Source organism: Oncorhynchus kisutch, unplaced genomic scaffold (assembly GCF_002021735.2).
Source record: "Oncorhynchus kisutch isolate 150728-3 unplaced genomic scaffold, Okis_V2 scaffold822, whole genome shotgun sequence".
NCBI lineage: Eukaryota > Metazoa > Chordata > Actinopteri > Salmoniformes > Salmonidae > Oncorhynchus > Oncorhynchus kisutch.
In genome coordinates, this window is record NW_022262767.1 from 199 (window position 1) to 144,377 (window position 144,179).

Below are 144,179 nucleotides of genomic sequence, written 5' to 3' on the forward strand. Positions count from 1 at the left end.
GGACCGACACAGCACATTATTCTGGGACATGGACTCGACACAGCACATTATTCTGGGGGAAATGGACTCGAACAGCACATTATTCGGGACATGGACTCGAACAGCACATTATTCTGGGACATGGACTCGACACAGCACATTATTCTGGGACATGGACTCGACACAGCACATATTCTGGACATGGACTCGACACAGCACATTTATTCTGGGACATGGACTCGACACAGCACATTATTCTGGGACTGGACTCGACACAGCACATTATTCTGGGACATGGACTCTCGACACAGCACATATTCTGGGACATGGACTCGACACAGCACATTATTTGGACATGGACTCGACCACAGCACATTATTCTGGGAAATGGACTCGACACAGCACAGATTCTGGGACATGGACTCGACAAGCACTTATTCTGGGACATGGACTCGACCCAGCACATTATTCGGGACATGGACTCGACCAGCACAGCTTATTCTGGGACATGGACTCGACACAGCACATTTATTCTGGGACATGGACTCGACCCAGCACATTATTCTGGGACATGGACTCGACCCAGCACATTATTCTGGGACATGGACTCGACCAGCACATTATCTGGGACATGGACTCGACCAGCCACATTCTGGGAATGGACTCGACACAGCACATTATTCTGGGACATGGACTCGACACAGCACATATTCTGGGACATGGACTCGACACAGCACAATATTCTGGGACATGGACTCGACACAGCACATTATTCTGGGACATGGACTCGACCCAGCACATTATTCTGGGACATGGATCGACCCAGCACATTATTCTGGGACATGGACTCGACCCAGCACATTATTCTGGGACATGGACTCGACCCGACATTCCCAGCACATTATTCTGGGACATGGACTCGACACACATTATTCTGGGACATGGACTCGACCACAGCACATTATTCTGGGACATGGACTCGACACAGCACATTATTCTGGGACATGGACTCGACCCAGCACATTATTCTGGGACATGGACTCGACACAGCACATATTCTGGGACATGGACTCGACACAGCACATTATTCTGGGACATGGACTCGACACAGCACATTATTCTGGGACATGGACTCGACACGCACATTATTCTGGGACATGGACTCGACACAGCACATTATTCTGGGACATGGACTCGACACAGCACATTATTCTGGGACATGGACTCGACACAGCACATTATGGGGACATGGACTCACCAGCACATTATTCTGGGACATGGACTCGACCCAGCACATTCTGGGACATGGACTCGACCCAGCACATTATTCTGGGACATGGACTCGACACAGCCATTATTCTGGGACATGGACTCGACCCAGCACATTATTCTGGGACATGGACTCGACCCAGCACATTATTCTGGGACATGGACTCGACACAGCACATTATTCTGGGGACATGGACTGGACACAGCACATTATTCTGGGACATGGACTCGACACAGCACATTATTCTGGGACATGGACTCGACACAGCACATTATTCTGGGACATGACTCGACACAGCACATTATTCTGGACATGGACTCGACACAGCACATTATTCTGGGACATGGACTCGACACAGCACATTATTCTGGGACATGGACTCGACCCAGCACATTATTCTGGGACATGGACTCGACCCAGCACATTATTCTGGGACATGGACTCGACCAGCACATTATTCTGGGGACATGGACTCGACACAGCACATTATTCTGGGACATGGACTCGACCCAGCACATTATTCTGGGACATGGACTCGACCAGCACATTATTCTGGGACATGGACTCGACACAGCACATTATTCTGGGACATGGACTCGACACAGCACATTATCTGGGACATGGACTCGACACAGCACATTATTCTGGGACATGGACTCGACACAGCACATTATTCTGGGATGGACTCGACACAGCACATTATTCTGGGACATGGACTCGACCCAGCACATTATTCTGGGACATGGACTCGACCCAGCACATTATTCTGGGACATGGACTCGACCCAGCACATTATTCTGGGACATGGACTCGACCAGCACATTATTCTGGGACATGGACTGACTCGACACAGCACATTATTCTGGACATGGACTCGACACAGCACATTATTCTGGGACATGGACTCGACACAGCACATTATTCTGGGACATGGACTCGACACAGCACATTATTCTGGGACATGGACTCGACACAGCACATTATTCTGGGACATGGACTCGACACAGCACATTATTCTGGGACATGGACTCGACCCCAGCACATTATTCTGGGACATGGACTCGACCCAGCACATTATTCTGGGACATGGACTCGACACGCAGCAATTATCTGGGACATGGACTCGACACCAGCACATTATTCTGGGACATGGACTCGACACAGCACATTATTCTGGGACATGGACTCGACCCAGCACTTATTCTGGGACATGGACTGGACCCAGCACATTATTCTGGGACATGGACTCGACACAGCACATTATTCTGGGACAGAGGACTCTGGACATTATTCTGGACCCAGCACATTATTCTGGGACATGGACTCGACCCAGCACATTATTCTGGGACATGGACTCGACCCAGCACATTATTCTGGGACATGGACTCGACCCAGCACATTATTCTGGGACATGGACTCGACCCAGCACATTATTCTGGGACATGGACTCGACACAGCACATTATTCTGGGACATGGACTCGACCCAGCACATTATTCTGGGACATGGACTCGACCAGCACATTATTCTGGGAATGGACTCGACACAGCACATTATTCTGGGACATGGACTCGACACAGCACATTATTCGGGACATGGACTCGACACAGCACATTATTCTGGGACATGGACTCGACACAGCACATTATTCTGGGACATGGACTCGACACAGCACATATTCTGGGACATGGACTCGACACAGCACATTATTCTGGGACATGGACTCGACACAGCACATTATTCTGGGACATGGACTCGACACAGCACATTATTCTGGGACATGGACTCGACACCACAATTATTCTGGGACATGGACTCGACACAGCACATTATTCTGGGACATGGACTCGACACAGCACATTATTCTGGGACATGGACTCGACACAGCACATTATTCTGGGACATGGACTCGACACAGCACATTATTCTGGGACATGGACTCGACACAGCACATTATTCTGGGACATGGACTCGACACAGCACATTATTCTGGGACATGGACTCGACACAGCACATTATTCTGGGACATGGACTCGACACAGCACATTATTCTGGGACATGGACTCGACACAGCACATTATTCTGGGACATGGACTCGACACAGCACATTATTCTGGGACATGGACTCGACCCAGCACATTATTCTGGGACATGGACTCGACCAGCACATTATTCTGGGACATGGACTCGACACAGCACATTATTCTGGGACATGGACTCGACCAGCACATTATTCTGGGACATGGACTCGACCCAGCACATTATTCTGGGACATGGACTCGACCAGCACATTATTCTGGGACATGGACTCGACCCAGCACATTATTCTGGGACATGGACTCGACACAGCACATTATTCTGGGACATGGACTCGACACAGCACATTATTCTGGGACATGGACTCGACCCAGCACATTATTCTGGGACATGGACTCGACACAGCACATTATTCTGGGACATGGACTCGACCCAGCACATTATTCTGGGACATGGACTCGACCCAGCACATTATTCTGGGACATGGACTCGACCCAGCACATTATTCTGGGACATGGACTCGACCCAGCACATTATTCTGGGACATGGACTCGACACAGCACATTATTCTGGGACATGGACTCGACCCAGCACATTATTCTGGGACATGGACTCGACCAGCACATTATTCTGGGACATGGACTCGACACAGCACATTATTCTGGGACATGGACTCGACACAGCACATTATTCTGGGACATGGACTCGACACAGCACATTATTCTGGGACATGGACTCGACACAGCACATTATTCTGGGACATGGACTCGACACAGCACATTATTCTGGGACATGGACTCGACACAGCACATTATTCTGGGACATGGACTCGACACAGCACATTATTCTGGGACATGGACTCGACACAGCACATTATTCTGGGACATGGACTCGACACAGCACATTATTCTGGGACATGGACTCGACCAGCACATTATTCTGGGACATGGACTCGACACAGCACATTATTCTGGGACATGGACTCGACACAGCACATTATTCTGGGACATGGACTCGACACAGCACATTATTCTGGGACATGGACTCGACACAGCACATTATTCTGGGACATGGACTCGACACAGCACATTATTCTGGGACATGGACTCGACACAGCACATTATTCTGGGACATGGACTCGACACAGCACATTATTCTGGGACATGGACTCGACACAGCACATTATTCTGGGACATGGACTCGACACAGCACATTATTCTGGGACATGGACTCGACACAGCACATTATTCTGGGACATGGACTCGACACAGCACATTATTCTGGGACATGGACTCGACACAGCACATTATTCTGGGACATGGACTCGACACAGCACATTATTCTGGGACATGGACTCGACACAGCACATTATTCTGGGACATGGACTCGACACAGCACATTATTCTGGGACATGGACTCGACACAGCACATTATTCTGGGACATGGACTCGACACAGCACATTATTCTGGGACATGGACTCGACACAGCACATTATTCTGGGACATGGACTCGACACAGCACATTATTCTGGGACATGGACTCGACACAGCACATTATTCTGGGACATGGACTCGACACAGCACATTATTCTGGGACATGGACTCGACCCAGCACATTATTCTGGGACATGGACTCGACCCAGCACATTATTCTGGGACATGGACTCGACACAGCACATTATTCTGGGACATGGACTCGACCCAGCACATTATTCTGGGACATGGACTCGACCCAGCACATTATTCTGGGACATGGACTCGACCCAGCACATTATTCTGGGACATGGACTCGACCCAGCACATTATTCTGGGACATGGACTCGACACAGCACATTATTCTGGGACATGGACTCGACACAGCACATTATTCTGGGACATGGACTCGACACAGCACATTATTCTGGGACATGGACTCGACACAGCACATTATTCTGGGACATGGACTCGACCCAGCACATTATTCTGGGACATGGACTCGACCCAGCACATTATTCTGGGACATGGACTCGACCCAGCACATTATTCTGGGACATGGACTCGACCCAGCACATTATTCTGGGACATGGACTCGACACAGCACATTATTCTGGGACATGGACTCGACACAGCACATTATTCTGGGACATGGACTCGACACAGCACATTATTCTGGGACATGGACTCGACCCAGCACATTATTCTGGGACATGGACTCGACACAGCACATTATTCTGGGACATGGACTCGACACAGCACATTATTCTGGGACATGGACTCGACACAGCACATTATTCTGGGACATGGACTCGACCCAGCACATTATTCTGGGACATGGACTCGACACAGCACATTATTCTGGGACATGGACTCGACACAGCACATTATTCTGGGACATGGACTCGACACAGCACATTATTCTGGGACATGGACTCGACCCAGCACATTATTCTGGGACATGGACTCGACCCAGCACATTATTCTGGGACATGGACTCGACACAGCACATTATTCTGGGACATGGACTCGACCCAGCACATTATTCTGGGACATGGACTCGACCCAGCACATTATTCTGGGACATGGACTCGACACAGCACATTATTCTGGGACATGGACTCGACCCAGCACATTATTCTGGGACATGGACTCGACACAGCACATTATTCTGGGACATGGACTCGACACAGCACATTATTCTGGGACATGGACTCGACACAGCACATTATTCTGGGACATGGACTCGACACAGCACATTATTCTGGGACATGGACTCGACACAGCACATTATTCTGGGACATGGACTCGACCAGCACATTATTCTGGGACATGGACTCGACCCAGCACATTATTCTGGGACATGGACTCGACACAGCACATTATTCTGGGACATGGACTCGACCCAGCACATTATTCTGGGACATGGACTCGACCCAGCACATTATTCTGGGACATGGACTCGACCCAGCACATTATTCTGGGACATGGACTCGACCCAGCACATTATTCTGGGACATGGACTCGACACAGCACATTATTCTGGGACATGGACTCGACACAGCACATTATTCTGGGACATGGACTCGACACAGCACATTATTCTGGGACATGGACTCGACACAGCACATTATTCTGGGACATGGACTCGACCCAGCACATTATTCTGGGACATGGACTCGACCCAGCACATTATTCTGGGACATGGACTCGACCCAGCACATTATTCTGGGACATGGACTCGACCCAGCACATTATTCTGGGACATGGACTCGACACAGCACATTATTCTGGGACATGGACTCGACACAGCACATTATTCTGGGACATGGACTCGACACAGCACATTATTCTGGGACATGGACTCGACCCAGCACATTATTCTGGGACATGGACTCGACACAGCACATTATTCTGGGACATGGACTCGACACAGCACATTATTCTGGGACATGGACTCGACACAGCACATTATTCTGGGACATGGACTCGACCCAGCACATTATTCTGGGACATGGACTCGACACAGCACATTATTCTGGGACATGGACTCGACACAGCACATTATTCTGGGACATGGACTCGACACAGCACATTATTCTGGGACATGGACTGGACCCAGCACATTATTCTGGGACATGGACTCGACCCAGCACATTATTCTGGGACATGGACTCGACACAGCACATTATTCTGGGACATGGACTCGACCCAGCACATTATTCTGGGACATGGACTCGACCCAGCACATTATTCTGGGACATGGACTCGACACAGCACATTATTCTGGGACATGGACTCGACCCAGCACATTATTCTGGGACATGGACTCGACCCAGCACATTATTCTGGGACATGGACTCGACCCAGCACATTATTCTGGGACATGGACTCGACCCAGCACATTATTCTGGGACATGGACTCGACCCAGCACATTATTCTGGGACATGGACTCGACACAGCACATTATTCTGGGACATGGACTCGACACAGCACATTATTCTGGGACATGGACTCGACACAGCACATTATTCTGGGACATGGACTCGACCCAGCACATTATTCTGGGACATGGACTCGACCCAGCACATTATTCTGGGACATGGACTCGACACAGCACATTATTCTGGGACATGGACTCGACCCAGCACATTATTCTGGGACATGGACTCGACCCAGCACATTATTCTGGGACATGGACTCGACACAGCACATTATTCTGGGACATGGACTGGACCCAGCACATTATTCTGGGACATGGACTCGACACAGCACATTATTCTGGGACATGGACTCGACCCAGCACATTATTCTGGGACATGGACTCGACACAGCACATTATTCTGGGACATGGACTCGACCCAGCACATTATTCTGGGACATGGACTCGACACAGCACATTATTCTGGGACATGGACTCGACCCAGCACATTATTCTGGGACATGGACTCGACACAGCACATTATTCTGGGACATGGACTCGACACAGCACATTATTCTGGGACATGGACTGGACCCAGCACATTATTCTGGGACATGGACTGGACCCAGCACATTATTCTGGGACATGGACTCGACACAGCACATTATTCTGGGACATGGACTGGACCCAGCACATTATTCTGGGACATGGACTGGACCCAGCACATTATTCTGGGACATGGACTCGACACAGCACATTATTCTGGGACATGGACTGGACCCAGCACATTATTCTGGGACATGGACTCGACCCAGCACATTATTCTGGGACATGGACTCGACCCAGCACATTATTCTGGGACATGGACTCGACCCAGCACATTATTCTGGGACATGGACTCGACACAGCACATTATTCTGGGACATGGACTCGACACAGCACATTATTCTGGGACATGGACTCGACACAGCACATTATTCTGGGACATGGACTCGACCCAGCACATTATTCTGGGACATGGACTGGACCCAGCACATTATTCTGGGACATGGACTCGACACAGCACATTATTCTGGGACATGGACTCGACCCAGCACATTATTCTGGGACATGGACTGGACCCAGCACATTATTCTGGGACATGGACTCGACACAGCACATTATTCTGGGACATGGACTCGACCCAGCACATTATTCTGGGACATGGACTCGACACAGCACATTATTCTGGGACATGGACTCGACCCAGCACATTATTCTGGGACATGGACTCGACACAGCACATTATTCTGGGACATGGACTGGACCCAGCACATTATTCTGGGACATGGACTCGACACAGCACATTATTCTGGGACATGGACTCGACCCAGCACATTATTCTGGGACATGGACTCGACACAGCACATTATTCTGGGACATGGACTCGACACAGCACATTATTCTGGACATGGACTCGACACAGCACATTATTCTGGGACATGGACTCGACACAGCACATTATTCTGGGACATGGACTCGACACAGCACATTATTCTGGGACATGGACTCGACACAGCACATTATTCTGGGACATGGACTGGACCCAGCCACATTATTCTGGGACATGGACTCGACCCAGCACATTATTCTGGGACATGGACTCGACACAGCACATTATTCTGGGACATGGACTCGACCCAGCACATTATTCTGGGACAGGACTCGACACAGCACATTATTCTGGGACATGGACTGGACCCAGCACATTATTCTGGACATGGACTGGACCCAGCCACATTATTCTGGACATGGACTCGACCCAGCACATTATTCTGGACATGGACTCGACACAGCACATTATTCTGGGACATGGACTCGACCCAGCACATTATTCTGGGACATGGACTCGACACAGCACATTATTCTGGGACATGGACTCGACCCCAGCACATTATTCTGGGACATGGACTCGACCCAGCACATTATTCTGGGACATGGACTCGACACAGCACATTATTCTGGGACATGGACTCGACACAGCACATTATCTGGGACATGGACTGGACCCAGCACATTATTCTGGGACATGGACTCGACCCAGCACATTATTCTGGGACATGGACTCGACAACAGCAACATTATTCTGGGACATGGACTCGACCCAGCACATTATTCTGGGACATGGACTCGACACAGCACATTATTCTGGGACATGGGACTGACCGCAATTATTTCTGGGACATGCTGGACCCAGCACATTATTCTGGGACATGGACTCGACCCAGCACATTATTCTGGGACATGGACTCGACACAGCAACATTATTCTGGGACATGGACTCGACCAGCACATTATTCTGGGACATGGACTCGACACAGCACATTATTCTGGGACATGGACTCGAACCCAGCACATTATTCTGGACATGGACTCGACCCAGCACTTATTCGGGACATGGACTCGACCCAGCACATTATTCTGGACATGGACTCGACACAGCACAATTATTCTGGGACATGGACTCGACCCAGCACATTATTCTGGGACATGGACTCGACACAGCACATTATTCTGGGACATGGACTCGACACCAGCACATTATTCTGGGACATGGACTCGACACAGCACATTATTCTGGACATGGACTCGACACAGCACATTATTCTGGGACATGGACTCGACCCAGCACATTATTCTGGGACATGGACTCGACCCAGCACATTATTCTGGGACATGGACTGGACACAGCACATTATTCTGGGACATGGACTCGACCCAGCACATTATTCTGGGACATGGACTGGACACAGCACATTATTCTGGGACATGGACTGGACACAGCACATTATTCTGGGACATGGACTGGACACAGCACATTATTCTGGGACATGGACTGGACACAGCACATTATTCTGGGACATGGACTCGACCCAGCACATTATTCTGGGACATGGACTCGACCCAGCACATTATTCTGGGACATGGACTGGACACAGCACATTATTCTGGGACATGGACTCGACCCAGCACATTATTCTGGGACATGGACTGGACACAGCACATTATTCTGGGACATGGACTCGACCCAGCACATTATTCTGGGACATGGACTCGACACAGCACATTATTCTGGGACATGGACTCGACACAGCACATTATTCTGGGACATGGACTCGACCCAGCACATTATTCTGGGACATGGACTCGACCCAGCACATTATTCTGGGACATGGACTCGACACAGCACATTATTCTGGGACATGGACTCGACACAGCACATTATTCTGGGACATGGACTCGACACAGCACATTATTCTGGGACATGGACTCGACACAGCAACATTATTCTGGGACATGGACTCGACACAGCACATTATTCTGGGACATGGACTGGACACAGCACATTATTCTGGGACATGGACTGGACACAGCACATTATTCTGGGACATGGACTCGACACAGCACATTATTCTGGGACATGGACTGGACACAGCACATTATTCTGGGACATGGACTCGACCCAGCACATTATTCTGGGACATGGACTCGACACAGCACATTATTCTGGGACATGGACTCGACACAGCACATTATTCTGGGACATGGACTGGACACAGCACATTATTCTGGGACATGGACTGGACACAGCACATTATTCTGGGACATGGACTCGACCCAGCACATTATTCTGGGACATGGACTGGACACAGCACATTATTCTGGGACATGGACTCGACACAGCACATTATTCTGGGACATGGACTGGACACAGCACATTATTCTGGGACATGGACTCGACCAGCACATTATTCTGGGACATGGACTGGACACAGCACATTATTCTGGGACATGGACTGGACACAGCACATTATTCTGGGACATGGACTGGACCCAGCACATTATTCTGGGACATGGACTGGACCCAGCACATTATTCTGGGACATGGACTGGACCCAGCACATTATTCTGGGACATGGACTCGACACAGCACATTATTCTGGGACATGGACTGGACCCAGCACATTATTCTGGGACATGGACTGGACCCAGCACATTATTCTGGGACATGGACTCGACACAGCACATTATTCTGGACATGGACTGGACCCAGCACATTATTCTGGGACATGGACTGGACACAGCACTTATTCTGGGACATGGACTCGACCCAGCACATTATTCTGGGACATGGACTCGACACAGCACATTATTCTGGGACATGGACTGGACCCAGCACATTATTCTGGGACATGGACTGGACACAGCACATTATTCTGGGACATGGACTGGACCCAGCACATTATTCTGGGACATGGACTGGACACAGCACATTATTCTGGGACATGGACTGGACCCAGCACTTATTCTGGGACATGGACTCGACCCAGCAACATTATTCTGGGACATGGACTCGACACAGCACATTATTCTGGGACATGGACTGGACACAGCACATTATTCTGGGACATGGACTGGACCCAGCACATTATTCTGGGACCATGGACTCGACCAGCACATTATTCTGGGACATGGACTCGACACAGCACATTATTCTGGACATGGACTGGACACAGGCACATTATCTGGGACATGGACGGACACAGCACATTATTCTGGGACATGGACTGGACCCAGCACATATCTGGGAATGGACTGGACACAGCACATTTATTCTGGGACATGGACTGGACACAGCACATTATTCTGGGACATGGACTGACACAGCACATTATTCTGGGACATGGACTGGACCAGCACATTATTCTGGGACATGACTCGACCAGCACATTATTCTGGACATGGACTGGACCAGCACATTATCTGGGACATGGACTGGACCCAGCACATTATTCTGGGACATGGACTCGACCAGCACATTATTCTGGGACATGGACTGGACACAGCACATTATTCTGGGACATGGACTGGACCCCAGCACATTATTCTGGACATGGACTGGACCCAGCACATTATTCTGGGACATGGACTGGACCCAGCACATTATTCTGGGACATGGACTGGACACAGCACATTATTCTGGGACATGGACTGGACCCAGCACATTATTCTGGACATGGACTGGACCCAGCACATTATTCTGGGACATGGACTGGACACAGCACATTATTACTGGGTACATGACTGGACCCAGCACATTATTCTGGGACATGGATGGACACAGCACATTATTCTGGGACATGGGACTGGACCCAGCACATTATTCTGGGACTGGACTGGACACAGCACATTATTCTGGGACATGGAACGGACCCAGCACATTATTCCTGGGACATGGAACTGGACACAGCACATTATTCTGGGACATGGACTCGACACAGCACATTATTTCTGGGACATGGACTGGACACAGCACATTATTCTGGGACATGGACTGGACCCCAGCACATTATTCTGGACATGGACTGGACCCAGCACATTATTCTGGAACATGGACTGACCCAGCACATTATTCTGGGACATGGACTGGACCCAGCACATTATTCTGGGACATGGACTGGACCCAGCACATTATTCTGGGACATGGACTGGACCCAGCACATTATTCTGGGACATGGACTGGACCAGCACATTATTCTGGGACATGGACTGGACACAGCACATTATTCGGGGACAGGTGACTGGACACAGCACATATTCTGGACTGGACCCCAGCACATTTATTCTGGGACATGGACTGGACCCAGCACATTATTCTGGGACATGGACTCGTACCCAGCACATTATTCTGGGACATGGACTGGACACAGCACATATTTCTGGGACAGTGGACTCGACACGCACATTATTCTGGGACATGGATCTGGACACAGACACATTATTCTGGGACATGGACTGGACACAGCACATTATTCTGGGACATGGGACTGGACCCAGCACATTATTCTGGGACATGGACTGGACCAGCACATTATTCTGGACATGGACTGGACCCAGCACTTATCTGGGACATGGACTGGACACAGCACAGTATTCTGGGACATGGACTGGACACAGACATTATTCTGGGACATGGACTGGACCCAGCACATTATTCTGGGACATGGACTCGACACAGCACATTATTCTGATTCGGAACATGGACTGGACCCAGCCACATTATTCTGGGACATGGACTGGACCACAGCACATTATTCTGGGACATGGACTGGACACAGCACATTATTCTGGGACATGGACTGGACCCAGCACATTATTCTGGGACATGGACTGGACCCAGCACATTATTCTGGGACATGGACTCGACACAGCACATTATTCTGGGACATGGACTGGACACAGCACATTATTCTGGGACATGGACTGGACACAGCACATTATTCTGGGACATGGACTGGACCCAGCACATTATTCTGGGACATGGACTGGACCCAGCACATTATTCTGGGACATGGACTGGACCCAGCACATTATTCTGGGACATGGACTGGACCCAGCACATTATTCTGGGACATGGACTCGACACAGCACATTATTCTGGGACATGGACTGGACCCAGCACATTATTCTGGGACATGGACTGGACCCAGCACATTATTCTGGGACATGGACTCGACCCAGCACATTATTCTGGGACATGGACTGGACCCAGCACATTATTCTGGGACATGGACTGCGACCCAGCACATTATTCTGGGACATGGACTCGACCCAGCACATTATTCTGGGACATGGACTGGACCCAGCACATTATTCTGGGACATGGACTGGACCCCAGCCACATTATTCTGGGACATGGACTGGACCCCAGCACATTATTCTGGGACTGGACTGGACCCCAGCACATTATTCTGGGACATGGACTGGACCCCAGCACATTATCTGGGACATGGACTGGACCCCCAGCACATTATTCTGGGACATGGACTGGACCCCAAGCACATTATTCTGGGACATGGACTTGGACCCAGCACATTATTCTGGGACATGGACTGGACCCAGCACATTATTCTGGACATGGACTGGACCCAGCACATTATTCTGGGACATGGACTGGACCCAGCACATTATTCTGGGACATGGACTGGACACAGCACATTATTCTGGGACATGGACTGGACCCCAGCACATTATTCTGGGACATGGACTGGGACACAGCACATTATTTCTGGGACATGGACTGGACCCCAGCACATTATTCTGGACATGGACTGGACCCCAGCACATTATTCTGGGACATGACTGGACACAGCACATTATTCTGGGACATGGACTGGACCCCAGCCACATTATTCTGGACATGGACTGGGACCCAGCACATTATTCTGGGACATGGACTGGACCCCAGCACATTAATTCTTGGACATGGACTGACCCCAGCACATTATTCTGGACATGGACTGGACCCAGCACATTATTCTGGGGACATGGACTGGACCCAGCCACATTATTCTGGGACATGGACTGGACCCAGCACATTTATTCTGGGACATGGACTGGACCCAGCACATTATCTTGGGACAGGGACTGGACCCAGCACATTATCTGGGACATGGACTGGACCAGCACATTATTCTGGGACATTGGACTGGACCCAGCAACATTATTCTGGGACATGGACCTGGACCCAGCACATTATTCTGGGACATGGACTGGACCCCAGCACATTATTCTGGACATGGACTGGACCCAGCACATTATTCTGGGACATGGACTCGACCCAGCACATTATTCTGGGACATGGACTGGACACAGCACATTATTCTGGGACATGGACTGGACACAGCACATTATTCTGGGACATGGACTCGACACAGCACATTATTCTGGGACATGGACTGGACCCAGCACATTATTCTGGGACATGGACTGGACACAGCACATTATTCTGGGACATGGACTGGACCCAGCACATTATTCTGGGACATGGACTCGACCCAGCACATTATTCTGGGACATGGACTGGACACCAGCACATTATTCTGGGACATGGACTGGACACAGCACATTATTCTGGGACATGGACTGGACCCAGCACATTATTCTGGGACATGGACTGGACCCAGCACATTATTCTGGGACATGGACTGGACCCAGCACATTATTCTGGGACATGGACTGGACACAGCACATTATTCTGGGACATGGACTGGACACAGCACATTATTCTGGGACATGGACTGGACCCAGCACATTATTCTGGTACAGGACCAGCACATTATTCTGGGACATGGACTGGACCCAGCACATTATTCTGGGACATGGACTGGACCCAGCACATTATTCTGGGACATGGACTGGACACAGCACATTATTCTGGGACATGGACTGGACCCAGCACATTATTCTGGGACATGGACTCGACACAGCACATTATTCTGGGACATGGACTGGACCCAGCACATTATTCTGGGACATGGACTGGACACAGCACATATTCTGGACATGGACTGGACCCAGCACATTATTCTGGGACATGGACTCGACCCAGCACATTATTCTGGGACATGGACTGGACACAGCACATTATTCTGGGACATGGACTGGACACAGCACATTATTCTGGGACATGGACTGGACCCAGCACATTATTCTGGGACATGGACTGGACCCAGCACATTATTCTGGGACATGGACTGGACACAGCACATTATTCTGGGACATGGACTGGACACAGCACATTATTCTGGGACATGGACTGGACCCAGCACATTATTCTGGGACATGGACTGGACACAGCACATTATTCTGGGACATGGACTGGACCAGCACATTATTCTGGGACATGGACTGGACCCAGCACATTATTCTGGGACATGGGACTGGACCCAGCACATTATTCTGGACATGGACTGGACCCAGCACATTATTCTGGGACATGGACTGGACACAGCACATTATTCTGGGACATGGACTGGACCCAGCACATTATTCTGGGACATGGACTGGACACAGCACATTATTCTGGGACATGGACTGGACACAGCACATTATTCTGGGACATGGACTGGACACAGCACATTATTCTGGGACATGGACTGGACCCAGCACATTATTCTGGGACATGGACTGGACCAAGCACATTATTCTGGGACATGGACTGGACACAGCACATTATCTGGGACATGGACTGGACACAGCACATTATTCTGGACATGGACTGGACCCAGCACATTATTCTGGGACATGGACTGGACCCAGCACATTATTCTGGGGACATGGACTGGACCCAGCACATTATTCTGGGACATGGACTGGACCCAGCACATTATTCTGGGACATGGACTGGACACAGCACATTATTCTGGGACATGGACTGGACCCAGCACATTATTCTGGGACATGGACTGGACACAGCACATTATTCTGGGACATGGACTGGACCCAGCACATTATTCTGGGACATGGACTGGACACAGCACATTATTCTGGGACATGGACTCGACCCAGCACATTATTCTGGGACATGGACTCGACCCAGCACATTATTCTGGGACATGGACTGGACCCAGCAACATTATTCTGGGACATGGACTCGACCCAGCACATTATTCTGGGACATTGGACTGGACACAGCACATTATTCTGGGACATGGACTGGACCCAGCACATTATTCTGGGACATGGACTGGACACAGCACATTATTCTGGGACATGGACTGGACCCAGCACATTATTCTGGGACATGGACTCGACCCAGCACATTATTCTGGGACATGGACTGGACACAGCACATTATTCTGGGACATGGACTCGACCCAGCACATTATTCTGGGACATGGACTGGACCCAGCCACATTATTCTGGGACATGGACTCGACACAGCACATTATTCTGGGACATGGACTGGACCCAGCACATTATTCTGGGACATGGACTCGACCCAGCACATTATTCTGGGACATGGACTCGACCCAGCACATTATTCTGGGACATGGACTCGACCCAGCACATTATTCTGGGACATGGACTCGACACAGCACATTATTCTGGGACATGGACTCGACACAAGCACATTATTCTGGGACATGGACTGGACCCAGCACATTATTCTGGGACATGGACTGGACACAGCACATTATTCTGGGACATGGACTGGACCCAGCACATTATTCTGGGACATGGACTCGACCCAGCACATTATTCTGGGACATGGACTGGACACAGCACATTATTCTGGGACATGGACTGGACACAGCACATTATTCTGGGACATGGACTGGACCCAGCACATTATTCTGGGACATGGACTGGACCCAGCACATTATTCTGGGACATGGACTGGACACAGCACATTATTCTGGGACATGGACTGGACACAGCACATTATTCTGGGACATGGACTGGACCCAGCACATTATTCTGGGACATGGACTGGACACAGCACATTATTCTGGGACATGGACTGGACCCAGCACATTATTCTGGGACATGGACTGGACCCAGCACATTATTCTGGGACATGGACTGGACCCAGCACATTATTCTGGGACATGGACTGGACCCAGCACATTATTCTGGGACATGGACTGGACACAGCACATTATTCTGGACATGGACTGGACCCCAGCCACATTATTCTGGGACATGGACTGGACACAGCACATTATTCTGGGACATGGACTGGACCCAGCACATTATTCTGGGACATGGACTGGACACAGCACATTATTCTGGGACATGGACTGGACCCAGCACATTATTCTGGGACATGGACTGGACACAGCACATTATTCTGGGACATGGACTGGACCCAGCACATTATTCTGGGACATGGACTGGACACAGCACATTATTCTGGGACATGGACTGGACCCAGCACATTATTCTGGGACATGGACTGGACCCAGCACATTATTCTGGGACATGGACTGGACCCAGCACATTATTCTGGGACATGGACTGGACCCAGCACATTATTCTGGGACATGGACTGGACACAGCACATTATTCTGGGACATGGACTGGACCCAGCACATTATTCTGGGACCATGGACTGGACACAGCACATTATTCTGGGACATGGACTGGACCCAGCACATTATTCTGGGACATGGACTGGACACAGCACATTATTCTGGGACATGGACTCGACCCAGCACATTATTCTGGGACATGGACTCCGACCCAGCACATTATTCTGGGACATGGACTGACCCAGCACATTATTCTGGACATGGACTCGACCCAGCACATTATTCTGGGACATGGACTGGACCCAGCACATTATTCTGGGACATGGACTGGACACAGCACATTATTCTGGGACATGGACTCGACCCAGCACATTATTCTGGGACATGGACTCGACACAGCACATTATTCTGGGACATGGACTGGACACAGCACATTATTCTGGGACATGGACTCGACACAGCACATTATTCTGGGACATGGACTCGACCCAGCACATTATTCTGGGACATGGACTCGACACAGCACATTATTCTGGGACATGGACTGGACACAGCACATTATTCTGGGACATGGACTCGACACAGCACATTATTCTGGGACATGGACTCGACCCAGCACATTATTCTGGGACATGGACTCGACACAGCACATTATTCTGGGACATGGACTGGACACAGCACATTATCTGGGACATGGACTCGACACAGCACATTATTCTGGGACATGGACTGGACACAGCACATTATTCTGGGACATGGACTGGACACAGCACATTATTCTGGGACATGGACTCGACCCAGCACATTATTCCTGGGACATGGACTCGACACAGCACATTATTCTGGGACATGGACTGGACCCAGCACATTATTCTGGGACATGGACTCGACCCAGCACATTATTCTGGGACATGGACTGGACACAGCACATTATTCTGGGACATGGACTGGACACAGCACATTATTCTGGGACATGGACTGGACACAGCACATTATTCTGGGACATGGACTCGACCCAGCACATTATTCTGGGACATGGACTGGACACAGCACATTATTCTGGACATGGACTCGACCCAGCACATTATTCTGGGACATGGACTGGACACAGCACATTATTCTGGACATGGACTCGACCCAGCACATTATTCTGGGACATGGACTGGACACAGCACATTATTCTGGGACATGGACTCGACCCAGCACATTATTCTGGGACCTGGACTCGACCCAGCACATTATTCTGGGACATGGACTCGACCCAGCACATTATTCTGGGACATGGACTGGACCCAGCACATTATTCTGGGACATGGACTGGACACAGCACATTATTCTGGGACATGGACTGGACACAGCACATTATTCTGGGACATGGACTGGACACAGCACATTATTCTGGGACATGGACTGGACCCAGCACATTATTCTGGACATGGACTGGACACAGCACATTATTCTGGGACATGGACTGGACACAGCACATTATTCTGGGACATGGACTGGACCCAGCACATTATTCTGGGACATGGACTGGACACAGCACATTATTCTGGGACATGGACTGGACCCAGCACATTATTCTGGACATGGACTGGACACAGCACATTATTCTGGGACATGGACTGGACCCAGCACATTATTCTGGGACATGGACTGGACCCAGCACATTATTCTGGGACATGGACTGGACACAGCACATTATTCTGGGACATGGACTGGACCCAGCACATTATTCTGGGACATGGACTGGACCCAGCACATTATTCTGGGACATGGACTGGACACAGCACATTATTCTGGGACATGGACTGGACACAGCACATTATTCTGGGACATGGACATGGACACAGCACATTATTCTGGGACATGGACTGGACCCCAGCACATTATTCTGGGACATGGACTGGACCCAGCACATTATTCTGGACATGGACTGGACCCAGCACATTATTCTGGACATGGACTGGACCCAGCACATTATTCTGGGACATGGACATGGACACAGCACATTATTCTGGGACATGGACTGGACACAGCACATTATTCTGGGACATGGACATGGACACAGCACATTATTCTGGGACATGGACTGGACCCCAGCACATTATTCTGGGACATGGACTGGACCCAGCACATTATTCTGGGACATGGACTGGACCCAGCACATTATTCTGGGACATGGACTGGACCCAGCACATTATTCTGGACATGGACTGGACCCAGCACATTATTCTGGGACATGGACTCGACACAGCACATTATTCTGGGACATGGACTGGACACAGCACATTATTCTGGGACATGGACTGGACACAGCACATTATTCTGGGACATGGACATGGACACAGCACATTATTCTGGGACATGGACTGGACCCAGCACATTATTCTGGGACATGGACTGGACCCAGCACATTATTCTGGGACATGGACTGGACCCAGCACATTATTCTGGGACATGGACTGGACCCAGCACATTATTCTGGGACATGGACTGGACACAGCACATTATTCTGGGACATGGACTGGACACAGCACATTATTCTGGGACATGGACTGGACACAGCACATTATTCTGGGACATGGACTGGACACAGCACATTATTCTGGGACATGGACTGGACACAGCACATTATTCTGGGACATGGACTGGACCCAGCACATTATTCTGGGACATGGACTGGACACAGCACATTATTCTGGGACATGGACTGGACCCAGCACATTATTCTGGGACATGGACTGGACCCAGCACATTATTCTGGGACATGGACATGGACACAGCACATTATTCTGGGACATGGACTGGACACAGCACATTATTCTGGGACATGGACTGGACCCAGCACATTATTCTGGGACATGGACTCGACACAGCACATTATTCTGGGACATGGACTGGACCCAGCACATTATTCTGGGACATGGACTCGACACAGCACATTATTCTGGGACATGGACTGGACCAGCACATTATTCTGGGACATGGACTCGACACAGCACATTATTCTGGGACATGGACTGGACCCAGCACATTATTCTGGGACATGGACTCGACACAGCACATTATTCTGGGACATGGACTGGACCCAGCACATTATTCTGGGACATGGACTGGACACAGCACATTATTCTGGGACATGGACTGGACACAGCACATTATTCTGGGACATGGACTGGACCCAGCACATTATTCTGGACACCAGCCTCCTTTAGTTTTGTCACGTAAAAAAGATAAAGGATCCTCCTGCCGAGGTTTGGGACTGGGACTCCTCTGATCCCATCCATCCCTCCCCCAGCATACCTACCCCCCCACACATCCCTAGACCCCTCCATCATTCCCCCCCCCCCCCCCCACATCCCTAGACCCCTCCATCATCCCCCCCCCCCCCCACATCCCTAGCCCCCTCATCCATCCCCACACACACATCCCTAGACCCCTCCATCATTCCCCTCCCCCCACATCCCTAGACCCTTCCATCATTCCCCCCCCCCCACATCCCTAGCCCCCCCATCCATCCCTCCCCCCGCATACCCCCCCCACACACATCCCTAGCCCCCCCACACATCCCTAGCCCCCCCCCCCCCCCCCCAACCAGCCCTGGTGTAAATCCTGTGAAATGAGAGGCCTCCAGTCCCCTCTCTCGTACAACTCCCTGGTGTGTAAATCCCGGGTCAACACAGGATCAGAGACTCGTACCGCAGGAAGAGAAAGAACCAAAGAATGAAGAGAAGAGAAAAGGGAGAGAGTGGGAACGAGGAACGAGGGCCATGGCGAAATGCTGTCCAAGTCAAATCAGCACCACGTGTCCCTCCAGAGCAATATTATCCATAAATGAACATTATTGAGGCAACAAAGTGCTTTGGAACTCTGCAAAAACAGAGGGCTTGGCCAAGGACTGAGGCCTGGGAGGAGAAGAGTGCAGGGGCCCCTCAGGGGATCAATGAGAAGGGGGGGGGGGGCCTGGGAGGAGAAGAGTGCAGGGGCCCCTCAGGGGATCAATGAGAAGGGGGGGGGGCCTGGGAGGAGAAGAGTGCAGGGGCCCCTCAGGGGATCAATGAGAAGGGGGGGGGGGGGGCCCTGGGAGGAGAAGAGTGCAGGGGCCCCTCAGGGGATCAATGAGAAGGGGGGGGGGCCTGGGAGGAGAAGAGTGCAGGGGCCCCTCAGGGGATCAATGAGAAGGGGGGGGGGCCTGGGAGGAGAAGAGTGCAGGGGCCCCTCAGGGGATCAATGAGAAGGGGGGGGGGGGGGGGGGGCTGGGAGGAGAAGAGTGCAGGGGCCCCTCAGGGGATCAATGAGAAGGGGGGGGGGGGGGCCTGGGAGGAGAAGAGTGCAGGGGCCCCTCAGGGGATCAATGAGAAGGGGGGGGGGGGCTGGGAGGAGAGAGTGCAGGGGCCCCTCAGGGGATCAATGAGAAGGGGGGGGGGGGGGGGCCTGGGAGGAGAAGAGTGCAGGGGCCCCTCAGGGGATCAATGAGAAGGGGGGGGGGGGGGGCCTGGGAGGAGAAGAGTGCAGGGGCCCCTCAGGGGATCAATGAGAAGGGGGGGGGGGGCCTGGGAGGAGAAGAGTGCAGGGGCCCCTCAGGGGATCAATGAGAAGGGGGGGGGGGGGGCTGGGAGGAGAAGAGTGCAGGGGCCCCTCAGGGGATCAATGAGAAGGGGGGGGGGGCCTGGGAGGAGAAGAGTGCAGGGGCCCCTCAGGGGATCAATGAGAAGGGGGGGGGGGGCTGGGAGGAGAAGAGTGCAGGGGCCCCTCAGGGGATCAATGAGAAGGGGGGGGGGGGGGCCTGGGAGGAGAAGAGTGCAGGGGCCCCTCAGGGGATCAATGAGAAGGGGGGGGGGGGGGCCTGGAGGAGAAGAGTGCAGGGGCCCCTCAGGGGATCAATGAGAAGGGGGGGGGGGGGCCCTGGGTGTGTGTACAGTGGCCCCCACTGCAGCACTGCAGACTGACAGGCTAATGGCCTATTACTGACAGAGATGTGGTCAGCAATCCCAGAGAGGAAACAGAGATGGCCGCAGCCACCTCTGACCTGACCACAGGGGTTAGGAGAGAGGAAGAGGGGGAGTGACAGAGGAATAAGGAGGGTGGGAGATGGCGTGAAAGGTAGATTGATGTAGAGAGAGGTGGAGGTTGGGTGAGAGCGAGCGAGAGACCAGTGAAGAGGGAACGCAGCCAAAAGCAAGGGAAACTATTTGTATGACATGTGGATGGCCCTTACAGCCACGGTCAGTGTGTAATAAAGTGCTATGCTCTGAATCATGGCGGGACAGTTAGTGGGGTGGTAACTACTGCCTGAGGTAACAAACCACAGGAAAGCCCAGTAGAGGGGGTGTGTCCACCCCCCTTTATAAGGGTTCAGTTTGAACAAGGGACAGGAGGGGAGGAGAAGGGTAAGAAGGGGGGGTTTAAACGACATCACAGCACTGTGATCTTTACTGGGATGATGAATGTTTAGAGGGGGAAAGGAGAGGGTGGGGGGGGGGCAGCTGGTTCTGGTTAGGACCCTGGAAATGAGATTAAAGGGAAATCTCCAAACAGATTGAATTGTATTTGCCATAATTGCTGAGAACAGCTTATTCAGAGCAGACCACAAATAAAAGAGTCTTAAAACCACAGGGGGGAGAGGGGTCTGCCATGTGAAACCAGTCTGCCTTGGCTCTTACAGCAATCAAGCCTCAAGTCTTGTATCGGTTATAAGGTGCGTGTGTGTGTGGCAGGGTAAAGATGTATAAGGTTTTAATCAAAAGGCTTCTCTAATTTGGAAGACATTCTACAGTGTGTATTATACTGCTGGAAGACTAATGTAAACATCAGGCCATTTTATACTGGAGCCGTTAGATCTGACTATATTCAGACATACAACTTCTAAACCAAGTCATCCATATTGTACTGGACCAACCCAAGGCTTCAATTAGGATCCCAGAGAACCGAGACCTGCAACCCAGAGAACCTGTTTCAAAATAGGAAGGTTATTCTCTTGTGAGATGTACTGTATCTCTTCACTTTGAAGAAAAACTCAACGTGGTAAAGAAGAGAATCAATCAGTCTAAGAGCTACAAGATAAAAGAGAGAGCTGTATGAGGCTCTCTCTCATTCCAGGGTTGATTGTGTTTAAAGTGAAACCACATGAACTGTACTGCTCCCACTCAGAGAGGGAAGAGGAGAAAGAGAGAGCAAGAATGAGAGGAGAGAGAGGAGAGAATGAGAGAGAGAGCAAGAGAGAGAGAGGAGAGAGAGATTGAGAGAGAAAGAGGGAGGATGAGAGTAGAGAGAGGATGAGGGAGAGAGAGTATGAGAGAGAGAGAGGGAGTATGAGAAAGAGAAAAAGAGGGAGGATGAGAAAGAGGGAGGTTGAGAGTGAGGGGATGAGAGAGAGAGAGTATGAGAGGGGATGAGAGAGAGAGAGAGAGGGGATGAGAGAGAGAGAGAGAATGAGAGAAAAAAATATATAGAAAAATCCTCAACTCCTGGTGTCTCCACAATTCAGGTTAAATGGCTGCTCTTCGCAGTTGACCTATGCTTGCTGTCACCCACAGCACATGGCCTACAGCAGAACCTGGACTTGCTAGTGCAGTACTGCCAGACCTGGGCCCTGGCAGTAAACCCCAAAAAGACTAAAATAATTATTTTCCAGAGAAGATCCAGATCTCAGAGAATTAGACCAAAGTTCTCAATTGGTACAAAATATATACTGTACTGCACACACTACAATTACTTAGGTTTAAAAATAAGCTCAACTGGACACCTTAATGAGGCAGTGAATGAACTGAGAGAGAAAGCACGCAGGGCATTCTAAGCCATGAAAAAATTAATTCAAATTGAAATACCTTTGGCTAAAACTAATTGAATGTGTAATTGAACCAATTGCACTTCATGGCAGCGAGGTGTGGGGTCCACTTGCAAAACAAGATTTCACCAAATGGGACAAACACCCTATTGAAACCCTGCATGCAGAGTTTTGTATGATTCTTCAGAGGAAAACTACAAACAACGCATGCAGGGCAGAATTCGGCCAATATCCACAAATAATAAAATCTCAAAAAAGAGCAATTAAGTTTTGGAAACTGACCCCCATCTCAACAGGATGGTGAACTCAGCGCCAGGACCAGCTAGATGAGGGGACTATTTTCTTTGCTCAGCTCTTGGCATTGCCCTGCAATGCCAAGGAGCTGAGCAAAGAAAAGAGTCCCCTCATCCAGCCAATGCCAAGAGCTGAGCAAAGAAAATAGTTCCCTCATCCAGCTGTTCCTGGGGCTGAGTTCACAAACCTGTTCTACTAACACACTGAAGCCTCAGGACCAGAACATCCAATCAATCAGAATAAACCAAATTACAACACAGTCAAAACAAAACTACATTGCTTATTGGGAAACAAGCAAAATGGCCCTAAATCGACAGTACACAAGTGGCTAACTATTTGACCATGGTTACTGATCAAGACCTTAGAAAAACCTTGACAGTACAGGCTCAGTGAGCACAGCCTTGCCATTGAGAAGGGTAGACACAGGAAAACCTGGCTCCCTGTAGAGGAAAGGCTGTGCAACCACTACACAACAGCAGAACCTGAGACGGAGCTGCATTTCCTGACAAAATTTCAAAAACCAAAAACAATTAGTGTCATTTCCCCAATTTTGAAACCCTTATTGAAGGTTTTTAAGACCTCTCTGATGAGAATAGGCTGCCCGGGGGAGGACACAGAGGGAGGGGGAGGATGCAGAGAGCTGTGGGTTGGCAGCGCACTACATTGCTGCCTGCCATAAGTTGAGGGACAGTGTCTGACAAACCAATCAACCTGCACATGTCTTCTACTGTAGGCTTATTGTTATTGTTCATTGTCTGGTTATTTAGACCCTTGGTTATTGTTGTTACTGTTGTCCCGTTGACAATTTGGATTCTTATTATTTTCATTTTGTAAATATCCAAGTAAAGCTTCTGCAATATGTACATTGTTACGTCATGTCAATAAAGCATTTTTGTTATGTTTAGGCCTTATTCTAAAATGATTTCAATCAATCTACACACAATACCCCATAATGACAAAGCAAAAAACAGATTTATAGAAATGTATGTTCATTTATTATAATTAAACTGAGCTCAGGTGCATCCTGTTTCCATTGATCATCCTTTATGTTTCTACAACTTGATTCGAGTCCACACCTGTGGTAAATAAAATTGATTGGACATGATTTGGAAAGGCACACACCTGTCTATTATAAGGTCCCACGGTTTACAGTGCATGTCAGAGCAAAAACCAAGCTATGAGGTCGAAGGAATCGTCCATAGAGCTCCGAGACAGGATTGTATCTGAGCAATTGGGGGAGAAGGGGAGGGAGGTGACCAAGAATCAGATGGTCACTCTGACAGAGGTCCAGAGACCCTCTGTGGAGATGGAGAAACTTCCAGAAGGACAACTATCTCTGCAGCACTTCATCAATCAGGCCTTTATGGTAGAGTGGCCAGATGGAAGCCAATCCTCAGTAAAAGGCACATAACAGCCCGCTTGGAGTTTGCCAAAGGACTCTCAGACCATGAGAAACAAGATTCTCAGGTCTGATGAAACCAAGATTGAACTCCTTGGCCTGAATGCCAAGTGTCACATCTGGAGGAAACCTGGCATTATCCCTACGGTGAAGCATGGTGGTGACAGCATCATGCTGTGGGGAGGTTTTTCAGCAGCAGAGACAGAGAGACTAGTCAGGATGGAGGGAAAGATTAATGGAGAAAAGTAGAGATCCTTGATGAAAACCTGCTCCAGAGCTCTCAGGGCCTCAGACTGGGGCGAAGGTTCACCTTCCAACAGGACAACGACCCTAAGCACACAGCCAAGACAACGCAGGTGTGGCTTCGGGACAAGTCTCTGAATGTCCTTGAGTGGCCCAGCCAGAGCCCGGACTTGAAACTGATCAAACATCTCTGGAGGGACCTGAAAATAGCTGTGCAGCGACGCTCCCCATCCAACCTGACAGAGCTTGAGAGGATCTATAGAGAAGAATAGGAGAAACTCCCCAAATACAGGGGTCCCAAGCTTGTAGGATCATACTCAAGAAGACTCTAGGCTGAAATCGCTGCCAAAGGTGCTTCAACACTGAGAAAAGGGTCTGATTACTTACGTAAATGTGATACGTTTTATTTTTAATACATTTACAAACTATTCTAAAAACCTGTTTTTGCTTTGTCATCATGGGGTATTTTGTGTGGATTGATGAGGGAAAAAAACATATTTAATCCATTTTAGAATAAGGCTGTAACATAACAAAATGTGGGAAAAGTCAAGGGGTCTGAATACTTTCCGAATGCACTGTACATGGTTGTACTATAGGACCGAGCCAAACCGTACTGTGCTGGCTGATTCCCACTATAGGACCGAGCCAAACCGTACTGTGCTGGCTGATTCCCACTATAGGGCCGAGCCAAACCGTACTGTGCTGACTGATTCCCACTATAGGGCCGAGCCAAACCGTACTGTGCTGGCTGATTCCCACTATAGGGCCGAGCCAAACCGTACTGTGCTGACTGATTCCCACTATAGGACCGAGCCAAACCGTACTGTGCTGGCTGATTCCCACTATAGGGCCGAGCCAAACCGTACTGTGCTGACTGATTCCCACTATAGGGCCGAGCCAAACCGTACTGTGCTGACTGATTCCCACTATAGGGCCGACCCAAACCGTACTGTGCTGGCTGATTCCCACTATAGGACCGACCCCAAACCGTACTGTGCTGACTGATTCCCACTATAGGGCCGAGCCAAACCGTACTGTGCTGACTGATTCCCACTATAGGGCCAACCCAAACCGTACTGTGCTGACTGATTCCCACTATAGGGCCGAGCCAAACCGTACTCTGCTGACTGATTCCGACTATAGGGCCGAGCCAAACCGTACTGTGCTGACTGATTCCCACTATAGGGCCAACCCAAACCGTACTGTGCTGACTGATTCCCACTATAGGGCCGAGCCAAACCGTACTGTGCTGGCTGGCTGATTCCCACTATAGGGCCGACCCAAACCGTACTGTGCTGACTGATTCCCACTATAGGGCCGACCCAAACCGTACTGTGCTGACTGATTCCCAATATAGGGCCGAGCCAAACCGTACTCTGCTGGCTGGCTGATTCCCACTATAGGGCCGACCCAAACCGTACTGTGCTGACTGATTCCCACTATAGGGCCGACCCAAACCGTACTGTGCTGGCTGATTCCCACTATAGGGCCGACCCAAACCGTACTGTGCTGGCTGATTCACACTATAGGGCCGAGACAAACCGTACTGTGCTGGATGACTGATTCCCACTATAGGGCCGACCCAAACCCGTACTGTGCTGGCTGACTGATTCCACTATAGGGCCGACCCAAACCGTACTGTGCTGGCTGATTCACATATGGGCCGACCCAACCTGTACTAGTGCTGGCTGATTCCCACTATAGGACCGACCCAAACCGTACTGTGCTGGCTGATTCCCACTATAGGGCCGACCCAAACCAGTTACTTGCTGGCTGATTCCCACTATAGGACCGACCCAAACCGTACTGTGCTGATGATTCCCACTATAGGACCGACCCAAACCCGTACTGTGCTGGCTGATTCCCACTATAGGACCGACCCAAACCGTACTGTGCTGACTGATTCCCACTATAGGGCCGACCCAAACCCGTACTGTGCTGGTTGATTCCCACTATAGGACCGACCCAAACCCGTACTGTGCTGGCTGATTCCCACTATAGGACCGACCCAAACGTACTGTGCTGGCTGATTCCCACTATAGGACCGACCCAAAACCGTACTGTGCTGACTGATTCCCACTATAGGACCGACCCAAACCGTACTGTGCTGGCTGATTCCCACTATAGGACCGACCCAAACCGTACTGTGCTGGCTGATTCCCACTATAGGACCGACCCCAAACCGTACTGTGCTGGCTGATTCCCACTATAGGACCGACCCAAACCGTACTGTGCTGGCTGATTCCCACTATAGGACCGACCCAAACCGTACTGTGCACCAGGTATATTGAAGCATCGTATTGTGTCTTCATATTGTGTGCAGGAAGGAAATCAACGAGACATCTCTCTAAGTTAGGCACTTTTATTTATGTTTTTAACACTAATTCACAACAAAAAGACATCCTTGCAAGAAGAAAAAGAAAAACAACCAATTTCAACATATTGGTTGAGATTTAAAATAACTATTTCAACTTGTAAATTCTGTTATTGGAGACAGATGTATTTCATGATCCTCCAATTAAAAAATTTAAAAAAAGAACCTAATTTTAAATTAATCTGTTTTATGTTTATTTCAAAATGACATTTCAGAAATACATTTTAGATCATTGTGTTTACAGCAGTAGTAGATAGAGGATTTAGTATGAAATGGATTAATATACATTTCTATATGCTTTGCAAGCATGTTAGACAAAGACAAAAGCATCACTGAGCTTCTTCATATGTTACGCTTAGCAACACGTGTGTTCCAAACGGAACCCTATTCCCTACTACACAGTGGACTACTTTAGACCTCCTGGTCAAAGCCAGTGCACTATATAGTGAATAACGTGCCATTTCAGACGCAACCTTAGAACTTCTCAATCCATATAAATAGAGGGATTCGTAGTATCCCCTACACGAATGACATCTAACTGTTCCCCTAAAGGGTGTCCCTGTATTTTCTACTCCAGACCTGCTGAATTTCATTGTTATACACCAACGTTGTTTATTAATCAAAGTAGTACAAAGCCATGAAAAGATATCAGTTTAAAGGCACTAGAGACTTGCTCACTCTGAGACCACTAAAATGAACCACGACAAGACAACAACAAAAAACACTAGTCAAATGAATAATCAGGTCAACTTGGCCTGCCAAGTCTCCCCACTAGAGGGCACTCTCGCCTCCAGCAACAGGAGACGCTGCACCGCAACCACTAGGACACAGCCAGGCCCTTTTCCAGAACCCCTGTCCAAAACTCCCAGCCTCTAACTCTGGTGTGTTTTTGCCGATCTGAAGGGGGACTGGATAGGCGTAAGCAATATGCAGATTGCTCCAAGTCATCAACATGTAGGCTGCCCTGATAGAGTCACTGTCTTAAACCTATCCTGTTCCTTCTGATCGGTGACCACCATAATGGTAGGGTTAAGGTTCATGGTAGGGGTTAAGGTTCATGGTAGGGGTTAAGGTTCATGGCAGGGGTTCGTCTTAAGATTGGGCTACAGTGTTGTTTGCAAACACTCCTCGAGTCAAATCCAGAATGTGCAGAGCCCCACATTCACGTTGTTTGTGTGGGGTCAATGGCTTAAAGAGACTGCTTGAGGAGTTTACGATTCAGTGAAAAGAATCAAGATAAAGTTTGGACCTTTAGGGAAACAGTCGCTGTGGCCAATGCCCCAAAATGGAGGAGTCCTGCTCCCAAACTGAATGAGTAGGTAACTTCAGGGGTTCCTGTTTGAAATGACCAGGGCATGGTTCTAGAATTCACCGTAGAACCTCAAAAGATGAAGACGAAAGACGGGAGGGAGTCGATCGCCACGGGGGAATGTGAGTTAACAGCGGACTTTGCTGCTTGTGTTTTCAGTTTCACTGCTGCGACGTCAGGAGGATAATCTAAGCAGAGGCCAATCACCCCACCACACAAGACCCAACATCATGATAACCCATACAGTCCTAGAGGAGATTTACATACATTCCATCTAAGAAGAGCTTCCTTTCAGAGACTTGCCAGCTAGGCATTGAATATCCTGTTTCATGGAGCCTTAACAGAGTAGTCAGGAAGAGAAAGGCCTAGGCAGTTCATCATGCTCATGTTTTCAAAGGACATTAGTACATTCTATTGGTCAGCAGCTACAGTATCCCACTGAGTCATCACCTATGTTGAGGTTTATCCACCTAGCTAAGGTACAACCCATCATCTACCCTTACCCTCTCTATCTACCGTATATCTACTGTATATCTATGTCCATCCACAACACTTGGTCTTAGTTCTGTTGAAACACACAAACCAATCGAGACATATAGGGAGGATTATGTTTGACTACTACATGGATCTCTTCCCACACAGACACACACAATCCCAACACACACTCTCACACGCCAGGCGCCACAGGGCCACAGCGGGGGGGTGCTCTGTAGCTGGGGCTGTGTGAACGGTGGATTTGAGTCAGCGGGTGTGTTTTGTTGTTGCTGAATGGACTTTTAGCAGACAACTCTGTCTCATGCGGATGATCTGCAGCAGGGCGGCTTGGACGTCCTCATCCATGTGGCCCTGGGAGAAACAACNCCCAAACCGTACTGTGCTGGCTGATTCCCACTATAGGACCGAGCCAAACCGTACTGTGCTGGCTGATTCCCACTATAGGGCCGAGCCAAACCGTACTGTGCTGACTGATTCCCACTATAGGCCGAGCCAAACCGTACTGTGCTGGCTGATTCCCACTATAGGGCCGAGCCAAACCGTACTGTGCTGACTGATTCCCACTATAGGGAGGGGCCGAGCCAAAACCGTACTGTGCTGACTGATTCCCACTATAGGCCGACCCCAAACCGTACTGTGCTGACTGATTCCCACTATAGGGCCGAGCCAAAACCGTACTTGTGGCTGACTGATTCCCACTATAGGGCCGACCCAAACCGTACTGTGCTGACTGATTCCCACTATAGGGCCGACCCAAACCGTACTGTGCTGACTGATTCCCACTATAGGGCCGAGCCAAACCGTACTGTGCTGGCTGGCTGATTCCCACTATAGGGCCGACCCAAACCGTACTGTGCTGGACTGATTCCCACTATAGGGCCGACCAAACCGTACTGTGCTGGCTGATTCCCACTATAGGGCCGACCCAAACCGTACTGTGCTGGCTGATTCCCACTATATGGCCGACCCAAACCGTACTGTGCGGCTGACTGATTCCCACTATAGGCCGACCCAAACCCGTACTGTGCTGGCTGACTGATTCCCACTATAGGGCCGACCCAAACCGTACTGTGCTGGCTGATTCACACTATAGGGCCGACCCAAACCTGTACTGTGCTGGCTGATTCCCACTATAGGACCGACCCAAACCGTACTGTGCTGGCTGATTCCCACTATAGGGCCGACCCAAACCGTACTGTGCTGGCTGATTCCCACTATAGGACCGACCCAAACCGTACTGTGCTGACTGATTCCCACTATAGGACCGACCCAAACCCGTACTGTGCTGGCTGATTCCCACTATAGGACCGACCCAAACCGTACTGTGCTGACTGATTCCCACTATAGGGCCGACCCAACCCGTACTGTGCTGTGATTGATTCCCACTATAGGACCGACCCAAACCCGTACTGTGCTGGCTGATTCCCACTATAGGACCGACCCAAAACCGTACTGTGCTGGCTGATTCCCACTATAGGACCGACCCAAACCGTACTGTGCTGACTGATTCCCACTATAGGACCGACCCAACCGTACTGTGCTGGCTGATTCCCACTATAGGACCGACCCAATACCGTACTGTGCTGGCTGAGTTCCCACTATCGGACCGACCCAAACCGTGTACTGTGCTGGCTGATTCCCACTATAGGACCGACCCAAACCGTACTGTGCTGGGCTGATTCCCACTATTTAGGACCCGACCCCAAACCGTTACTGTGCAACCAGGTCTATTTAAGCATCGTATTGTGTCTTCATATTGATGTGCAGGCAGCGATAATCAACGAGAACATCTCTCTAAGTTTAGGCCACTTGTATTTATGTTTTTAACAACTAATTCCCAAACAAAAGACATCCTTGCAAGAAGAAAAAGAAAAACAACCAATTTCAACATATTGGTTGAGATTTAAAATAACTATTCAACTTGTAAATTCTGTTATTGGAGACAGATGTATTTCATGATCCTCCAATTAAAAATTTAAAAAAAGAACCTAATTTTTAAATTAATCTGTTTTATGTTTATTTCAAAATGACATTTCAGAAATCACATTTTAGATCATTGTGTTACAGCAGTAGTAGATAGAGGATTAGTATGAAATGGATTAATATACATTTCTATATGCTTTGCAAAGCATGTTAGACAAAAGACAAAAGCATCACTGAGCTTCTTCATATTGTTACGCTTAGCAACACGTGTGTTCCAAACGGAACCCTATTCCCTACTACACAGTGGACTACTTTAGACCTCCTGGTCAAAAGCAGTGCACTATATAGTGAATAACGTGCCATTTCAGACGCAACCTTAGACTTCTCAATCCATATAAATAGAGGGATTCGTAGTATCCCTACAGAATGACATCCTAACTGTTCCCCTAAAGGGTGTCCTGTATTTCTACTCCAGACCTGCTGAATTTCATTGTTACACCAACGTTGTTTATTAATCAAAGTAGTACAAAGCCATGAAAAAGATATCAGTTTAAAGGCACTAGAGACTTGCTCCACTCTGAGACCACTAAAATGAACCACGACAAGACAACAACAAAAAACACTAGTCAAATGAATACATCAGTCAACTTGGCCTGCCAAGTCTCCCCACTAGAGGGCACTCTCGCTCCAGCAACAGGAGACGCTGCACCGCAAACACTAGGACACAGCCAAGGCCCTTTTCCAGAACCCCTGTCCAAAACTCCCAGCCTCTAACTCTCTGGTGTGTTTTTGCCGATCTGAAGGGGGACTGGATAGGCGTAAGCAATATGCAGATTGCTCCAAGTCATCAACATGTAGGCTGCCCTGATAGAGTCACTGTCTTAAACCTATCCTGTTCCTTCTGATCGGTGACCACCATAATGGTAGGGGTTAAGGTTCATGGTAGGGGTTAAGGTTCATGGTAGGGGTTAAGGTTCATGGCAGGGGTTCGTCTTAAGATTGGGCTACAGTGTTGTTTGCAAACACTCCTCGAGTCAAATCCAGAATGTGCAGAGCCCCACATTCACGTTGTTTGTGTGGGGTCAATGGCTTAAAGAGACTGCTTGAGGAGTTTACGATTCAGTGAAAAGAATCAAGATAAAGTTTGGACCTTTAGGGAAACAGTCGCTGTGGCCAATGCCCCAAAATGGAGGAGTCCTGCTCCCAAACTGAATGAGTAGGTAACTTCAGGGGGTTCCTGTTTGAAATGACCAGGGCATGGTTCTAGAATTCACCGTAGAACCTCAAAAGATGAAGACGAAAGACGGGAGGGAGTCGATCGCCACGGGGGAATGTGAGTTAACAGCGGACTTTGCTGCTTGTGTTTTCAGTTTCACTGCTGCGACGTCAGGAGGATAATCTAAGCAGAGGCCAATCACCCCACCACACAAGACCCAACATCATGATAAACCCATACAGTCCTAGAGGAGATTTACATACATTCCATCTAAGAAGAGCTTCCTTTCAGAGACTTGCCAGCTAGGCATTGAATATCCTGTTTCATGGAGCCTTAACAGAGTAGTCAGGAAGAGAAAGGCCTAGGCAGTTCATCATGCTCATGTTTTCAAAGGACATTAGTACATTCTATTGGTCAGCAGCTACAGTATCCCACTGAGTCATCACCTATGTTGAGGTTTATCCACCTAGCTAAGGTACAACCCATCATCTACCCTTACCCTCTCTATCTACCGTATATCTACTGTATATCTATGTCCATCCACAACACTTGGTCTTAGTTCTGTTGAAACACACAAACCAATCGAGACATATAGGGAGGATTATGTTTGACTACTAACATGGATCTCTTCCCACACAGACACACACAATCCCAACACACACTCTCACACGCCAGGCGCCCACAGGGGCCACAGCGGGGGGGTGCTCTGTAGCTGGGGCTGTGTGAACGGTGGATTTGAGTCAGCGGGTTGTGTTTTGTTGTTGCTGAATGGACTTTTAGCAGACAAACTCCTGTCTCATGCGGATGATCTGCAGCAGGGCGGCTTGGACGTCCTCATCCATGTGGCCCTGGGAGAAACAACAACGGTTTGAGATCATCCACTGGTCCCCTATTTCACAGTTATGTCAGCAGTGTGGGCTATGGGTCAGTCTACTGGTGTCGTCAGCAGTGTGGGCTATGGGCCAGTCTTACTGGTGTAGTCAGCAGTGTGGGCTATGGGCCAGTCTTACTGGTGTCGTCAGCAGTGTGGGCTATGGGCCAGTCTTACTGGTGTCGTCAGCAGTGTGGGCTATGGGCCAGTCTTACTGGTGTCGTCAGCAGTGTGGGCTATGGGCCAGTCTTACTGGTGTCGTCAGCAGTGTGGGCTATGGGCCAGTCTTACTGGTGTAGTCAGCAGTGTGGGCTATGGGCCAGTCTTACTGGTGTCGTCAGCAGTGTGGGCTATGGGCCAGTCTTACTGGTGTAGTCAGCAGTGTGGGCTATGGGCCAGTCTTACTGGTGTAGTCAGCAGTGTGGGCTATGGGCCAGTCTACTGGTGTCGTCAGCAGTGTGGGCTATGGGCCAGTCTACTGGTGTAGTCAGCAGTGTGGGCTATGGGCCAGTCTACTGGTGTCGTCAGCAGTGTGGGCTATGGGCCAGTCTACTGGTGTAGTCAGCAGTGTGGGCTATGGGCCAGTCTTACTGGTGTCGTCAGCAGTGTGGGCTATGGGCCAGTCTTACTGGTGTAGTCAGCAGTGTGGGCTATGGGCCAGTCTTACTGGTGTCGTCAGCAGTGTGGGCTATGGGCCAGTCTTACTGGTGTAGTCAGCAGTGTGGGCTATGGGCCAGTCTTACTGGTGTAGTCAGCAGTGTGGGCTATGGGCCAGTCTACTGGTGTCGTCAGCAGTGTGGGCTATGGGCCAGTCTACTGGTGTAGTCAGCAGTGTGGGCTATGGGCCAGTCTACTGGTGTCGTCAGCAGTGTGGGCTATGGGACAGTCTTACTGGTGTAGTCAGCAGTGTGGGCTATGGGCCAGTCTTACTGGTGTAGTCAGCAGTGTGGGCTATGGGCCAGTCTTACTGGTGTCGTCAGCAGTGTGGGCTATGGGCCAGTCTACTGGTGTCGTCAGCCTCTGACATTTAGGACACTATCGTATCAACAATCACATATATTTTCAGATATATTATGTCTTCAGGAATTTTCTGGGCAACAAAAATGCAAGAGATGCCAGGGAGGCTGGAGGTTTATATTTTACTTTACCTAGAAAACAAGCACTAACTAAAAGAAACACACACTGACCTGTGCTGCACTGAGGAGATGAGTTCTATAAATTGAAACCACCTCTCTGTGTTGACTCTCAGCATCCTGTGAAGAGAGAGGGGGAGAGAGAGGAGAGAGGAGGGAGAGGGGTAGAAAGAGAGAGAGAGGGGTAGAGAGAGAGAGAGGGGTAGAAAGAGAGAGAGAGAGGGGTAGAGAGAGCGAGAGAGAGAGCGAGAGAGAGAGAGAGAGAAAGAGGTAGAGAGAGAGAGAGAGAGGGGTAGAAAGAGAGAGAGAGGGGTAGAGAGAGAGCGAGGGGTAGAGAGAGAGAGAGGGTTAGAGAGAGAGCGAGAGAGAGAGAGCGAGAGAGAGAGAGCGAGAGAGAGAGAGAGAGAGAGAGAGAGAGGTAGAGAGAGAGAGAGAGAGAGAGAGAACAAGAGACTTGATGAGTACAGGCCCACTATGGGCTGACCTGGCAGACATTACAAAGGGACTCCGCCTGCCTGGCTCCACCTTACCATGCACCTCTGAAATACGCCCGTCTTTCACAGCAAAATAGATGGCATCCATATATTCCTGAAGACTGCCAACATCGAATGAAAGAGCCAAGAGAGCGAACTCCAAATGAAAACGTGGCCCCGACCGTGGGTTCACATCAGAGCATGAGTAATGACGTTCTCAGGATTCTAATATGGACCTCATTTTCTTTTCATCTGGGTTCTGGCTAGCCGCTAGACCCAACTTTTAAAAAAAGTACACCAGTTCATTCTCTGCCTCCATCATTTCAAAGGCTCCGAGTGAGCTGACAGAGAGGAAGGCAGAGGTCGTCCTTGAAAATCAGGTGCACAGACAAATGTTTTGTTGAGTCTCACATCGTTTCTAGCTCAGCGGTAAATCGGCTGTAATACCCACACAGCGAGAGTGTTACTGTAATTATACAATAGACTAATGTTTTGTTGAGTCTCGCATCGTTTCTAGCTCAGCGGTAAATCGGCTGTAATACCCACACAGCGAAGAGTGTTACTGTAATTATACGATAGACTAATGTTTTGTGGAGTCTCACATCGTTTCCAGCTCAGCGGTAAATCGGCTGTAATACCCACACAGCGAAGAGTGTTACTGTAATTATACGATAGACTAATGTTTTGTTGAGTCTCGCATCGTTTCCAGCTAAGCGGTAAATCGGCTGTAATACCCACACAGCGAGAGTGTTACTGTAATTATACGATAGACTAATGTTTTGTGGAGTCTCACATCGTTTCCAGCTCAGCGGTAAATCGGCTGTAATACCCACACAGCGAAGAGTGTTACTGTAATTATACGATAGACTAATGTTTTGTTGAGTCTCGCATCGTTTCCAGCTAAGCGGTAAATCGGCTGTAATACCCACACAGCGAGAGTGTTACTGTAATAATACGATAGACTAATGTTTTGTTGAGTCTCGCATCGTTTCCAGCTCAGCGGTAAATCGGCTGTAATACCCACACAGCGAGAGTGTTACTGTAATTATACGATAGACTAATGTTTTGTTGAGTCTCGCATCGTTTCCAGCTAAGCGGTAAATTGGCTGTAATACCCACACAGCGAAGAGTGTTACTGTAATTATACGACAGACTGTTTTGTTGAGTCTCACATCGTTTCCAGCTAAGCGGTAAATCGGCTGTAATACCCACACAGCGAAGAGTGTTACTGTAATTATACGATAGACTAATGTTTTGTTGAGTCTCGCATCGTTTCCAGCTCAGCGGTAAATCGGCTGTAATACCCACACAGCGAGAGTGTTACTGTAATAATACGATAGACTAATGTTTTGTTGAGTCTCGCATCGTTTCCAGCTCAGCGGTAAATCGGCTGTAATACCCACACAGCGAAGAGTGTTACTGTAATAATACGATAGACTAATGTTTTGTTGAGTCTCGCATCGTTTCCAGCTCAGCGGTAAATCGGCTGTAATACCCACACAGCGAGAGTGTTACTGTAATTATACGATAGACTAATGTTTTGTTGAGTCTCACATCGTTTCCAGCTAAGCGGTAAATCGGCTGTAATACCCACACAGCGAAGAGTGTTACTGTAATTATACGATAGACTAATGTTTTGTTGAGTCTCGCATCGTTTCCAGCTCAGCGGTAAATCGGCTGTAATACCCACACAGCGAGAGTGTTACTGTAATAATACGACAGACAAATAGTCTTTGGTTTGCACTGTAAGAACACTGACATAGATGTTCTTTCTGATGTACTGATATATCCACAGGGAAACGGTTCATTTCCACTAACTCACTGTGGGAGGAGGATCAATCATGTCTGGACCAAACCTCTATGTCATCAAGGTAATTAACGAAGATAATAACATCCCCATTATCGGTAACTAACGCTGGACTGAAAAAATGCTTTCGTTCCTACTAACGAGGCTCATTATGTTTGGGAGCCAGAGAGTACTGAGTGACTGATTATGGTGTTAGTGCAGCGTATTGACATGACACCATGTTATAGGTCATCGTCTGTCACGAGTATAACATGTCAATACAATCAAGTATGTACACTATGTAGGCAAGTCAATTGTTACAGCTTCACACAATGTAAGGGACCACAACAGAAATAAGTCATTTACTTTGTGTCATCGCTGACAAGTTTTAAAATCTACAGGTATGTTCTGTGTGTATGTATTCTTTTAGACTGTCAAATAGGGGCAATGTCACAGAAATGCTAGGTTAGCTACAACTGGCTGCCATCCACTACATCTGCAGTGTGTGTGTGTGTATGCATGCATATATATATACACACACTCACAGCCAGCTGCTGCTGCAGGCTCTTGATCTGGGCCTGGAGTGTGTCTATGTGCTGCATCTGTCTCTTATTGGGTGCAGCGTTGCCAGCGTACGCCAGCTGGGACAGACCATTGAGGGCCTGTTTCAGTCTCTCCACGTCCGTCAGCAGCTCGCTGATCTGAAACACACAAAGCTGTTAGCACCAGAACATACATAACCATCTACATATTTAGAAAACCTCATATCAACGGACCAAAGTATTGCCAGAAAAACTGCCAAACTTCTTAACAGAACTAGAAACTGAGATCTTACCAAATGTAAATACTACCGTACTTTTACCATCTATAGTACCAGTCAAAAGTTGAGACACCAACTCATTCCAGAGTTCTTCTTTTTTTACTATTTTCTACAGTGTAGAATAATAGTGAAGACATCAAAACTATGAAATATCACTTATGGAATCATGTAGTAACCAAAAAAGTGTTAAACAAATCTAAATGTATTTGAGATTCTTCAAAGTAGCCACCCTTTACCTTGATGACCGCTTTTTTTCAATGTAGAAAATGGTAGAAATAAAGAAAAGCCCTTGAATGAGTCGGTGTGTCAACTTTTGGCTGGAACTGCACATTTATGTTGATTTTATTCATATTAAAAATGGCCGACAATTCAATGCAGAATATTTCTCCTACCTTTTTGTCTTTGACCTCGGTCTGCTCCGCCGACATCTGGATCCTCCTCTGAAACTCCCCGATGGTGCTGAGCGACTCCTCGTACCTCTCCTTCAGCTCCCGGATCTCCTTATCCATGGTGTTGCTCTTCTCCTGCAGGGTCTCAGTTTCCACCCTGGCCCTGGACTTGTCCTCTCTGGCCCTGCACTCGTCCTCCCTGGCCTGGGCCACCTCATGGTGGAGCACCTCGCACTGCTCCGCCAGCCCAGATAGCCTCTCCCCCAACGCCGCCGTCTCTTCCTGCAGACGCTGCTTCTCGGCCTTCAGCTGGCTCAACTGGTCCTCTCTTCCTCCGAGTTCGTCCAGGGCCTGGGTGGCCCGGAGCAGCTCTGACTGCAGGGCTGCCACGTTCTGGGCCCTCTGGGCGCTGGTCTCCTGCTCCTGGCGAAGGGAAGCGAGTAGCTGGGCCACCTGCCCCTCCAGGGCCTCCTTGGCCTGAGCATGCTGCTGCAGGAGGACGGCCTGGTCCCCGGAGCATCCCTGGAGCTCCTTCTCCAAGGCGCAGGCTCTCTGGGCCTCCCCACGCTGGGCCTCCCTGGCTTTCTGGCACTCGTCCTGGGCTTGGTGGATGGTGCCCCTCAGGGCTTGGTGCTCGGCCTCATAGTGTTCCAGCCGGGCCGACTCGGATTCCAGGCGCTGCTGCAGGCTCTGGATGTCAGTGTTACACAGGGCGTTCTGCTCCTCCAGCTCGGCCCTCTGCACAGTCACATCTTTGTACTGCTGCTCCAGGTCTACCAACCTCAGCGCCAGCTCCTCCATTTTACCCCTGTACTCATCTTCCACCTCCTTGTGCTTTTCACTGGCGACAAAGCCTGTCTCCATTCTCTGCTGCACAGACTCCATCTGCACTTTCAGTTTCTCTTTCTCCTGCTTGTGACGTTCCCCCTCCAACTTCTCCTGGTTGTACTTCTCTTGCATCTCCGAGAGCTTTCCTGTCAAGTCTTTCAGCTTGGTGTTGTAGGAGTTCTCCCTCTCCTCTATGGCAGTCAACGGAACAAACTTGGCCTGGATAGCTTCCTGGATGGTGTCTAGTTCTTTCTTCTGCGCCTCCATTTCTTGGTGAAGCTTTACTGTCCCATCTTGGGCAGACTGGTAGCTTGCCAACGCCTCTTTGGCACGATGCTCCGCCTCAACAACAGCATTGCTCAACTTAACCCTTACAGCTTCATGGTCTATAAGGCACACATAGTCATTTTCTATCATCACCTGAACATTCTCCAGCTTCTCTTTCAACTCTGCACTACCCTCTTTCACCTTCTGCAACTCTTCCTCACTTTCTTTGCTCTCCTTCTCCACTTTGGAGAGCTCAGCCTTGGCCTTCTCCAAAGCAGCACTCAGCTCCGAATTCACTTGCTCATGTTTCTCTCTGGACACGTACTCTCCATTTAGGCTCTGTTTCAGAGACTGGTTCTTGGCAGTGACCTGGGCCAGCTCCTTCTCTCTCTCTTCAAACCTCTTCTGGAGCACTTCCAGTTCCTTCACCAGTTCAGCGTTGCGAGCATTCAGGGCACCCACTTCGCTCCGGAACTTCTCAGAGGGCACGGTAGCGCTCTGTAGGCTGGTGACGCTCTCACACAGGGTGACCCTCTCCGTTTGTAGCCTCTGGATCTGCACCTCGGCCTGGCCATTCCTTTCTGCGGCCTCCACCAGCCTCTCCTCTAGCTCCTCCACAGCTCTCTCCAGGGCGCTCTTGGCCTCTTCATGGGCCTTGAGGGGGATGAAGTTGGCCTCCACCCTGCTGTTGAGCTCCTCCAGCTGCTCCTGGAGCATTTCCCGCTCCTCCTCGCTCTCCTCTACCTGGCGGATCAGTGCCTGGCTCTTGGCAGTTATGTCCGCCAGCCTCCTCTTCATGGAGGAACTCTGTTCCTCCAGGGTCGTCCTCATCCTCTCATGCTCCTGCAGGGGGACCGCCCCTGTCCCGGCCTGGGTTTGCTGGCTGTCCATTTCCCTGTGTAGCTCAGCCACCTCCTCCAGCACACGGTCATAGTCCTCCCGCAGCTCTGCCAGCTGACGCTCCTTCTCATCCACCGCATTGCTCAGCAGGTTCTTCATGTTGTCGAACTTCTCTGCCGGCACAACCTTCTCTCCCTGCCGTGCCCGGGTCTCCTTAATGAGGGCCTCCATGTCCAGCACAGCCTCTGCCAGCTCATCCCGCTCCTCCCGCAAGGCGGTCAGCTCCAGGCCCAGCCGCTCTGCCTCCACCGCCAGCTGGCCCTCGCTGCTCTTGTACTCTTCCAGGGCCTTCTCACTCTGCTTCAGGTGGTTACGCACGCGCCCCACCTCGGCCGAGGCGCCCTCGTACTTGGCCTTGACATCGTGGAGCTGGGCACGGAGCTCGTCGGCCGCCTGGCCTCCTAGGTGCTCCTTGACCGCCACCACGTGGGCCTGGAGCTGCTTGACCTTGGCTTCAGAGTCCAGCATCCTCTTCTGGACGTCCCCCAGTGCCTCCTCCAGCTCCTGGACCTGCCGGTCTGCCTGCCGTTGGATGGTCTCCCGGCTCTGGACCAGCTCTTGGCACTCCTGGCTTTTGCGGGCCAGTGCCGCCTGCAGGCGAAGAGCCTCTTCCTCGGCAGTCTGCTGCCGCCTCCTCACCGTCTCCAGCTCGCGCCGCAGGGCCTCCACCTCCTCGACTGGGTCCCAGCCCACGCTAGGACGTCCCGCAAGCTCCAGGGGACGGGACAGTGAGTGTGACAGACCGGACGACTGCAGCACCTACAGCAGGAACAAAAGTTTAATGTGTGTGGAATGATTGTGCAATTTACATACACTTCGCACACCTATTTCTCACTCACAGCAGTGTCAGTCCAATATTGGTTTTGCAATGAGAGCTGACTTAGTCAGTTCCACTATAGCGACACGAGAATACTGAGAAGATGTGAAGGCTACAATAGGATAAAAAAATATCAATTTAAAAGTTGAGCCCAAAATCAAAAAAATACCTGCAGTGGTTTAAGAGAATAAATCTCTCATTTGCTGGGGGGGGGCAAACAGCTGACAGGACGAAATGAGAATTCCGCCGTTTATTTGGCTGTCAGAGAGTTGATAAGCTCATGGTTGCTGACTGGACTAGAATACACAGCAGATATGGTCTGCGTGTTTTTCATACTTCATGACAGTTTCCTTGTCATTGCGGTCCATAATGCTCTAGAAAAAAAGCGAAGAAGTCAGGTTTACCTGCGCTGAATCCAGGCTGTGAGATTGTTTGACGAGGACATTGTCTTTTCCTGCCAGAACAAATACGGAGATGATTCAGAAGAGGTCTTTTTTCAATTCAGATCCTCTGATTGGATCTCTTATTCTCCGATATCTCACATTTAAAGAGAGCTCACTCACCTTTGATAACAGACTGGCCAGAGTAGTCCCCCTGAAAACACATAGAACATACAGTATGTTCACATTCAAGCACAACCTTAGACAACCTAAGCAAGAGCTCTTAGTATTATTATTATGTAAAACCCCATGATGATTTCATATGCTGTGTAGCAGGGTTGGCATTTGGCTGTGGTCCCTCACCATGTGGCTCCTGAGCTGAACCTTGACAGTCTCTGGGGCCCGAGCCCCCTCCTCCCTGTCCTTGGCACTCAGTAAGAGCTTCAGCTGTTCCCTCTAATTCAGCACAAACACAACGTGGAGCTTTAGAGCAGATCAACAGCCTAGCAACTTTAGTTGCATTTGAGGACAGTAACTTTCAGATGAATACAGCTATGGCCTGGTATCCAATCAAATCTTTCCACATTCTCACAAACACAAACAGGCATGCTAATTCAACTCTCTAATCTATAGGTAAAATGTTTCATTTTGTCTTCCCACCCCAAACAATTGAGTTATGTGGCTGTCCTTACCTCTTTATGGATGCATTCCACTGTATGTTTTTCCTGCACAGGATATAGAGGATTACAAGTTAAGTATCAGAGGGTTTGACAAATAACTCATTACCATATATAGTGCCTGTCACCGTCCAAGTTCTTATGTTTCTCTTGAAGCACAAACTGTGTTTGATTCCCCTCTCAGTGACTTTCCGTGTTAGTCAAGAAGTTGTCTACACACCTTTGTGTGTGTGTGTGTGTGTGTGTGTGTGTGTGTGTGTGTGTGTGTGTGTGTACCTGGCTGAGCTGCTGCTGCAGTAGTTTGACCTTGTCCATCAGAGTCCTCTGCTCCAGGTGAAACTTCCTCAGAGTCTCCTGCTGGCTCTCGTTCTGTCTCTCCAGGTCCTGACAAACATTAGAAGTCACAATCCATTTACAAGTCAAATCACACAAATCTCTAAGTAACCCTTCTCCAAGCCAGAGCAGCCCATAGGGCAGGATCCTATCAAATGTTTCTGTCGCATGAGTCAGCTTGAAGTACATGTACACCCCCTGGGCAGGATGCTAGTCTGTCACAGGGCCTTAACGCGTCAGCATCCCTCTGTTCGGCTGGCTCCTAGCTGAACTCGGCAACCCCAACCCAACGAGAGTTGCTTGCATACTCCCTTAAAAGACATTCGCTTTAAAAATGAGAAAAACGCAGCAATCGTACTGTTTGTTCATTTTGAGATGCCGTAGCCAGAATACACTACCTGAAGATACCTGAAGAAATTCATTTTGACGTTTTTGCAGAGAAGCTCATAGTCGTGGAAATGTAACATCTAACTAAGATGTTTGGTGCAATATTTCTCAATGAAAAATTGGGCATGAAAACGAATAGTCTCTCATTGAAGAACCCCTACTGTTGACCAATCTCCGACGAAGGGGTGTAGACCTTGGCTCCGAACTTGGCTTGCCTCTAGAAAACATTGTGTGCCCGAACAGCCGAAAAAACCCTCACCGGAGTCCAAAACTAACAAAAAAAACGGCACAAAATATAAAATATGTACAAACTCTTCCCGAATTGTTTCAGTTGGGAAGCATACGGACGCCTTTACCCCCAATCCATCTTCTTATTGCTGAGTGCCAAGCACAGCGGCATCAGGTCCCTTTTTAGAGTCTTTGGTATGACTTGACCTGGGATCAAACCCCCAACATTCCAATCTCAGGGCAGACAGTAACCGCTGAGTTGAAAACATCTATAGATCTGTTTAATTAGATCCAACAGTAAATATACATTCACTAGTACCTTCAATTATCCTGGACATTGTAGAATCATGTCACGCTGATGCTCAGGCCAGCCTATATATTCCCCTATATACTGCTGGGTACATCTTGCTTAATGTCCTCATACATTCAGACCGGGTAATTACATCCCTGTCCATCACAAAGGACTACGAGGTCAAACTCAATGTAGCTGGCCTATCAAATTCAATATTGAACGTATGCAGAAAAAAAACTATTGTACTCACCCTCACGTTGGCTTCGGCCTGTTCAGTCATCTCCACTGAGTGCTGTGGAGACACAGGTTATCATTTAGCCATGATCGACGGGGGGGGGGGGGGGGGGCTGATGGCTAGTGGTAGCAGGGTAAGAGATTTCCTTATATACAGTTTCTCTGGTGGCAGTGACATTGATGAATGAACTACGATTATCCATCTCGTCACTAGGTGGCAGTAATGTCCAACTGAATGTCGGAGTGTGAGTCACTTGGCCTCCACAGGAAACAGTGTAAAACATGACAACTCACTGTTTACCGCATGGTAATACACCATTAAGCAAACAGCTTCAACACAACAGTGATTTTGTAAAAACACTTGTGACCGTCTCTATTCAAGATTAAATCAATGAGTGTGATCAGATTCAATATTAAATCAATGAGTGGCGAATGTGATCAGATTCAATATTAAATCAATGAGTGGTGAATGTGGTCAGATTCAATATTAAATCAATGAGTGGCGAATGTGATCAGATTCAATATTAAATCAATGAGTGGTGAATGTGGTCAGATTCAATATTAAATCAATGAGTGGCGAATGTGATCAGATTCAATATTAAATCAATGAGTGGTGAATGTGGTCAGATTCAATATTAAATCAATGAGTGGCGAATGTGATCAGATTCAATATTAAATCAATGAGTGGTGAATGTGGTCAGATTCAATATTAAATCAATGAGTGGCGAATGTGGTCAGATTCAATATTAAATCAATGAGTGGCGAATGTGGTCAGATTCAATATTAAATCAATGAGTGGTGAATGTGGTCAGATTCAATATTAAATCAATGAGTGGTGAATGTGGTCAGATTCAATAGAGCAGAAACTGAACTTATGCGGTATTGTTGGGATCGGCTTGTTCAGACCTCACAGATACCGTCTATCGCTCCATGTATACAGAACACATGACCCAGGAAGTGCCTTGACGAGGAAGCGATAACAGAATCGATAATAAAAACCCATCCTATTTGCTTGATGGGGCTCACGTCAAACCTTTGGTAAGCCTATGAGCCGGCTCACCTTTTCAACAATGGATTCACCCAGAGGAAATAACAGTAGAAATGTCAAGTGATTACTATACAGCTCAACAATAACAACTACAGTCTAATCAACAGCTCAGAGGGCAACATAGCAGGAGAGGCATTGCCCTAGGATCTAGGAGATATTGTCTGTGGGGATGTGTGTTGTTTTAAATCTGATCTGAAATCAGTATGAAGGTTGGCAATTAAAGTGAGCAATGCGATGTTACCTGTCGCTTTTTCTGCTCCATTTTGGCAGCTTCTTTTGCTGTGGATACAATGAGAAACAATTAAAGGGTCCGTTTACACACGTCAGAGCAGCCCGTCACTCATGTCGTTGATGATTTAAATCTATACAATGTGTTTTGTCATCACCAAGTCTTCAGGAGACTGAAGAGAGAAGTTGAAATGAAGTGATACAAGGACAGTACTTTCACACGGGCACAAACATTTTATCCAACAAAAAAAAGCAACTACGCCACAGTAATGATGATTAAAGGCTTGATGAGAAACCAATCTCAAATGAGCACTGAGTGTGAAAACAAACAACAGGTGTGGGAGAAATCCCATGAAGCCATCTAAAGCCGCCTCCCACAAACCAAGGACATCAATTTGCCACAACAAGATAATTGTTAAGTAGGGTAAATGACTGATGGTGCACCAGATACTAGGAGAAAAGGCAATTCTAGTTTCTGACAAATGTAGACTAAAGTGCTAAAGAGTAGAATTTGATTAGATGCAATTTACCTAGGGTTCTAGTGGAGTGGGCCCCTTTACCTAAGGTTCTAGTTGTGGGCCCCTTTACCTAGGGTTCTAGTTGAGTGGGCCCTTTACCTAGGGTTCTAGTGGAGTGGGCCCCTTTACCTAGGGTTCTAGTTGAGTGGGGCCCCTTTACCTAGGGTTCTAGTTGAGTGGGGTTCTAGTGGAGTGGGGCCCCTTTACCTAGGGTTCTAGTTGAGTGGGCCCTTTACCTAGGGTTCTAGTTGAGTGGGCCCTTTACCTAGGGTTCTAGTTGAGTGGGGCCCTTTACCTAGGGTTCTAGTGGAGTGGGGCCCCTTTACCTAGGGTTCTAATTGAGTGGGCCCTTTACCTAGGGTTCTAGTGGAGTGGGCCCTTTACCTAGGGTTCTAGTGGAGTGGGCCCCTTTACCTAGGGTTCTAGTTGAGTGGGGCCCCTTTACCTAGGGTTCTAGTTGAGTGGGGTTCTAGTGGAGTGGGCCCCTTTACCTAGGGTTCTAGTTGAGTGGGCCCTTTACCTAGGGTACTAGTTGAGTGGGGCCCCTTTACCTAGGGTTCTAGTTGAGTGGGCCCTCTCCCTAGGGTTCTAGTTGAGTGGGCCCTCTCCCTAGGGTTCTAGTTGAGTGGGCCCTTTACCTAGGGTTCTAGTTGAGTGGGGCCCTTTACCTAGGGTTCTAGTGGAGTGGGGCCCCTTTACCTAGGGTTCTAGTTGAGTGGGGTTCTAGTGGAGTGGGCCCCTTTACCTAGGGTTCTAGTTGAGTGGGCCCCTTTACCTAGGGTTCTAGTTGAGTGGGCCTTTTTTAATTTTACCTTTATTTAACTAGGCAAGTCAGTTAAGAACAAATTCTTATTTTCAATGACGGCCTAGGAACTTTGATAAATGCATGGCTCTATACACAAAGTTCACATGAAGGGGATCTGTTGGGGACATTTTATGTACTCTATTTCACATAGCCTTGATAAAAACCCACATTAAAACACTCTGCAAAGCCACATGCCGCGCTGAATGAACAACCTTAAATTCCCTCTGAAAGAAGAAAGCTGACACACTTGAACTCAGGTTACCTTCCTTAAAAGCACAATCCTTTTTTTCACCTTTGCTGCAAATTTCCCCCAGTCCATTTCATTCTGTTAATAACTTTACTTTCTCTGCAGCGTGACTTTTTAACCCAGTGTTTTCAATAGACATGTTATTTTTTACTTTTTCCTTGCTCTCATTTTGATCTTCTGGTTGAATGGGTGTTTTCAGCAGTCTCCTGTGGTTTCTGTATTTCTGAGGCACCGGCGGAGTTACAGCTTACACTGCAGATAGAAACATCTCAGAACCTCTTCATTCTGGGCTATCTGCTCCTGTCTCCCCCCTACTGAGGCTAAGAAAACATCGAGTTCTCATTTGAAAGACACAGAAAAACATCAAAACCTCCCTCTCCCTGCCAGACATGGACGATGATTATAGTATTTGAAGTCGATGAAACTCGTTTCACAGTTTTGAACATCGCTGAAGGTTTAAACAGGAAAATGAAATGTGGCCTTTTGTCCACAGGGCAGCCCTCACACAGGGTGAAAAACACATCTACAGGAGTACCTAGGGCATAGGTCATAGGTCAAATCGGGACACAGCCGTGCTCTGACCTTTGGTGACGTTGTCGAGGTAGGTCTTGAAAAGGCTGACCAGCTCCTGGTTCTTGCTGAGGCGGGCGTAGTGGAAACAGTCGTGGCCAAAGCTGTCCACGGCCGTCACGTCGGCGCCGCTCTTCAGAAGGACCTCCACCGCGTCCTTACAGCCATACTCACAGCCCAGGGTCAGAGCGGTCCTGGAAACACACACACACAGATATATGAATAATTGAATTGCCTCCATAATGAAATGTATTGAAGAGTAGGCTACAAAGCAAAGTCTATAGAGGCCAGACCGATGCATCACTGACACATCAATACACACTGTAAGTGAACCCCATCAATACACACTGCAAGTGAACCCCATCAATACACACTAAGTGAACCCCATCAATACACACTGTAACTGAACCCCATCAATACACACTGTAACTGAACCCCATCAACACACACTGTAACTGAACCCCATCAATACACACTAACTGAACCCCATCAATACACACTGTAACTGAACCCCATCAATACACACTGTAACTGAACCCCATCAATACACACTGTAACTGAACCCCATCAATACACATTGCAAGTGAACCCCATCAATACACACTGTAAGTGAACCCCATCAATACACACTGTACGTGAACCCCATCAATACACACTGTAAGTGAACCCCATCAATACACACTGTAAGTGAACCCCATCAATACACACTGTAAGTGAACCCCATCAATACACACTGTAAGTGAACCCCATCAATACACACTAAGTGAACCCCATCAATACACACTGTAAGTGAACCCCATCAATACACACTGTAACTGAACCCCATCAATACACTGTAACTGAACCCCATCAATACACACTGTAAGTGAACCCCATCAATACACACTAAGTGAACCCCATCAATACACACTAAGTGAACCCGATCAATACACACTAAGTGAACCCCATCAATACACACTAAGTGAACCCCATCAATACACACTGTAAGTGAACCCCATCAATACACACTGACTGAACCCCATCAATACACACTGTAACTGAACCCCATCAATACACACTGTAAGTGAACCCCATCAATACACACTGTAAGTGAACCCCATCAATACACACTGTAAGTGAACCCCATCAATACACACTGTAAGTGAACCCCATCAATACACACTGTAACTGAACCCCATCAATACACTGTAACTGAACCCCATCAATACACACTGTAAGTGAACCCCATCAATACACACTAAGTGAACCCCATCAATACACACTAAGTGAACCCCATCAATACACACTAAGTGAACCCGATCAATACACACTAAGTGAACCCCATCAATACACACTAAGTGAACCCCATCAATACACACTGTAAGTGAACCCCATCAATACACACTGTAAGTGAACCCCATCAATACACACTGTAAGTGAACCCCATCAATACACTGACTGAACCCCATCAATACACACTGTAAGTGAACCCCATCAATACACACTGTAAGTGAACCCCATCAATACACACTGTAAGTGAACCCCATCAATACACACTGTAAGTGAACCCCATCAATACACACTGACTGAACCCCATCAATACACACTGTAACTGAACCCCATCAATACACACTGTAACTGAACCCCATCAATACACACTGTAACTGAACCCCATCAATACACACTGTAACTGAACCCCATCAATACACACTGTAACTGAACCCCATCAATACACACTGACTGAACCCCATCAATACACTGTAACTGAACCCCATCAATAAACACTGTAAGTGAACCCCATCAATAAACACTGTAAGTGAACCCCATCAATACACTGTAACTGAACCCCATCAATACACTGTAACTGAACCCCATCAATAAACACTGTAACTGAACCCCATCAATAAACACTGTAAGTGAACCCCATCAATAAACACTGTAACTGAACCCCATCAATACACTGTAACTGAACCCCATCAATACACTGTAACTGAACCCCATCAATACACTGTAACTGAACCCCATCAATACACTGTAACTGAACCCCATCAATAAACACTGTAAGTGAACCCCATCAATAAACACTGTAAGTGAACCCCATCAATAAACACTGTAAGTGAACCCCATCAATAAACACTGTAACTGAACCCCATCAATACACTGTAACTGAACCCCATCAATACACTGTAACTGAACCCCATCAATACACACTGTAAGTGAACCCCATCAATACACACTGTAACTGAACCCCATCAATACACTGTAAGTGAACCCCATCAATACACACTGTAACTGAACCCCATCAATACACTGTAACTGAACCCCATCAATACACACTGTAACTGAACCCCATCAATACACTGTAACTGAACCCCATCAATACACTGTAACTGAACCCCATCAATACACTGTAACTGAACCCCATCAATACACACTGTATCTGAACCCCATCAATACACTAACTGAACCCCATCAATACACTGTAACTGAACCCCATCAATACACACTGTATCTGAACCCCATCAATACACACTGTATCTGAACCCCATCAATACACACTGTAAGTGAACCCCATCAATACACACTGTAACTGAACCCCATCAATACACTGTAAGTGAACCCCATCAATACACACTGTAACTGAACCCCATCAATACACTGTAACTGAACCCCATCAATACACTGTAACTGAACCCCATCAATACACTGTAACTGAACCCCATCAATACACTGTAACTGAACCCCATCAATACACTGTAACTGAACCCCATCAATACACTGTAACTGAACCCCATCAATACACTGTAAGTGAATAACAAGTGAAGATTTGAATACATGTCATTTAGTAGCTAGCTGTGATGCTTTGTGGACCCTGGGTGGACCAGCTTACTTGTTCTGTTTGTCACGGATGGCGATGTCGGCCCCTCGCTCCAACAGCAGCCGGCAGATGTGTGGATGGCACATCTGGGTAGCCAGCACCAGAGGAGTCCGCCCATCCTGCAGTACACACACACACACACACACACACACAGAGAGAACAGAGCTAGTGATTCACGGCTGTGATGATTATCTCATTACTACAGTAGTCCGTTAAGGATAAATGTAGAGCAGCATAGGTGTGAATGAATTGGACAACAATACTCACAAAATCACTTGCGTTTACAGAGGCCCCGCTGTCACACAGTAGTTTGACGCTAGAGGAGCAGCCTGCCATCACTTGGACACACAAATAAACCATTATTTCACGTCAGCAAGCACACGGACAGCAGTGCCTTCATCATTCCAGGTTCTTGCCATCAAAATGATGAGCACAGAGCTCAGTACGGGACTGGTATAGTAATGAGCACAGAGCTCAGTACGGGACTGGTATAGTAATGAGCACAGAGCTCAGTACGGGACTGGTATAGTAATGAGCACAGAGCTCAGTACGGGACTGGTATAGTAATGAGCACAGAGCTCAGTACGGGACTGGTATAGTAATGAGCACAGAGCTCAGTACGGGACTGGTATAGTAATGAGCACAGAGCTCAGTACGGGACTGGTATAGTAATGAGCACAGAGCTCAGTACGGGACTGGTATAGTAATGAGCACAGAGCTCAGTACGGGACTGGTATAGTAATGAGCACAGAGCTCAGTACGGGACTGGTATAGTAATGAGCACAGAGCTCAGTACGGGACTGGTATAGTAATGAGCACAGAGCTCAGTACGGGACTGGTATAGTAATGAGCACAGAGCTCAGTACGGGACTGGTATAGTAATGAGCACAGAGCTCAGTACGGGACTGGTATAGTAATGAGCACAGAGCTCAGTACGGGACTGGTATAGTAATGAGCACAGAGCTCAGTACGGGACTGGTATAGTAATGAGCACAGAGCTCAGTACGGGACTGGTATAGTAATGAACACAGAGCTCAGTACGGGACTGGTATAGTAATGAGCACAGAGCTCAGTACGGGACTGGTATAGTAATGAACACAGAGCTCAGTACGGGACTGGTATAGTAATGAGCACAGAGCTCAGTACGGGACTGGTATAGTAATGAGCATAGAGCTCAGTACGGGACTGGTATAGTAATGAACACAGAGCTCAGTACGGGACTGGTATAGTAATGAGCACAGAGCTCAGTACGGGACTGGTATAGTAATGAGCACAGAGCTCAGTACGGGACTGGTATAGTAATGAGCACAGAGCTCAGTACGGGACTGGTATAGTAATGAACACAGAGCTCAGTACGGGACTGGTATAGTAATGAGCACAGAGCTCAGTACGGGACTGGTATAGTAATGAACACAGAGCTCAGTACGGGACTGGTATAGTAATGAGCACAGAGCTCAGTACGGGACTGGTATAGTAATGAGCACAGAGCTCAGTACGGGACTGGTATAGTAATGAGCACAGAGCTCAGTACGGGACTGGTATAGTAATGAGCACAGAGCTCAGTACGGGACTGGTATAGTAATGAACACAGAGCTCAGTACGGGACTGGTATAGTAATGAACACAGAGCTCAGTACGGGACTGGTATAGTAATGAACACAGAGCTCAGTACGGGACTGGTATAGTAATGAACACAGATCTCAGTACGGGACTGGTATAGTAATGAACACAGAGCTCAGTACGGGACTGGTATAGTAATGAACACAGAGCTCAGTACGGGACTGGTATAGTAATGAACACAGAGCTCAGTACAGGACTGGTATAGTAATGAACACAGAGCTCAGTACGGGACTGGTATAGTAATGAGAAATGAATCCTGTGCAGCAGGCATTCACCCTGGCACGTTTACATCTCGCATGCAGAGGTACGGTAAGGATAAACATGTGGCAACAGGTGAATCTATATGTGATTCCAATGTACTGGAGGTTGTTGTTGTACAGCACTACAAAGAGACAGAATGGGGTGTTTGTGTTCATATTTGCCTTAAAGGACTTTGTTCAGCTCATATTGAGCTCCTGTAGTATTGACAGGTCATTTCTATATCAGAGCAAATAATCTCTTCAAGCATCGGAAGTGGAGAACATTCAAGAAAATCTGATCATATTACTGAAGAGCAGACGTGTTAATCTATCGTGTTCCTATCAATCTATCAGGATACTATCATTCTATCAGAATTGTATCAATCTATCATGTTCCTATCAATATATCAGGATACTATCATTCTATCGTGTTCCTATCATTATATCATGTTCCTATCATTCTATCAGGATTGTATCATTCTATCATGTTCCTATCAATCTACCAGGATACTATCATTCTATCATGTTCCTATCATTATATCATGTTCCTATCAATCTATCGGGATACTATCATTCTATCATGTTCCTATCATTCTATCATGTTCCTATCATTCTATCATGTTCCTATCATTCTATCATGTTCCTATCATTCTATCATGTTCCTATCATTCTATCAGAATTGTATCAATCTATCATGTTCCTATCAATCTATCAGGATACTATCATTCGATCATGTTCCTATCATTATATCATGTTCCTATCATTCTATCAGGATTGTATCATTCTATCAATATATCATGTTCCTATCAATCTATCAGGATACTATCATTCTATCAATCTATCATGTTCCTATCAATCTATCATGTCCCTATCAAACTATTATGTTCCTAGCAATCCATCAGGATCCCATCATGCTCCTATCAATCTATCAGGATCCTATCATTCCATCATGTTCCTATCAATCTATCAGGATCCTATCATTCCATCATGTTCCTATCAATGTATCAGGATTATGTCAGGATTCTATTATTCTATCATGTTCCGATCATTCCATCATGTTCCTATCATTCTATCAATCTATCATATTCCTATCAATCTACCAAGAACCTATCATGTTCCTATCAATCTCTCAGGAACCTATCAATCTATCAGGAACCTATCAATCTATCAGGAACCTGTCATGATAGTATGTGAAGTGAATGTCGTACAGTGTAATACTGCATTGGGTCATCAATCGTCAATTCAAAGCACATCTATGTACCGACATCTGTCTGCCAGTGTTCATTAGGATCTCTTGGGCAGCTCATTACACCAGATTAGAGAAAGTAGAGAAGTAAAAGGCATCTACTGTAATGACAGAGGAGAGGAGGATCCAAACTGTTTCTCACCAGCGTCGTGTAGAGCGGTCCTTCCCTGCAAGTCCACATTCCCCACAGGACAGTTGTGCTGCAAAACCACACAAATAATCCTCAAATGTAATACGCCTCTTAAATACCTGAGCCACTCACCCTGACAAAACTCTTCTTACATTTCTGCTTGCATCTCTCAAAAGAACACTCTGTGGGAGCAATCCATTAGGTCTATTAATATACAACAGGATGGCAACATTCAGGGGAGAAATGTTTTGGTATAGCTTTTCTATACAACGAGTCATTTCAATCCCGTCCGAGTCCCGACTTTGAGGATGGCATCAAAGTGACAGAATCTTCCTGGCATCTGCATCTCCAATTGGATGAGTCTCTGCAGCAGAGTCACGTAAGGCTATCAACATAGTGTTCACTGTGATATCATCTCACACAGACATAGACAGTCAGTCAGACAGAGGCTGATAATAATGCTGTAGCATTGACAGCCAAGAGAGCTGTTTAAGGCTCAATGCCAACAGCAGGCCTTTAAGGTCTCCTAGCTCAGGCCTTCTCAGGGCCCACTAGAAAAACCCTGCTCTCTCTAGCAACAAGGTCCCAAAACGAGTAGCCAGGTCAGATAACAGGTACGGGAGGGGTTGGGGGGCATGGAATTCTACACCTCTAGTGGGGGTCGGGGGGCAAGTAGGATTTTCCCCTCGGCCCGGGAGTTGGGTTGCTATGTCAAGCGCGATGACGGCATGGTTTGCGAGAGGGCAGCCTTGTCAACACGACCAACACCACCGCTGGTAAGCTGCCATTCCTTTCAGGGGGGCGGCACTTAATGTGGCCGGTGGCTTGTTTGAACACGGGGCCTTATTGTAAACACATAAATTAATAGCAACTCAACAGACTGCTACTGTTGCCCTATCAGGGGCTACTGTTGCCATATTATCAGGGGCTATGCCAAACAAAAACAGCGTTCTTCAACAACCATTCAGCCTACAATTGCACAATTTAGTCATTGTAAACAGATCAAATATATTTCAAACATGTTTCAATATCACTGCAGCTGATGTCTGGCGAGTAAAACCAACAAAAATTTTATTCCTCAAAGAACTGAGAGAGAAGTATTGGTAATGCACCTTGAACATTATGGACCGGTTTCCAAGACATGTATAGTACACCACATGGCCAAAAGTATGTGGACACCTGCTCATCAAACATCTCATTCCAAATCATGGGCATTAATATGGTGTTTTGCTGCTATAATAGCCTCCACTCTTCTGGGAAGGCTTTCCACTAGATGCCGGAACATTGCTGTGGGCATTGGTTCCATTCAGCCACAAGAGCATTAGTGAGGTTGAGCACAGATTTTGGGCAATTAGGCCTGGCTCCCAGTCAGCATTCCAATTCATCCCAAAGGTGTTTGATGGGGTTGAGGTCAGGGCTCTGTGCAGGCCAGTAAAGTTATTCCACACCGATCGACTAAACATTTCTGTATGGACCTTACTTGTACACAGGGGCATTATCATGCTGAAACTTCCCAAAATGTTGCTACAAAGTTGGAAGCACAGAGTTATCTAGAATGTCTTTGTGTGCTGTAGCGTTAAGATTTCCCTTCACTGGAACTAAGGGGACTAGCCCAAACCATGAATAACAGTCCCAGACCATTATTTATCCTCCACCCTCTCCACCAGTTGTCACTATGCATTCAGGCAGGTAGCGTTCTCTCTTGGCATCCACCAAACCTAGATTATGTCCGCCGGACTGACAGATGGTGAAGTGTGATTCATCACTCCAGAGAACGTGTTTCCACTGCTCCAGAGTCCAATGGCGGCGAGCTTTACACCACTCCAGCTGACGCTTGGCATTGCGTGTGCGTGCGGCTGCTCGGCCATGGAAACCCATTTCATGAAGTTCCCGAAAAACAGTTATTGTGCCGACATTGCTTCCAGAGGCAGCTTGGAACTTGGTAGGGAGTCCGAGGACAGGTGATTTTTAGGCGATGTGTGCTTCAGCACTCGACAGTCCTTCTGTGAGCTTGTGTTGCCTACCACTTCGCAGCTGAGCTGTTGTTGATCTTAGATTTTTCCACTTCACAATAACAGCAGTTACAATTGACCAAGGCAGCTCTAGCAAAGCAGAAATATGATAAACTAACTTGTGGAAAGGTGGCATCCTATGACGATACCACGATGAAATTCAAATAGCTCAAAGAACTCTTCAAATACGGGAAACTATTGCCAATGTTTGTCTATGGAGATTGCATGACTACGCACTCTATTTTATACACCTGTCAGCAACGGTGTGGCCGAAATAGCTGAATCCACTCATTTGAAAGGGTGTCCACATACTTTTAGTAATTTTGGTAATTTTGGTATTTTAGTCCCGGACTAGATTTAATCTGAAACCACCCCTGACACCTGGCAACTAATCCCCAAAAGTACATGTTGCGGCACATTTTGGTCAGATATCCGTTTCATGATGCACAGATAACACAGGTAAGTTCATGTGAATGGAGGCCGTTGTTTTAAGTGACTGTACCTGCAATAGCTTCTGCACACAAAGCGACTGGCCATTTCTGGAAGCTAGATGAAGGGCGTTTTTACCTGTAAGAAAACAAGTCAGGAGATCAGCAACACACTAAATCAATATCTTCCATAATCTACACTGAACAAAAATATAAACGCAACATGTCATGTGTTGGTCCCATGTTTCATGAGGTGAAATAAAACATCCCAGAAATGTTCCATACGCACAAAAATATTATTTCTCTCAAATGATTTGCACAAATTTGGTTATATCCCTCTTAGTGAGCATTTCTCCTTTGCCAAAATAATCCATCCACCTGGCAGATGTGGCATATCAAGAAGCTGAATTAACAGCATGATCATTACACAGGTGTACCTTGTGCTGGGGACAATAAAGGGCCACTAACATGTGCAGTTTTGTCACACAATGTCACAGATGTCTCATGTTTTGAGGCAGTGTACAATTAGTATGCTGACTGCAGGAATGTCCATCAGAACGGTTGCCAGATAATTGACATCGTTTTAGATAATTATGCAGTACGTCCAATTGGCCTCACAACCGCAGACCACGTGTATGGCATTGTGCGGGCCAGCGGTTTGCTGATATCAACATTGTGAACAGAGTGCCCCATGGTGGCAGTGGAGTTCTGGTATGGACGGGTATAAACTACAGACAACGAACACAATTGCATTTTATCAATGGCAATTTGAAAGGACAAAAATACCGTGATGAGATCCTGAGATATCTGTCACTAATAGATGCATATCTGTATTCCCAGTCAAGTGAAATCCATAGATTAGGGCCTAATTAATTTATTTAAATGGACTGATTTCCTCATATGAACTGTAACTCAGTAAAATCAATGAAATTGTTGCATGTTGCCTTTATATTTTTGTTCAGTATATTTGTGTTCTGGCAGAGGCTGTCTTAAATCGACATCCGCGTCCCTTAGAAAGATTTCACCAAAGATGGGCTTGGTGGAAACGCTCTCCTATGGACTGTTCTGTAGCGCACCATGCATAGGTGCTTGCAATGCCAGGGTTATGGGGGAGCAGTACAAAAATGTATTTACTCACTACTGTAAGTCTCTCTGGATAAGAGCATCTGCTAAATGACTAACATGTAAGTCTCTCTGGATAAGAGCATCTGCTAAATGACTAACATGTAAGTCTCTCTGGATAAGAGCATCTGCTAAATGACTAACATGTAAGTCTCTCTGGATAAGAGCATCTGCTAAATGACTAACATGTAAGTCTCTCTGGATAAGAGCATCTGCTAAATGACTAACATGTAAGTCTCTCTGGAAAAGAGAGTCTACTAAATGACAAACATGTAAGTCTCTCTGGATAAGAGCATCTGCTAAATGACTAACATGTAAGTCTTTCTGGATAAGAGTGTCTGCTAAATGACTAACATGTAAGTCTCTCTGGATAAGAGTGTCTGCTAAATGACTAACATGTAAGTCTCTCTGGATAAGAGCGTCTGCTAAATGACTAACATGTGAGTCTCTCTGGATAAGAGCGTCTGCTAAATGACTAACATGTTAGTCTCTCTGGATAAGAGCGTCTGCTAAATGACTAACATGTTAGTCTCTCTGGATAAGAGCGTCTGCTAAATGACTAACATGTAAGTCTCTCTGGATAAGAGCATCTGCTAAATGACTAACATGTAAGTCTCTGGATAAGAGCATCTGCTAAATGACTAACATGTAAGTCTCTCTGGATAAGAGCGTCTGCTAAATGACTAACATGTAAGTCTCTCTGGATAAGAGTGTCTGCTAAATGACTAACATGTAAATGTATAACCATGAACTTCATGTCTTTCTCTCACCGGTGGCATCGGTGGCCGTGAGGTCAACGCTGTGGCCCAGGATGAGATTGAGACAGTCCAGGTGGCCCCTGGTTGCAGAGAGGTGGAACCTGCGTTGAGAGATGGAGAGAGCGTGTGAAGGGAGGGAAAGCGCAGTAGGTCGGGGGTACGAGCAGGTTTGGAGACGCTTGGAGAAGGGTGAAGTGAAAGAGTGTTTTATGGAGCCAGAGAAAAGAACTCTGTAAATTGATGCTGGCTAACCCTATCGGCTAGATCAGCATTCTGGGTGCAGAAACCTTAGACCCGTAAAAACTATGAGGCAGCAGGACGACAAGTTCTTGAAGAGCATTTTCACATTAGACACAAAATGGGATCCAACAACCCATAAGGGATTGTTAAGGCAGCGAAGCTATCAAATACCCGTCATGATCATCATCGCGAAAAGGATAATATCTACACTACTGCAAACATGACTAACACTGTTTAGCGTATAATCCCTGGCCCTCTATTCTCCCGTTTAATCCCTGGCCCTCTATTCTCCCGTTTAATCCCTGGCCCTCTATTCTCCCGTTTAATCCCTGGCCCTCTATTCTCCCGTTTAATCCCTGGCCCTCTATTCTCCCGTTTAATCCCTGGCCCTCTATTCTCCCGTTTTTATCCCTGGCCCTCTATTCTCCCGTTTAATCCCTGGCCCTCTATTCTCCCGTTTAATCCCTGGCCCTCTATTCTCCCGTTTAATCCCTGGCCCTCTAATCTCCCGTTTAATCCCTGGCCCTCTTTTCTCCTGTTAAATCCCTGATCCTCTTTTCTCCCTGATCCTCTATTCTCCCGTTTCCCCTCCCTTTTAAGGTCCTCCATCTTTGTCACTTAAATCTTCAACAAATATCCCCCTTAACATCCCTGGGTTTGTTTGAACAACCTAAACCCTGGATTAGTTGGTCACTTGTTAGCCACTCTTAACACATCGACCGTGTCCCTCTTCCTGACCCACATCCATCAGTTTCCCCAGCCATGCCCCGGCCCCACACATACAGGAAAAACATCTGTTTGTAAACCAATACGCCTCACAGCCCGCAACTTGTTTATGCATTAACCTTGAAGGATCCTCCAAGGAGACAGGCGTCCTGACACCTCGTCTCAGGCGCCGTTATTAAAAGCTGCGTTGATGGCGCTTGAGAAACTCAGTCTGCAGCCGGAGACCTTGAACCCGGGGCCTGTAAGCCATATATATGCCTGCAGCGCTGTGGATAACCGGTGACACGCCAACTAAGCACAACATTAGTCTTGTTGGACAAATGGATTCAGGAATCTGTTTGAATAACTAAACTGTTGCCATGTCACAACAATGCTATTGGGATCTAGAAGGGATGCTTTGGGAGGGCGGCGTTTTGTTCTTTGAGAATCAGAAGCTTCAGTATGTACTGCATGGTGAAAAGAGGTTTCAGTATGTACTGCATGGCGAGAAGAGGTTTCAGTATGTACTGCATGGTGAGAAGAGGTTTCAGTATGTACTGCATGGTGAGAAGAGGTTTCAGTATGCACTGCATAGCGAGAAGAGGTTTCAGTATGCACTGCATAGCGAGAAGAGGTTTCAGTATGTACTGCATGGCGAAAAGAGGTTTCAGTATGCACTGCATGGTGAAAAGAGGTTTCAGTATGCACTGCATGGTGAGAAGAGGTTTTAGTATGCGCTGTATGGTGAGAAGAGGTTTCGGTATGCACTGCATGGTGAGAAGAGGTTTCAGTATGCACTGCATGGTGAGAAGAGGTTTCAGTATGTACTGTATGGTTGTTTTGCATTAGGTGGACGTGTGAGATGTGATAAATGCCAAAAATAACTTTGTATAAACTTTATAATCGTCTGAACTTGCAAAAGTAGATGATAGAATGGCTGTAACACAGTTCCACATGGTCATAGCCTCTATTGCCTACTGTATACACTGACTTGCACTTTGACTTGCAGGACCACTGCTTGTGTAACTGGCCTTCTAGAACTCTCCTCTGAATGCTGCTCAAGTAAAACAGGGCTTCGATTGTATCAATCCTCCTCACATTAAGCAGTGAGTATAATGACCTATTCAAACCCATCTGGGATCCTGGGATTGTTCAAAGTATAACTGACAGGCTGACATTTTCTGTATGTGGACTGGAGGAGGAGGGTGAAGGAGGTCAAGACGAAAATAACTGCAGACTTAAACATAATGACATGAAAGGTGCCAAGTGCCAAACTTGTCTGATGGGAGAAATGGCACAGGAAATCAAATAATAGAAACTCACAAAAGCACAGAAGAAGAAGATGTCGTTTTAATGGAGGCTCTGAGCTTTAATTTGACCTGCGGTGGCTTTTTGTTTAGATTGATAGAATGACAGGTCTCGCTCTCTTTCTACCACTCCTTTTAGCTGTCCCTCTCTCACTCTTTCACTATCCCTTTGTCCAGAGTAATTATGCGGATTTAGATTTGATCTGAGAGAAAACGGCCCGTCTGTGTGTGTGTGTGTGTGTGTGTGTGTGTGTGTGTGTGTGTGTGTGTGTGTGTGGGGGGGGGGGGGGGGGGAGACATTAACTCAGTGTGAGACACCAAACACCGGGTCATTAACGAGATCACAGACATGTCATTTCATCTTGGCACCAGATGGCTCCTTAAGTGTCTTTCAGCTCCGTCCGTCCAGTCTACACAGGATATGGAGGCTGTGTTTATCCCGAGACGGACAGAGTAGAGAGGATCATGTGGGCTGGTATAGGACCCGTTTCTATATCCATTCCTGCACATTTTAGTTTTAGCACAGCTGATTTAATGAGGCCTAATCAAGGTGTAGGTGATTAGGTGACTAGTTGAAATCAGTTGTGTTAGCGCTGGGCTAGAACAAACGCACACACCATGAGACCGTTCAGGAATGGATTGAGAAACACTGCCCAATGGCATAAAAAAACTACAGAAATCAATATCCCCAGCTCCATACAATCAAGGAACCACCACTCACTGAACTCCAGCTGGAGCTGAGGCCCTTCCCTCTGCGCTAACACTTAATCAGCTATCACAAGTGCAAATGACTGGGAGCAGTAGTTAACGCTAGCCCGCCTCACCAGGGGCAGTAGTTAACGCTAGGCTAGCCCGCCTCATCAGGGGCAGTAGTTAACGCTGGGCTAGCCCGCCTCATCAGGGGCAGTAGTTAACGCTAGGCTAGCCCGCCTCACCAGGTGCAGTAGCTAAGGCTAGGCTAGCCCGCTTCATCAGGGGCAGTAGTTAACGCTAGGCTAGCCCGCCTCACCAGGGGCAGTAGTTAAAGCTAGGCTAGCCCGCCTCATCAGGGGCAGTAGTTAACGCTAGGCTAGCCCGCCTCATCGGGGGCAGTAGTTAACGCTAGGCTAGCCCACTTCATCAGGGGCAGTAGTTAACTCTAGGCTAGCCCGCCGCATCAGGGGCAGTAGTTAACGCTAGGCTAGCCCGTCTCACCAGGGGCAGTAGCTAAGGCTAGGCTAGCCCACTTCATCAGGGGCAGTAGTTAAGGCTAGGCTAGCCTACATCATGAGCGTGTGCAATGTGGAGATACAGCCACACTATTTGTTCAGCTGTGGATCTCTGCACTCGTTAGAGGTGATATCATTAGATCAACACTGGGGAGCCTAATCCAGGAAACTAAATTACACATCAGGGATTATAAAAACACACTAAATTAAAGATGAGGGATTATACCCAGTAATTAATCCTCCCCATGGGGCAGAACAGGCAGACCATGATTACTGTCCAGCATCGTCCTCCAGTGGCTTTGAGGTCTGTCTGGAGACAGAAGTGATCACACACAAGGATGGTATGTTGTGTGGCCCAGTTCATATATTATGACGTTATTAGGGTTAAGAGTTGCAGGTTCGAACCCCCGAGCTGACTAAGAGCGTCTGTTAAATGACTAAAATGTAAATGTTATGTATGGCCCAGGTTATATATTAGGATGTTATGTATGGCCCAGGTTATACATTAGGATGTTATGTATGGGCCAGGTTATATAGTAGGATGCTATGTATGGCCCAGGTTATACATTAGGATGTTATGTATGGCCCAGGTTATACATTAGGATGTTATGTATGGCCCAGGTTATACATTAGGATGTTATGTATGGCCCAGGTTATACATTAGGATGTTATGTATGGCCCAGGTTATATATAGGGATGCTATGTATGGCCCAGGTTATATATTAGGATGTTATGTATGGCCCAGGTTATACATTAGGATGTTATGTATGGCCCAGGTTATACATTAGGATGTTATGCGTGGCCCAGGTTATATATTAGGATGTTATGTATGGGCCAGGTTATACATTAGGATGTTATGCATGGCCCAGGTTATACATTAGAACTAAAGCTAAGCTGAATCAACAGATGGTTGTGACCAGTGAGCTGGGGTTTCCTTATTCTCCAGTTTATGTGATGGACGCAGTTTGACACAGAACTGGTTCTGTTCTCGCCACGGTTGTCTTTAAGCCAACAACATTGAAGGTGACCAGTGAGCATCGTGTGTCAGGACAGTGCTTAGTACAACAAGCTCCAGTTCCTCGCTGTAATGCAGGGTGGCGTCTTCCACGCCAGCCAGACGCACTTGATTTAGCCCTGAGAAATTCCAGCACCTTATTATGAGACAAGCCCTTCTCTCCTTGGTGTGTGCGCGTGCGCAAGTGAATGTGTGTACGTGTGCAAGTGTGTGTGCTCGCACGAGTGTGTATGTGTGCACGAGTGTGTATGTGTGCACGAGTGTGTATGTGTGCACGAGTGTGTCACAGACACTGGTGTGGGAGAATTTCATACACTACTGAAAATACTCAGCCCCACAGCTTCTGAAATGTCCAGTTCTCTCCATCGAGGTCGCAACAAAGCCGGGGCTCAAAACGAACCTGAAGCATGGATCAGAGACAGGCGACTACTTCACATAGCTGGAATTAAGCCGAGGGGGACTAGCTACCTAAAACACCAGCGTTGGAATCTGGTTACATTTATGTCAGGCAGGAAAACAATTCTGACTTAACAGCTTTTATATAGACCTTCCAGTGGTGGATGGGTGACATTCTTAGAGGACACATAACCGATCCAATATTGCCGGTGGTGAGCCATCCAAAAAGAACTATTCTAAAAAAGGTCCCAGCATTTTAAATCCTAAAATACTGGCCATCCCGACTTCATCCACCCACCATTCTAGATAAAATACTAGTTTACTCTTGACAACCTGACCCTTGAATTACAGCATGTTCCCCAACTGTCATTGTGTATCATAAACATCAACTGTGGCTCAAATCTGTTTGCTCTGAGTCACTTCCTGGCCAGAGTGACAGCCGCTCCAGGCCAGTAAGATCAAGCAGTGTGTGACATACAGTTTACCACAGAGTTCTCTGAACTCTCTACTGGCACAGTCGACTGGATGTGTGTGTATCTAGCTATACAGAGGGGAGACTTGGTGTTTGAATGTGGCTTCACAAGCCTCTCCAACATGGGGACTGGCATGGAGGACAACTGATATCTATGATCTCAGAACAGGGTGGGAGAGGGGTGAGAAGGGAGACGTGAGAGAGGGGGGTGGGGAGGCGAGCGGCGAGAGGCGAGCAGTGAGAGGGGAGCGGAGAGAGGGGAGAGGAGAGGCGAGCGGCGAGAGGAGAGAGGCCAGCATCTGACCATATGCTGAATAACATTATCTAGTACTACAACAGTTCTCAGCTCTGTTTTCAACTGTTAGAAGTTAATAAGTGAACCAGACAAGTATGTTGGCATTCCTAGCAGTTTGAAGGAGACTAGTGCTATTTACTATGCTTGGAATGAGAGACCGTTTGCATTGCCAGACATGTCGCGCTATTGGTTGAGACAACTTATTGTGTGGGATAGTGTAGTGCTTACTGGTCCATATGTTCCTGTGGGACTGTGTGTGTCTGTAGACTTCTGTATACACGTGTATGCATGTGTTCATGCATGGATGCAGTGTTTGTGTGAGCACACGTTACTCACGCGGATCGTCCCTCCATGTCCAGCTTAGTGGGGATGATGCCCTTCTTGCTGAGCACGGCCGCCACCTTGTCCACCTCGCCCCGTTCCACCGCCTTCATCAGCCGGTCGTCATACTTGTTCCAGTCTGTGTTCTGGGAGAGAGAGAGGGCACAACGTCAACACAACACAGATACCTCGCCTTTACAACATACGGGTCAGGGAAACTTGTCATAATTCAAGGAGTCTGGACAGATCAACATTTCAAACATAACTTTTAGAATTCCCAGAGGGACTATAGACTGGATTGAGGTTAGCCTCAATGATTTATGCCAAGATAGTGCAGTTCCATTCTGAAGCAAAGCATTTCTGAGAGTGCCTGGACACAGAGCATGGGAACGGCTAGTTCTTCTGCAAGAAAGGACCCCTCTTGGACAGAACACAGGCACTGGAGTAGAGGGATCCAAGAAAACAGAAAGCTGTGGCTAAAGCCTGCATAGAGACCGAGAAAGGACAGTTCTCTGCCTGTTCCTGGATACAACAACACGTAAACACACATCACAAAGGAATTTGTAAAAATAAATAAATAAATAACCCCACCAAACTGCAACAGGACGCTGTGTCTGTGCGCTCACTCAACTCACACTGGCTGGCAAAGATATATATATTGCAGATAGATGATAGGCCTATTTTGCATTCAATTTGTCTCCCTCCAACATTAAGCGTCAACATGTACCTAATACATATTAGTATTATCAGAATGCAAGTTCAAAACTAAAAACGTAAAGAATGGAACTTGATAACGAGTTAAAACAGGCCACTGTGCCTCTGGGTTGATGAAGGAATTCTCCTGGGGAATGTAGGGCAGATTCACAGAGTTCCTTTAGGTTTGTGAGAGAAGAAGAAGCTGTAAGTCACAGCTCACTCCTTCCTGCTGTTTCAACACCATGCTTACTCAGTATTCAGGAACCACAGTGGCTAGGTCCTAACCCAGCCCCAGTAGCTAGGTCCTAGCCCAGCCCCAGTAGCTAGGTCCTAACCCAGCCCCAGTAGCTAGGTCCTAACCCAGCCCCAGTAGCTAGGTCCTAACCCAGCCCCAGTAGCTAGGTCCTAACCCAGCCCCAGTAGCTAGGTCCTAACCCAGCCCCAGTAGCTAGGTCCTAACCCAACGCCAGTAGCTAGGTCCTAATCCAACGCCAGTAGCTAGGTCCTAACCCAACCCCAGTAGCTAGGTCCTAACCCAACCACAGTAGCTAGGTCCTAACACAACCCCAGTAGCTAGGTCCTAACACAACCCCAGTAGCTAGGTCCCACCCCAACCACAGTAGCTAAGTCCTAACCCAACCACAGTAGCTTGGTCCTAACCCAACCACAGTAGCTAGGTTCCAACCCAACCACAGTAGCTAGGTCCCAACCCAACCACAGTAGCTAGGTCCCAACCCAACCACAGTAGCTAGGTCCCAACCCAACCACAGTAGCTAGGTCCCAACCCAAAACCAGTAGCTAGGTCCCAACCCAAAACCAGTAGCTAGGTCCTAACCCAACCCCAGTAGCTAGGTCCTAACCCAACCACAGTAGTTAGGTCCTAACCCAACCACAGTAGTTAGGTCCTAACCCAACCACAGTAGTTAGGTCCTAACCCAACCACAGTAGTTAGGTCCTAACCCAACCACAGTAGTTAGGTCCTAAGCCAACCACAGTAGTTAGGTCCTAAGCCAACCACAGTAGTTAGGTCCTAACCCAACCACAGTAGTTAGGTCCTAAGCCAACCACAGTAGTTAGGTCCTAAGCCAACCACAGTAGTTAGGTCCTAACCCAACCACAGTAGTTAGGTCCTAAGCCAACCACAGTAGTTAGGTCCTAAGCCAACCACAGTAGTTAGGTCCTAAGCCAACCACAGTAGTTAGGTCCCAATGGCCTCAGGATACTTTTAACAAGTGTCATTAGAAATGTCCTTACTCTCTAAAAGAACAAGAATACCTACAAAGTACATGGAGGTGCATTTCAGCCAGCGACTCATGTTGAGAGAGGGGGACTGGTCCTTGCAGAGTGCCGCTGCAAACACCGCCACTGTTCCGGTAGAACGACAAACAAACAAAAACAAAAGTTTTCCCCTTCTGGGAAGTGCTGTTAAGGCACTCTGCCAGCCCGTGTGAGTTTAGTGAGCGGACAGACGGAGCGTCCCGTTGCAGCTTGGTGGGTCGTCTTTCAGAGCTCTCCAGCGACGTCGCTTGCTGTTGCTGCCAGAGCCTCTCGGTCTCGAAGCGTTACGGAGAAGTTCCTAAAAGTTTTTCTGGCACTCCCAGGCTCTGTCTGTGAGTTCATCACCCCACTGTGCACAGCACAGGGTAGGAGGAGAAGAAATAGAAAAAGGGGGTGGGGATGGAGGAGGAGGTGTGGAGGAGCAGTAGGACCAGCCCTGCCAGCCCTGGGACCAGCCCCGGCCAGCTACTGCAGCTCCTCCTCTGGGGAACAGCCTCTCGGCTACAGCCTGGATCTCTTCAATCTCTCTTTAACTACTCTCTTTCACTTTGTATTCTGCTTCTCTCTCTTAGTTGTTCTTCTTGTCTCCTCTCCTCCCATCCAGTCTCCTCTCCTCTCCTCCAGTCCGGTCTCCTCTCCTCCAGTCCGGTCTACTCTCCTCCAGTCCGGTCTACTCTCCTCCAGTCCGGTCTACTCTCCTCCAGTCCGGTCTACTCTCCTCCAGTCCGGTCTACTCTCCTCCAGTCCGGTCTACTCTCCTCCAGTCCGGTCTACTCTCCTCCAGTCCGGTCTACTCTCCTCCAGTCCGGTCTACTCTCCTCCAGTCCGGTCTACTCTCCCTTTCTATACAGTCTTCTCTTAGCAGACTGTCATCTAGTTTTTGTGCAGTAGGAGTTCCTCTCTTGGTCTCTCTTTCAGTCTGGGGTGTACAGCGTCTTCTACCCAGTTAATGGCAAGGTCAGCCAGCCCCCAAGGTGTAAATATGGGATCTCTCTCTCTCTGGTTCTAAAATTATCCCCGGCTCCTGTGGTAAACAGCGGCTAGTGCAGACAGCACCAGCAGACAGGTTACCTCTTTATTTGTTACCCTCCAACCTTTCTCCAATGACTGATAGGAAGACAGGGGCTAAGAATACATTCTGAGCATGCCTGCTCTGAGAGCAGTACCGTCGGTGTCCTGTCCATCCTGCACAGCACAGCAGCACCCCGACTGAAACAAGGCCAGCCAAGGAGGAGCCTTGCTGCTAGCATCCCCACCGTTATCCCACATCCCCAAATATTAACCTATGATGTGGAGAAGGGGATTATTGTTGCACATTGGAGCTGGTCCTGGCACGGACCCCTGAGGTTCCCCGACGTTCAGGGACCTTGTTAAACAGTCTATATACTCATTCTGTATGTGTGTCTGTGTGCGCAGAGGTGCTGATCCCACCACACGGTAGCAGGATTAGGTGTCACAGTCTTTTACAAATCAACTGTCTGGGATTGCAGGCTCCCCTTAAACCCTCCACCCCAACTGGCATTACTACCTTGGTGGTAAACATCGCACTGGGCCGTCTATTAACAATGGAATACGTCAACTTGTATTATTTGCGAGGTGAAAAAGAATGAGGTCAGAAGAGAGAGAGAGAGAGAAAGGAGGGGGACGCGTTTAATTTACACACACTGCGTCAGCTCGGTGGGGGCTCGGGTTACGACCCGCTGCCAGACTGGCGTTAGCAGAGTGGCCGTGATATTCCGCAAACATGCGAAAAGGCCCGTCCGCATGACACGTCATATGAAGGACCGGGTGTCTTCTTTCTAAAACTGCTGGGGCCTGCATGGAGACAAAGGCACCAAAATGGAACCTGGGTTGACAAACTGAGTGCAGTGGCCCTCACACCTAAATATCTATATGGGTGTGTCTGGGTTGTTTTGTTTGGACTGGATACATGAGTCGGGTTTAGAACACCACGTATATAGTGTTGAACATGACTTCATGGGGTAGCGAATAAATCTGCTCTCAATATAGTGCCTGTAAGACAAGAGCTGGAGAATCATTTTTATGCTTTAGGGAGTGAATTGTAAAATATCAATGCAATTTTCAAGTAAATGTTGATCATTAATTGATGGATTTAATAGTTTTTTTAATTAAATGGAGCGTTAATGTTAATTAATCTAAGAACATGCACCAACTTGAGGCACTATTAGGCTCCGTGCAGGCTCCACTGTGATTCTCCATCACATCTTCCCGAGGTCCTGGACTGTCCGTATCGGCAGGCCGTAGCTCATCCCAACACCCTCATCATATCCATGTTCCTCTTAGCTAATGGCCTGTAATGTCCTGTCAGATGAAATGGCCAGCAGTAAATACCCAGCCTTTTCCCCCCTCTCTCTCCCCCTCACCATGTGTGAGTGAGAGGAGCCAAGAGGAGGAGGTCAGGGCGTCAGGCAGTGAAGTGGAGCCAGGACTTTACTGCTGGGTGTCCTCGGGCCAAGCCACAGACAGGTTGACAACACTAAGGCCACAGCACCCCCTGGCAGTGATGGGATAACAGACATCTTTAATGAGACAGGAGGGAGAGGGAGAGAAACAGAGATAAAGCGAGGGTGACGGAGCGTAAGAGGGAGAGAGAAGGAGAGATCCAAGGTCCTGACACCTAGTACCGACCAATATCCCTCAACACAGAAATGAAAACAGGCACCATGGTAACAGACACCGCCCTGTTACCTCCCAGTGTCTTATAGATATTCCATTCATCATTACAGACACAAACAGAACCTACATGCCATCTGAATGTCTCACCAGGGCTGATACAGTGAGGCAGTATCCACTGACAGAAGAAGCCCCAGACTACAGCTAGGAGAGCTGGTGATAGTCCTAATGTACTGAAAACAAGCTCAGATAGCAGTTAGAGCTCCTAGCTACAGTGCAATACAGGCAGAGAGACTGACTCATGCTGTAGTGGACGATAGAGACGGGGACTCAGGGAGGAAACTAAGACTAACACTGAACAAAACTAAGTGCCAGCCACTTTGCCAACCAGACTGTTTACCCAGGTCGTGAGGTGCCCAAGAAAACAATCACAGTCCGAGCCAGTGGTGGAAGGATATCCTGTTAATGAGTGGACATCAAAAAGCATTCTGCTCGGTCACATAGCTCTGAAACAGAAACACTCTGGTCAGAATGGTGTAAATTAAAAATGGCTGCCATAAACTGACTGACAACCACTGATTGAAAAACTGATGTTGTTGATTCAAGGAGAGACATTGTTGAGTTCTTGGAAAGTGCACACGAACACACACACGGTTAATCCGGGGGCCTGAGGGAGAGAAACGTAGAGCCTCTGTTAGCAGTAGCAGCTGTGGCCTCTTAACCCCCTTCCTCACCATTGTGGGGTCGTCAGTGTTAGCCATTAACGCGGTGAACAGCCATTATATTTTAGAGACACAGGGCAGACTGACTGGTGATTAGGGGGGAGCTGGGCGATGGTGTAATGGTCAGATTATTTACAGGCTGAGTGACACCATGGGGAGGGACAGAGAGAAAGGGAGGAAAACAGAGAGGTCAGAGGGGAATATTAGGTGTCTGTCGTTACGGCAAATTGATGCTTTAATTAGCAAGGATGATGTACCACTGACGACCTGAGCTAAAAGTAGGGGTGTGAACGTTAAAAAGTTTAAACGAAATTAAACCGAAAAACTTAATTATTTACGTAGAAGCAAAAAGTAACAACTAAGAGCTTTGAAGTGACTCAACTGTTGATGCCCTGGCAACCACGCTGTGACCAGCATGAAGCCAAGCCATACACATGGCAAGATACTGTGTGTGACTGTGTGAAAGACGAGTGTTGCATCTCCCTTATCTCAATATCCTAGCCTATTCATTGATTGTTATTTCTTTACTGAAGTTGTGACACATTGCAAACCAAGAAATTGCGAGATACAGCATTCCATTGCGAGATACAGTATTTGATTGCTGATAGATATGACTAGTGCACTATTCTGACTGTCTGCCTGGTGGCCAACCTGCCTGGTCATGTCTAGGTGGGATACAGCATTTGATTGCTGATAGATATGACTAGTGCACTATTCTGACTGTCTGCCTGGTGGCCAACCTGCCTGGTCATGTCTAGGTGGGATACAGCATTTGATTGCTGATAGATATGACTAGTGCACTATTCTGACTGTCTGCCTGGTGGCCAACCTGCCTGGTCATGTCTAGGTGGGATACAGTATTTGATTGCTGATAGATATGACTAGTGCACTATTCTGACTGTCTGCCTGGTGGCCAACCTGCCTGGTCATGTCTAGGTGGGATACAGTATTTGATTGCTGATAGATATGACTAGTGCACTATTCGGACTGTCTGCCTGGTGGCCAACCTGCCTGGTCATGTCTAGGTGGGATACAGTATTTGATTGCTGATAGATATGACTAGTGCACTATTCTGACTGTCTGCCTGGTGGCCAACCTGCCTGGTCATGTCTAGGTGGGATACAGTATTTGATTGCTGATAGATATGACTAGTGCACTATTCTGACTGTCTGCCTGGTGGCCAACCTGCCTGGTCATGTCTAGGTGGGATACAGTATTTGATTGCTGATAGATATGACTAGTGCACTATTCTGACTGTCTGCCTGGTGGCCAACCTGCATATACTGTGTCCCTCCGCTCAGTCCCTCGATAGCTCGCTATGAAAGATGCGAGTGTTTGTGTTTGTGTTCTCAGACAGGACACTCGCTGGGCAGAGAGGTGACCGTCTCAGACAGACAGGAAACACCCCCCTGTGATGAGTGACAGCTGAAGAGGCCCAACCCTCCCCATTCTGCCCTACTCTCACCCCGTAACATGAGGGAGGGGGGGGTCAGATGGGTCAGGTGTACACTGTGTCCTCTTCACTATCACTAAAACAAAAGTCATGTTACTTAGTTATGGTTGGGATGTTGCAGGATGACACAACCCAACACTGTCTGGTTTTCAAGCAGTTTAACCCCTTCAACAACCCGAGATTAGCCTACATCCAAGCAGTTTAACCCCTTCAACAACCAGAGATTAGCCTACATCCAAGCAGTTTAACCCCTTCAACAACCAGAGATTAGCCTACATCCAAGCATCTTAACCCCTTCAACAACCCGAGATTAGCCTACATCCAAGCAGTTTAACCCCTTCAACAACCAGAGATTAGCCTACATCCAAATGTTGAACACATCTCTAAGGACTTGTACTGATACTGGGTCTCTAAGGACTTGTACTGATACTGGGTCTCTAAGGACTTGTACTGATACTGGGTCTCTAAGGACTTGTACTGATACTGGGTCTCTAAGGACTTGTACTGATACTGGGTCTCTAAGGACTTGTACTGATACTGGGTCTCTAAGGACTTGTACTGATACTGGGTCTCTAAGGACTTGTACTGATACTGGGTCTCTAAGGACTTGTACTGATACTGGGTCTCTAAGGACTTGTACTGATACTGGGTCTCTAAGGACTTGTACTGATACTGGGTCTCTAAGGACTTGTACTGATACTGGGTCTCTAAGGACTTGTACTGATACTGGGTCTCTAAGGACTTGTACTGACCGGGTCTCTAAGGACTTGTACTGATACTGGGTCTCTAAGGACTTGTACTGATACTGGGTCTCTAAGGACTTGTACTGATACTGGGTCTCTAAGGACTTGTACTGATACTGGGTCTCTAAGGACTTGTACTGATACTGGGTCTCTAAGGACTTGTACTGATACTGGGTCTCTAAGGACTTGTACTGATACTGGGTCTCTAAGGACTTGTACTGATACTGGGTCTCTAAGGACTTGTACTGATACTGGGTCTCTAAGGACTTGTACTGATACTGGGTCTCTAAGGACTTGTACTGATACTGGGTCTCTAAGGACTTGTACTGATACTGGGTCTCTAAGGACTTGTACTGATACTGGGTCTCTAAGGACTTGTACTGATACTGGGTCTCTAAGGACTTGTACTGATACTGGGTCTCTAAGGACTTGTACTGATACTGGGTCTCTAAGGACTTGTACTGATACTGGGTCTCTAAGGACTTGTACTGATACTGGGTCTCTAAGGACTTGTACTGATACTGGGTCTCTAAGGACTTGTACTGATACTGGGTCTCTAAGGACTTGTACTGATACTGGGTCTCTAAGGACTTGTACTGATACTGGGTCTCTAAGGACTTGTACTGATACTGGGTCTCTAAGGACTTGTACTGATACTGGGTCTCTAAGGACTTGTACTGATACTGGGTCTCTAAGGACTTGTACTGATACTGGGTCTCTAAGGACTTGTACTGATACTGGGTCTCTAAGGACTTGTACTGATACTGGGTCTCTAAGGACTTGTACTGATACTGGGTCTCTAAGGACTTGTACTGATACTGGGTCTCTAAGGACTTGTACTGATACTGGGTCTCTAAGGACTTGTACTGATACTGGGTCTCTAAGGACTTGTACTGATACTGGGTCTCTAAGGACTTGTACTGATACTGGGTCTCTAAGGACTTGTACTGATACTGGGTCTCTAAGGACTTGTACTGATACTGGGTCTCTAAGGACTTGTACTGATACTGGGTCTCTAAGGACTTGTACTGATACTGGGTCTCTAAGGACTTGTACTGATACTGGGTCTCTAAGGACTTGTACTGATACTGGGTCTCTAAGGACTTGTACTGATACTGGGTCTCTAAGGACTTGTACTGATACTGGGTCTCTAAGGACTTGTACTGATACTGGGTCTCTAAGGACTTGTACTGATACTGGGTCTCTAAGGACTTGTACTGATACTGGGTCTCTAAGGACTTGTACTGATACTGGGTCTCTAAGGACTTGTACTGATACTGGGTCTCTAAGGACTTGTACTGATACTGGGTCTCTAAGGACTTGTACTGATACTGGGTCTCTAAGGACTTGTACTGATACTGGGTCTCTAAGGACTTGTACTGATACTGGGTCTCTAAGGACTTGTACTGATACTGGGTCTCTAAGGACTTGTACTGATACTGGGTCTCTAAGGACTTGTACTGATTCTGGGAGCTGAGGACTTGTACTGATACTGGGTCTCTAAGGACTTGTACTGATACTGGGAGCTGAGGATGTTTTCACCAAGATAACAGTAAGCATAAAGGCAAATTCCAATTAGAATCCAGAATAAAAAGAGAGAAAGTGATTTGGGTCATAACAGACAAGAACATGGAACTATCACTCTGTCCTCCTGAGACAGTGGGTCATAACAGACAAGAACATGGAACTATCACTCTGTCCTCCTGAGACATTGGGTCATAACAGACAAGAACATGGAACTATCACTCTGTCCTCCTGAGACAGTGGGTCATAACAGACAAGAACATGGAACTATCACTCTGTCCTCCTGAGACAGTGGGTCATAACAGAGACAAGAACATGGAACTATCACTCTGTCCTCCTGAGACATTGGGTCATAACAGAGACAAGAACATGGAACTATCACTCTGTCCTCCTGAGACATTGGGTCATAACAGAGACAAGAACATGGAACTATCACTCTGTCCTCCTGAGACATTGGGTCATAACAGAGACAAGAACATGGAACTATCACTCTGTCCTCCTGAGACATTGGGTCATAACAGAGACAAGAACATTGAACTATCACTCTGTCCTCCTCCTGGTCAATCTGTCTGATAGACACCAAAGACACACGGCAGTATCTGGACAACAGAGGCTAAACTCTCCCCTTACTCCCAAATCTAAAACCGGCAGACATGGGGGTCAGAAAGTAGTGCCAAATAAAATCTCCCATTTCAAAACAATTCCGGTTGTGGAAATTCCTGGGATGTTTGAGAAAGCATTGCGGTGACCTCGGCTTGTTCTCTTTTTCCTTCATATGGACCTGAAAGGGGAGGAAAAAATAACAGCAGCGCCTGACAGCGACATCACTCGCACATTGCAATTCTATTCGCTGCAATAACAGGGTCCCTGGCGGAGGTATTAAAAAACTGTCTGGCTTATTGGTATTGGCTGGCGGGGGCCCGTGGGGCTGTATTGTCCCAGCTGGGCCTGATGACATGGAGATAGAGGGCGTTTAGACCCGCTCTGCTGCTGCCTGGTTGCTGATTTGGCTGCTATAAATGGGGAACAGAGGTCACTGACTCAGCAGACATGTTTTTATTATTATTAGCAACATAAACATTGTCCTGGATTGTTAGGTCCTAGTAATATAAACATTGTCCTGGATTGTTAGGTCCTAGTAATATAAACATTGTCCTGGATTGTTAGGTCCTAGTAACATAAACATTGTCCTGGATTGTTAGGTCCTAGTAACATAAACATTGTCCTGGATTGTTAGGTCCTAGTAACATAAACATTGTACTGTATTGTTAGGTCCTAGTAACAAACATTGTCCTGGATTGTTAGGTCCTAGTAACAAACATTGTACTGTATTGTTAGGTCCTAGTAACATAACCATTGTACTGGAGTGTTAGGTCCTAGTAACATAAACATTGTACTGGAGTGTTAGGTCCTAGTAACAAACATTGTACTGTATTGTTAGGTCCTATGTCCATATGAGGGCAGCGTGACACCACACTCACTGGAGAGATCAGTCCATATGAGGCTGAGAGCAGAGTGACACCACACTCACTGGAGGGATCAGTCCATATGAGGCTGAGGGCAGCGTGGTTGAGGGCGGCGTGACACCACACTCACTGGAGAGATCAGTCCATATGAGGCTGAGAGCAGAGTGACACCACACTCACTGGAGAGATCAGTCCATATGAGGCTGAGAGCAGTGTGACACCACACTCACTGGAGAGATCAGTCCATATGAGGCTGAGGGCAGCGTGACACCACACTCACTGGAGAGATCAGTCCATATGAGGCTGAGAGCAGAGTGACACCACACTCACTGGAGAGATCAGTCCATGAGGCTGAGAGCAGCGTGACACCACACTCACTGGAGAGATCAGTCCATATGAGGCTGAGAGCAGAGTGACACCACACTCACTGGAGAGATCAGTCCATATGAGGCTGAGGGCAGCGTGGCTGAGGGCAGCGTGACACCACACTCACTGGAGAGATCAGTCCATATGAGGCTGAGAGCAGAGTGACACCACACTCACTGGAGGGATCAGTCCATATGAGGCTGAGGGCAGCGTGACACCACACTCACTGGAGAGATCAGTCCATATGAGGCTGAGAGCAGAGTGACACCACACTCACTGGAGGGATCAGTCCATATGAGGCTGAGAGCAGCATGACACCACACTCACTGGAGGGATTAGTCCATATGAGGCTGAGAGCAGAGTGACACCACACTCACTGGAGGGATCAGTCCATATGAGGCTGAGGGCAGCGTGACACCACACTCACTGGAGAGATCAGTCCATATGAGGCTGAGAGCAGAGTGACACCACACTCACTGGAGGGATCAGTCCATATGAGGCTGAGAGCAGTGTGGCTGAGAGCAGCGTGACACCACACTCACTGGAGAGATCAGTCCATATGTGGCTGAGAGCAGAGTGACACCACACTCACTGGAGAGATCAGTCCATATGAGGCTGAGAGCAGCATGACACCACACTCACTGGAGAGATCAGTCCATATGAGGCTGAGAGCAGCGTGACACCACACTCACTGGAGGGATCAGTCCATATGAGGCTGAGAGCAGAGTGACACCACACTCACTGGAGGGATCAGTCCAGTTAGTCAGAGTGACACCACACTCACTGGAGAGATCAGTCCAGTTAGTCAGTGATGAAATAAATGTACAACAAAATGAATAGAGGTGAATTGAAACTAAACAACAGCAGTGACTCCCTGAAAGTAACCCGGTGGTGAAGGTGGCTAACACCACCAGTAGCTACAAGTCACAGCACACACACACAGTATACAGAGGGCAAGGCATGAGGCTCAATAGAAGAATCTGGAAGAAACATGCTGACACAGAATACTGTGTCTTTAAAGCCCCTTTGTATTCTGTCAAGACAAAGTTGCATAAGACATAATATGTTGCAATTAAAAGTTGATAAACAGTGATCTCTCATCTTACAATGCCAACAGAAGCAGCAATTTACTGGAATGACTTATGCAATACACTGGATGCTTTATGACACATATGGAGTAACACTGTTCACATAGACATTACTGTCAGGGACCATTGTTGATAAAAGTCACATAAAAAGCCATCCATTATGGTAAATGTCACAGCTAGATAAACGTCTGTAGTGGACAGTTCGTCTACGTGAGGAAAATGCCAGTTTTGGCAGAGCAACATTCCAATCTGGGAAGAGGCTCAGCTTGCGGGTGTGGACTTGTCTGTAATCAGCACTCCACTCTTTCTTTACCGGTTATATGACCAGTTCAGTCAATAGGCCCCACTAGGAAAACCCCTCAAAACTCCACACTCTTCTCTGTGAACCCATTGTCCCCGGCCCTCAAATGTTTGTTTCAGAGATAATTTGTTTATTTAATGGGGGCGTAATGACATCAAGATGAATTTGGGAACTATTTTATAGTTGTGAAGTTCCTCTAGTTTGAGCAACGTAGAGCTCCAGTACATGGTTTCAACCAATGACAATTCAATACTACATATCTGACCAACAGAGGGCAGCATTGGGTGAATTTGCAAGCATATCACCACCACCAAAATGGATTCCCACATGATGAAACTGCAGGAACACAAGAATCCACTTTAAATCCATGCTGGAGTGAAACCCTCCCTCAACTAGGCAGGGAGAGTGAAACCTCACCGAAGACGTGGATGTCGATTAAGGCAGCCCCCGGCTGGGTTAAATGCGGAAGACACATTTCAGTTGAATTACATTCAGTTGTACAACTGACTAGGTCTCCCCCGGTCCCTTAACCAGGCGGCAGTGAGAGTGAAACCTGCCTTAACTAGGCGGCGGGGAGAGTGAAACCTGCCTTAACTAGGCGGCGGGGAGAGTGAAACCTCCCTTAACTAGGCGGCGGGGAGAGTGAAACCTCCCTTAACTAGGCGGCGGGGAGAGTGAAACCTCCCTTATCTAGGCGGCGGGGAGAGTGAAACCTGCCTTAACTAGGCGGCGGGGAGAGTGAAACCTGCCTTAACTAGGCGGCGGGGAGAGTGAAACCTCCCTTAACTAGGCGGCGGGGAGAGTGAAACCTCCCTTAATTAGGCGGCGGGGAGAGTGAAACCTCCCTTAACTAGGCGGCGGGGAGAGTGAAACCTCCCTTAACTGGGCGGCGGGGAGAGTGAAACCTCCCTTAACTGGGCGGCGGGGAGAGTGAAACCTGCCTTAACTAGGCAGGGAGAGTGAACGTTTCCCTTTCTCCCCACCAGACTCCACTGTCGCGCCTGTCTGGGCCCTCTCCGTAGAGCGCCTGTCTGGGCCCTCTCCATAGCGTCTGTCTGGGCCCTCTCCAGAGAGCGCCAGTCTGGGCCCTCTCCAGAGAGCGCCAGTCTGGGCCCTCTCCAGAGAGCGCCAGTCTGGGCCCTCTCCAGAGAGCGCCAGTCTGGGCCCTCTCCAGAGAGCGCCAGTCTGGGCCCTCTCCAGAGAGCGCCAGTCTGGGCCCTCTCCAGAGAGCGCCAGTCTGGGCCCTCTCCAGAGAGCGCCAGTCTGGGCCCTCTCCAGAGAGCGCCAGTCTGGGCCCTCTCCAGAGAGCGCCAGTCTGGGCCCTCTCCAGAGAGCGCCAGTCTGGGCCCTCTCCAGAGAGCGCCAGTCTGGGCCCTCTCCAGAGAGCGCCAGTCTGGGCCCTCTCCAGAGAGCGCCAGTCTGGGCCCTCTCCAGAGAGCGCCAGTCTGGGCCCTCTCCAGAGAGCGCCAGTCTGGGCCCTCTCCAGAGAGCGCCAGTCTGGGCCCTCTCCAGAGAGCGCCAGTCTGGGCCCTCTCCAGAGAGCGCCAGTCTGGGCCCTCTCCAGAGAGCGCCAGTCTGGGCCCTCTCCAGAGAGCGCCAGTCTGGGCCCTCTCCAGAGAGCGCCAGTCTGGGCCCTCTCCAGAGAGCGCCAGTCTGGGCCCTCTCCAGAGAGCGCCAGTCTGGGCCCTCTCCAGAGAGCGCCAGTCTGGGCCCTCTCCAGAGAGCGCCAGTCTGGGCCCTCTCCAGAGAGCGCCAGTCTGGGCCCTCTCCAGAGAGCGCCAGTCTGGGCCCTCTCCAGAGAGCGCCAGTCTGGGCCCTCTCCAGAGAGCGCCAGTCTGGGCCCTCTCCAGAGAGCGCCAGTCTGGGCCCTCTCCAGAGAGCGCCAGTCTGGGCCCTCTCCAGAGAGCGCCAGTCTGGGCCCTCTCCAGAGAGCGCCAGTCTGGGCCCTCTCCAGAGAGCGCCAGTCTGGGCCCTCTCCAGAGAGCGCCAGTCTGGGCCCTCTCCAGAGAGCGCCAGTCTGGGCCCTCTCCAGAGAGCGCCAGTCTGGGCCCTCTCCAGAGAGCGCCAGTCTGGGCCCTCTCCAGAGAGCGCCAGTCTGGGCCCTCTCCAGAGAGCGCCAGTCTGGGCCCTCTCCAGAGAGCGCCAGTCTGGGCCCTCTCCAGAGAGCGCCAGTCTGGGCCCTCTCCAGAGAGCGCCAGTCTGGGCCCTCTCCAGAGAGCGCCAGTCTGGGCCCTCTCCAGAGAGCGCCAGTCTGGGCCCTCTCCAGAGAGCGCCAGTCTGGGCCCTCTCCAGAGAGCGCCAGTCTGGGCCCTCTCCAGAGAGCGCCAGTCTGGGCCCTCTCCAGAGAGCGCCAGTCTGGGCCCTCTCCAGAGAGCGCCAGTCTGGGCCCTCTCCAGAGAGCGCCAGTCTGGGCCCTCTCCAGAGAGCGCCAGTCTGGGCCCTCTCCAGAGAGCGCCAGTCTGGGCCCTCTCCAGAGAGCGCCAGTCTGGGCCCTCTCCAGAGAGCGCCAGTCTGGGCCCTCTCCAGAGAGCGCCAGTCTGGGCCCTCTCCAGAGAGCGCCAGTCTGGGCCCTCTCCAGAGAGCGCCAGTCTGGGCCCTCTCCAGAGAGCGCCAGTCTGGGCCCTCTCCAGAGAGCGCCAGTCTGGGCCCTCTCCAGAGAGCGCCAGTCTGGGCCCTCTCCAGAGAGCGCCAGTCTGGGCCCTCTCCAGAGAGCGCCAGTCTGGGCCCTCTCCAGAGAGCGCCAGTCTGGGCCCTCTCCAGAGAGCGCCAGTCTGGGCCCTCTCCAGAGAGCGCCAGTCTGGGCCCTATCCAGAGAGCGCCAGTCTGGGCCCTCTCCAGAGAGCGCCTGTCTGGGCCCTCTCCATAGCGCCTGTCTGGGCCCTCTCCATAGCGCCTGTCTGGGCCCTCTCCATAGCGCCTGTCTGGGCCCTCTCCATAGCGCCTGTCTGGGCCCTCTCCATAGCGCCTGTCTCGGCCCTCTCCATAGCGCCTGTCTCATCAGCAGAATAGGGTTTGTGTTCCTGTGGCTCAGTCTGTGTGTGTGTGGAGGGGGAGATAATCCCTCAGCCATGGTTCTCCCTGACTCTGCGAAATCCCTCAGCGCAAACCCCCCCCAACACACACGCCCCCCTCATCTTTGCTCCTCACTCTCCTACTGAGAGGCTATGATGTAAGGGCCCTACACAGCAGACTAGTACTGCCAGGATGACCTCATGGTCAGCACATGGAGCCAGACTTTAATCCTAAAAACCCATTGGGGTGTACCAGCCACCCTGATGTAGGTGAAAAGCCCTGTATGCTACTGTGGACTCAAGTTAAGTGTAACAGATAAAACAAATGTCTATTGTTTTTTATCTAGGCCATGTTTGCAGTCGACATCACAGCTCATTTAAATAACATGTTATATTCTTCAATGCTTATTTAAATTCTACACAGGGTTTGTCTTGTATAAATAGGGGCAACATTTAGCTGACACAATATTTCATAATGAATAAAACCTCCATACAGCTGACTGAGCCTGGCTGTAACTTCCATAAGAAGGTAATGTTGGGGGCTGAGCCTGGCTGTAACTTCCATAAGAAGGTAATGTTGGGGGCTGAGCCTGGCTGTAACTTCCATAAGAAGGTAATGTTGGGGGCTGAGTCTGGCTGTAAGTTCCATAAGAAGGTAATGTTGGGGGCTGAGCCTGGCTGTAACTTCCATAAGAAGGTAATGTTGGGGGCTGAGCCTGGCTGTAACTTCCATAAGAAGGTAATGTTGGGGGCTGAGCCTGGCTGTAACTTCCATAAGAAGGTAATGTTGGGGGCTGAGCCTGGCTGTAACTTCCATAAGAAGGTCATGTTGGGGGCTGAGCCTGGCTGTAACTTCCATAAGAAGGTCATGTTGGGGGCTGAGCCTGGCTGTAACTTCCATAAGAAGGTCATGTTGGGGGCCGAGCCTGGCTGTAACTTCCATAAGAAGGTCATGTTGGGGGCTGAGCCTGGCTGTAACTTCCATAAGAAGGTAATGTTGGGGGCTGAGCCTGGCTGTAAGTTCCATAACAAGGTAATGTTGGGGGCTGAGCCTGGCTGTAAGTTCCATAACAAGGTAATGTTGGAGGCTGAGCCTGGCTGTAACTTCCATAAGAAGGTCATGTTGGGGGCTGAGCCTGGCTGTAACTTCCATAAGAAGGTCATGTTGGGGGCCGAGCCTGGCTGTAAGTTCCATAACAAGGTAATGTTGGAGGCTGAGCCTGGCTGTAACTTCCATAAGAAGGTAATGTTGGGGGCTGAGCCTGGCTGTAAGTTCCATAACAGGGTAATGTTGGGGGCTGAGCCTGGCTGTAAGTTCCATAACAAGGTAATGTTGGAGGCCGAGCCTGGCTGTAAGTTCCATAACAAGGTAATGTTGGGGGCTGAGCCTGGCTGTAACTTCCATAACAAGGTAATGTTGGGGGCTGAGCCTGGCTGTAACTTCCATAACAAGGCAATGTTGGGGGCTGAGCCTGGCTGTAAGTTCCATAACAAGGTAATGTTGGGGGCTGAGCCTGGCTGTAAGTTCCATAACAAGGTAATGTTGGGGGCTGAGCCTGGCTGTAAGTTCCATAACAAGGTAATGTTGGAGGCCGAGCCTGGCTGTAAGTTCCATAACAAGGTAATGTTGGGGGCCGAGCCTGGCTGTAACTTCCATAAGAAGGTAATGTTGGGGGCTGAGCCTGGCTGTAACTTCCATAAGAAGGTAATGTTGGGGGCTGAGCCTGGCTGTAAGTTCCATAACAAGGTAATGTTGGGGGCTGAGCCTGGCTGTAAGTTCCATAACAATGTAATGTTGGGGGCTGAGCCTGGCTGTAAGTTCCATAACAAGGTAATGTTGGAGGCCGAGCCTGGCTGTAAGTTCCATAACAAGGTAATGTTGGGGGCCGAGCCTGGCTGTAACTTCCATAAGAAGGTAATGTTGGGGGCTGAGCCTGGCTGTAACTTCCATAAGAAGGTAATGTTGGGGGCTGAGCCTGGCTGTAAGTTCCATAACAAGGTCATGTTGGGGGCTGAGCCTGGCTGTAAGTTCCATAACAAGGTAATGTTGGGGGCTGAGCCTGGCTGTAAGTTCCATAACAAGGTAATGTTGGAGGCCGAGCCTGGCTGTAACTTCCATAACAGGGTAATGTTGGGGGCTGAGCCTGGCTGTAAGTTTCCATAACAAGGTAATGTTGGGGGCTGAGCCTGGCTATAAGTTCCATAAGAAGGTAATGTTGGGGGCTGAGCCTGGCTGTAAGTTCCATAACAAGGTAATGTTGGAGGCCGAGCCTGGCTGTAACTTCCATAACAAGGTAATGTTGGGGGCTGAGCCTGGCTGTAAGTTTCCATAACAAGGTAATGTTGGGGGCTGAGCCTGGCTGTAAGTTTCCATAACAAGGTCATGTTGGGGGCTGAGCCTGGCTGTAACTTCCATAAGAAGGTAATGTTGGGGGCTGAGCCTGGCTGTAAGTTTCCATAACAAGGTCATGTTGGAGGCTGAGCCTGGATGTAAGTTTCTATATCAAGGTCATGTTGGTGGCTGAGCCTGGCTGTAAGTTCCATATCAAGGTCATGTTGGGGGCTGAGCCTGGCTGTAAGTTCCATATCAAGGTCATGTTGGGGGCTGAGCCTGGCTGTAAGTTTCCATAACAAGGTAATGTTGGGGGCTGAGCCTGCCTATAAGTTCCATAACAAGGTAATGTTGGGGGCTGAGCCTGGCTGTAAGTTCCATAACAAGGTCATGTTGGGGGCTGAGCCTGCCTGTAAGTTCCATAACAAGGTAATGTTGGGGGCTGAGCCTGGCTGTAAGTTTCTATATCAAGGTCATGTTGGGGGCTGAGCCTGGCTGTAAGTTCCATATCAAGGTCATGTTGGGGGCTGAGCCTGGCTGTAAGTTCCATATCAAGGTCATGTTGGGGGCTGAGCCTGGCTGTAAGTTTCCATAACAAGGTAATGTTGGGGGCTGAGCCTGCCTATAAGTTCCATAACAAGGTAATGTTGGGGGCTGAGCCTGGCTGTAAGTTCCATAACAAGGTCATGTTGGGGGCTGAGCCTGCCTGTAAGTTCCATAACAAGGTAATGTTGGGGGCTGAGCCTGGCTGTAAGTTTCTATATCAAGGTCATGTTGGGGGCTGAGCCTGGCTGTAAGTTCCATATCAAGGTCATGTTGGGGGCTGAGCCTGGCTGTAAGTTCCATATCAAGGTCATGTTGGGGGCTGAGCCTGGCTGTAAGTTTCCATAACAAGGTAATGTTGGGGGCTGAGCCTGCCTATAAGTTCCATAACAAGGTAATGTTGGGGGCTGAGCCTGGCTGTAAGTTCCATAACAAGGTCATGTTGGGGGCTGAGCCTGCCTGTAAGTTCCATAACAAGGTAATGTTGGGGGCTGAGCCTGGCTGTAAGTTCCATAACAAGGTAATGTTGGGGGCTGAGCCTGGCTGTAAGTTCCATAACAAGGTAATGTTGGGGGCCGGGCAGAAGTCTTGATACATAATCAACAAGGAAACCTTACATTTCCTCTGTATTGAGCCGAGTCCCAGCACATAGCTTTACAGACGCCATGAAACACACTACGAATATGGCTTTCCGAATGAAATATAGATTTCTGTTTTGCAAAATATTTCACATGCAGCTCTCCAAAGGGTTTCTTACTACCCTAAAATAAATCCCCCAGCAATTTATAAATGACAGTGAGTGTGAACGTGTGTGTGTGTGTGTCAGGCCCCTTACTATACAATGCAGATGCTGCACTCTTCCAACTTGGATCCATACACTGTGTCTTCCTGCTCAGAACGGACCAATCAAGCTCATGTTCATTTTTAAATGTGTGATTTTGTTACTTGTGGGTTTCATTATTCAAACCATCGACTTCCTCCAGTCAGTAGTTAGACGTAGACGTTCACCATCAACTTCATCCAGTCAGTAGTTAGACGTAGACGTTCACCATCAACTTCATCCAGTCAGTAGTTAGACGTAGACGTTCACCATCGACTTCATCCAGTCAGTAGTTTGTCAATTGGAATCTTTACAAACGCATGATAATCAGGGTCACATACTGGGTGCATCATCCAATCACGAGTGGCGCTAATGCGGTCTGAAAGAAGCCATTTGGAAATGAATATGATCTGTGATCAGGGAGCCTTCCCTGGCTAACACGGCATCCCACGGGGCACTGCAGTGCACAGGGCCTCCAGACTGGAGCTCTGCAGCTCCACCACTCCGCAACTACCTGCTGGCAGTGCTGTGCAGCCGTCTTCATCGACCTGGCCAAGGCCTTCGACTCTGTCAATCACCGCATTCTTATCGGCAGACTCAACAGCCTTGGTTTCTCAAATGACTGCCTCGCCTGGTTCACCAACTACTTCTCAGATACAGTTCAGTGTGTCAAATGGGAGGGCCTGGTGTCTCTAAAGGGGTGCCACTGGGTTCAATTCTCGGGCCGAATCTTTTCTCTGTATACATCAATGATGACGCTCTTGATTCTCTGATCCACCTCTATGCAGACGACACCATTCTTTATACTTTCGGCCCTTCTTTGGACACTGTGTTAACAAACCTCCAGACGAGCTTCAATGCCATACAACACTCCTTCTGTGGCCTCCAACTGCTCTTAAATGCAAGTAAAACTAATGCATGCTCTTCAATCGATCACTGCCCGCACCCGCTCGCCCGTCCAGCATCACTACTCCGGACGGCTCTGACTTAGAATATGTGGACAACTACAAATAGCTAGGTATGTGGTTAGACTGTAAACTATCTTTCCAGACTCACAGTAACATCCTCTTATGGATGATGCGAATTTTCGGAGCTTTTTGTTAAAAATCGCGCAACATTTCAGCGCCCTGCTACTCATGCCAGGAATATAGTATATGCATATGATTAGTATGTGTGGATAGAAAACTCAGACGTTTCTAAAACTGGTTAAATCACGGCTGTGACCATAACAGAACGTGCGTTACATCGAAAAGTGCAGGAAAATCTGATCACTGAAAATGGAAAAAAATATCCATGCGCTACTTCCAGGAATTGTTCAAGGTGAACCGGATTAAACGAGGTCGAGGTTGCAGTACCTACAGCTTCCACACGATGTCTAGAGTCTTATCATTTGCTTCGGCTTTGTTTCTTGGTAAAACCGAAACTAGGGAGCCGATTTCCTCCGGTCTCCGACCGGATGTTTTGGAAGAGATTTCTCCGGACATTATTTCCAGACGGACAGCTAAAGAATATACTTTGCCTCGTGATCAATTTTATCGCTTATTAACGTGTACTAATACCTAAATTTGCATTACAAAAGTATTTCGAAGTGTTTTGTGAAAGTTTATCGTCTACTTTTTTAATTTTATAAAATGACGTTACATTAGAAAACGCTATTTTTTCCGTTGTTCACACAGTATTCATAGATCGATATCTAGGCTATATATGGACCGATTTAATCGAAAAAAAGACCCAATAGTGATTATGGGACATCTAGGAGTGCCAACAAAGAAGATGGTCAAAGGTAATTAATGTTTTATATTTTATTTGTGCGGTTTGTGTAGAGACGACTATGCAAATTATTTTGTTTACGTCCCTGCGGGTCTTTTGGGGTGTTACATGCTATCAGATAATAGCTTCTCATGCTTTCGCCGAAAAGCATTTTTACAAATCTGACTTGGTGGATAGATTCACAACGAGTGTAGCTTTAATTCACTACCTTGAATGTGTATTTTAATGAAAGTTTAATGACAGTTTGAGTTTTATCAAAAACTATAAGTGGCGCTCTGAACTCCGCTGAGTGCTGTTCCTGCCACGGAACTGTATTCTGCTACATCCTTAAGAAGTTTTTAAGCATCTCCAATCCAAAATTAAATCTAGAATTGGCTTCCTATTTCGCAACAAAGCCTCCACGTATGCTGCTAAACATACCCTCGTAAAACTGACTATCCTACTGATCCTTGACTTCGGCGATGTAATTTACAAAATAGCCTCCAACACTCTACTCAGCAAATTGGATGTAGTCTATCACAGTGCCATCCGTTTTGTCACCAAGGCCCCATATACTACCCACCACTGCGAACTGTATGCTCTCGTTGGCTGGCCCTCACTTCATATTTGTCACCAAACCCACTGGCTCCAGGTCATCTATAAGTCTTTGCTAGGTAAAGCCCCGCCTTATCTCAGGTCACTGGTCACCACCCGTAGCACACGCTCCAGCAGGTATATTTCACTGGTCACCACCCGTAGCACGTGCTCCAGCAGGTATATTTCACTGGTCATCCCCAAAGCCAACTGTATTCATTTAATACAGTTTCTGAGAAATGCCAGACGCCGCTTTGGGTCTTCTCCTTCCCAGTCATCTGTCCTTCTTTACCAGGCAGCTGTGTTCATGAGCCCAAATGAATGTAACCTAGCAACAGTTGGGCTACAGTAATAAAACACAAATATGATTTATGACAAGTGGCAACCTCTGTAAAGCAGGAAATCATTCCATGATCTAATTGTCATGGTGCCCACTAGATAAAATCATACCATTCCTTAGTTATCAGAATGCAAAACATGTAACCTCCAACTGGGCCTAACTTAGGCTTTTACTGTCAGCCTAATGCACCAACAGGCTGAGCACTGTAACAGGACTGGACTCTCCCATACCATATATATAGTATATATATATATATATATAGTATATATATATATATATAGTATATATAGTATATATATATATATATATATATATATACTATATATATATAAAATGCATCCATAAAATATATTTTTTGTGAAATATAAACAATATTAAAATGTATTTGTAATACACTATTTGGCACATTTTTGGTATGAGGTACCAGGACCACTGCCAGCATCAGAGGCAGGTACTACAGTACCAAGAACTCTCCACACTAGAGGTCGGACGATTAATCGGAATGGCCGATTAATTAGGGCCGATTTCAAGTTTTCATAATCGGAAATCGGTATTTTTGGACACAGATTTGGCTGATTAAAAAAAAAAAAGTAATAATAATCATTAAAAAAAAAAATTTTTACACCTTTATTGAATCTTTATTTAACCAGGCAAGTCAGTTAAGAACACATTCTTATTTTCAATGACGGCCTAGGAACAGTGGGTTAACTGCCTTGTTCAGGGGCAGAACGACAGATTTTTTTTACCTTGTCAGCTCGCCGATTCAATCTTGCAACCTTACAGTTAACTAGTCCTTACAGTTAACTAACGCTCTAACCACCTGATTACATTGCACTCCACGAGGAGCCTGCCTGTTATGCAAATGCATTAAGCCAAGGTAAGTTGCTAGCTAGCATTAAACTCATCTTATAAAAAACAATGAATCATAATCACTAGTTAACTACACATGGTTGATGATATTACTAGTTTATCTAGCGTGTCCTGCGTTGCATATAATCGATGTGGTGCATATTCGTGAAAAAGGACTGCCGTTGCTCCAATGTGTACCTAACCATAAACATCAATGCTTTTCTTAAAATCAAAACACAGAAGTATATATTTTTAAACCTGCATATTTAGCTAAAAGATATCCAGGTTAGCAGGCAATATTAACCAGGTTAAATTGTGTAACTTCTCTTACGTTCATTGCACGCAGAGTCAGTGTATATGCAACAGTTTGGGCCGCCTCATTTGCCAGAATTTTACGTAATTATGACATAACATTGAAGGTTGTTCAATGTAACAGGAATATTTAGACTTATGGGTGCCACCCGTTAGATAAAATACGGAACGGTTCCGTATTTCACTGAAAGAATAAACGTCTTGTTTTCGAGATGATAGTTTCCGGATTTGACCATATTAATGACCTAAGGCTCGTATTTCTCTGTGTTATCATGTTATAACTAAGTCTATGATTTGATAGAGCAGTCTGACTGAGCGATGGTAGGCACCAGCAGGCTCGTAAGCATTAATTCAAACAGCACTTTCGTGCGAATAGCCAGCAGCTCTTCGCAATGCTTCAAGCATTGAGCTGTTTATGACTTCAAGTCTATCAACTCCCGAGATTAGGCTGGTGTAACCAATGTGAAATGACTAGCTAGTTAGTGGGGTGCGCGCTAATAGCGTTTCAAACATCACTCGCTCTGAGACTTGGAGTGGTTGTTCCCCTTGCTCTGCATGGGTAACGCTGCTTCAAGGGTGGCTGTTGTCGATGTGTTCCTGGTTCGAGCCCAGGTAGGGGCGAGTAGAGGGACGGAAGCTATACTTTTACACTGGCAATACTAAAGTGCCTATAAGAACATCCAATTGTCAAAGGTTAATGAAATACAAATGGTAGAGAGAAATAGTCCTACAATTCCTATAATAACTACCTAACAACCTAAAACTTCTTACCTGGGAATATTGAAGACTCATGTGAAAAGGAACCACCAGCTTTCATATGTTCTCATGTTCTGAGCAAGGAACTTAAACGTTAGCTTTCTTACATGGCACATATTGCACTTTTACTTTCTTCTCCAACACTTTGTTTTTGCATTATTTAAACCAAATTGAACATGTTTCATTATTTATTTGAGGCTAAATTGATTTTATTGATGTATTATATTAAGTTAAAATAAGTGTTCATTCAGTATTGCTGTAATTACATTACCTCCTACTGGTTCCCCTTGCTGTCATGTGACCTACCTGCCTCCTACTGGTTCCCCTAGCTTTCATGTGACCTACCTGCCTCCTACTGGTTCCCCTTGCTATCATGTGACCTACCTGCCTCCTACTGGTTCCCCTTGCTATCATGTGATCTACCTGCCTCCTACTGGTCCCCATTACTATCATGTGGTCATTTCCTAAGAAACAATCTATGGTAGTGGTCACCAACCGGTCGATCATAATCTCCAAGGCATTCACCAAACACTCTTGTAAAAATCTTTTTTTAATCATCTTTTTTTTACCTAAGATAAAGCTTTGCATTCCATTTTTTGTATTGGTTTCACACTGTTGAAGGTAGGTGCACTTGATTCATTCTCCCTAGTCCTAGCAGAATGCAAAGTGTTCCCATTTTTGAACCACTTCATGTGTCTGAAGGCAGGTAGCCTAGTGGTTAGAGCGTTGGGCCAGTAAGGTTGCTGGATCGAATCCCTGAACTGACAAGGTACAAATCTGTCGTTCTGCCCCTGAACAAGGCAGTTAACCCACTGTTCCTAGGCCGTCATTGTAAATAAGAATGTGTTCTTAACTGACTTGCCTAGTTAAATAAAGGTTACATTTAAAAAATATATATACATTTTTAAAACTCTACCTAACAGGCAGACATAGAGAGCAAATCAAGTGCACTTATAGGCCTACTGCTGGCAAATCAGATAGCTCAGATCACCATGTCTGCACAGTTTTCTGGAGCCATAGCCTGTAAAAAGAAGCCTGGAACCTACAGGAAAGATGATACCGTAAGATTTCAAAACCATGACTTAGAGAATCAACAAAAACAGACTCAATGAATACTGCTGTTTTTATGAGTAAGTTCATGTTTAAGTTGTTATTCTGCACTGTGCCAACACCTTGTTCAACACTTTATTATCAGCCAGAAAATGCACTCTCTCTGGCCATAAGAGTAACAACATGAATTGGTGCAGGAAGCAGAAATAATGCAGTGTGACTTGAGTTTCACCATCAGCTGGAAGATGTTGTCCCCTTTTCTCAGCAGAGGGAGGGAGAGTGGGGGGGAAGGGAGGGAGAGTAGAGGGATGGAGGGAGGGAGAGTGGAGGGATGGGAGAGAGAGTGGAGGGAAGGGAGAGAGAGTGGAGGGATGGGAGAGAGAGTGGAGGGATGGGAGAGAGAGTGGAGGGATGGGAGAGAGAGTGGAGGGATGGGAGAGAGAGTGGAGGGATGGGAGAGAGAGTGGAGGGATGGGAGAGAGAGTGGAGGGATGGGAGAGAGAGTGGAGGGATGGGAGAGAGAGTGGAGGGATGGGATGGGAGAGAGAGTGGAGGGATGGGAGAGAGAGTGGAGGGATGGGAGAGAGAGTGGAGGGATGGGAGAGAGAGTGGAGGGATGGGAGAGAGAGTGGAGGGATGGGAGAGAGAGTGGAGGGATGGGAGAGAGAGTGGAGGGATGGGAGAGAGAGTGGAGGGATGGGAGAGAGAGTGGAGGGAAGGGAAGGGAAGGAAGAGGAGGGAAGGGAAGGGAGAGTGGAGGGTTGGGGAGGGAGAGTGGAGGGATGGGAGGGATGAGAGGGATGGGAGGGAGAGTGGAGGGATGGGAGGGATGGGAGGGAGAGTGGAGGGAGAGTGGAGGGATGGGAGGGATGATAGGGATGGGAGGGAGACTGGAGGGATGAGAGGGATGGGAGGGAGAGTGGAGGGATGGGAGGGATGAGAGGGATGGGAGGGAGAGTGGAGGGATGGGAGGGAGAGTGGAGGGATGGGAGGGAGAGTGGAGGGATGGGAGGGAGAGTGGAGGGAAGGGAGGGAGAGTGGAGGGAAGGGAAGGGAGGGAGAGTGGATGGAGAGTGGATGGAGAGTGGAGGGATGGGAAGGAGAGTGGAGGGATGGGAGGGAGAGTGGAGGGATGGGAGGGAGAGTGGAGGGATGGGAGGGAGAGTGGAGGGAGGGGAGGGATGGGAGGGAGAGTGGAGGAGAGTGGAGGGATGGGAGGGAGAGTAGAGGGAAGGGGAGTGGAGGAGAGTGGGGGGATGGGGAGGAGAGTGGAGGGAGAGTGGGGGGATGGGGAGGAGAGTGGAGGGAGAGTGGAGGGATGGGAGGGAGAGTGGAGGGATGGGAGGGAGAGTGGAGGGAAGGGAGGGAGAGTGGAGGGAAGGGAAGGGAGGGAGAGTGGAGGGAGAGTGGATGGAGAGTGGAGGGATGGGAGGGAGAGTGGAGGGATGGGAGGGAGAGTGGAGGGAGAGTGGAGGGATGGGAGGGAGAGTGGAGGGAGAGTGGAGGGATGGGAGGGAGAGTGGAGGAGAGTGGAGGGATGGGAGGGAGAGTGGAGGAGAGTGGAGGGAAGGGGAGTGGAGGAGAGTGGGGGGATGGGGAGGAGAGTGGAGGGAGAGTGGGGGGAGTATGGCTGAGAGGCCGCCTCACCACTGCTTCTTCCCTCCCCTCAGACTGACCATCAGATGAAGACCATCTGTATAGTAAAAAGAGTTATTTATTATGCTCACTCAGCTGTGACTCACAAATAATACAACAAATGATCTATTACCAGTGTGATCATATACCTAACATTTTAAAACAATGTCAAAATGGTCTCAGAAGAACAATATTGGCAGGACAATTCAATATGCAGTGATAATGTATTGGGCCTATAGCCAACTGCATGAACCTCATTGCCACAGAATGTTTTTAAATTAGTTAATGTTGCATATGCTTACGCTTTTTAAGTAATTAAAATACAAATCTGAGCGGTAGATCATTTACATTTGTTGAGAATAGGCTACTTGGCCTTCCGTTCAAACCAAACAGTCAGAAAGATTTGTAAAAAAATTATTCTGTGATCAAATGGAGTCAAGTCTCAGATAAACAGTCCCATCGTAATTCTCCAATGTTTTCCTCATGTTATCGGCTCTGTGATCTGACTCAGAAGAAATCTCTTTATTCTCTTCACTATTAGAAACACCAATAACGGTACATAGTAAAATATGACTCAGCCTTTGAACCGCAATGTTCACACAAAGCTCAGTGCTTTTGTTTAACTTTTCACAAACAAGTTTCTTTCCCTTCCATAGCCCCATTTATTGTAGTTGGCATTCCTCTGCTGAGACTTTTCTCTATTAGCCTCCCGGGCTTCCTCTGGCAGAGGACAGAGGGGGCCCTTCCTCTGGCAGAGGACAGAGGGGGCCCTTCCTCAGGCAGAGGACAGAGGGGGCCCTTCCTCAGGCAGAGGACAGAGGGGGCCCTTCCTCAGGCAGAGGACAGAGGGGGCCCTTCCTCAGGCAGAGGACAGAGGGGGCCCTTCCTCAGGCAGAGGACAGAGGGGGCCCTTCCTCAGCAGAGACAGAGGGGGCCCTTCCAGGCAGAGGACAGAGGGGGCCCTTCCTCAGGCAGAGGACAGAGGGGGCCCTTCCTCAGGCAGAGGACAGAGGGGGCCCTTCCTCAGGCAGAGGACAGAGGGGGCACTTCCTCAGGCAGAGGACAGAGGGGGCCCTTCCTCAGGCAGAGGACAGAGGGGGCCCTTCCTCAGGCAGAGGACAGAGGGGGCCCTTCCTCAGGCAGAGGACAGAGGGGGCCCTTCCTCAGGCAGAGGACAGAGGGGGCCCTTCCTCAGGCAGAGGACAGAGGGGGCCCTTCCTCAGGCAGAGGACAGAGGGGGCCCTTCCTCAGGCAGAGGACAGAGGGGGCACTTCCTCAGGCAGAGGACAGAGGGGGCCCTTCCTCAGGCAGAGGACAGAGGGGGCCCTTCCTCAGGCAGAGGACAGAGGGGGCCCTTCCTCAGGCAGAGGACAGAGGGGGCCCTTCCTCAGGCAGAGGACAGAGGGGGCCCTTCCTCAGGCAGAGGACAGAGAGGCCCTTCCTCAGGCAGAGGACAAAGTATCTCGCACTCTTTTTGGGCAACAAAGTATTGATTCATTTCTAAAACATGAGAACATCTGCTGCGAGGCACTCTGCAGTCTTGAGTAGGACTGGTTCCACACTGGCACAGTGAAAGAGAAGGTTTCTGGATTAATACAGTAGTTTCCTTGTCGTTTCATGAAGACAAAAAGGGGAGGAGCCTGGGCAATTCCAAAACGGAGGGCGCCACAGGGCGCCGTGCCATGGTGGCCTCTGATGTGAACAGAGGCTCTCCTCTCTCTTTGGACGAGCCTCTGAGTGGGAGTGTATTCAGCCTCTCACACACAGCCATAAGTGGGGGTGTATTAAAGTCTCTCCTTTTCACACGCACACACATAATAACCCCTTAGTGACAGTGCTTTCAGGCCCTGAGCAGCCAGACAGAGAAGTCTTCCACAGCACTCCAGGCCTCTTTTCATTGATTCCAGAGGGAGTGGAGACAGAGAATCTGGGCAGAGGAGGAGAACGAGAGGGGAAGTGGAGTGAGTAGGCACTGCTGTGCTTGTGAGGTTACACCATGTGGGCCAATCAAAAAGGTGGACAGGTCATTGGGGACCAGATAAACCTCTTCAGAGTAATTCTACAGAATGATGTCTGCTGTTAGTGAGTCAATGCTGGCCCACTAGACAAAACATTCCACTGCACATATAAACATGTTCAGGAGAGCAGCAGGTTTCCTTTAGCGGCTCATCACCTCAATAGGGAAGTTGACCAAACGCTTGTAAAATCTAATTTCCTCAACCTGCAAATCTATTTGATCATACCTTTAGGGTAAGAGTTTCTGTCTGAGGACGGACTGTTTTGGTTCATGAAGAGGTAAGGTACACAGCATTAAGTCCAGATGTTACAGGGCATCTTCTCACTTGTATTGCTGTAGTCATGACTCTCCCGGTTGTTCCCAAACAACCTTCAAATCAGAGCTTTCTCCTTCCAAACAAAGCACTACCGAGACCTGTTCCTCTCTCACCAGCCCAAACCCACCATCCTACCCCTCCACCAACCCAAACTCACTAGCCCAAACCCACCATCCTACCCCTCCACCAGCCCAAACTCACCGTCCTACCCCTCCACCAGCCCAAACTCACCGTCCTACCCCTCCACCAGCCCAAACTCACCGTCCTACCCCTCCACCAGCCCAAACTCACCGTCCTACCCCTCCACCAGCCCAAACTCACCGTCCTACCCCTCCACCAGCCCAAACTCACCGTCCTACCCCTCCACCAGCCCAAACTCACCGTCCTACCCCTCCACCAGCCCAAACTCACCGTCCTACCCCTCCACCAGCCCAAACTCACCGTCCTACCCCTCCACCAGCCCAAACTCACCGTCCTACCCCTCCACCAGCCCAAACTCACCGTCCTACCCCTCCACCAGCCCAAACTCACCGTCCTACCCCTCCACCAGCCCAAACTCACCTTCCTACCCCTCCACCAGCCCAAACTCACCGTCCTACCCCTCCACCAGCCCAAACTCACCGTCCTACCCCTCCACCAGCCCAAACTCACCGTCCTACCCCTCCACCAGCCCAAACTCACCGTCCTACCCTCCACCAGCCCAAACTCACCATCCTACCCCTCCACCAGCCCAAACTCACCATCCTACCCCTCCACCAGCCCAAACTCACCATCCTACCCCTCCACCAGCCCAAACTCACCATCCTACCCCTCCACCAGCCCAAACTCACTAGCACAAAAATATTTCATTTTATTTGGAATGCTAAGCCAGACATAATTAAACATGCATATTTAAATAATGAATGAGTTTGGGGGGACTAATATGACATATTAAAGCGTTAAACCGCTCACTAAAAGCTTCACTCATACATCAGTTATAATTAAAACCAAAATGATTCTCCAGTAGATTATTAAGAAAGACTCATCCTTTGTTCAAAAATGGCCTTTATACAGATTACAACTTGTAATTTATGACTGATTGAAAAACAAATGTTGTTTAAAGTATCGCCCTTTCTTAAACAAGCCACACAAAGCTGGTTACAATTTCAGTCTTATCCTCCAGAAACGTCAAATATACTGATTAATAAATAACATTCTTCAAGGGAAAAAAAATGGTATTATGTGGTATTATATTTATTAAAGACATTATGAATAGAAAACGGTGGAGTTATGTCACATATGCAGCTATCAGAAATATATGGGAGTATCTGCTCAATACAAACTTATAATCAACTGATTACAGCACTACCACAACACTGCAGGAGGCAAGTGGAAAAGGGAGAAGGCAGGGAACTCGTTTGTCTGCCATATAGTAAAGATACTAATTGGCTGAAAGGAACTGGCATAAATAGAAAAATATACCAGTTTCATCTAAGTACAAAAATGTTGACAGCTGTGCCATACAGGTTGCAAAATAAATGGGAAGAGATTTGTGATGTACCGATTCCATGGCACATGGTTTATGAACTGGTACAAAAAAACAACACTTGATTCAACACTGAGTTTTTCCAATGTAAATTATTATACAAAATTCTTGCCACCAACACACACACAAACACATGGGGCATACAACAATTTCAGCTCTGTAGATTTAGCTGTGAAGAGACAGAATCACTAAATAATTTATTCTGGAATTGCCCCTAAGCTTACAAATAGCAGTGTTGGGCGATCTGGAAGTCAACAAATAATAATATAATACTGGTAGGAAAGGTTTTCATCTTTAGTTCACCATCTGTGGATACGATTAGAAAGGTTCAACATGTATTTAAAACATCACAGTACAATGGAAAATATATGGCACATGGAAACCAAACAAAGATGGTCTATGGTGATAGGTGGGATGGGCTGACAGTGGCTGAGGGGTGAGATTAAAGATTAAAGATGTTTGGTAATGTATTAATGTTTGGTAATGTTTTAGTGTTTTAGTGTTTGGTAATGTTTTAGTGTTTGGTAATGTTTTAGTGTAGTGTTTGGTAATGTTTTAGTGTTTGGTAATGTTTGGTAATGTTTTAGTGTTTGGTAATGTTTTAGTGTTTGGTAATGTTTTAGTGTTTGGTAATGTTTGGTAATGTTTTAGTGTTTGGTAATGTTTGGTAATGTTTTAATGTTTGGTAATGTTTTAGTGTTTGGTAATGTTTTAGTGTTTGGTAATGTTTTAGTGTTTGGTAATGTTTTAGTGTTTGGTAATGTTTTAGTGTTTGGTAATGTTTTAGTGTTTGGTAATGTTTGGTAATGTTTAATGTTTGGTAATGTTTTAGTGTTTGGTAATGTTTTAGTGTTTGGTAATGTTTTAGTGTTTGGTAATGTTTGGTAATGTTTTAGTGTTTGGTAATGTTTGGTAATGTTTTAGTGTTTGGTAATGTTTGGTAATGTTTTAGTGTTTGGTAATGTTTGGTAATGTTTTAGTGTTTGGTAATGTTTGGTAATGTTTAATGTTTGGTAATGTTTTTGGTAATGTTTTAGTGTTGTAATGTTTTAGTGTTTGGAATGTTTTAGTGTTTGGTAATGTTTTAGTGTTTGGTAATGTTTTAGTGTTTGGTAATGTTTTAGTGTTTGGTAATGTTTTAGTGTTTGGTCATGTTTGGTAATGTTTTAGTGTTTGGTAATGTTTTAGTGTTTGGTAATGTTTGGTAATGTTTTAGTGTTTGGTAATGTTTTAGTGTTTGGTAATGTTTGGTAATGTTTTAATGTTTGGTAATGTTTTAGTGTTTGGTAATGTTTTAATGTTATGTGATTGCTTTATAACTGTTTCAGGTAATACAAGTTCTTGTGCTGTAATGGGAATAACCTGTTAGGGGAATAACCTGTTAGGGGAATAACCTGTTAGGGGAATAACCTGTTAGGGGAATAACCTGTTAGGGGAATAACCTGTTAGGGGAATAACCTGTTAGGGGAATAACCTGTTAGGGGAATAACCTGTTAGGGGAATAACCTGTTAGGGGAATAACCTGTTAGGGGAATAACCTGTGTGTAAATGTAATAATCTGCTGCTGTATTGGTGTGTGTTATCTGTGATGGTTTTGTTTGTCTTGTGTAGTTTCTTAATCATTGTACCTAAACGGTATGTGTAAACATGTATACGTAAGGCCCAGCTGTAAAAGAGACCATTGATCTCAGTCTGTTTTCCTTGTTGAAATAAAGGTAGAATAATGTAAAAGTACCATGTAAGTAAAATGTGTATGTATGTGAAATATATGCATATGTATCAGAAAAGCTGTAAAATGAATCAAATTAAAATAAGTGTGTGTCCCTCGAAGAGGGTTAATCATTTTAAAAGATACAGGCTGTCAAAACACCATGTTTCAGTCCAGGGGGAAACATAGTCAGTTGTACAACTGAATGCATTCAACTGAAATGTGTCTTCCGCAATTAACCCCTTCCCTCTGAATCAGAGAGGTGCAGGGGGCTGCCTTTCCCACACAGTGGAGAGAGTCGTTCAAGGGCTTGAAATGAGTCTGATTGCTCTCTTGCTCATCTCTTTAATATGCCATGGCTAATTTCAGAACTAAGTGCCCTGCCACTGCATGCATTTGTAAGATGTAGTATTCAAATGCTAGAGCCCACTGACTAGCAATGGATTCATTATTACTAATAAAGAATCTTCACTGATTCAAATCAGGACCTACTCCAATGGAGAGGCACTTGGAGTGGCTAATAAGTATCCAATCAGCATCTTCTGAGAGACTATGGGGCGGGTTTAACTCAAATGTGCTGCTTTGGTTTATGTCAAAACATTAGGTCTCCTGATTGTTGGATGGTGATCCAATTGCTGACAAATTAATTTAGCATAACATTCCTCATTACAGGCACCAACGGTTCATTGATGGTTTTGGTTCATACATACGGATTCACACACATACAGTGTACTAGTCTAAGCTAGTCCATTGCCAACTACCGTTGAAATTCATAGAATAACTTAGTGCTATGTTCACAGCAACAAGATCAGACCTGTTCCAGATTGATTCCCTTTTCACAGACCAGAAACATGTCATAGCAGGGTTTTCAGGGAGAAGGTGGGGCGACTGTTCATCAACTGTATAGTAACCTTTGAAAGTGTGTCAATGGAGCATCATACAGCACAAATCCTCCAATGGAAACCCACAGACCGCAATGCTTTCAATTAGGGCTGTCGCCGAAAAATAAATCTTAGCTGAGGAGATTCGTCTTTAAAATGTGTATTTTTCCATATATTAGACACACCCTATGTTTTAATAAACCAACTATATGTACTGAGCTTGTCTGATGCTTTAAGCATGCTGTTTGATTAAATAATTAAGACAAATGACTCAAGAGGGAGCCGGAGATCAAGATTTAAAAAATATATTTTTATTTGATTTTTATTTAACTTGTCAAATGTAACCTTCAGATAGCCTAACCAGAAGGAGAAAACCTGTTCCAGACCATCCTGTAAGAAGTAATCTGGTATTTTATGACGCTCCCACTGGATCAGAACATTACATTTTTCACTTTGATGCTGAGTGGTTATAGCAGTGTTTCCCACATTCGGTCCTCGGGAACCCAAGGGGTGCACGTTTAGTTTTTTGCCCTACAGTACACAGCTGACTCAAATGATCAAAGCTTGATGATTAGTTGAATCAGCCAAGTAGTGCTAGGGTAAAAACCAAAACATGCACCCCTTGTGTTCTTGAGGACCATGTTTGGGAAACCCTAGATTATGGAAAGGGAGAGAGCTGGAAATATTTTTCAAATACATTGAGGAACTATTTTCATTGTCATTGGATGTAAATTCAGATTTTGTTTGCTTGCTGTTTGAAGTGAGGAAAACATTACTTTGAGAAGCTCCACAGATCATTAGTGGTGGTGCGTTAACCCTACTACTGGTCATTTACTGGTACTACTACTGGTCATTTACTGGTACTACTACTGGTCATTTACTGGTACTACTACTGGTCATTTACTGGTACTACTACTGGTCATTTACTGGTACTACTACTGGTCATTTACTGATACTACTACTGGTCATTTACTGATACTACTACTGGTCATTTACTGATACTACTACTGGTCATTTACTGGTACTACTACTGGTCATTTACTGATACTACTACTGGTCATTTACTGGTACTACTACTGGTCATTTACTGGTACTACTACTGGTCATTTACTGGTACTACTACTGGTCATTTACCGGTACTACTACTGGTCATTTACCGGTACTACTACTAGTCATTTACCGATACTACTACTGGTCATTTACTGATACTACTACTGGTCATTTACTGATACTACTACTGGTCATTTACTGGTACTACTACTGGTCATTTACTGGTACTACTACTGGTCATTTACTGGTACTACTACTGGTCATTTACTGGTACTACTACTGGTCATTTACTGGTACTACTACTGGTCATTTACTGGTACTACTACTGGTCATTTACTGGTACTACTACTGGTCATTTACTGGTACTACTACTGGTCATTTACTGGTACTACTACTGGTCATTTACTGGTACTACTACTGGTCATTTACTGGTACAACTACTGGTCATTTACTGGTACAACTACTGGTCATTTACTGGTACTACTACTGGTCATTTACTGGTACTACTACTGGTCATTTACTGGTACTACTACTGGTCATTTACTGGTACTACTACTGGTCATTTACTGGTACTACTACTGGTCATTTACTGGTACTACTACTGGTCATTTACTGGTACTACTACTGGTCATTTATGTAATGGGGAATTGATAGACACTAACAATCAAAGGGCAAACAATTCAAACAAGGAAGTTATGAAACAATGAAGGAGCACAAAATGGAGGGAGAGCGCGCGTTCTGGATAGACGTGCCTTGTGCATCTTATTCACACTCCTTCTTCTTGGACTGTGGGAACCCTTCATCAATGGATTAGTCCACTGAGACAGGTGCAAATTAGACAGGTGACAGGTGTGCCATGAAAAAATATATATCTATTTGCAACTGCTCAACTCAAAAAATATATTGTTCAACCAACAGTCTATCAACCAAACAATCTACCAGTCGACTGGAACAGGGGTTTCTCTAGCATGAGTCCAGTACTATGCTGCTAATCCACATGGTACATTACATGACTTTCCTTCTGCTTAAGCCTCAGCTATTTGGACATTAATGCTTGATCGATCTTTGCCTGAGAACACCTTAGAAATACCTTTGCTACTTCCTCTAAGAGACACTGATGGCTGGCTAAGGGACATTTCAATAGAGGAGAATGTACAGTACTCAATTTAAAAAAAGGTGCAATATGCAGAAATCGCGACGCCATTTCCTGGTTAAAATTCTAATATTTTGCTTAACTTCAGTTTATGTGACAAAACAAGCAGGTGTTGAGAATCATTGTACCATCTAAACCACTGTGAAATATATTTTACATCACCAAAAATATATTATTTTCAGCTGTTTGAAGCTGGTGTACAAAACCGAAAGCAAAAGACACAAAAACTAAAAACTAAACTAACGGGAACCATAGAAATAGCACACATGGAACAGATCTACCGCTTCTTAGACTTGCTTTCAATGAGAATGACAGATCTATAACTAACATTTCTATGTGAATTTGATCAGGTCACCCAAAAAAGGTACACATTGCAGTTTTCAAAAAGGGGCAAATGTTAACTTTAAATTTCCAGGCATTGATAAACCACTATGAATCAATAGTATTGTCAGAGCACTACTGGCATCCAGCTACAGCGTTGTCTGACTGACTGACCACACTGTTCTAACCTCCCACACTGCAGCGGAGACCAGAGGTCAGAGAGCTTTTCATGCTGCTATGCACATTCTCTCTTTCCCCTGTAATCCTGGGGCTTTTACTCATGCTAGGATAAACTTCAAACCACATTGTTTCCTTCTCACCCAGCAGCAGCACTCTGGGACCTACATACACACACACAGGGCTTTCAGAAAAACATCCCATTTCCCATTGGGGTGAGGCCAGCCCAGCTCCATGCTTCCACAGGAACCCATCAATCGATACGGCAGGAATGGGTTCTGTTCTGGGAAAGGATGTCTAGACTCTCGTCTACACTTCAAAATAACCCTCTCTCTATAGTTTGTGCTCTTTATGGTCTGTTTCTCTGTTGAGATGACAGTCTGTCTACTAGGGTTGTCATTGTGCTGGTTGTCAGAGTCATTCAGAGGACAGGCTTCTGATGAATCACAAATAAATGTTGATATGTTATGGATGTCACAGTGACTCATTCACTGTGTGTCCCTGTGTGTGGAACATCTGTCCTAGATAGGGATTTAGTTCATTAACACTTGATCCACATGAGTTCATTTTAATGCAAGGGTGTATTTCTGAGAAAGAGGTGACCTTCAGACGAGTCATCTATCCTCATCTATTATATCTGGGATCTGTTCAGCTGATCTGTACATGCAACGTACATGTAGCTCCTGGAAAGCTGTGAACATGAATAACCTCAACATTCCACTATAGCCGACATGTCAACTTCTGCTGCCACTCACATGGATCTGGAATTAATATGAAACAGTCCATTTATAATAGGCATTTATGGTAAATCAAACGAGATGGGTAAACATTACCTCAGACTATCAACATGACTCCACAAAACCAACCCACTAGTCCTCCTCTCCTCAAAAGCTCAAAACCAACCCACTAGTCCTCCTCTCCTCAACAGCTCAAAACCAACCCACTAGTCCTCCTCTCCTCAACAGCTCAAAACCAACCCACTAGTCCTCCTCTACTCAACAGCTCAAAGCAAAGTAATAGAAAGAAAATATTTTGTAAAGAAAAGTTTGCTTGCTTGCGTGTGTGTGTGTGTGTGTGTGTGTGAGTGATCGAGAGAGAGATCGAGAGAGAAAGAGTGAGTGAGTGAAAGAGTGAGTGAGTGAAAGAGTGAGTGAGTGAAAGAGTGAGTGAGTGAAAGAGTGAGTGAGTGAAAGAGTGAGTGAAAGAGTGAGTGAAAGAGTGAGTGAGTGAAAGAGTGAGTGAAAGAGTGAGTGAAAGAGTGAGTGAAAGAGTGAAAGAGTGAGTGAGAGAGAGAGAGAGAGAGATGCTGCAATGTTTTTACCTAGGATAGTTTCATATAGTTGGCAAAAGTAGTTACTCTTGAGGTTAGCATCATTTTAATTTAGATAGAATTTTGATTAACCACATGACAATTATTTTGCGATACAAAGACATTATTCAAAATTAAATGAAACTGTTCCACGGAAATACGAAAACCATAACTGGCACGCAGATCGGTAAATGGAAAGTTAAATTGGCGTTCCACATGAAAAAGCTGACCGACTCCTCGTGTAGCTTATTACAGGCAACCTCAGGAGAGTAATGGCAGAATTTGCGAATCTCTGGCTCCCTCGAGTCCTTTGTGTCTTATTTCATCAAACAGAGTGCTTAAAACATCAGACAAGTGCAATAGTTGCTTTTATTATAACACATAGGGTCTGTATTCACATATCTATTTGTAAAAATACACGTTTAAACATTTCGATCAGACGACTTTCGGTCGACCAAGATATTTCTTTATGTCGGGGACAGCCTTAAGACAGCTACATTTCCTAATGTTTTGCTTAAAGTTAATCTTGCATTTTACGGGAGAAAAGTAGGGCTGGCTACACCGAAAAGAGTACTGAAGAAAAGTAGGGCTGGCTACACCGAAAAGAGTACTGGAGAAAAGTAGGGCTGGCTACACTGAAAAGAGTACTGAAGAAAAGTAGGGCTGGCTACACTGAAAAGAGTACTGAAGAAAAGTAGGGCTGGCTACACCGAAAAGAGTACTGAAGAAAAGTAGGGCTGGCTACACCGAAAAGAGTACTGGAGAAAAGTAGGGCTGGCTACACTGAAAAGAGTACTGAAGAAAAGTAGGGCTGGCTACACTGAAAAGAGTACTAGAGAAAAGTAGGGCTGGCTACACTGAAAACAGTACTGGAGAAAAGTAGCTACACTGAAAAGAGTACTAGAGAAAAGTAGCTACACATCAGTCAGAGCGCTGTCTGTTGATAGAATGCCTGTTTCTGAGTTCTCATCCTAGTGGAGAAGTGCAACAGAAGGAGATAACTTGCTAGTTATCTAAGTAAGTTGCTGACTTAAGGTGACAGGGCATCATATTGTTAGCTTTCTGCTGTGTTTGAGAAGTCAAAGTCCTTTGGATGAGTTATCTTGATTTTCTTGTGTTATTTCTCCTCTCTGTTCTTGGCCCATCTGCTCCTCCCCCATCTTCTCTGAGCAGAGCAGGCAGGCCTGTTGTCCTAGCGTGTCCTCATGCTGTTCCAGAGCCAAGACTGTTCTTCCTTCTGTTACACTGTTACGCCCCTATACCCCTGCCAATTTACCGCAGCAGGGGGAAGATTTTGTGGGCAATTTGACATTGAAGGTTACTTGTGGGGTCAGTGACAAAGATAGTTTTAGACCTGCTCCTAATGATTACACCCCAGCATGTCTAAGGTGTGGTATTGAATGCACCCTACTTCATTTAGTCATTTGTCAACACAAACACTGGCCTGTCTATCACCTCACTCATCCGAAAAAACAGAACACCAACAGCTGTCTGGCAAACTTTCCTAACCTCAGACCTGTCACCGTTATTCTCTGTGATTTGTGAAGAGCTGTGAACAAACTAATATGCCAGAGCTCCACATCTGCATGAGTTGATGAGACTTGACAGACCCAAACACAGTGGAAAAGATTCAGGCACCAAAGCATTCACAAAGCCCAAATCAATATGAGTGAATCGAAACGAGCAAACAACTTGTTCTCATTCAAGAGGAACAATGTTGCTAAAAGGCCTCGGAGGGATGGACTGTCAAAACTATCTAAAAAGAAAATAAGTGTCAAACTTTATCAGAGGCTAAAATGTTTGGTAAAAAACAAAGTCCTTTCAAATGCTTTCTGAGGCTGAAGAGAAAGTGTGACCTACGTCAGCTTACTACCTCAAACTCAAAACAGCAAGGTGTGGAATGTGGAAATGGATGGCTCCCGAGTGGCACAGCGGTCTAAGGCACTGCATCTCAGTGCTAGAGGCGTCACTACAGACACCCTGGTTCGATTCCAGGCTGTATCACAACCGGCCGTGATTGTGAGGCCCATAGGGCGGCACACAATTGGCCCAGCATCGTTCGGGTTTGGCCGGTGTAGGCGTCATTGTAAATAAGAATTTGTTCTTAACTGACTTGCCTAGTTAAATAAAGGTTAAAAATATATTCTAATAATCTAAACATACACCCTGACATTATTCTCAATGGCAGAACTAGGGCCTGTTTACAGTTCAGTGTCAGAAGTGTTGAAAATCAAATCCCCAAAATTGTCACATCCTCTGAAAACAAAAGGTGTACCATGAAATGCTTACTGACAAGCACTTAAAGAACAATGCAGTTCAAGAAATAGCAGCTACATACATGGGGTACCGGTACCGAGATAATGTGAGGGGGTACAGGTTAGTTGGGGTCATTTGTAAAGTGACTATGCATAGATGATAAACAGCTAGTAGCAGCAATGTAGAAAAGGGGAGGGGAGAGGATTGAGTGCAGATTGTTGACAGTAAGTAGCTTTCTGTAGGTTGAGTTTGATAAGGGTCGAATCAGTCTGGCAGCCTCAACAGAAAGTATAGCTCAGCACTCAGGAACAATCTCTCTAAATACAAGATCATTTCTGTCAAACGGAGTGTAAAGGAGGAGCTTACTATTGGCTGCCTTTGTCCTAAAGACCTGAAATGAATCCCCAGGATCTTATTCGGAACACAGAAAAAACTAAGGAATGTGTAGAAAAAACTACATTGCAAAACTTAGTGTACGATTTCCACAAGTGGCCGTGGTCTGGATTAGATTCAGCTATTGTTCCCGTTCCAAAAGGACTCATGCTGACTCACTCTCACACAGCTGTTGGACCACTTGAAACAGCACAATCATCCTCATGGGTTTTGGAGTAAGCAGCCATTACAAACACAGCTGTATATAAGTGTGTAGGCTCTGCTGTATATAAGTGTGTAGGCTCTGCTGTATATAAGTGTGTAGGCTCTGCTGTATATAAGTGTGTAGGCTCTGCTGTATATAAGTGTGTAGGCTCTGCTGTATATAAGTGTGTAGGCTCTGCTGTATATAAGTGTGTAGGCTCTGCTGTATATAAGTGTGTAGGCTCTGCTGTATATAAGTGTGTAGGCTCTGCTGTATATAAGTGTGTAGGCTCTGCTGTATATAAGTGTGTAGGCTCTGCTGGACTGTAGGGTGTGCTTCATTTTGTGTTCTGTAGTCAGTTACTGTAGTTCTCATAATAACAGTGCAATATGATGAGGGTGTGGGAAGAGTTCCCTGTTACACCCATGGAGAAGCTGGCTCACGAGACTAATGCTGTCAGTTCAGTAGGGACATGCTAGTCCGTTTTTTAGGTTACAGGCAGTATCACCTCATGTTTCACACAGACAAATCAAAGTTTTTTAGGTTACAGGCAGTATCACACAGACAAATCAAAGTTTTTTAGGTTACAGGCAGTATCACACAGACAAATCAAAGTTTTTTTTGTCACGTGTGCCGAATACAACCTTGCAGTGAAATAAATGCTTACTTACAGAGTTCAAAACCAATTTTCTTTTGGTATGAAAGATCACAAGGAATATTCTTTTGGTATGAAAGATCACAAGGAATATTCTTTTGGTATGAAAGATCACAAGGAATATTCTTTGGTATGAAAGATCACAAGGAATATTCTTTTGGTATGAAAGATCACAAGGAATATTCTTTTGGTATGAAAGATCACAAGGAATATTCTTTTGGTATGAAAGATCACAAGGAATATTCTTTTGGTATGAAAGATCACAAGGAATATTCTTTTGGTATGAAAGATCACAAGGAATATTCTTTTGGTATGAAAGATCACAAGGAATATTCTTTTGGTATGAAAGATCACAAGGAATATTCTTTTGGTATGAAAGATCACAAGGAATATTATTTTGGTATGAAAGATCACAAGGAATATTCTTTTGGTATGAAAGATCACAAGGAATTTTCTTTTGGTATCTTTTCTGTATGACATCAATATCAATCAATTCCAAATCGACCTCCTGTCCCCATGAACATGTGTAGGTCTAAAGGGGTTGATTAAGGGTAACCATGATATCAAATGAATCAATCAGGAAGCTCAGGTCAACATGAGGGGTCTAGAAGTAGGGCTCAGGGCCTTGGAGTTGGACAGATAATAGTGATCTGCAATGTGTAAATATTTCTCTCTTCACAGACAATTTCTTGGGGCACATTTTGTAACTCCAGGCATTTGCACTGGACCATCCTGCAACGTGCTACTACCCCCCCATCTCAATTCCAGGTCCCTTCAGCCTCTCCAAGCACAACAGTATGCAACAAGGCCAATATGAAATGATCAGTCAAATGTCAATCGTGTTTTCTAGAAACGATGGGTGGCCGTCTGCGCTATTTGAAGATTCTTTATATCCAATAGTGTCTGTTACAGGTCTGGAGGTTTCAAAATAAGAATACCAGGAATCCTGTTTTCAAGACATGACCACCTTGCTGCCTTTTAAATCAGTGTGCACCTCCATCGCTCCACAGGGGAAATTAATGCTTTTCTCAAGCTATGTTCATTATTATGTCGTTTTTTACTAGGCTAAACATTGGCCTGCAGCTCATCACCATGACCTGTGCGTTTCTCGCCTCTGCAAACGTGTGAGACAGGTCCACTGTGATTTAAATTGAATGGAATTCCTGAATTCCTTTTCTAGGGACTGGGCCACAAACTTGGACAATAAACAGCTCTTGGCTTTGTGCCTTTCTCATGTTAATTAGCCTACTGTGGGGAGAAGGGGCTGTCGCTGCCAAACATCCACACAACTCCTGCTGAACTGAGTAGAATCATAATACTACTACCCTGCAGGCTGTATGGGATATAGCAGGAATAGCCTAAGGGATACTCACTCATTCCCTTAGCATAATAATACAGGGCACTTCCAGAAATAAATAGTGGGCCTACTGGCCTAACCTGTACAACAACTAAATATTCTTGGTATATAGTCAACATTAGGCTACGATATAGCATATAAAGTATATATATATATATAGCATACACGGTATATATACATACACATATATTTTAGAGTGTCTTTTAGAGTGCATCCATATGATATAACATCCGTGTGGAATTGCTAGCCCTGGAACATGTAAAGGCACGACAGTCCCCTGACAGATATTGTAATGTTGCCTATGAAAGGTTCTCGCAGTCTGTACAGTCGGTGACATCTGCATCTTGCAGTTGTCTCAAATTGCCTGTCTTTTATAGGCGCCTACAAGCCAGCGACAAAATATGACGCAATAAAACAATAAATGCTGTTATAGAGGACATTGATCGATATTGCTGAGGCTCAATGGCCCTGAAGTGCCGACTGATAGAGATTCTAAACAATGCTAACTTTGTTGCACAGATTTACACACGACACGATGCCCTCCATAGGGAGAACATTTGGCGCTATTGGACGCTCGTGTCGTGGGTGTATGTTCCAACATCCTTTCTCAAAACCCCACTCCCCTGCCCACGAACACAGTTGGATAAACGAGCATGTTTCAATGTGAAACTTTTGTTTTAAGCATTTGTCAATAAGACAATGATTAACAACAAGATCATGACAAACGGGCTTGATGTAGCCAAACCCCGATTAGCTTGGGTTGGTAGGCTTTTGTTTGGGAAGCTCGAAACTTTGTAACAGGAAAACTTGGTTGATATCATTTGAGTCCGATATATCAGACTACACTGCACTTTACTAAAAATGAATGTGTAATTCACAAAAAGTTCTGATTCAACTTACTGTGAGCGTAACTTCATGCTTTTTCAGTCGGTACTTGAGACTCTTCATTGTTGCTGTTTACCTGGTGATGTTGAAGTTGTAAATCTTATTATTCAACATTTATAATTTAAGATGTTGACAAACGTTTCATTTCTAAACGAAACAACTTTTTCTCCGCTGAGTACCGTACGACTTTCACCTGACGCAAACCAACTAGAGCTGCTAAATTGACAACCAAATAAACCAATGAGAATACAATGTGTCCCGTACCCTTTGGGTTGTAACCAATAAGTCGTAACTGAAGGAGGGACTTCCTTGTTAGCTTGGGCAGCCGTACTTTTGGAGGTGATGGGAAAACCCACCGGACAACCTAAGTTTCTGTGGTGATGTGACGTCAGGTTTACCTGGCTGAAAGAGGGAAATGGCGGGACAGACAGTACAGGCTTTTCCGAACCTGGCTTGCCTACAGCAATTCATAAATAGATTATTAGATTTATGATCCACACTAGAGCTCATATATCCCACACACACATATTAATTCCCCAAAACATTCCTAGGTCTACTTATTTTTTGTAATACTGGAATGTTACAAATATGAAAAAATTACAAAATGATGACTAGGGGCTCTGTTTTTAAACATGACTTAATACAAGACTGAATACATGACTGAATTCATGACTGAATTCATACCAACCAAGTGTTGTGCTCATGGAACTGCACTAGACACCGTGAGAAACTATGAGCTCATTTATGCATATACTATAAATAATAGAATGCATTAAGTTGTGCAACTGACTAGGCATCCCCCTTTAATTGTTTTGTCCTTAATATTGTACAGACCTTAAGCCAACACCTAGCAACCTGGTCAAGAGGTTCGGACCTCTGGGCGTAACGGTTAAGGTGTTCGCTTGACAGTCGCTGGACCAGGGTTTGATGCATTGGTGTCATAAGTGGGATGGCACCAATGAGGCCATGGAATAGGTGTGTACATGTGAAGGACTGTGTAGAGAAGCGTGAGGACATTTTCTCTCTCCCGAAGGAAGGGGTGATGTAGAAACCTTAACCCAACACCTAGCGACCTCGTCAAGGGGTTCCAACCTCTCGTTTTTGTTACGGTGTTGACTTGACAGTCGCTGGACCGGGGTTTGAGTACTCATGGATTATACACAATATACACTGAGTGTACGAAACATTAGGAACTCTTTCTATGACATAGACTGACCCAGGTGAAATCTATGATCCCTTATTGATGTCACTTGTTAAATCCACTTCAATCAGTGTAGATGAAGGTTAAAGAAGGATTGTTAAGCCTTGAGACAATGAGACATGGATTGTGTATGTGTACCATTCAGAGGGTGAATGGCCAAAACAAAATATTTAAGTGCCAACCAACAGTTTCCCGTGTATCAAAAATGGTTCACCATCCAAAGGCTATCCAGCCAACTTGACACAATGGTGGGAAGCATTGGAGTCAACATCGGCCAGCATCAGCATGCATATTTTCAGGGTTAATGTATGTTAGGAGAGGAATTTACTAAACATTTGTAGATTTGAACACTGAACTGGTTGGGTACGAGGGGGGCAATACTACACAAAGTCTCATCCAAATTGTTCTAATAAAATATATGTTGCCTTGTAATGTACACTGTCAATGTGGAATCAATTAAGCAGACAATTACTTTCTGTGGGACGGCTCAACTCAACCAAGTCGAAAAAGAGAAAGATTGCCCCCTTCTGGGCAATTATTTTCCCAGTTTAAAATAATTGCTTGGTTATTGATAACAACATAAGTCACAACATAATTAAAATCTGCGCTGTAATTGAACAGTTGCTTGTTTACTTTTTGCTCAAGAAGAGGAAATTGTCACATGTTTCATGGAAACATGAAAAAGCGCATAGTTTATGAATCATTTTCAGAATGAGATTCATATTTTTTGTTGGAATAATAAATACAACTTTTAAAGGCCTAGCCTCCCACCTCCCACCTCCTACCTTGAACTACCTCCCAAAGAATGTCTAGCTCCGACACGTCAATACACTGAACATAAAGGGCACAGTTCTGTCTTATACACAGGCTCACTATGCTGTCTTTCATTCAAGTGAAATTCTACAGTTCGGCTCAGAGTGTATGTACAGTATGTTGCATTGGAGGCTGCTGAGGGGAGGACGGCTCATTATAATGGCTGGAACGGAGCGAATGGAATGACGTCAAACACATGGGTTTGATACATTTGATATCATTCCACTTATTGCACTCCAGCCATTACCACGAGATCGTCCTTGCCAATTAAGGTGCCACCAACCTCCTGTGGTATGTCGACTGGATGTTGTTGTTTTTTTACTATAGCTCTCAAAGTCTCCATAGCAACAGCGTTGCCATGGATTCCCCGTAGTACTGCATTGCTGGCAACGCTGTGTCCTAAACCTGTGTGATTGAAGCCAGAGAAAACTCCTCTTCCACTGAACAGCCTTTGTCTTATCGAGATGTTATACAAGGTCAACAGGCATCGCTGCCTGTCAATAGCAGAGCTGACCATTAATGGTCATGGGTTCCTGCTAGCACCCAACAACAGCATTATGTCCATGGCACACTGTACAGGGAAGACTGGATATATAAGCCACTACTTCTACAAAGGTAGATTTTGTTCGCCTGACTCAAATCTGTGTATATACTCAAACTACACTGAAGAAAATTATAAATGCAACATGTAAAGTTTTGGTCCCATGTTTCATGAGCTGAAATAAAAGATCCCAGAAATTTTCCATACACACAAAAAGCTTATTTCTCTCAAATGTTTGTGCACAAATTTGTTTATATCCCTGTTAGTGAGCATTTCTCCTTTGCCAAGATAATCCATCCACCTGACAGGTGTGTCATGTCAAGAAGCTTATTAAACAGCATGCTAATTACACAGGTGCACCTTGTGCTGGGGACAATAAAAAGGTCCATCTAAAATGTGAAGTTTTGTCACACAACACAATGCCACAGATGTCTCAAGTTTTTAGGGAGCAAGCAATTGGAATGCTGACTGCAGGAATGTCCACCAGAGCTGTTGCCAGACAATTGAACGTTAATTTCTCCACCATAAACCACCTCCAAAGTCGTTTTAGAGAATTTGGCAGTACGCCGAACCAGCCTCACAACCGCAGACCATGTGTAACCATGCCAGCCCAGGACCTTCACATACAGCTTCTTCACCTGCAGGATTGTCTGAGATCAGCCATCCAGACAGTTGAAACTGTGGGTTTGCACAACCAAAGAAGTTCTACACAAACTGTCAGAAACCGTCTCAGGAAATCTAATCTGCATGCTTGTCATCCTCATCAGGGTCTTGACCTGACTGCAGTTTTGCGTCGTGCCAGACTTCAGTGGACAAATGCTCACCTTCGATGGCCACTGGTACTCGGGAGAAGTGTACTCTTCACGGATTAATCCCGATTTCAACTGTGCCGGGCAGATAACAGGCATCGTGTGTGCGAGCGGTTATCTGATGTCAACGTTGTGAACAGAGTGCTTCATGGTGGAGGTGGGGTTATGGTATGGGCAGGCATAAGCTATAGAAACAAACACATTTGCATTTTATCGATGACAATTTGAATGCACAGAGATACCGTGACCGTGGTCCTGAGGCCCATTGTCGTGCCATTCATCCGCTTCCATCACCTCATGTTTCAGCATGATAATGCTTAGCCCCATGTCGCAAGGATCTGTACACAATTCCTGGAAGCTGAAAGTGTCCCAGTTCTTCCATGGCCTGCATACTCACATGACATGTCACACATTGAGCATGTTTGGGATGCTCTGGAGAGACGTGTACACCAGCGTGTTCCAGTTCTCGCCAATATCCAAAATGTCGCACAGCCATTGAAAAGGAGGGGAACAACATTCCACAATCAACAGCCTGATCAACTCTATGTGAAGGAGATGTATCGCGCTGCATGAGGTGAATGATGGTCACACATGATACTGTCTTGTTTTCTGATTCACGCCTCTACTTTTTGTATTCCCAGTCATGTGAAAACCATAGATTAGGGCCTAATGAATGTATTTCAATTGACTGATTTTCTTATATGAACTTTGAAATTGTTGCATGTTGCGTTTATATTTGATCTGAGACTGCTATCACTGAAGTAGTTTGTGGTGACGAGTGCAGGAAGGACGTTATACAAAAGGAAGTAATCAGCGATTGGATCGTCTCTAACCAGTCAGAAAATAAAAGCCAAGGACACATTTTTAAACAGCTGCTTTACCCATGTGTGTTCTAATTCTGTCTCAGACGGCCCTGAATGTGTTCACGTTCAGGGAAGGGTGCAGAGAAGAAACTAATGTCCATGGGGGTGGTGTAGATTTGGCCAGAGAAAGGAGTGTGGGTAGCCAGGCAAATATTTTGTGCTAGTCATTTAGTGTCTAACATATTTCATTTTGGGGGGGGATTTAGTCTAAAGCTTTAATATTCTTCCAGAAATTCTGCCTCCTAGTATGAAGAGTAAAGATAACCATCATGTCATTTTTTACTTTTTATTAATTGAGCTCATTATATCCTCTGATCAGCCTGGGTCTAGCTTTTTAAACTTAAACTCTCATCGTTTTTTACACATAATTTAATATTATACGTTTTTTACACATAATTAAATATTATAGCCCTTTATGACTCCAACATATACTGGTACTCAAATTATAGCAATTTAAGCTTGCTCACATGTGCTTATGCAGTGGTGTAAAGTACTTAAGTAAAAAATATTTTAAAGTACTACTTAAGTTGTTTTTTGGGGTATCTACTATTTATATTTTTGACAACTTTTACTTTTACTTCACTACATTCCTAAATAAAATAATGTAGTTTTTACTCCATACATTTTCCCTGACACCCAAAAGTACTCCAATTCACATACTTATCAAGAGAACATCCCTAGTCATCCCTACTGCCTCTGATCTGGTGGACTCACTAAACAGAGAACATCCCTGGTCATCCCTACTGCCTCTGATCTGGTGGACTCACTAAACAGAGGACATCCCTGGTCATCCTCTGATCTGGTGGACTCACTAAACAGAGAACATCCCTAGTCATCCCTACTGCCTCTGATCTGGAGGACTCACTAAACAGAGGACATCCCTGGTCATCCCTACTGCCTCTGATCTGGTGGACTCACTAAACAGAGAACATCCCTGGTCATCCCTACTGCCTCTGATCTGGTGGACTCACTAAACAGAGAACATCCCTGGTCATTCCTACTGCCTCTGATCTGGAGGACTCACTAAACAGAGAACATCCCTGGTCATCCCTACTGCCTCTGATCTGGAGGACTCACTAAACAGAGGACATCCCTGGTCATCCCTACTGCCTCTGATCTGGTGGACTCACTAAACAGAGAACATCCCTGGTCATCCCTACTGCCTCTGATCTGGAGGACTCACTAAACAGAGAACATCCCTAGTCATTCCTACTGCCTCTGATCTGGTGGACTCACTAAACAGAGAACATCCCTGGTCATTCCTACTGCCTCTGATCTGGTGGACTCACTAAACAGAGAACATCCCTAGTCATTCCTACTGCCTCTGATCTGGTGGACTCACTAAACAGAGAACATCCCTGGTCATCCCTACTGCCTCTGATCTGGTGGACTCACTAAACAGAGAACATCCCTAGTCATCCCTACTGCCTCTGATCTGGAGGACTCACTAAACAGAGAACATCCCTGGTCATCCCTACTGCCTCTGATCTGGTGGACTCACTAAACAGAGAACATCCCTGGTCATCCCTACTGCCTCTGATCTGGTGGACTCACTAAACAGAGAACATCCCTGGTCATCCCTACTGCCTCTGATCTGGTGGACTCACTAAACAGAGAACATCCCTGGTCATCCCTACTGCCTCTGATCTGGTGGACTCACTAAACAGAGAACATCCCTGGTCATCACTACTGCCTCTGATCTGGTGGACTCACTAAACAGAGAACATCCCTGGTCATCACTACTGCCTCTGATCTGGTGGACTCACTAAACAGAGAACATCCCTGGTCATCACTACTGCCTCTGATCTGGTGGACTCACTAAACAGAGAACATCCCTGGTCATTCCTACTGCCTCTGATCTGGTGGACTCACTAAACAGAGAACATCCCTGGTCATCCCTACTGCCTCTGATCTGGTGGACTCACTAAACAGAGAACATCCCTGGTCATCCCTACTGCCTCTGATCTGGTGGACTCACTAAACAGAGAACATCCCTGGTCATCCCTACTGCCTCTGATCTGGTGGACTCACTAAACAGAGAACATCCCTGGTCATTCCTACTGCCTCTGATCTGGTGGACTCACTAAACAGAGAACATCCCTGGTCATCCCTACTGCCTCTGATCTGGTGGACTCACTAAACAGAGAACATCCCTGGTCATCCCTACTGCCTCTGATCTGGTGGACTCACTAAACAGAGAACATCCCTGGTCATTCCTACTGCCTCTGATCTGGTGGACTCACTAAACAGAGAACATCCCTAGTCATCCCTACTGCCTCTGGTCTGGTGGACTCACTAAACAGAGGACATCCCTGGTCATCCCTACTGCCTCTGATCTGGTGGACTCACTAAACAGAGAACATCCCTAGTCATCCCTACTGCCTCTGATCTGGAGGACTCACTAAACAGAGAACATCCCTGGTCATCCCTACTGCCTCTGATCTGGTGGACTCACTAAACAGAGAACATCCCTGGTCATCCCTACTGCCTCTGGTCTGGTGGACTCACTAAACAGAGGACATCCCTGGTCATCCCTACTGCCTCTGATCTGGTGGACTCACTAAACAGAGAACATCCCTGGTCATCCCTACTGCCTCTGATCTGGTGGACTCACTAAACAGAGAACATCCCTGGTCATCCCTACTGCCTCTGGTCTGGTGGACTCACTAAACAGAGGACATCCCTGGTCATCCCTACTGCCTCTGATCTGGTGGACTCACTAAACAGAGAACATCCCTGGTCATCCCTACTGCCTCTGATCTGGTGGACTCACTAAACAGAGAACATCCCTGGTCATCCCTACTGCCTCTGATCTGGTGGACTCACTAAACAGAGAACATCCCTGGTCATTCCTACTGCCTCTGATCTGGTGGACTCACTAAACAGAGAACATCCCTAGTCATTCCTACTGCCTCTGATCTGGTGGACTCACTAAACAGAGAACATCCCTGGTCATCCCGACTGCCTCTGATCTGGTGGACTCACTAAACAGAGAACATCCCTGGTCATCCCTACTGCCTCTGATCTGGTGGACTCACTAAACAGAGAACATCCCTGGTCATTCCTACTGCCTCTGATCTGGTGGACTCACTAAACAGAGAACATCCCTGGTCATTCCTACTGCCTCTGATCTGGCGGACTCACTAAACAGAGAACATCCCTGGTCATTCCTACTGCCTCTGATCTGGTGGACTCACTAAACAGAGAACATCCCTGGTCATCCCTACTGCCTCTGATCTGGTGGACTCACTAAACAGAGAACATCCCTGGTCATCCCTACTGCCTCTGATCTGGTGAACTCACTAAACAGAGAACATCCCTGGTCATTCCTACTGCCTCTGATCTGGTGGACTCACTAAACAGAGAACATCCCTGGTCATTCCTACTGCCTCTGGTCTGGTGGACTCACTAAACAGAGAACATCCCTGGTCATTCCTACTGCCTCTGATCTGGCGGACTCACTAAACAGAGAACATCCCTAGTCATCCCTACTGCCTCTGATCTGGCGGACTCACTAAACAGAGAACATCCCTGGTCATCCCTACTGCCTCTGATCTGGTGGACTCACTAAACAGAGAACATCCCTGGTCATTCCTACTGCCTCTGGTCTGGAGGACTCACTAAACAGAGAACATCCCTGGTCATCCCTACTGCCTCTGATCTGGCGGACTCACTAAACAGAGAACATCCCTGGTCATTCCTACTGCCTCTGATCTGGCGGACTCACTAAACACAAATGCTTCGTTTGTAAATTATGTCTGAGTGTTGGAGTGATAGGAGTGATAGGAGTGTTGGAGTGATAGGAGTGTTGGAGTGATAGGAGTGTTGGAGTGATAGGAGTGATAGGAGTGATAGGAGTGTTGGAGTGATATGAGTGTTGGAGTGATAGGAGTGATAGGAGTGTTGGAGTGATAGGAGTGTTGGAGTGATAGGAGTGATAGGAGTGATAGGAGTGTTGGAGTGATAGGAGTGTTGGAGTGATAGGAGTGATAGGAGTGTTGGAGTGATAGGAGTGATAGGAGTGATAGGAGTGTTGGAGTGATAGGAGTGTTGGAGTGATAGGAGTGTTGGAGTGATAGGAGTGATAGGAGTGTTGGAGTGATAGGAGTGTTGGAGTGATATGAGTGTTGGAGTGAAAGGAGTGTTGGAGTGTTGGAGTGTTGGAGTGTTGGGGTGTTGGAGTGTTGGGGTGTTGGAGTGTTGGAGTGTTGGAGTGATAGGAGTGATAGGAGTGTTGGAGTGATATGAGTGTTGGAGTGAAAGGAGTGTTGGAGTGTTGGGGTGTTGGAGTGTTGGAGTGTTGGGGTGTTGGAGTGTTGGGGTGTTGGAGTGTTGGGGTGTTGGAGTGTTGGAGTGTTGGGGTGTTGGAGTGTTGGAGTGTTGGAGTGTTGGGGTGTTGGAGTGTTGGGGTGTTGGAGTGTTGGGGTGTTGGAGTGTTGGGGTGTTGGAGTGTTGGGGTTTTGGAGTGTTGGGGTGTTGGGGTGTTGGAGTGTTGGAGTGTTGGGGTGTTGGAGTGTTGGAGTGTTGGGGTGTTGGAGTGTTGGGGTGTTGGAGTGTTGGAGTGTTGGAGTGTTGGAGTGTTGGGGTGTTGGAGTGTTGGGGTGTTGGAGTGTTGGAGTGTTGGGGTGTTGGAGTGTTGGGGTGTTGGAGTGTTGGGGTGTTGGGGTGTTGGAGTGTTGAGGTGTTGGAGTGTTGGGGTGTTGGGGTGTTGGGGTGTTGGAGTGTTGGGGTGTTGGAGTGTTGAGGTGTTGGAGTGTTGAGGTGTTGGAGTGTTGGGGTGTTGGAGTGTTGGGGTGTTGGAGTGTTGGAGTGTTGGAGTGTTGGGGTGTTGGAGTGTTGGGGTGTTGGAGTGTTGGGGTGTTGGGGTGTTGGAGTGTTGAGGTGTTGGAGTGTTGGGGTGTTGGAGTGTTGGGGTGTTGGGGTGTTGGGGTGTTGGGGTGTTGGAGTGATAGGAGTGTTGGAGTGTTGGAGTGTGACCCTGGATATAGGTCAATAAAACATTTTATTGTGCCTTCTGGTTTGCTTAATATAAGGAATTTGAAATGGTTTATACTTTTACTTAAGTACATGTTATCAATTCCATTTACTTTTGATACTAAAGTATACTTTTACTCAAGTAGTATTTTACTGGGTGACTTTCACTTTTACTTGAGTCATTTTCTATTAAGGTATCTTTACTTTTACTCAAGTATGACAACTGAGTACTTTTTCCACCACTGTACATTTCTTTTTAAATTCATAGAGTGGATTGGCTCCTGGGTACAAGTGCCATGTCTGTTCCTACAAGGAGAGGCTCACACAAATGGACCACTGTGCTTTTGAGGTATCCTTTGGAATGGCCATCGAAGGAGTAAGTCAGTTTAAAGAGTGGACCACTGTGCTTTTGAGGTATCCTTTGGAATGGCCATGGAAGGAGTAAGTCAGTTTAAAGAGTGGACCACTGTGCTTTTGAGGTATCCTTTGGAATGGCCATGGAAGGAGTAAGTCAGTTTAAAGAGTGGACCACTGTGCTTTTGAGGTATCCTTTGGAATGGCCATGGAAGGAGTAAGTCAGTTTAAAGAGTGGCTACAGAGGACACCAAAGTCAGGAGTCACTTGAAGGGTCACTGTCACAAAACCAAGTAAAGGACAGCGTGTGCTTTTTAAGGTAAGGCCAAATCAGCAACACTGTTGGGGCCACACACGGTGACTCTCTCTCTCTCTCACACACACATGTTTTGTTTGTTTAGTCTCTTGCTATGTATTGTCTCCTACACGAACCCTGTAAATAGATTTGTTGTTTTATAGAAATGAGAAGAATAAACACCATATATTTTGTTCAGGCTCATTATAGGTGTCAACGCAATGTGGCCGTCAGATCCCAAACAACCAATGACAGAAGACTGTCCAAGAACACCTGCTGCGAGGCAAAGATGACCTGTACCCTGATGACATGTGCCTACAAGACCGGATGATTGAGCAGGTGGGTCAGAGATTCTGTCTAATAAACCTGTTTGTTAATCCAGTTATCCCCTCTTTATTCTCTGACTCATTTTGACACCGTTTTGTTTGTGGTTGGTCCCAGGAGCAAAAACACCCTCATCTTCCAGAATATTGTTTGTGGCAGATGCCCTCAGGCACAGGGATGTGGGGGCCAAAGCCATAGAGACACTGACCCAGCTCTTTGAAATCTGGCACTCCCTCCTCATCTGCACTGACGGTCCTGAAGAACGACCTGCAGATAGAATACGGAGAGGACTACATCTTCCCCTCTGAAAACAGACCCCTCTGTCCAGACCTCCAGTTCTGCTAAAGGTAAATTCATATTATCTAACGAAGTGCCTAAGAAACTTGGTGATATTTTTAGAACTCGGGACAGTCTTGTGTTGTGATGATTAAGAGCATTTCCTTTTGCATTGTGGTCAGTGTTCTAGTATTACTAGTGAACAGATGTAGGATGTTGTGGTCAGTGTTCTAGTATTACTAGTGAACAGATGTAGGATGTTGTGGTCAGTGTTCTAGTATTACTAGTGAACAGATGTAGGATGTTGTGGTCAGTGTTCTAGTATTACTAGTGAACAAGTTGTGGACACATCTTTTACCTTTTGCACAGATTGTACCACAAAGTGTTCAGGAAGGGGTATGTGGAACAGAATGGGCCTGAGATGCTCTCAGCCCTAGAGAGACAGGTTGAGGAGTGCTCTCAGCCCTAGAGAGGCAGGTTGAGGAGTGATAGATATACACCAAGGTTGAGAAACCTTCTGGAGGAACCCATCTGGTGGATACCTGCTCCTCCCACTGATGAACAGTGTCCATCAGACCAGACACAGTGGGGAGCTCTGCTTCACTGATTCCTCTGGGAACACAGACAGAGAAAACTGCAGTTTTTATTCCCCCTTATCCACAGCTGTGTTGGCGGTCTCCCTCTTGGGGTTATCCTGACTCCGTCTGAGGATGAGGCCACAATCCTTGAGGGCCTTCAACTGTCGAAGGACATAGTGAGGGAGGAGGCCTTTGCAGGGAGAGGTCAGGCTGGTCCTCACCTCATCATTACAGATGGTTGGAGCATTAGGGAGGGCATTTCCAGGGGCCAAACTTAGCCTCTGCACCTTACACTTACTCCAGGCATAGTGGAGGTGGCTGTGGATCAAGGAGAGTTGAGTAGACCTAAGAGACAGGCAGACCCTCTTCGCTGTTGTCAAAGACATCATGTATGCCAGGGAAGAGACGGTTGAGCCCCTCTGACAGAGATCATGTACGCCAGGGAAGAGACGGTTGAGCCCCTCTGTCAGAGATCATGTACACCAGGGAAACGATGGTTGAGCCCCTCTGTCAGAGATCATGTACGCCAGGGAAGAGATGGTTGATCCCCTCTGTCAGAGATCATGTACGCCAGGGAAGAGATGGTTGAGCTCCTCTGTCAGAGATCATGTACGCCAGGGAAGAGATGGTTGAGCCCCTCTGTCAGAGATCATGTACGCCAGGGAAGAGATGGTTGATCCCCTCTGTCAGAGATCATGTACGCCAGGGAAGAGATGGTTGAGCCCCTCTGTCAGAGATCATGTCGCCAGGGAAGAGATGGTTGAGCCCCTCTGTCAGAGATCATGTACGCCAGGGAAGAAACGGTTGAGCCCCTCTGTCAGAGATCATGTACGCCAGGGAAGAGACGGTTGAGCCCCTCTGTCAGAGATCATGTACGCCAGGGAAGAGACGGTTGAGCCCCTCTGTCAGAGATCATGTACGCCAGGGAAGAGATGGTAGAGCCCCTCTGTCAGAGATCATGTACGCCAGGGAAGAGATGCTTGAGCCCCTCTGTCAGAGATCATGTACGCCAGGGAAGAGATGGTTGAGCCCCTCTGTCAGAGATCATGTACGCCAGGGAAGAGACGGTTGAGCCCCTCTGTCAGAGATCATGTACGCCAGGGAAGAGATGGTTGAGCCCCTCTGTCAGAGATCATGTACGCCAGGGAAGAGATGGTTGAGCCCCTCTGTCAGAGATCATGTACGCCAGGGAAGAGATGGTTGAGCCCCTCTGTCAGAGATCATGTACGCCAGGGAAGAGATGGTTGAGCCCCTCTATCAGCAGGCAAAACAAAACCCAGTTGTAGCCAGGTTAGTTTAGTTTAACAGTATAATGAGGTGCAATCATTAAATGCTTTATTCTCAGTAACTGTTTTATAATAAAAGCAGGACAGTATTTTGTAATTCCTTCTTTGGATACGTTTTTATTTGTAATACATTTTCCTTTATATTTTGTCACCAATTTGGGCTCCCAAGTTGCACAGCGGTCTAAGGCACTGCATCTCAGTGCTAGAGGCGTCACCACAGACCTTGGTTCGAATCCAGGCTGGCGGTGAATGGGAGTCCCATAGGGCGGCGCACAATTGGCCCAGCGTTGTCCAGGTTTGGCCGGGGTAGGCTGTCATTGTAAATAAAGATTTGTTCTTAACTGACTTGCCTAGTTAAATCTCTTTATATTTTTTAAATAGTACAAGACATTATTCAATTACATAGTTGACCTTAATTACATTATCATCATCAGAGCATCAACAGAAAAGGTTGTTCTCAGACCAGGGTGTTCTCAGACCAGAGTGTTCTCAGACCAGGGTGTTCTCAGACCAGGGTGTTCTCAGACCAGGGTGTTCTCAGACCAGGGTGTTCTCAGACCAGGGTGTTCTCAGACCAGGGTGTTCTCAGACCAGGGTGTTCTCAGACCAGGGTGTTCTCAGACCAGAGTGTTCTCAGACCAGAGTGTTCTCAGACCAGGGTGTTCTCAGACCAGGGTGTTCTCAGACCAGGGTGTTCTCAGATCAGGGTGTTCTCAGACCAGAGTGTTCTCAGACCAGGGTGTTCTCAGACCAGGGTGTTCTCAGACCAGGGTGTTCTCAGATCAGGGTGTTCTCAGACCAGGGTGTTCTTAGTTCAAGAGTCATCAGACCAGGGTGTTCTCAGACCAGGGTGTTCTCAGATCAGGGTGTTCTCAGATCAGGGTGTTCTCAGATCAGGGTGTTCTCAGATCAGGGTGTTCTCAGACCAAATCAAATCAAATTTATTTATATAGCCCTTCGTACATCAGCTGATATCTCAAAGTGCTGTACAGAAACCCAGCCTAAAACCCCAAACAGCAAGACCAGGGTGTTCTCAGACCAGGCTGTTCTCAGATCAGGGTTTCTCAAACTTGGTCCTGGGGCCCCAGCACTGGTTGCACTTTTAGTTTTTTGTCCTGGCACTACAGAGCTGATTCAAATAACCAACTCGTCATCAAGCTGTGTAGTGCTAGGGGGCACAAACAAAAAACGTGCACCCAGAGGGGGCCCCAGGACCCAGGTTGAGAAACCCTGCCTAAGACCACAGTAGGCTACACCTACAGTGTGGAATGGTTATTCACTCACCACTTCCTTTCTGATCTTCCTCTGGCCTGTCGTTGCTGCCTCATCTGTAGTCATCTTCGTGTCTGCCAATCGTCAAATCTGCCAAGTTAACAGAGTCAAATTCAATTCATTGTTAGCATAAATGAGAACAGTCCAATGACTTGCACGTTCAATTAACACCTGGATTTGATGAATCCTTTCTACAGTCAATGTCTTCTCAGATTGTGCTTTTGCTTAACCAGTTATTTTACATTAGTGCAGAATCCATTGACACCAGTGGAGGCTGGTGTGAGGAGATATAGGAGGACAGGCACATTGTAATGGCTGGAATGGAAAAAAAGGAACTAAGTCAAACATGTGGTTTCCATATGTTTGATACCGTTCCGTTAATTCCATTCCAGCCATTACAATGAGCCCGTCCTCCTGTAGCTCCTCCCACCACTCTCCGCTGATTGGTCACTCACCATTCACTGACTGACTCGGTTGGAATTGCAGCTTGTATTTGTTGCTGGAAGCTGTTAGAAATACACAGTTGGCCCACACCTCAGCAGCCTTGTATTCTGTTCATTAATATCATGAATTTAGTACCTTAGTGACTCAAGTCCTTTCCCTTTCTGTTTTGCAAAGGCCTATCATGTTGCAGTAGGTTAGCTACAGAATGTCTCAATCAATGACTTGAAATAGACAAGATGGTGGCGTACACATTTCTGGATTACTTCATGGAGCAAAACATTTCCGTGTATAGGAAGTAGATGATATAGGGCACCACTGTACAGGAAGTAGATGATCTAGGGCACCACTGTACGGGAAGTAGATGATATAGGGCACCACTGTACAGGAAGTAGATAATATAGGGCACCACTGTACAGGAAGTAGATTATCTAGGGCAGCACTGTACGGGAAGTAGATGATATAGGGCACCAAAGTACAGGAAGTAGATAATATAGGGCACCAAAGTACAGGAAGTAGATAATATAGGGCACCACAGTACAGGAAGTAGATTATCTAGGGCAGCACTGTACAGGAAGTAGATTATCTAGGGCACCAAAGTACAGGAAGTAGATGATCTAGGGCAGCACTGTACAGGAAGTAGTGGATATAGGACTCTGCTTTGTTTTTAGTCCAAGTCTTTCATATATCTCCAGGAATTCTGCCTCCGAATCTGAAGACTATGAATCCTCAATTGAGGGCATCCTCTTATCATTTTAAATGGGTCCAGGTTTCAACTTCTAATCTTTCTAGCAATTATTCTTACACAAAGAAATATGCAAACTCCATAAAAATTCAGACACAAGCTCCAGAGGAAATTGAACTGCATCTATCTTTCAAATTGTCTTTCTTGGTTGCCCGGAAAAATTGCCAAAAACTCCAGCCACCTGAGACATGCATCACGGCTCAGACCAACAGACTCCTAAACATCATCTATCCCCTGGCCATAAGACTATTAAATGGGTTACAGGTACTGCTCTCCCTCTCCCACAGACTATCCACACTGGCTCTATGCCCATCCACAGGTCTCTACCCACTCAGACACACACACACACACCTTCAGTGTCACGCACACTCACACACATCCCCTCACACCTACACTCCCCCACACCTTCACATCCACCCTCCCTCACACTTACACTCCCTCACACATTCACATCCACCCTCCCTCACACTTACACTCCCTCACACTTACACTCCCTCACACCTACTCCCCCCCACACCTTCACATCCACCCTCCCTCACACTTACACTCCCTCACACCTTCACATCCTCACACCTACACTCCCTCACACCTTCACATCCTCACACCTACACTCCCTCACACCTTCACATCCACCCCCTCACACCTACACTCCCTCACACCTTCACATCCACCCTCCCTCACACTCCCTTCTATAGGATTGAGGTCAGGGCTTTGTGATGGCCACTCCAATACCTTGACTTTGTTGTCCTTAAGCCATTTTGCCACAACTTTGGAAGTATGCTTGGGGTCATTGTCCATTTGGAAGTATGCTTGGGGTCATTGTCCATTTGGAAGTATGCTTGGGGTCATTGTCCATTTGGAAGTATGCTTGGGGTCATTGTCCATTTGGAAGTATGCTTGGGGTCATTGTCCATTTGGAAGTATGCTTGGGTCATTGTCCATTTGGAAGTATGCTTGGGGTCATTGTCCATTTGGAAGTATGCTTGGGGTCATTGTCCATTTGGAAGTATGCTTGGGGTCATTGTCCATTTGGAAGTATGCTTGGGGTCATTGTCCATTTGGAAGTATGCTTGGGGTCATTGTCCATTTGGAAGTATGCTTGGGGTCATTGTCCATTTGGAAGTATGCTTGGGGTCATTGTCCATTTGGAAGTATGCTTGGGGTCATTGTCCATTTGGAAGTATGCTTGGGGTCATTGTCCATTTGGAAGTATGCTTGGGGTCATTGTCCATTTGGAAGTATGCTTGGGGTCATTGTCCATTTGGAAGTATGCTTGGGGTCATTGTCCATTTGGAAGTATGCTTGGGGTCATTGTCCATTTGGAAGTATGCTTGGGGTCATTGTCCATTTGGAAGCCCCATTTGCTGTTATAGATATAGATAAATACATATAAATAAATGCTGTTTCAATATATCCATATAATTTTCCTTCCTCATGATGCCTATCTATTTTATGAAGTGCACCAGTCCCTCCTGCAGCAAGCACCCCCACAACACGATGCTGCTACCCCCGTGCTTCACAGTTGGGATGATGTTCTTCAGTTTACAAGCCTCCCTCTTTTTCCTCCAAACATAACGATGGTCATTATGGCCAAACAGTTTTATTTTTGTTTCATCAGACCATAGGACATTTCTCCAAAAAGTACGATCTTTGTCCCCATATGCAGTTGCAAACGGTAGTCTGGCTTTTTCATGGCGGTTTTGGAGGAGCTTCTTCCTTGCTGAGCAGCGTTTCAGGTTATTGTTGATATTGGACTCATTTTACTGTGGATAAAGATACTTTTGTACCTGTTTCCTTTAGCATCTTCACAAGGTCCTTTGCTGTTGTTCTGGAATTGATTTGCACTTTTCGCACCAAAGTACGTTCATCTCTAGGAGACAGAACGCGTCTCCTTCCTGAGTGGTATGACGGCTGCGTGGTCCCATGGGGTTTATACTTGCGTACTATTATTTGTACAGATGAACGTGGTACCTTCAGGCGTTTGGAAATTGCTCCCAAGGATGAACCAGACTTGTGGTGGTCTACAAGTCTACCATTTTTGGCTGATTTCTGTTGATTTTCCCATGATGTCAAGCAAAGAGGCACTGAGTTTGAAGATAGGCCTTCAAATACATCCACAGGTACACCTACAATTGACTCAAATTATGTCAACTAGCCTATCAGAAGCTTCTAAAGCCATGACATAATTTTCTGGAATTTTCCAAGCTGTTTAAAGGCACAGTCAACTTAGTGTATGTAAACTTCTGACCCATTGGAACTGTGATAAAGTGAATTACAAGTTAAATAATCTGTCTGTAAACAATTGTTGGAAATATTACTTGTGTCATGCACAAAGTAGATGTCCTAATCGACTTGCCAAAAGTTTGTTCAGATGAAATTTGTGGAGTGATTGAAAAACTAGTTTTAATGTCTCTAACCTAATTATACAGTCGTGGCCAAAAGTTTTGAGAATGACACAAATATTAATTTTCACCAAGTCTGCTGCCTCGGTTTGTATGATGGCAATTTGCATATACTCCAGAATGTTATGAAGAGTGATCAGATGAATTGCAATTAACTGCAGTCCCTCTTGCCATGTAAATGAATGGAATCCCCCCCAAAACATTTCCACTGCATTTCAGCCCTGCCACAAAAGGACCAGCTGACATCATGTCAGTGATTCTCTCGTTAACACAGGTGTGAGTGTTGACGAGGACAAGGCTGGAGATCACTCTGTCATGCTGATTGAGTTCGAATAACAGACTGGAAGCTTCAAAAGGTTGGGTGGTGCTTGGAATCATTGTTCTTCCTCTGTCAACCATGGTTACCTGCAAGGAAACACTTGCCGTCATCATTGCATCGCACAACAAGGGCTTACCAGGCAAGGATATTGCTGCCGGTAAGATTGCACCTAAATCAACCATTTATCAGCTCATCAAGAACTTCAAGGAGAGCGGTTCAATTGTTGTGAAGAATGCTTCAGGGCGCCCAAGAAAGTCCAGCAAACGCCAGGACCGTCTCCTAAAGCTGATTCAGCTGTGGGATTGGGGCACCACCAGTAGAGCTTGCTCAGGAATGGCAGCAGGCAGGTGTGAGTGCATCTGCACGCACAGTGAGGCGAAGACTTTTGGAGGATGGCCTGGTGTCCAGAAGGGCAGCAAAGAAGCCACTTCTCTCCAGGAAAAACATCAGGGACAGACTGATATTCTGCAAAAGGTACAGGGATTGGACTGCTGAGGACTGGGGTAAAGTCATTTTCTCTGATGAATCCCCTTTCCGATTGTTTGGGGCGTCCGGAAAAAAGCTTGTCCGGAGAAGACAAGGTGAGAGCTACCATCAGTCCTGTGTCATGCCAACAGTAAAGCATCATGGGACCATTCATGTGTGGGGTTGCTTCTCTGCCAAGGGAGTGGGCTCACTCACAATTTTGCCTAAGAACACAGCAATGAATAAAGAATGTTACCAACACATCCTCCGAAAGCAACTTCTCCCAACCATCCAGGAACAGTTTGGTGATGAACAATGCCTTTTCCAGCATGATGGACAACCTTGCCATAAGGCTCGGGGAACAAAACATAGATATTTTGGGTCCATGGCCAGGAAACCCCCCAGACCTTAATCCCATTGAGAACTTGTGGTCAATCCTCAAGAGGCAGGTGGACAAACAAAACCCCACAAATTCTGACAAACTCCAAGCATTGATTATGCAAGAATGGGCTGCCATCAGTCAGGATGTGGCCCAGAAGTTAATTGACAGCATGCCAGGGCAGATTGAAGAGGTCTTGAAAAAGAAGGGAGAACACTGCAATATTGACTCTTTGCATCAACTTCATGTAATTATCAATAAAGCCTTTGACACTTATGAAATGCTTGTAATTATACTTCAGTATTCCATAGTAACATCTGACAAAAATATCTAAAGACACTGAAGCAGCAAACTTTGTGGAAATTAAGATTTGTGTCATTCTCAAAACTTTATGTACATTTCCAACTGTATATTACCATAAGTATTGATATAGTTAACTCTAGAAATAGATAGTATCTTACATGTGTATTACCATAGGTATTGAGTCAGGTTACCAGTCACTTTTCAGCCCTGTTTACATGTGTATTACCATAGGTATTGAGTCAGGTTACCAGTCACTTTTCAGCCCTGTTTACATGTGTATTACCATAGGTATTGAGTCAGGTTACCAGTCACTTTTCAGCCCTGTTTACATGTGTATTACCATAGGTATTGAGTCAGGTTACCAGTCACTTTTCAGCCGTTTACATGTGTATTACCATAGGTATTGAGTCAGGTTACCAGTCACTTTTCAGCCGTTTACATGTGTATTACCATAGGTATTGAGTCAGGTTACCAGTCACTTTTCAGCCCTGTTTACATGTGTATTACCATAGGTATTGAGTCAGGTTACCAGTCACTTTTCAGCCATTTACATGTGTATTACCATAGGTATTGAGTCAGGTTACCAGTCACTTTTCAGCCCTGTTTACATGTGTATTACCAGAAGTATTGAGTCAGGTTACCAGTCACTTTTCAGCCCTGTTTACATGTGTATTACCAGAAGTATTGAGTCGGGTTACCAGTCACTTTTCAGCCCTGTTTACATGTGTATTACCAGAAGTATTGAGTCAGGTTACCAGTCACTTTTCAGCCCTGTTTACATGTGTATTACCAGAAGTATTGAGTCAGGTTACCAGTCACTTTTCAGCCCTGTTTACATGTGTATTACCAGAAGTATTGAGTCGGGTTACCAGTCACTTTTCAGCCCTGTTTACATGTGTATTACCATAGGTATTGAGTCAGGTTACCAGTCCCTTTTCAGCCCTGTTTACATGTGTATTACCATAGGTATTGAGTCAGGTTACAAGTCACTTTTCAGCCGTTTACATGTGTATTACCATAGGTATTGAGTCAGGTTACCAGTCACTTTTCAGCCATTTACATGTGTATTACCATAGGTATTGAGTCAGGTTACCAGTCACTTTTCAGCCCTGTTTACATGTGTATTACCAGAAGTATTGAGTCAGGTTACCAGTCACTTTTCAGCCCTGTTTACATGTGTATTACCATAGGTATTGAGTCAGGTTACCAGTCACTTTTCAGCCCTGTTTACATGTGTATTACCATAGGTATTGAGTCAGGTTACCAGTCACTTTTCAGCCCTGTTTACATGTGTATTACCAGAAGTATTGAGTCAGGTTACGTCACTTTTCAGCCCTGTTTACATGTGTATTACCATAGGTATTGAGTCAGGTTACCAGTCACTTTTCAGCCCTGTTTACATGTGTACAAAGCATTAGGAACACCTGCTCTTTCCACGACAGACTGACCAGGTGAAAACTGATCCGTTATTGATGTCACCTGTTAAATCCACTTCAAATCAGTGTAGATGAAGGGGAGGAGACAGGTTAAAGAAGGATGTTTAAGTCTTGAGACATGGACTGTGTGTGTGCCATTCAGAGGGTGAATGGGCTGGACAGAAGATTAGTGTCTTTGAAAAGGGTATGGTAGTAGGTGCCAGTTACACTATTCTGATACTGAATACTGCACTGTTGGGAAGGGCAAGGCACTCATCTCACTGTGATTGTGCATGTGACTTGAGTGAAAACCATCTAATGGGGAATCAATGGCCATTGTTCAATCTCAGTCTCATGAATGCCAAAATAATGAGGATTATTTCTGTATTTGTAGAGTACACGTTGTCAGGGAGAATGAAGGATATTTACCATACAGAACTTGTGTAGAAACATCTTTATTACAAAATGATAGCCAACCATTACACAGCTAATGTATCCCACCAAAGACATTTCAACTCTGATTGCTTTGCACAAATTGTGGTTAGCATCAAATATCCATAATTCAACACATGCAAAGTCGTTGAGGTGAAAACAGACAACAAATAAAACCCCGATCTGATGGAATGGACAGAAACATTACAGAGCTGTTCATGGTAAAAGTCCCTGATATTGGGAGAAAAAACATGCCCGTCTCGCTTGTGTTACGTACCCGGTGGGAAAGAAAGAAAAACACTTTATATCGTTAAAAGCTACCACTGCTCCAAAAGACATGACCGACTCCAGGGAACCTCCAGAAATAGTTCAAGTGAAAATAAAAAAATAAAAATCCAGTCCATCTTTCCACTCAAACGGGTTTGAGATGGTTCCATGTTGTCTGGAAGAGGCTTGGTGTTTCCGAATGGGTCGATCGCCCCCCCCCCCTCCCCACTGCACCTTCCTCTCAGACGGCTTTCCTATGGTACTCTGGGGGCGCTACCTCGTAGTCGCTGGCACTGAAGAGGGAGGAGTTCTTCATTAGATACCTACGACAGACAGGAGGAACAAGCAATTGGAGGTCAAAACCTTGGCATCTGTATTCATAAAAGGTGATCGGCCTCTATGAAGTCTAGAAATATTACAGACTGCAGAAAAATTAGGAGCAGATCAGCTCATCCTAACAACTTATAACCTCATTTCTATTTGGACCTTTAAAACAGACTTGGTCCAGATATCCTAATTGCTGCAGATGGTTATGGCCACATTTGTTTACAGGAAATAACGACATGTGGAAAAGGCTAAATGAATGTGGCCTCCGTTTGAACCCATCCCAATCTACTACGGTTGTTGCAGGTTGAGGAGGATCATGATTATGGCCACGTTCCCAGATGGTTTCTGGGGTACACACAGACAGTAACCTGCAGATACACAGCCAGACATTTAGGCCCACTGCAAGGAAAACATTCATTTTATTTATTTATTTATTTTACCTTTATTTAACCAGGTAGGCAAGTTGAGAACAAGTTCTCATTTACAATTGCGACCTGGCCAAGATAAAGCAAAGCAGTTCGACAGATAAAACGACACAGAGTTACACATGGAGTAAAAACAAACATACAGTCAATAATGCAGTATAAACAAGTCTATATACAATGTGAGCAAATGAGGTGAGAAGGGAGGTAAAGGCAAAAAAGGCCATGATGGCAAAGTAAATACAATATAGCAAGTAAAATAATGGAATGGTAGTTTTGCAATGGAAGAATGTGCAAAGTAGAAATAAAAAATAATGGGGTGCAAAGGAGCAAAATAAATAAATTAATTAAAATTAAATACAGTTGGGAAAGAGGTAGTTGTTTGGGCTAAATTATAGGTGGGCTATGTACAGGTGCAGTAATCTGTGAGCTGCTCTGACAGTTGGTGCTTAAAGCTAGTGAGGGAGATAAGTGTTTCCAGTTTCAGAGATTTTTGTAGTTCGTTCCAGTCATTGGCAGCAGAGAACTGGAAGGAGAGGCGGCCAAAGAAAGAATTGGTTTTGGGGGTGACTAGAGAGATATACCTGCTGGAGCGTGTGCTACAGGTGGGAGATGCTATGGTGACCAGCGAGCTGAGATAAGGGGGGACTTTACCTAGCAGGGTCTTGTAGATGACATGGAGCCAGTGGGTTTGGCGACGAGTATGAAGCGAGGGCCAGCCAACGAGAGCGTACAGGTCGCAATGGTGGGTAGTATATGGGGCTTTGGTGATAAAACGGATTGCACTGTGATAGACTGCATCCAATTTGTTGAGTAGGGTATTGGAGGCTATTTTGTAAATGACATCGCCAAAGTCGAGGATTGGTAGGATGGTCAGTTTTACAAGGGTATGTTTGGCAGCATGAGTGAAGGATGCTTTGTTGCGAAATAGGAAGCCAATTCTAGATTTAACTTTGGATTGGAGATGTTTGATATGGGTCTGGAAGGAGAGTTTACAGTCTAACCAGACACCTAAGTATTTGTAGTTGTCCACGTATTCTAAGTCAGAGCCGTCCAGAGTAGTGATGTTGGACAGGCGGGTAGGTGCAGGTAGCGATCGGTTGAAGAGCATGCATTTAGTTTTACTTGTATTTAAGAGCAATTGGAGGCCACGGAAGGAGAGTTGTATGGCATTGAAGCTTGCCTGGAGGGTTAACACAGTGTCCAAAGAAGGGCCGGAAGTATACAGAATGGTGTCGTCTGCGTAGAGGTGGATCAGGGACTCACCAGCAGCAAGAGCGACCTCATTGATGTATACAGAGAAGAGAGTCGGTCCAAGAATTGAACCCTGTGGCACCCCCATAGAGACTGCCAGAGGTCCGGACAGCAGACCCTCCGATTTGACACACTGAACTCTATCAGAGAAGTAGTTGGTGAACCAGGCGAGGCAATCATTTGAGAAACCAAGGCTGTCGAGTCTGCCGATGAGGATATGGTGATTGACAGAGTCGAAAGCCTTGGCCAGATCAATGAATACGGCTGCACAGTAATGTTTCTTATCGATGGCGGTTAAGATATCGTTTAGGACCTTGAGCGTGGCTGAGGTGCACCCATGACCAGCCCTGAAACCGGATTGCATAGCAGAGAAGGTATGGTGAGATTCGAAATGGTCGGTAATCTGTTTGTTGACTTGGCTTTCGAAGACCTTAGAAAGGCACGGTAGGATAGATATAGGTCTGTAGCAGTTTGGGTCAAGAGTGTCCCCCCCTTTGAAGAGGGGGATGACCGCAGCTGCTTTCCAATCTTTGGGAATCTCAGACGACACGAAAGAGAGGTTGAACAGGCTAGTAATAGGGGTGGCAACAATTTCGGCAGATAATTTTAGAAAGAAAGGGTCCAGATTGTCTAGCCCGGCTGATTTGTAGGGGTCCAGATTTTGCAGCTCTTTCAGAACATCAGCTGAATGGATTTGGGAGAAGGAGAAATGGGGAAGGCTTGGGCGAGTTGCTGTTGGGGGTGCAGTGCTGTTGTCCGGGGTAGGAGTAGCCAGGTGGAAAGCATGGCCAGCCGTAGAAAAATGCTTATTGAAATTCTCAATTATGGTGGATTTATCAGTGGTGACAGTGTTTCCTATCTTCAGTGCAGTGGGCAGCTGGGAGGAGGTGTTCTTATTCTCCATGGACTTTACAGTGTCCCAGAACTTTTTTGAGTTAGTGTTGCAGGAAGCAAATTTCTGCTTGAAAAAGCAGAGCAACAGAGCAACAGTGAACAAAGGAACTGCATCATCAGGATGACTGAAATAAGCGGTACGATTAGGCCTACTCTGGAATCCAATGGTCTTGATAACTTCTCCTTAGAGTGGTATCACAAAGTCTGTCAGTGTCAAGACCGAGCCCTGACAGCGAGATTAGGACAGCAGCATTTCACGGTCAGTGGGCTACGTTTTCAACGGTGAAATCCTTCTGATGAGAATATATAAATATGATAGGCCAGCCAGGTTAGGGAAAGCTCTGCCAAGCCAGACATTCAATTTCACGAGTGGGGATGAAGGAAAGGCTTCTTACTTGAGAAAATCCTGCAGGTAGTTGAGCAGCAGAGCCAGGCTTTTCTCATCCAGGGGAGTGTAGGCAAGCATGGAGCCAATTCTCACTGCACAACACAAAGAACAGCACTGTCAGGGACCAGATTTAACCATATGTACACAAACATGATTCTATATTAGCATTGGCTGATATGTGAATAAATACTGTCTCAATGCAGGTGTGGACAGATGACAGTTAACTGAAACTCTCCCATGGAAACTGCTATACAGTTTTATTTAAATCTGCAAAGAGTGTTGTGACTTTGTTAAATGCACTCCTTAATAAATTGTGATTTCATTTTAGTTATAATTTCACATTTAGCAGATGTTATTGCAGGTGTAGAGAAATGCTTGTGTTTCTAGTGCAGTCATATCTAACAATACACACTAATCTAAAAGGAAAAGAATGGAATTAAGAAATATATATATATGAGATGAGCCATGTCAGAGTGGCACAGACTAAAACACAGTAGAATAGAATACCGTATATATATGAGATGAGCCATGTCAGAGTGGCACAGACTAAAACACAGTAGAATAGAATACCGTATATATATATATATATATGAGATGAGCCATGTCAGAGTGGCACAGACTAAAACACAGTAGAATAGAATACCGTATATATATATATGAGATGAGCCATGTCAGAGTGGCACAGACTAAAACACAGTAGAATAGAATACCGTATATATATATATGAGATGAGCCATGTCAGAGTGGCACAGACTAAAACACAGTAGAATAGAATACCGTATATATATATATGAGATGAGCCATGTCAGAGTGGCACAGACTAAAACACAGTAGAATAGAATACCGTATATATATATGAGATGAGCCATGTCAGAGTGGCACAGACTAAAACACAGTAGAATAGAATACCGTATATATATGAGATGAGCCATGTCAGAGTGGCACAGACTAAAACACAGTAGAATAGAATACCGTATATATATATGAGATGAGCCATGTCAGAGTGGCACAGACTAAAACACAGTAGAATAGAATACCGTATATATATGAGATGAGCCATGTCAGAGTGGCACAGACTAAAACACAGTAGAATAGAATACCGTATATATATATATATATATATGAGATGAGCCATGTCAGAGTGGCACAGACTAAAACACAGTAGAATAGAATACCGTATATATATGAGATGAGCCATGTCAGAGTGGCACAGACTAAAACACAGTAGAATAGAATACCGTATATATATGAGATGAGCCATGTCAGAGTGGCACAGACTAAAACACAGTAGAATAGAATACCGTATATATATGAGATGAGCCATGTCAGAGTGGCACAGACTAAAACACAGTAGAATAGAATACCGTATATATATGAGATGAGCCATGTCAGAGTGGCACAGACTAAAACACAGTAGAATAGAATACCGTATATATATATGAGATGAGCCATGTCAGAGTGGCACAGACTAAAACACAGTAGAATAGAATACCGTATATATATGAGATGAGCCATGTCAGAGTGGCACAGACTAAAACACAGTAGAATAGAATACCGTATATATATGAGATGAGCCATGTCAGAGTGGCACAGACTAAAACACAGTAGAATAGAATACCGTATATATATGAGATGAGCCATGTCAGAGTGGCACAGACTAAAACACAGTAGAATAGAATACCGTATATATATGAGATGAGCCATGTCAGAGTGGCACAGACTAAAACACAGTAGAATAGAATACCGTATATATATATGAGATGAGCCATGTCAGAGTGGCACAGACTAAAACACAGTAGAATAGAATACCGTATATATATATGAGATGAGCAAAGCAAACATATGTAAACATTATTAAAGTGACCAGTGTTCCATTATTAAAGTGATTTCAAGTCTATGTATATAGGCTCAGCAGCCTCCAAGGTGCAGGGTTATGTAACCGTGTGGAATCCGACCTAATGGCGGCTATTTTACAGTCTGATGATCTTGAGATAGAAGCAGGTTTTTGTTTACAGAGTGCACCACCCAATTGACGCTTGGCGTTTGCCCTTCAAGTGTTTGACACAGCCATTGATGACACAAACACTTTTCTAAATGGTTCTTCATCTACTAATCTCAGTTCAACCTGGCTCGGAACGAGACGCTTTCTCAAATGTCCCTGGCACGTAGTCCATCTGATGATCACACCGGTTCAGATCAGGAACCCAATAGTCGGTAGTTAAAGATCTGCTCAATGTTAATTAACTAACTAATGGGATTCTGGATGCAATTTGTGGCGGCGGTATAGACGCTTAACTTTCTGGCCTTCCCTGGGTATTACACATTACACATTCTCTTACACCCCATTGACTCCAGAAAGTTAACTTTCATCCCTGTGATAATGGCCGATAATGAAATCTATTAAAGTGTCCTTCATTAGCAGTATGGCTGAAGATGAGCTTTCGTGGGTGCTGTGATGGTGCACCAATGACAGAGCAGTGAACAGTGGTAGGAGAAGAGAAGACAAAAGGCACTGTAAACAGTCTTAAGGCTCTAATAACTAAAGAGAACTATTTCCCCCTGGGTCTTCACCTCTCCTAAAGAGCTCAATCACCACAACGTTAGTCTCCTGAGATTCAAACTGAAATATTTGTTAAAAGTTCCAGTCCAGAGGCTACTTCCGATCCTCCTCATTCAGACAGCCCCCCCCCCCTCCTCGGGGGCTACGTACCAAAAAGCCGGAGCAGGTGCGGGCCCCCGTAGACCTGGGACATGGGTGTGTCGGGGTGATCCGCCAGTATCTCTGCATACTGGGGCCTCTCAAACTTATAGAGCAGCTGGGTGCCCAGCATGACGTTGAAGTACTCCCTGATCCCTGCCACCACCTCGTTCACAGCATACTCCCTGAGGGGAACCAGGACAGGAGATATAAGGCAACAGGCACTGCTGGAGTGTTCCCAGCTAGAGCTGAATGAATGCGTGATACCTGGGTTGAACTTCACCAAGCGAATTACAGCTAGTCCACTTTGATAAGCAGATACAGGCCAGGCTTGTCTGGTTTCTAGTCAGATGACCTTCTTCATTGTAACTTCACTCGTACTGCAGCATCGAGAGGGGTGTGCTTTTACTCACTTGCTTTCTGAAGTTCCTCTTGATTTCTTATAGCTTGCATAGTCCTCCAAGACACTATCCACATTCTTTCTCGCGGGCAGGTGAAAAAGCTACAATTCAAGAAAAATGTAATGTTTGTCAAGCACCTCATAAAATACACTTAAAACAAACCAAATCCTGTAAAGAATGAACTTGTAGAGAAAGACTGTCTTGCCATTAAATTAGTTGTCATCTTCTGACCATGGTAAGACAGCAGGGTTGGGGTCAATTTGAAGTGATGGCAGCCAATTCAGGAACTGAATTTCCAATTCAATAATTTAAAAAAACTATAGTTTCAATTACTTCTCTATAAATTTAAACGCTTTTCATTTCAAACGTTTTTTTCTTCTTCAATATTTGAAGTTTAAAATTCAAATTCCTGAATTGACCATTTTCAATTGGAATTGAGCCCAACCCTGGTAGACAGCTGTCTAGACCCCCACCTGCTTCTGTCTGGTAATAAGGTCCCAGTCATCCACCAGCCACGGCTTCAGCTCCTCAGGAATCTTCACCTTGACCTCCACACGGTTGATGAACGTCTCCTCCTGGTTACAGTGAAACCAAATGGAACAGTCAGACTCATTTACAATAAGAGATGGGAAAACCAGTAAAAAAAAAATAAGCCATGGGTCTTGTTAAAAAACACAATTCCCATCTGTGATTGGCTGACTGCTGCATGACATAAGTAACTGGAGCTGTTAGTTGAGTATGAGAGAACAGGCCTGCTGTATGTGAGGCACAACACACAGAACAGGCCTGCTGTATGTGAGGCACAACACACAGAACAGGCCTGCTGTATGTGAGGCACAACACACAGAACAGGCCTGCTGTATGTGAGGCACAACACAGAGAACAGGCCTGCTGTATGTGAGGGACAACACAGAGAACAGGCCTGCTGTATGTGAGGGACAATACACAGCATCCATAGGTGGACATACACTCTCCACAGTTGGGTCGCAACGAGCCCTCTTCTTCCGCGGTGGCTGTGGCATCTCTCCTGTGCTGGTACCTTCTCCAGCCGCTGGTGCTGCACAAAGACAAATGGGACAGACACACAATCAAACCCTATCCACAAAGGACTGTTAAAGGGTTCATTTTACTAGTAGCAGAAACTAGTGGGACTAACACTTTTACTAGTAGCAGAAACTAGTGGGACTAACACTAACTAGTAGCAGAAACTAGTGGGACTAAAACTTTTACTAGTAGCAGAAACTAGTGGGACTAACACTTACTAGTAGCAGAAACTAGTGGGACTAACACTTACTAGTAGCAGAAACTAGTGGGACTAACACTTACTAGTAGCAGAAACTAGTGGGACTAAAACTTTTACTAGTAGCAGAAACTAGTGGGACTAAAACTTTTACTAGTAGCAGAAACTAGTGGGACTAAAACTTACTAGTAGCAGAAACTAGTGGGACTAAAACTTACTAGTAGCAGAAACTAGTGGGACTAACACTAACTAGTAGCAGAAACTAGTGGGACTAACACTAACTAGTAGCAGAAACTAGTGGGACTAACACTAACTAGTAGCAGAAACTAGTGGGACTAACACTTACTAGTAGCAGAAACCAGTGGGACTAACACTAACTAGTAGCATAAACTAGTGGGACTAACACTTACTAGTAGCAGAAACTAGTGGGACTAACACTTACTAGTAGCAGAAACCAGTGGGACTAACACTAACTAGTAGCATAAACTAGTGGGACTAACACTTACTAGTAGCAGAAACTAGTGGGACTAACACTTACTAGTAGCAGAAACCAGTGGGACTAACACTAACTAGTAGCAGAAACTAGTGGGACTAACACTAACTAGTAGCAGAAACCAGTGGGACTAACACTTTTACTTACTCTTTAGTTTTGTCTTTTTCGCTTTCCTGAAGAAGAGAGAGATTGCATTAGAAGGCGCTGTTCAATTCTTTTTTTTTGTGAAAGTTTGAAAGTAGGTCAAACTTGAAAGACGGGGATCAAACTTACAGATCAACATTTTTCTGCTGCACAGCAGCAATCTTCTTGCTCGGTGCTACACCCCTCATCTTTCCCTCAACATCATAATGCCTGTAAGAGGAAGGAACACCGCCATGAACTACAATAACCTTCAAAAACACTTCTAAAATTTCCGTATGATCATTTTATGCATCTTCTTTTTAACCCGTATGTTTTATGTTCAACTAGTGCTTACAAGTAAATGCACCGTGGGCTGCAAGTATTGTATCATAGGTGCTATATACATAAAGATTACTATTGTGGTTCATTATTAAAAAATAAGTGGAATCACTTTTTATGTTCTCCCATCTTCGAGTCATCGTCGGCATTTCTGGGGAGACATTGATTAACATATAGAATCTCATTGTTGTATTTTGTCCAATGGCAGCTTGAATACAATGTTGACACAGTAGGTACATCCCATACACTAAACCCCTCCCCCAACACAGAGTCTGTCTGTAATGAGATGAACTCACTGATTAGCCTTTTGAAGCTCTTTTTGTTTCTGCAGGTTGCTGTCCACATATTTGAGAACTCTGCTTTCAGGAACCCATTCATCCCAGCTAAAACAGAAAGAGATCAACCACATTCAGATTTCTGACCATTTTTATTGAATCAATACCAGAATGTTAGGTCTGTGGCTGTGAGGTAAGCATTCATAAAAAAAAGTAAAAAGTTCATTCTAAAAAAAGATCCATAGCTAACAACAGTACTGTCAAAATAGAAACAGCACTGGTCCTCTGCAGCTCAAATGTTAGAGTAGCGTTTCACAAGGGGTGTACATTTTGGTTTTTGCCCTAGCACTACACAGCTGATTCAAATGAGGAACTCCTCATCAAGCTTTGATCATTTGAATCCCCCTTGGGGTCCCCAAGAGTTTGGGTAACGCTCTGTTAGAGCACATTACTTGCAACACCAGAATAGTGGATTCAATTCCCAGGACCACCCATTCATAAAAAACGTATGCACCATAACGAAGTCACTTTAGATTATTTATTACGAAGTCACTCTTATTATTTGAAAAGCCAACAATGCAAAAATGACTCACTTTTTGTTCCATCCACTGTAATGAATGAAGTACTTAATTTGCTTCTCCTTGATATTGGTTTTCACTGCCTGAAATAGAACAACAATCATTACGAATTGTAATAAATATGACTTTAGGTATAGGCTACTGCAAATGGTGTATTGTTTAGTAAACACGAGCCGAAAGCCATTCAGATTGGTGGAATGAATCTAAACCCACCTTTGCTTCGTAAAGCAATGGCCCATGAAAACACAGAACTCTTTCACCTAAAAACAGAAGAAATAGACAAATGCTGGATGGTTATATTAAACCGTCAACACCAGTGGTTGGCTAAGGTGTAGCTAAATGTATTTCGTTGATATGTGGCCAACGTATAAAACAAATACAATAGAAACACAATTGCATAGTTAGCTAGCTAGATCTGTTATTCAAGCCAAGGCCCTTGGCAAGGGATTGTTTACCCGTTAGCAATTAGCTAACGTTAGCTAGGTAGCTTATTGTTTCAACACAGCCAATTAGAGCAAACAGTCTAGTTAGTTGGCTGAATGAATACGAAAGGTACGTGTATTAGTACACTACTTATGGTAGATGACATTTAATTATTCATGCAATTTTCAAATTGATGATATCTCTCGCTAGCATGTAGCAGTGTTTTAGCTAACGTTAGCTGGCTAACGTGCTCTGCGCGAGAAGCGCCATACCGTCGATGCCTTTTCACTCACGAGACGACAGGGTCTAGCTACGTTTTTAATTTTCACAGTTCATCATCACGGTGCACATTACCTTCTTGAAATTTAGGTTTAGGGTCCTGTTTTGGCGCCATTCACAGACTCAACTGTTCGGATCTCTGAATGATCAAATTCGTGCATTGCCAGCTTCCATTTCTTCCTGACACAACACGGCAAAGGGCTCTTCTCTCGACGTGCGCAGCCTGGCAGCGCGGTCAGGTGACCACGGTATAGCACTGCGCTGGAGCGGCCCCTGCGGACCACACAGGACATGATCATTGTTTTGTGAAGGGAGCCGTATTCATTTACTTTATTTGAACCTTTATTTAACTAGGCAAGTCAGTTAAAAACACATTATTATTTACAATTACATCCTGACCAAACCCTAACGACGCTGGGACAATTGTGCGCAGGCCTATGGGACTCTTGAGTTTATTTAGTAAATATTTTCTAACCTCTATTTCTTGAACTGCGTTGTTGGTTAAGTGCTTGTAAGTAAGCATTTCACTGTACACATTTTGTATTCAGAACGTGACAATTTTTTCCCCCTAGTTCTGCCAATGAGAATACTATACCAGATCTGGATGTATGTTTAGATTATTATAATAAATATTTTTATTTAAGTCAGTTAAGAACAAATTCTTATTTACAATGACGACCTACACCGGTCAAACCCGAATGACGCTGGGCCAATTGTGTGCCGCCCAATCACAGCCGGTTGTGATACAGCCTGAAATCGAACCAGGGTCTGTAGTGACACCTCCCATCACTGAGATGCAGTGCCTTAGACCGCTGCGCCACCCAGAAGCCCTGTAGGGTACTAGGCTGTTTAGAATATTCATACAATCTTAACATGAATTGGTTATTTCAGCCACTAACTAATAAATCAGCTCTTGATCTTGTATCTCATGTGATGGTACACAGATGGCTGGCCAAGAGGTTTGAAGATCATGAATAAGTTCATTCATTAGTCTGAAGAGTATAACAAAAATATCAATCATTCTGTCCTGACAAATAGGATAGTAGGTCAATATCAAACTGAGATTAAATGTTTTATTGATATGGGTCAAGTATGTGATGCATAAGTGTAGCCTGTTAGCACCACACCTCTCCCCTATTTGACCTAGATAGTTTGTGTGTATTTACTGACATGGAGGCTACGTGGTGCCTGTTTAAAATGTATGTAGTTCTGTTCTTGAGCTGTTCTTGTCTAATGATGTTCTGTATTATGTCATTCTGTGTTATGTTTCATGTTTTGTGTTGAACCCCAGGAAGGGTTACCGCGGGTCGGCCGTGTCGGGGTTACCGCGGGTCGGCCGTGTCGGGGTTACCACGGGTCGGGGTTACCGCGGGTCGGCCGTGTCGGGGTTACCGTGGGTAGATGGCTGGCCGGCTCCAGAGAGGGACATGAACATTAAAGGATTCCATTACGTAGCATTTGGAATTCTAATAAAATGCTAAATATTTACACGCGCTCCTCACATGTGTGGGGATAAAGTCCTCAATGAATCATCAATGCTTCTAGAATAACCAGTAGGATACGTTAATGTCTTAACACCCTAATGTGTCTGTAATACAGAACAAATTCAAGAAAGTGTTTTATATAGAACCTGCATGGAACTTCCTTTCATCTCATATTGCTCAAATAAACAGCAAAACTGATTATTTTTTAACAGATAAAGCAACACCTCACGGCACCACACCTCTCCCCTATTGGACCTAGATAGTTTGTGTGTATTGACATGGAGGCTACGTGGTGCCTGTTTAAAATGTATGTAGTTCTGTCCTTGAGCTGTTCTTGTCTAATGATGTTCTGTATTATGTCATTCTGTGTTATGTTTCATGTTTTGTGTTGAACCCCAGGAAGAGTAGTTGCTGCTTTTGCAACATCTAATGGGGATCCTAATAAAATACCCCCAAATACCAAATAGGTAGACCTGTTAAGCAATAAATGCAGTGTTTTCGATATAAAATCATTTTGTTTGGGAAATGCATAGGCCTACCGGTAAAAGCTGTCATCAACTATGAAGTTGTACTCGTAACACTGCTTGTGGGCTTCAGAGAGAAATTGACCATTTACAGTAATTGGTGTCAAGACAGTCATGTTATTCGTTGTCCATTTTGACATGAGACACAATACAATCATTAAGACAACGGGGTGAGATTCAATATATGGATGTTTATTTTGCATGAACACAATTTAAGCAATATGGTTATCTGTTATCATAGGCATAACATTTACACTTCCCTCCCATTGCATGTCATTTGTGACAAATGCAATTGCACACAATGAAGACTAGACGTGCAGCTGTGAAGGAGAACATAGGATCATGGGTACATTTATCTCCACTAGGCTACAATTATGATGGAATGATAAAGACAATATCTAGTCTGCCTCTGTTTCTCTATCGTTTAATGATGACTTTCCGGTTTTTCTGTCGTTTAATGATGACAGTCCAGGTGGTTACCCTATCGTTTAATGATGACTGTCCGGGCAGTTTCTCTATCGTTTAATGATGACAGTCAGGGCGGTTTCTCTATCGTTTAATAATGATGACTGTCCGGGCGGCTCTCTATCGTTTAATGATGACTGTCCGGGCGGTTTCTCTTAACGTTTAATGATAACTTCCCGGGAATACAACAGCACATGGATAGGAGGAACCATAAGAGGCAGAATTGCCTCATGCGCAATTTTGGTAGCCATTATCATTGCATCATTGTGACCGTTTGTTTTAGTGCTTGTCCATGCCAGTTTTGTGATTTTTTTTCCACCAACAGAACATACTGCATTCGCCTATTACAGTACACCCATGTCGTGCGCCCTATAGGGTACATTATGCAACAGGGAGCGCGTGCGTAATGGCAACGGCAACCGATTCTTCCACTGCGTAAAATGACTATCCGCCATATAACAAATCTTTCAGTTTCTTTCTAAACTCTTCTCTCATTAGGCAATAAATGACAGGGTTTAGACAGCTATTGGCGTGCGCAAGGCAGACTGTCACAGGGAATACGTAAGTGTGAACTATGTAGTAAGATTTATCCCAATGCACAGCATTCAATTTCACAAGGACGCCCCAGAATGTGATGGCGTGATTTGGCATCCAGCAAAGAAAGAAGGAGAGGACGACGATGGTGACAGATTTGGTGACTTGTGATGTCCGTTTGGTGTTTGTTTTCATACTACGGTTGCGGATGAATCGCAAAAGCATGATGTAGCTGACTGAAACAATGGCCATGGGTAAAACAAATGCAAATATAATTTTCTGAAGGTGATAAACTGCTAACCAATATTGTCCATCAGGGAACTTAAGCAAACATAGTTTTTCCCCCGCTACATTTGTCACGGTTGAGAATATGGATGTTGGTGCAGTCGCAATTGTTGCGGATACCCAAAGAACCACGCTAATCCATTTGGCAGAGCAGGACTTTTGCCTAGTTCGGTCCTTTAGAGAGGAGGCGACGGACCAGTATCGGGTGACGCTCATTGCAGTCAGAAAGAACACGCTCGCGTACATGTTCATAACCGTGACGGAGCTGATGATTTTGCACATGGCGTCTCCAAACGGCCAGCTGAAGTCAAGTGCGGTGTCCACTGCCCAGAACGGCAGAGTCAATACAAACTGGAAGTCCGTCACTGCCAAGTTAAGTACAAAGAAGTTGATTCTGGATTTTTTCCGCTCTTGTTTCACTCTGATAAAGAACAGCACCAGTAAGTTGCCCACCAAGCCCACAGCGCACACCACGGAGTAAACGACGCAGATGAACACCCTCAAAATCGGAGTACCGTCCGCTGTCACGTCGATGTCCTCTAGGCTACTGAACCGGTCCAGATCCGTCAAGGACCGATTCTGTAGGCCTACACTGCTGTTGTTTCCTTCAGTCATCGTTTCTGTTTTAAATTCGAGTGATTCATGTAGGCTATCCAACTTCAAATCAGGGTTGGAGTCGCTCACTCTGCTTCCAATACATCCTCAGGTTAGTTTGAAATGATAAGAGCGCAGCGATTGCCATGCGCCATTCCCATCATCGCATGATCACACACATTGACAATGTAGCTGTCTTGGTGGCGTAGCTCAAAGCGTCTTGACAATTGCAGTTCTTACAGGATTTATATTGTGACCGCTTCTAGATGCCCTGCCCTGAACGCACAAGGATTGGTGACAATGTTTGATTGACATTAGGCTATATCCTATATTCCTTATTTGCATCACTTTCTTGATATTGACCAATAGGCTACGCTGGGCGTAATGGGTTTTTATAATGGAATAAAATGTGTTTTTCTGGGCAATATTGATTTGGCTACTCACCGAGAAATAAAGGACTGGTAGGCTTAAACCTAATAAATACTATTGTATTGATTGGAAACATTATTTAGATCTTTCATCGACCATCCCATGTAGAGATCAGTGGAGGCTGCTGAGGGGAGGACGGTTCATAACAATGGCTGGAAAGGCGCCAATGGAATGGGACCAAACCATGTGTGGTTTTTATAAACATCTATATATTTAATCTCACCCCGTTGCCTTAATGATTGTATTGTGTCTCATGTCAAAATGGACAACGAATAACATGACCGTCTTGACACCAATTACTGTAAATTGTCAATTTCTCTCTGAAGCCCACAAGCAGTGTTACGAGTACAACTTGATAGTTGATGACAGCTTTTACCGGTAGGCCTATGTATTTCCCAAACAAAATGCATTTTATATCGAAAACACTGCATTTATTGCTTAACAGGTCTACCTATTTGGTATTTGGGGGTATTTTATTAGGATCCCCATTAGATGTTGCAAAAGCAGCAACTACTCTTCCTGGGGTTCAACACAAAACATGAAACATAACACAGAATGACATAATACAGAACATCATTAGACAAGAACAGCTCAAGGACAGAACTACATACATTTTAAACAGGCACCACGTAGCCTCCATGTCAATACACACAAACTATCTAGGTCCAATAGGGGAGAGGTGTGGTGCCGTGAGGTGTTGCTTTATCTGTTAAAAATAATCAGTTTTGCTGTTTATTTGAGCAATATGAGATGAAAGGAAGTTCCATGCAGGTTCTATATAAAACACTTTCTTGAATTTGTTCTGTATTACAGACACATTAGGGTGTTAAGACATTAACGTATCCTACTGGTTATTCTAGAAGCATTGATGATTCATTGAGGACTTTATCCCCACACATGTGAGGAGCGCGTGTAAATATTTAGCATTTTATTAGAATTCCAAATGCTACGTAATGGAATCCTTTAATGTTCATGTCCCTCTCTGGAGCCGGCCAGCCATCTACCCACGGTAACCCCGACACGGCCGACCCGCGGTAACCCCGACCCGGCCGAACCCGCGGTAACCCCGACCCGGCCGACCCGCGGTAACCCCGACACGGCCGACCCGCGGTAACCCCGACCCGGCCGACCCGCGGTAACCCCGACCCGGCCGACCCGCGGTAACCCCGACCCGGCCGACCCGCGGTAACCCCGACACGGCTGACCCGCGGTAACCCCGACACGGCCGACCCGCGGTAACCCCGACAGGGCCGACCCGCGGTAACCCAGACACGGCCGACCCACGGTAACCCCGACACGGCCGAGTTCAGGTGAGACATTTCTAATTGTATTTCTTAATTGTACTCTTCAAAGTCAAAAATTCAACAAAAATACAAAAAATAAGAATATAATTATTTTAATGAAAGAAAAGTTGAGGTAATCTCCATCTCCTTGGAGCTGTTCAATAGTCAAGTCCAAGATCATAGATGTTGACGGCACCATCTCCAAAGCCTCCATTCAACCCCAGGTACATGTGGGTGATGTTTCAACCCAAAGTAGCAAGGCCATGGTACATGTGGGTGATGTTTCAACCCAAAGTAGCAAGGGCATGGTACATGTGGGTGATGTTTCAACCCAAAGTAGCAAGGCCATGGTACATATGGGTGATGTTTCAACCCAAAGTAGCAAGGCCATGGTACATATGGGTGATGTTTCAACCCAAAGTAGCAAGGCCATGGTACGTGGGTGATGCTATCTACCATCCTACAGCACTCTGCCCTCTATACCAGTGATGGCCTCAGCATTGCATCTGTAGCCAAGCAGAGGAAGAAGGGAAGCAGCTGCTTCTAAATCACTCAGTCCTTCC

At 46.4% G+C, this 144,179-nt stretch overlaps 3 protein-coding genes across 4 annotated transcripts; all 3 read right to left on the reverse strand.

Moving 5' to 3' along the window:
• Window positions 1-33,031: 33,031 nt before the first annotated feature.
• Window positions 33,032-107,355, reverse strand: LOC109877980 (uveal autoantigen with coiled-coil domains and ankyrin repeats protein). 2 transcript variants are annotated; one of them, XM_031816557.1, is made up of 19 exons: window positions 66,657-67,263; window positions 64,697-64,827; window positions 58,735-58,823; window positions 56,917-56,981; window positions 54,415-54,472; window positions 51,436-51,506; window positions 51,181-51,287; window positions 48,324-48,505; window positions 46,185-46,222; window positions 44,912-44,953; window positions 43,698-43,805; window positions 43,437-43,469; window positions 43,108-43,200; window positions 42,928-42,958; window positions 42,769-42,818; window positions 39,556-42,306; window positions 38,889-39,044; window positions 36,139-36,204; window positions 33,032-34,928 (listed from the first exon to the last, which is right to left on the reverse strand). In XM_031816557.1, the coding sequence occupies exons 1-19, from the start codon at window positions 66,690-66,692 to the stop codon at window positions 34,857-34,859; spliced, it is 4,179 nt and encodes a 1,392-aa protein (XP_031672417.1). In that variant the 5' UTR covers window positions 66,693-67,263; the 3' UTR covers window positions 33,032-34,856. The 2 variants fall into 2 exon arrangements, with proteins under 2 accessions (XP_031672417.1, XP_031672416.1); XM_031816556.1 differs by lacking the exon at window positions 66,657-67,263 and adding an exon at window positions 107,146-107,355 and having other exon boundaries at window positions 34,745-34,928.
• A 20,268-nt stretch (window positions 107,356-127,623) lies between these two features.
• Window positions 127,624-138,317, reverse strand: LOC109876881 (mortality factor 4-like protein 1). Its single transcript, XM_031816558.1, has 13 exons — window positions 138,094-138,317; window positions 137,530-137,576; window positions 137,332-137,399; window positions 136,760-136,846; window positions 136,576-136,614; window positions 136,275-136,355; window positions 136,149-136,174; window positions 135,237-135,325; window positions 134,742-134,843; window positions 134,281-134,369; window positions 133,880-134,052; window positions 131,177-131,261; window positions 127,624-128,207 (listed from the first exon to the last, which is right to left on the reverse strand). Exons 1-13 carry the CDS (start codon window positions 138,131-138,133, stop codon window positions 128,126-128,128), a joined length of 1,008 nt encoding a protein of 335 aa, XP_031672418.1. The 5' UTR covers window positions 138,134-138,317; the 3' UTR covers window positions 127,624-128,125.
• Window positions 138,318-140,814: 2,497 nt separating this feature from the next.
• On the reverse strand, window positions 140,815-142,259 carry LOC116362227 (relaxin-3 receptor 1-like). The gene has a single exon (XM_031816559.1). The coding sequence runs from the start codon at window positions 141,923-141,925 to the stop codon at window positions 140,936-140,938; it is 990 nt and encodes a 329-aa protein (XP_031672419.1). The 5' UTR covers window positions 141,926-142,259; the 3' UTR covers window positions 140,815-140,935.
• Window positions 142,260-144,179: the final 1,920 nt, after the last annotated feature.

What these genes read in the sequence shown, in the direction of transcription:
- LOC109877980 (XM_031816556.1), bottom strand. Translation starts at nt 107,193, where the DNA reads ATGAAGAGTCTCAAGTACCGACTGAAAAAGCATGAAGTTACGCTCACA. An exon ending in ATCCGTGACAAACAGAACAA is followed by an intron (nt 48,506 to 51,180) that starts GTAAGCTGGTCC and finishes GTGTGTTTCCAG; the next exon opens with GACCGCTCTGACCCTGGGCT. An exon ending in CCTCGACAACGTCACCAAAG is followed by an intron (nt 46,223 to 48,323) that starts GTCAGAGCACGG and finishes TTGTATCCACAG; the next exon opens with CAAAAGAAGCTGCCAAAATG.
- LOC109876881 (XM_031816558.1), bottom strand. Translation starts at nt 138,133, where the DNA reads ATGGCGCCAAAACAGGACCCTAAACCTAAATTTCAAGAAG. An exon ending in TAAACCTAAATTTCAAGAAG is followed by an intron (nt 137,577 to 138,093) that starts GTAATGTGCACC and finishes TTCTGTTTTTAG; the next exon opens with GTGAAAGAGTTCTGTGTTTT. An exon ending in TACCTGCAGGATTTTCTCAA is followed by an intron (nt 128,208 to 131,176) that starts GTAAGAAGCCTT and finishes TGTCTGTCGTAG; the next exon opens with GTATCTAATGAAGAACTCCT.
- LOC116362227 (XM_031816559.1), bottom strand. Translation starts at nt 141,925, where the DNA reads ATGACTGAAGGAAACAACAGCAGTGTAGGCCTACAGAATCGGTCCTTG.